This window comes from Pseudonaja textilis, chromosome 2 (genome assembly GCF_049901715.1).
Source record: "Pseudonaja textilis isolate UNSWEBS1 chromosome 2, rPseTex1.2, whole genome shotgun sequence".
In the NCBI taxonomy this organism is placed as follows: Eukaryota; Metazoa; Chordata; class Lepidosauria; order Squamata; family Elapidae; genus Pseudonaja; species Pseudonaja textilis.
Window position 1 is genome coordinate 212,457,213 of NC_141991.1, and position 144,179 is coordinate 212,601,391.

At 36.4% G+C, this 144,179-nt stretch overlaps 1 long non-coding RNA gene across 1 annotated transcript; it reads left to right on the top strand.

Moving 5' to 3' along the window:
• The first annotated feature begins 45,816 nt into the window (after positions 1-45,816).
• LOC148127356 (uncharacterized) lies at positions 45,817-112,529 on the top strand. The gene is made up of 3 exons (XR_015741507.1): positions 45,817-45,903; positions 112,307-112,385; positions 112,471-112,529. It is a non-coding gene; the product is annotated as an uncharacterized LOC148127356 (long non-coding RNA).
• The last annotated feature ends 31,650 nt before the right edge of the window (positions 112,530-144,179 follow it).

The window sequence follows — 144,179 nt, forward strand, 5'->3', positions numbered from 1 at the left end:
GCAAATTGCTCCACTGGCTGACACCTCCCCTCCCCACCCACTCACTTCTTACCTGGCATGAGAGCCATCCAACTTTCCTGATTTGGTAAGTTGCTATTTTTCCTTTTTTTTTCGCCAGACAATCAGCTGTTCTGCTCTGCTGGGAGATTTAGATTAGCTAGAAAGCAGGAAATCCTTTCTTGCTTTCTAGCTAATCTAAAAGCAGAGCCAAATCTTCCTTAGGACTGAAGCTTTTTGTGCAGACTCATGTAGCTAATTGCAGATAGATAGATTTCTAAGTGAATCTCTGATTCTGTGAGCACCTCAATCTGCCCTGCCTGCTTTGCCTGCTTTTGGGTAAAAGTTGCTCTTTTTTAAATAAAAAATTCAATATTTACATACATGGCGTGTTGTGACTTAATTTTGTGAGTTTGCATGCTAGCAAATTTTATGTGACAGACTCAGGAAGCTGATTGCAGATAGATAGATCTCTAAGTGAATCTGTGATTCTGTGAGCAACTCAATCTGCCTGCCTGCTTTGCCTGCTTTTGAGTAAAAGTTGCTCTTTTTTATAAAAAATTAACATTTACATAAATATTTGTAATATTTACACACAAGCCACCCAGTCACATGAGCACCAAGCCATGCCCAATCAGCAAGCCACATCCACCCGGTCACATGACCACCAAGCCACACCCACAAATTAGGTTACACCCACAGAACTGATTGTTGAGGAAATTTGAATCCCACCACTGGAATGAACCCCCCTCAAACACTTAAACCTAAGTGACAAGGGAGAGGTTGAGATCCTGATGAAAACAGTATTAATTGATGAGGTACTCAAAATACATCAGAAATATCTGGAATACCCAAATTTAAAAGGAGGATTTGTCAATAAGATTAAGAGAAAGGTCAAAATAGAGGTAAGAAGAGCTTTGATTGTATATGTGGTGGAGACGTGCTTTGAAAGCTTTTCGGTAACAGAAACATGGGGATATGTACTGATATTATTTAAGAATTTACAATAACATGACATTATATTAACATAAAGATGGTATCTTAAAAATTACAAGGTGTTATAGCCGTAACAAGTAATGGATGTCAATGCAAGGTATAAGAAGAAGAATGACTGACAGTGATGGGGAATTTATAGGGAGAAGAACTGAAAAAACACTCTTTAAAATAGCAGAGAACCTAACATCAGATAACAGTGCTCTACCTCACACTGAAAGAAAGAATACAACATTAATAGAAATGATAAGATGTGTGTTGACTGACTCTGGGTGAACAGAAAAATATTGGGGTGAGGCAGTAATGACAACCACATATTTACAAAATAGATTGTAACCTGGAGCAATAAATAAAACTCAAATGTGTTTTGGTATAACAAAACAAAAACAAAATACATTTCATATCAAAATATTTGTATAAATGTATATATTCAAAAACAATCTCTAAACCAGGAAATATAAAAATGGAAGCAATTATAATTCAGTATTATGAGCAATCTCAGGCAAATACAGTGTGATTTTTACAGAAATTTCTCAATATACATTTTATAAATTTTTGAGCAAAACAACAAAACAAACACCCCCCAAAAGCTCAAAAGCAAACAATTGAATAAAATACCATAATTATTCATATATGGTTAAGAGTAATATAGCACAACATTTAATCAACAAATTAAACTTTGATCAGGCAGAATCATGTCCAGGCCCTCCATTTTGCCAAATAAAAAGACCAACAATTTACATATTTCAGATGCACCTCTCTCTGTTTAAGAATACTTAATCTTTTTTCAATAATTCATTTCTAAAGCTTTTCCTAAGTAGTTCATTGATAAATTTTAATTTTAAAATATAATTTAACAATGGAACTTATCTAAATCCTAAATCCCTTCCATAAAACTTATTTACGGCTATAGAAATATTTAATCAATATGAAGCAACCAGAAGACATAACAAACTAACTAACTTATTGCATCTCCACTATAGAATTGAGATAAACAACATCTGAACCTGGAAGCTAATTTCTGATGAAAAGTCAGTTTAAAACTATAAGGCATATATTTCCTATTTTTAATACCTGAGATAATCAACTTGTTAGGAATGTTTTTAAATTAAATGTTTTGCTATACGCTAGTTTTGGACTGGCTATATTATTTTTGTAAATTCCCTAAAGTTTTAAATATATCATTAATAATATGATAATCTAAGATATTAAACCTATTTTCAGACCAACTTCCTGGCAAATGTATTTAAATATAGGGATTTTTCCAAAGACTCATTTTTTTTAAAGAACAAGTTTAATTTTTTTTTAAATAAAAGTTTTATTTAAGTTTTCACAAAACATACAAATACAAATAAAATATCTTTTTTTGAGAACAGCGTGGCCCCGGGTTATCACTTCTCCATACAGACATAAACTCAATACATATTTATCTTATACATTCTAATCCATGTCTTATAACTATTTTCACAATGTTTTCAATAGATTTTCCCTTTCTTTACTTCCTATAGCCTTATTTTGAATTATCTCATTCCTTTCTTAATTCAATTACATATCTTTTTCTAATTTTTAAAATCTTTCTAATCAATGTTTTTATACTTTCATCTGTCCTGTTTACAATTTCATATTATCTTTTCTCATAAAACAAATTTTCCCCTGTAATTACTAGACTGGAGTGTAACACCTTTGTATCTGTTTTCAAATCTTATTTAAAAATTTAAGTGACATCTTTACAGTTATAACATTTATTTTCTAACCTCTATTTTATAACACAGACCTATTTTCAATCGAATTCTGCTTGGTACATTCCCTTAAAATACACACTAAATTCTTAAAAGAAAAAAGTATATATGTATATATATCTGTGTATATATGTATAACAATAGTAAATGGAATAATTGTTCTATTCAAGTACAGCTCTGCCATTAATATTAATAACAATCTTTTACATTTCTATTTCTTTTAACAAACATTATTTAGTAATATCAGTTGTCTTTCACTTTAATCATCTATATTTCATATTTTACTTATTAATGTCTTTAAATAAAAAACCAAACAATAGTTATTAACAGTAGTCAGTAAAGTTATTATTCTTATTTAAGTTCATCTTTTCAACTGATAAAAATCTTCCATGTTTCTTTTCAGTTTTTTTAAACGTTCTTTTTAAATCATTGAGAGCCATATTCTCTTTACAAACAAATATTCCACTGCACATCAATAGAAATGTTTTCTATCACTTTAATCATCTAACATATTTTCTAACCCTTTTCTATTTCTAATATCACAATGCTATCCTGTGCACCCTTGCAGAATCCCCTCCTTAAGTTAAATTTTAATCATTGTCTTTATGTCTTTTAAATAGGTTTATACCTTTAATTCTTGTATGTTTTTCCTGTAGCTCTATATCTTGTTTCTGTCTTTTGTAGCTTCTTTTCCTTTCCCTCTTCCCTCTCTTCTTCTTCCTCCCCTTTTTATTCCCTTTTCTATCTGATTCTCCCTTCTGTGATCCTCCCTTCTGCTTCTTCCTGATATTATGATTACTTTTCAAAATACTCTTTGTTTTTGGTTGTTGCTTCAGTGCTAAGTTTTTAATTCCCTTTCCCTTTTTTACCCCGCTTAAAATTGCTTGGTCATTAAAGATGGCTTCTTCATTGTCCCGCCCTTCTTGTTCTGCCAGTGTTTCTTGTTGTTTTTCATAGTTCAAGATCTCCATTTCTAAAAATTGAAATACAAAGCCAAAAGATCTTCTTCCGTCTTGTGCTTCTTCTTTTTGTTCTTTAAGTCTCATTTTTAATTCTTCAAGGAGTGATGCCATTTAAAAAAAATTTAAACAACCCCCAATTGATTTTATTTTATTTCATTTTATTTCATTCCAAGGTTCCAGGAATCATCCAATAATCCGAAACTGTTTCTTGCTTTTATTCTCACTTTCTCTTTCCAGGGGCTTTGTTATAACAAAGTTTCAGCTACAATGTATCTTTTGCAAGCCTTGTTAAAATTCCACTATCAATTTTTTTTTCCAAGTTCCAGGTGGTCTCCTCCATTTTCCAGATTCCACCTTCTTTTTTCCTTTTTCCCTCTGCTGCTTTCTTTCTTTTTTTAAAGAAAGTTTTTAAATTATCCAAGAATCTTTATCGCTTTGACACTTTATTTTCAGCTAGAAATAGCCTACTAATGTCAAAGTGGATTAGTATCAATTTCTTATTCGAATCTCTTCTTCTTAATGTTCCAAGTCAGTTAAAACTGTCGATGTTACGGGGGAAAAAGCCAATTCCCAGAGGTCGCGCAAACTATCCTGTGAGCTAAAGAGCTGTGATTTGTGTAAAGACTGGTTTGTTTGCGGCTACGGACATCGTTTGTGGGGTACAGAGGTGTCAATATATTGTGAAATAGCACATTATGAACCTTTAGCTTCTCATTATGATAGTGGTGATGAGAGGTATATTTCTGATGATGATGGAGCCATCTGAACTCTGTATAGCCAATAAAAGACTGTGTTAACGTCAAACTTTGACATTTTCAGTGTCCTTTCAGTATAATGATGCATGAAAAGCATCTATGCTGTATTTTTTATACACCAGGCTGCATAGGGAGTTATGGAGGTGTGAATACCCTTTTTCAGGAAGCTAGAAAACATGATAAAAAACTGACCATAAAGCAAGCCAAGTTGTGGCTGTCAGAGCAAGATGTTTATATGCTTCATAAGCCTGCAAGAATTAATTTTCATAGAAATAAAACAGTAGTGTCTGGCTTAGATCATCAATGGCAGGCCTATCTCATAGATGTCTCTAAATTTTCTAAGGAGAATCATAGAAAAAAGTATATCTTAACAGTTATCGATGTGTTATCTAAATATGCCTGGGCCACTCCTTTTTCTGATAAGTCAGGGAGGGAAGTTACAGCCGCCTTCCAGAATATCTTTGAAACAGGGACGTGCACCCCGAAAAATACAGACAGATGCTGGTAAAAAGTTCTTGAATACCCCACTGAAGAAACTTTTAGTATGTTATGGCATTCATCATTTTGTCACTCATAGTGAAACTAAAACAGCTGTTATAGAGAGGTTTAATAGAACCCTAAAAAACAAACTCTGGAGATATTTCACAGCTAGAAATATACATCAGTATGTGGACCTTTTAGCAGATACTCTTCATGGGTATAACAGCTCTTACCATTGTAGCATCGGGGCATCTCCTAGCACTGTAAATTTGTCTAATGAAAGGGATGTTTGGAGGAGACTTTATGGGGTTGCTTTAAAAAGTAAAAGAAAGGGAAAATGTCTTAAGGTGGGAGATCATGTCAGGATATCCAAACTGAAGGGTAAGTTTGAAAAGGGCTATCAGCAAACCTATACAGATGAGATATTCCATGTCCCAGTCAGAGCTCTTTCCCCATCACTGTGTTTACAGGGGGTAGTTTGCGGTTTTTCTGTGCAGGTTGCAAACAAACTAAACATTAATTTGCCCCCTGATTTGTGGGGTAGGACAGGAAAATAGAGATTCCTTGGCTGGTATCCTTTGACTTTGGCTAACCCAAAATATTGTTTTATGTCCCCCAAATTTTGGTAGATAATTTGTGGATGGCCAATTGGGTATTCCTTGGTCTTATTCACAAAGGGGTATAAACTGGTGAAATCGTAGTATAAGATTTGTTCACCAGGTTTTGGTTTGTAGTACGGGCATGTAGCATTTGTTCTACCGCCAAAAAAAGCATCTTGAGGAATCAAAGATGTTGGGAGCTTATTCTCAACTAGAAACTGCTTCAAAGAGGTGTTATCTTCAACCATGGCCCTCCATTCGTGTTCCCAGATGCAGCGCACAGCATAACCCTGGGCCCTGAGGTACTCTGCTTTAATCCTAGTATGGCTGTGCAGGGTACCATATGTTGCACCAAGTAATTTATTGAAGTCTTTTTCAGAATAACAGATAGGACACCCGTGAAAATAACAGTCATGGAATGTGGGGGTGTCATTTATGACAACAAAACCATCCAAAAAATATTTGCCTACTTGTTTTTCACCCGCCCCCTTCAGAGCATGCTGAATATTGATGTTCTCAGTGTGTTCTATGTACACCAACCATTGTATTACAGGTGCTGAATAGCTTTGCTGTGTCTTGTGATAATTGTCCATAGGAGCTAAAGCAATGGAGTTGTTGTTCAAATACATGAACCAGTACTGTGCCATACAGACAGATGCCAATGTGATGTGTTGGAAGGGGTCAATGCAACGAGTCTCTATCTCTTCAACAATATCCCCGCTGCCCCTTCTGATGCACTCATGCTCAGTCATTTCCATTACCTGTTCTCTAAATCGAATACAGGCCTCTCTTAATATATCTACATCCGCCTGCAATAGTAAGCCAGAGCCTTCTTTAGTTTAAATACAGTACCTGTATTAGCAGCGTGCCATTTCAGGAATTCTTTTCTCTCCCTGGGCATCATGGTTTCAGGGCTATAATACTTGGTTTCAGGGAGTGACCCCATGTAGTCTTGATTGGCCATTGTATTGAACAAGTGGGGAAAATATCCTTTGCAGCCTTGAAAACTCATAGCTTTGGGTAATTTACTTAATTTAAGCGGCAAAACTGAGAGGCTATCAATAAACTGGATCTTGTATAAGCTGGTAAGGTGATACACAGAAGTTTCACCCCAATTTATAAGCTGAACCCTAACCTTTTCCCAGATCAGCTGTCTCAGTACTAGGTACCTGTCATAACCTTTGGCATTGTGAGGGATAAAAGTGCATCCTTTAAACTTATTATTTATAAATGTCTTTACAAACTGATCCAGACATCGAACACCATAACAGTCCCACCTCACAATATCTTCATCATCATCATCCCTCAACATATCCCTGGCACATGCATAATTAGGTGTGCCTGTCTCTTGACAGCACTCAAAATCATAAATGATGTACCTTTTGCCAATTCGTGGTCAGTCCAACTCTTTTAGAAAATATAAATGATATTCCAAGCTTTCAACCTTGTCAGAACACTCAGTTCATTGCATTTTATGTGGGGAGTAAAGGTGTAAACCCCACACTTTTCACAATATTCTTTAGTCATAGTGAGTTGTGTATGAGTTTTAAGACATACCTTAGAATGACAAAGCACTTTGCACCTATAGCAACACATCTTTTCCTTCTCTACCTGCTGACATTCTTGCTTGAGACATGCTCTGCAGATATATTGACAACCATGACTAAATTTATGGTGATAGGGGGTGTGGCAAAATTTACAGAAATAGCGTTCACCCAGGAAACCCTTGATATTTTTGATGGCATAGTAATGATTGTTGTGTAATAATATAAACACTATTTTTCTTGCTGTGGGTGACCTGTGACAAAAAAACTCCATCTATCCTGTAGATAAAACAAGACCTTTATAGTGACCCTAAATCTTCTTCAAAGAGGTGTATCTGAGAAAAGTTAACCATGTTTTCTGTGGAAATACCCAGTCTAATGTGAAGTTCCCTGGCCCTGGTAATAATTTCTTGATTTCTAACACCCCCACCAATGAGCCAGAGCAAACAGCTAGCAAAACACAGAAATTTGCCTTCCACATTGAAATCTACTAGGTGCTGTCTTTTTTTCTCCAGTACTTTGGTGAGCAGCACAGTGCTTAACTTCCTAAGCTCTCCACCCTTATTGTTCTTCACAAGAGTAACCACTAATTGTAAATCACACCCCATCCCCATAATATCTCTGCCTTACTTTGAAGCAGATTTTCAATACTGGTCAGAAAATCATCAGCATTTAAATCATTCATATTCCTCCTAAGAGAAAAGAAAGGATGATTTAACCCATCTGCATCCAACCGGAGTTGAACAAAATCATTTGGGCCTATGTCTCTAGCAACATTATTCAAAAGATTCTGTATAGCATTATGAATAGCCTCTATAGCATGTACAAAAGACCGGATTCGGTCAACATTAACAAATCTATATTGCTGATAGTATTCCACAGCCATGAAATTTCAGATAGGATTCTCCCACTCTTGCACCATATCCAGATAAACATTGTTCATATTCTGAGAGTTTGCAGAGTTAGGGGTTTGTTGCCAGGCATAGAATGATATGTCTCCTCTTCTGTTTGAGATACAGGTGTAGATTCACTACTAGCATTGTCTGCTGGGGATGTGAGGACTACACCTCCCTGCTTTTTTGCAGGATGGTTCTGGTTAATCAAACAAACAAAATCTTATCACCAACATTCCTAATAATGTAATACAGGCATACACCCCTATTTTTAGATTCTAAAATAATAATAATGGTTTTGTAGTTGGATAAAATGCTAGCTGTTATACCTCCTAACTCTTGTGTTGTGTGGCTTGTGGATGGTTGAGATAACATGCCATGCTGAGGTCCTCCTGCTCTGTGGGGATAGTGAGACCCACAATGGCTGATCATCTTCCCATTCTGAAGGAAAAGAAAAACCCAATGGTCAGAAATGTTGCAGAAATGTTTGTAAGAATCTGAATGTCTGAAAGTATGAAAAACAAATACCATTATAAAACCACAGACATTCGGAATCAGTCAGTTCCATCTAGTAAAAGAAAACAAACATACCAATAATATTATAAACACATTCTTTTTTATATCTAAGAGGGACAGTGTTTCAAAATTTAGCAATAAAACTACTTACAAGATCAGCGCCCCTTACACATTCAGAATCAGTTAATTCCATCTAGTAAAAGAAAACAAGCAGGCCAAGAATATTATAAACACATTCTTTTTTATATCTAAGAAGGACAGTGTTTCAAAATTTAGCCATAAAATTACTTACATTTGTAGCCTCCATTCTGTAAAGGGGGATCTTCTTAGCAGATCACAGGAGTCCAGAGGTATGGATATGCCAGAAACCAGCAAACATGTCTGGGGACTGTATGAGTCCTACTTTTGTACACTCTGGTGATGTCACAAATCATGCCCCCACCCACCCATCAGGAAACCCCCCACTGTATCACATGAGCATTGATTAGTTTATATATCTGTGTTTAGCATCTGATAAGGTTAATTAGATCAGCAAATGTAAATTTCATAGTGTTAACAGTTTCTTGTAATTAATTCTGGTGAGTTCTTCACCCCATTTACAAAACTGACCAGTCCACCCATATCAAGAAAAATATAATACATCCTTCATGTGATTTGTAAAGTGTTTTATTATAAATTTCATAATGTTAACAGTTTCTTGTAATTAATTTCTGTTACATTTTGACATATGTATCTCTTCAGAGACAATAGCAATTCAGCTTCAATTTTTGACATTAATGACATTGGTTTACTGTTCTTCTCAATATGTTGTATGAATGCCCTGACCTCACCAAGGGAACCCCGGGTGAAATATAATTTATCCACTTTGTCAGAAATACTGATAATAATCCAGAGAAGATGAGGCATAGAAAGTCTAAAACATAAACCGTTAAAAAGTTCTGTTTCACTGGTACCATCCACGTGTTCTTCATCTGATTGTAGACATCTGATTAAACAATGGTGCAATATTTTAATGATGCACGCTTTCAGAATCTGAGGCATGCCGATCTTTTGAGATCCCATTGTTTCTAAACAGGAAATAGGTAGAATAGAAATGGCTGTTTCAACTAAACAATACACTGCTTTTTTAAAAAAATATATTTACTTACCATTTGATGTTTTGCAGAATCGGCAATGACATGGCTTTATAATTTCGTTCTCTTCAACGAAGCCGTATAGCTCAGGACTTTTTCTTATTCTATGCCTACACTTGGGGGGTTTGGGGATCAAATTTACATCAAACAAATCCCCATCAGAGGATACAATGTTTTTTGCTGTGGTCTTAAAAACATCTTTGGAATCAGAGCTAGCCAGAAGACTGCCTTCAAGACTGCCAGAATTAAATTGCTAGCTGTTCAGGGCTGGCTGCGCAAATTCCGCTGCCCTGTTGCAAATGACCCATCCTGGAGTCTCACGCACACCCAGAATCACTGGTGGGGTATGTCATGCCTAGGCATGTCCCTAACCCTAGCCCTAATCCTAACCCCTCCTTTCTACTAGCAGATGCACTGCGTGGGCGCAGAATCATGGGAGGGTATGTCATGCCTGGTCATGCCCCAATAAGTCCTAACCCCTCTTCTGCTAGCAGATTCAAACATGCATACCCAGTGCCGTGCAGTGACTGTCCGTCTCTTGCAAGCATTTTTTAAAAAAATTCCTGTTAATATTCCTTGTCTTTTGCTGTAAGGATAGAATAAAATTTATTAAGCCTGTGCTTCAAATGCTTACATGTATATGTGGATTTGAGGGTGGGTTGCAATTGCCAAAATATATGTCTTTAGATTTTTACAAAGGTAAAAACCAGCTTGGGTTTTAAAAGGTCTGTGGGCTTTTCCCCCTACATTCAAGGGGTGTGTGTGTAAATGAAGACCCTGGCTGCCTTTTAGGTGCTTATTTTTTCCTCAGCTTGTGAGGTATTGATTTTTAAAACTCCACAAAAATTAAAAGCATCATTAGGCTAGAATGATTGGAAATAAAAAAGCCTTTTTTATTACAGCTCCCCCCAAAGCAGGGTTTTGTTTCCCCAAAAGACAGATCTCTGTGTTTCTTTTGGTTTTGAATGTCCATAGAATTAGTCTAGGGTTAATGTAATCAAGTACCCCAGAAGCTTGACTGCTACATGTTTCTTGATGGGATTAGATTCAGCAAGACCCCCGCTGAAAATAGGGCTAGGACCTTACACTACATCTTATCTGTTAGAGTTACCCTTGCTTATTTTGATGGACTTAGACCAACACATCATATCCGGCTAGGATTATGACCTTGTGGGTCCTGCACGACGTGGGGTAGATTATGCACATCACATCTGGGGAGGAGGGCTGTACACGTCACTTCCGTTTATGGTCATGTTCTGGTGATGCAATCAGCACGTGGCTTTGTTTACTTTGACAATGTCACTGATCAAAACTACTGATAATTTTCATTAAAAAAGGTATACACTTATTCTACTCCAGTCTGATTATGGAGTATATGATGTTCCATAGTTTAGGCACTGTGACAGAAAAGGCATATTTCTGAAGTCCTATAAGATGCCATTATGTAAGTGAAGGGAATCAGATCACTTCCCTCTGTTCAACCCAGTGAAATGGGTAGAATCAACTAGGGAAAAGCAGTCTCACAAATAGCCTCATGCCATTGAGGTTTTTATAGGCTTTATTACATACTGATGATACCTCACAATGTGTCATCTGACAACCTCATTCAGTGGTTGCTTGAGATACCAAATAGGATTGAAGATCACATCATGCCTTGAGTTACCCCAGAGAGAAGGGATTGTGAACCAAATATCTCTCCTCACTATCAAGACCAATTGGTAGAGCAGATTTTTTTTTTTAAAAAAAGGACTTTTGTTTCTCTGTTATCAATGATGTCACTGCAACAGGCAATACAGAGAGCAGTCTCCAGAGGGAGAGTATTTTTTTTTTTGATATGGCAGCAATGCTTATTTACTTTACTTTATTGTCATTGCACCTTGTACAATGAAATCAAACACCATCTTCAGTGCACATCATGACCATGACCATGACAATAAACACATGGGATTGAAGATTCACCCGATATTTAAGTGTGTCATGATAGGGGCTATCATTTTGACTTTAAGTTCTGCTACAGATTATGAAAATCAAAATTTGCCCTCGATGTGAACATAAATCTGCCTTTTGTCTTATTAATTCATACAGTTATAGGCTATGTTGGATTTTAGCTAGAGTTATCCTATTTCAAAACATCTGTATTAAACTTGTATGGATGGAAAATATTTTGACAAATTCCTGAGTGGTGTGTTTGAAAAGGTTTGTGTTATTTTTTGCTTTCTCCACCAGTTTTGTATGACTTTGATTTAATTTGGTTTTGGTCTTGCTAACTTTGTGAGCAGCTGAAACATATATCAAAGAGGGACTCCAGTAAGTTTCTCAGTCATGAAATAATTTAGCCTGACTAAGAGGCAGTGTCATACAAAAAAATCAAATTCCTGTGATGGTCAAATTATCTGTCCAAAGGTATAAACTGTACATATCAAGTTCAGTGATAAAGGGTCAGAGATAATCATCTTCTTCAATATTCTTAATGGAAAAATGTGCCTCAAAGGAGAGAGGGTTGCAGTCCAAAAGGTTTTATCATACTGAGCCCATTATTCATAGCCCTTCACCTAGAAAATGTTTTATATCAGTCACGGGCTTACATTGCTCTTTGTAAATAATTTTGCTACAGCACTTTCTGTATATACTGTGCTAGCTTTTAAGATTATTAAATTGTATAGGGCGATGTTGCCATCCCTCCACTGCCTCAAGAAATGACTTTATTATACCATTTAAAAACATCTTAATAAACTAGATGAGAATTTTTACTAACAGGAAGAGGTAGGCTTTTTCAAAGTAAATATGGAACAAATTAAGTATTAGTATACAGGGAGAAACTAAGATTGATGATCTTTCAAAATCTTAATTAAAAAAAAGAATGCTGCTAAGGCTTACTTGTAAATTCAGCCACACATAATTCAAAGACAAAATTAATTTGCTTTTCTTTATCTGACAATAGACCAACTTTCTATCGATTATGCTTTCCATTTATTTTTCATCAGTACAAATATAAATGTGTGTGTGTGTGTGTGTGTGTGTGTGTGTGTGTGTATGGTATTCAGCTTTGTTCGGGTATTTTCCCACATCATTATAGTTGTGCTTTTAAAGTTGTAGCAACGTTTCGGCAGAATCTCATCTGCCATCATCAGGCTTCTGTATTGTGTTAGTCTGTGAGTAAGACTTTCACAGCCGTTTCTGTTTTAAATTTGGTGCTAGCCAACTGCTGTGCCAGAATGGTTTTTTTCTTCATCCTGATTGGTTGGGAGTCTTGGTCTGTGTTTATTGGTCTTGGAGTTTGCTGTGTTCTGCTTGATTGGTGTTTCTAATATCTTCTGTCTGTTTTGTAGCTTTTTTTGTCTTGATTGGCTGGCAACATTGTGTTTCCTGTACTGGAGGCTTTTAGTGCGGCTTGGTTCCGAGTAAATGGATGGCAATCATTTATTAGGAAGCTAGGCTTCAATTGGGTGCGTGGTTGGGGTGTGTTTGAGCTGGAGGTATCAGGGGAAGTCTGTTTGTGCCCAGGTGTTTGGCTGGCTTGTGGTGTGGAGATTTTTTTGTTTGTGAGTGCAGGCTTCCTGATAATTGACAATCTAGTGGAGTCATCTCTTCTATTCATGCTTTCAGGACTTTTTTCAATCTCTATGGCTTCTCTGATAATTCTCTGATAATTCTGTAGCTTCTCTGATAATTCTGTAGCTGGGGTTTTCTATAGTGGCTAGGGTTTTGGAGCCACTTAAGTTGATGCTATGACCTGCGGCTTTCATGTGTTGGACTAGTGAGGAAGTGTGCTCCAGCTTTTTTACTGCATTTTTGTGTTCATCTATGTGGGTACTTATTTGTCTAATGGTCTGTCCAATGTATGTGGCAGGGCATGATGCACAGGGGACTTCATATATGCCTTGGTTTTCTCATGGGTAAATTTGTATGTGGATCTTTGGTTATTTGAGTTTTCTCCCACGTAAAATTGGAAGTATCTAGGCAACGTTTCGATGAAGTCTCATTCATCATCTTTAGGCTTGTGTCTTCGGCTTTGTGCTTCTCAGAGTAATGTGAGCTTGCAGCTCACTGCTTCTTCCTTTTAACTGCTAGTGGGGGTGTGACTTGATTGGGTGGGGGCTTGGCTGTGTTCTGATTGGGTGGGGGTGTGTTCTCATTGGTTGGGGGTTTGGCTGTGTTCTGATTGGTTGGGGGGTTGAACGAATCAGTTAAAAGGAAGAAGCAGCTGCAAGCTCACATTACTCTGAGAAGCACAAAACCGAAGACACAAGCCTGAAGATGATGAATGAGATTTCATCGAAAAATTGCCTAGATACTTCAAATTTTATGTGGGAGAAAACCCAAATAACCATATATATATATATATATATATATATATATATATATATATATATACATATACACACACACACACACACACACACACACACATACACACACACATATACATATATATATGTATATATATATGTATATATATATGTATATATGTACACACACACACACACACAGACTATCCAGTAAGAAATTGTGTTACTGAAGCTCTGTGCTTGCAATTTTAATTTCTAGAGATGCATAGAAAGGCAGAAGGATCAACTCTGTATTGAAGCAATTTTGTCGGTAATTTGAATGTTGCTATATAAACAATGCATCTGAATTGTTTTAATTAAAGGAAATAAAATAATTGGAGTCATTTTCTCCTGAGCAATTTCCAGTGTCCCTCTGTTTAGTGCATGCTTCATACTTTAGTTTAAATGATATATTCCAATTCACACTTGTTTCATGGAATATTTGGTATTTCATTTACTTGTTAATTGTAAGCAGATTTGAATATGAAATACTATGCTCTCAAATGGCAAGTGTATCCAAATAATCCCTACAAACTCTGAGATAATTACATTCTATAGTTCCTGTAGACTGGGGAATACATTCCCCGCACAAGTCCTTTACTTATTCTTGTTTGCCAATTGTCTAGTAATCTTTAAATCTGTCTTGAAAGAGAATACATGTTCTTCGCCAAGCAATAAGACTTTGTAAATATAGCTCTGGGTATTTTAGCAGGATATATTTATTACAATGCAAACGAAAGCAACCTTGCTTTCATCTTTGTGGCCCTGCAATGGTATTATACAGTTTTGATCTATAAGAATTGATATAATATATGATCCCAGATGTCCCCTCTGTCCTATTTCTTCCTTCTGCTAAATATCTCATTCCTATTTTTATACTCCTTTAGCTACTAAAAGCCTATAAAGGGGAGTGGCAGCAGGTCTGAAGTAGAGACTAAAGAAGAAACAGCTGTGTCATGCTACTACTCTGTGAAATAGCCAGCAGCCAGCAGACAATCATGTGCTTCAGCCAGCATGAGCTGCATGTCAAAGCTCCAGTTTATGTCCTATGCATTACCCATAGGACTGCCAAGTCACCAGCAGTTCAAAGCCTCAGACTTAAGTGCTGAGGTTCAGTGATATTATAGGCTCAGCATTTTTTATTGTCTATTTATTATTAAATTTATGTCTCATTTTTCTGCTTATACAGGCATTAAAAAGATTACAACAGACCAAGAACATGAAAAATATAAAACATCACATTAAAATTAATTAAATACTAAAATAAAGATTATAGTAATGGTAAGTTTGGTGAAAGTGATCTGTTTAATTTATTCCCTTCTCTTCCCTTCCCTAGCTTATTTCCATTGCAATAAAACAATCTTTACAACTTTAACATCATAAAAACAAGTTTTTGGCTAACTTGAATCAAGAAGTTAAAAAATTCAAATAATAGGAATAGTAACTTTCTTGTTATGTCATGGAAGTTTGGAGAAGAATCACTTAATTTTAGTCAGAAATAGAACTCAAAATGGATAATAGATAGATGTGAAGATCAGAAAAGTTAAAAATTCTCATAGACTAAGGAAATTTTAATTGAATTTGTCCCCTTTCTGGAGATTTTCTCAACATCTTAATGATCTCTCCAAAACATCCAGTAACATTATCAGAGGAATCTCTTTATATTTATATATCAGTCTTGAAGTAGCAGTGGTTAAAACGCAGCATTGCAAGCTAACTCTACCTACTGTCAGCAGTTCAATCCTGACCGGTTCAAAATTGACTCAGCCTTCCATCTGTCTGAGGTTGGTAAAATGAGGACCCAGATTGTTGGAGACAATATGCTGACTGTGTAAATCACTTAGAGACGGGTGTAAAGTACTGAGAAGGTATAGAAGTTGAAGTGCTATTGCTATTCATTTTAACAATATGCAATCTTCCTCAAAGTTTCATTAGGATATTTAATCATCTTTTAATATTAACTTGAGATTAACAATTAGAAATATTTTTGTCTACAGATAAAGTGGAATAGGAATAATTGCTGGTAGGCATAAAATAAAATGTAAATAACATGTAAGACTAGGCATATGCAAATATTTAGATCTGGAATAGGACAGATTATCATGTTGGCTATATCTGTGAATGGCATTTTACCAGGAGGTGTAGTTTTTGGCTTCCATAACAGCTATGTGGTGCCAGAAAAATATGTGTTTCAGTCAAGGAGCTGTTAAGGAAGTGAAACCAAAATAGCTTGGGATAATAATACAGATGAAACTGGACTGTTTTAATATGATTTCAGAGATAAAACACTTTTTAAAATGTGCATAATAGATTAAAAGGTTTTATACAGACCTTTTACTAATTTACAAATGGAAACAAATATTGAATATACCAATACAAACTTAATTGTACTTTTATATGTATTTTTGCAAGTTTGTGTCAGTTTCCGAACCAAACAGTTTTTCTACTCTCATTATCCAAGTTACTGTAACCAAAGTCAAGCTGACCCTTTTGCCCTCTTGGAAATCTTAATTAATTACATTTATAATTGTAATTAATTACAATAAAACAGTTTACCCATAATATATTCATCATTAAATCAAATAGCTTCATCATATTAATTTACATACAGATTTTTATTAGCTGCACAGTGCATACCTATCTATTACTTTCAACAGAGCTGGATGACATCCATGGGAATGTTGGAGGAAAAGATAAAAGACCTGGCTGCAAATCAAATAAAACTGCTAAAAAACGTTCCATTAACAGCCCAACAATAAAATAACCTAGAAAGCAAATTTAGACACAAAATAGTAGTCTCTTCTGAACTAAGCTTGTTTAATTATTTTTATCATTTTTATTTTTGATGTCATTTATGCTAATAGTCTTATTATGGCTGCTTTAATTTTCATTGTGTTGCACATCTTGTAAACCATTTAGGATTGCATGATTGCTATGGGACATATTTCAATAGATAAAATAGATAAAGGTTTCCCTTGTCCAGTTGTGTCTAACTCTAGGGGGCAGCGCTCATCTCCATTTCTTCGCCAAGGGAGCTAAGCCATATGTGCCCAGCATGACTATATGCCAAGACACACAGAATGCTGCTACCTTTCCACCAAAATGGTATTTATTTATCTACTCCCATTTGCATGCTTTTGAGCTGCTAGGTGGACAAAATGGGCACTCATCCCTTTGTGTGGCACTTGGGTTTGGAACCCAGAATATCAGCTTTCTAGCTGACCAGCTCAGCATCTTTAACCACTGAGCTTTCACGGCCCCTCAATAAATAAATAAGCAAACAAACAAATATGTGAATCCATGAACAGCTTTGTGTACTTTTCTTAGCAGCAAACTACCAGCCTTTCCCCAAAATAAATCCAGGCTGCGCTGTACATAAACAAGGTTTAAACAAGGATTGAACTTGCTTTGCTGCACCCAGATCCATCCAGGTTCCAGGGATATGATGGCAAGGCATGTAAACAACTACTGGATAGAACATTGTAATCTAATATGTATAATAGGTTGTTGTATTTAAGTTGTTCATTTCAATACTGGAATACATGTAGTAATTTTAATTATACTAAAAGAACAGTCAATATAAGTGGAACTCATGTTTTCATGTGTGGTTCTCACTTTCAAGCCTTCTGTCTAATTCTCTTGTTGGGCCAGTATCTGTCAATCTTGGCAACTTTAAGATGTGTGAACTTCAACTGCCAGAATTCCCCTGCCAAAGTGCTGGCTGGGAATTCTGGAAACTGAAATTCACATACCTTAAAATTGCCATGGTTAAGAAACATTGTGCTACACTATTATCTACTTCCCATTTCTACTATGAAAGTAGGCCAATCAAATATGAATTCTAAAACTTACTGTTTCATGTTGCTTTATCCATTTTATTAAGATTTCAGTCACTGGTTGGGAGCCAGACAGTATGTAGTTAATATGTCAATATAAAGCAACATAGGTCTCACCTCAATAAATATCAACCAATACCAAGTGAGCCAGATAAGTAACTGTTAGCAGATTTGTAGGAAAATGTCTCCCCAAGGCCTTATTTAGTGGTGTTTTTCTGGGTGAAGCAATTTGAGGATTTCATTTCCCGTCTATTGCTTGAACAGTCACCTGATTTACGTCCACATTCTGCTGGGTTTGAGCTTGCATACTTGGGAACACCATTGACATTTTCATTCATTAAAACAAACAGCTAGCTTAACAATGGAGATTTTATCTTGATGTGTCCGATTCAGAAGTATAGCTTAAGTAAGGCAATTCCACTGGGCTCTTAAAAGTATATATAAAATTATAAAGCTTTTGGCTTATTTTCAGATGCATCCTAATTCCATTATATAAGACAAGCTTACTATTAAGTACAGTAAAATGAAATAGCTGCTTTGGGTAGCAGACTGATACAAATGACAAATTGGGCTATGTCCCTGGCTGCTTGCCCTCTTAGTATATACTTAGGAGGTACAGTCCTCTAGAACAGCTCTTCATTTCATTATCACTCTCAGGAAGATCTCGGAATGATTCCTTGTGAGGTGATACTTAGGCATCCCATGTAGGCAGTTCTCTTGACTATTGTGTAATTCATTGTTTCAATCTCTTCTCCAAATGAAAGTCAATATGGCAACAGTTATCAAGAAGAGAACACTGAAGAAGTAGAAATGCCTCTTAATGCCTCATGTGGTTAGAACCTCTTTGACTTGAGATGAATCCTAGTATTGCCTGTTGACAATATATGTAGGGCATGTATAATTTCAGTACATAACACAGGTGGGATGCTTCCGGTTCAGCAGGTTCTGTCGAGCCAATAGTTCCAAAAATCAGCTGAGACTGATCCAGTTCTATCTGACAAGCTGCTGTTGGGTCCACCCACCTACCCGGGCTCCCATACTGACCTTTATTTCCTGCTTTTGAAGCACAGCTGCTTTACCCAGCACAGCAGATTGCTGCACATCAGCTGTTGAAGACACAGGGAGAGTGCAGGAGTTCAGGAGGTGAGTAAGAAAGCCTCTGCACATGCACAAAGCACACATTTGGCGTGTGCACATGTGCAAAGTGTGCACCTACACACAAAGCGTGCCCACCAAGCCACACCCACTGAACCGGTGATAAACCACTTTGAGATCCACCACTGGTACATAATGTACATAAAGCACATCCTTTGGGTTGAAATGCAGGATATAATTTGAAGGATTTTTGTCATCACCTCTTATTAATTGGATCAAGAAACCTACATAAGCCAGCATTCCATTATAGAAGAAAGAGGCAGAAGTCTAAGACATGTAGCATGGAGATGTGTGCAGGTGTTGCAGAGAGGTGAGGTAAGCTCTAGTGGTGGGCATTAGGGAATATGGGCTGGCCAGCGAGGACCAAGAGTGGCCTACAATATGGCTGTGCTATGGAGTATGGATAAATGGGGAATTATGCAAAGTATGAGATCCCTGCATTTTCATATTCCATAGTGGAGTTCCTCATGTGAAAAAATGCAGAAGTAACTTATAGGTATCCCTATAGCTTTCCTGCTACTTTCTCCATTGACTTTGTTTATGGGAAGCCAACAGGGAAAGTCAGAAATGGTGATCACATGATCTCAGGGTGCTGCAACTGTCATAAGTATGAGCTGATTGCCAAGCACTCAAATCTGGATAATGTGATTGCAGGGATGCTGCACTGGATGGAACTTCGACTGGTATATAACACTTTGGAGGAAGAACATGTGACGCCATCTCTAATCTTGGATGCTAAATTGTTAAGGCTTGTGATGATGCTATTGATACAAAGTGAGGGTGAAGTAAAGTGTTGTTGTTGTTTTTTTTGCAGTGTCTGATTTCCAAGTTAACACCATTGTTCTATAGTTTCTTGTTACTTATGAAAATTCATTTTTGGTTGGTTGGGTTGTCATACGAATCTGTCATCCAGTGCCGAAGAAAATAATATGTCAGAAATGACAGCCAGAATCCTCTAATAGCCCAAAAATCCACAGTCAACCATTATAACTAATTCTACATGGGACAAACATCACATCAATTAAAAACCACGGTCTATGAACACCAGCTGGCAGTGAAACGCCATGAACCCAAATCCTTAATATCTAATCACACTGACACCAAACAGCACCAGTTCAATTGGAGAAACACAAAAATAATTCTACCACCCACCACACTCATGACTTTATTGAAGCCTGGCAGTCCACAAGCAATTCCGTCAACAGACACATTGACCCATAACCTACAAATCCCTCAGCATCCAAATCAGCTACACAGTCAACCAGAGAAAACACTGACTCTCATCCATCCCATGCAAACCTCCCCACCAGCAGTCACCTCCCAATGACTCTGACCTGATGTAATCTCTTTATCAAAAGAACCATTACAAGACTCACTGATAATTCACACCTGACCAATCACAAGAACTTCACTTGACACACCTACACCTGAAGCCCTTATAAACAAAAGAACACTGACATCCCTAAACTCCACTGAAAATGTTATGTAGACTGGTAACAAAATGTTCAGAAACCAATTCAGAAGCTCAGAGAACGAACCTTCTCCCTCATCCTATACCTGAGCTACAGATATTCACCATTAATGCAAGGTAATATGTCCTCTTCCAGAATGGGCTGTACCTCATTAATAATATGTTTCAATGCCTTGGACTATAAACTCTAGGTGAACAATCAATAGCATTCTGTGTTCTGTTTCTAGGGTCAGTCTTTAAATAGGTTGTTCCCTATAAATTGCTTTGATTTCTGTATTAATTTCACTGAATGGGTCATTCAGCCTCCTGAATGCCTAATTCCATCAGGTGGAGCCTCTTTGGTGAGTAGATCAGAATAATGTGATTAGAGCATGACTATAGATCTGGTGGTGAGTTTGGGGTCAACGTTGGAAGTGTGTGAGCATCCATTTTTTATATAAAAATTTATATAAATGTTGTAGTTTTAGCATTATATCAAGAAAGTGGATTTATCCTACAGAAAAGCTGAGGCTGATGGTGAAAGGCTTTGATGGAATTTACTGAGATTCTTTCCCATGCATCCAAAGGATGAAAATGTCATCAATTTATTTCAAGAAAAAGAATTCATGACTTGCTTTGGATTCAGATCTGAATTTCCGCTTCTAATCCAAGACCTTCAGCATTGCACTGCACAGGGTCTCTCGTATATGTATAATGTACGTATCCCCAGGAAATCTTCAGGGCAGTGATTCAACTTTATTGAAGCCTAGGAAGTCACCAATAGGTGTAGTTGCAGTACGCGTAACTGATCTTTATATGAAAGAAGAATACGCTGCCTTGTAAGAGCTGCAGTCTAGATTTCTCCTGACACATTCATTTTAGTGTGGTTTTATTGTCTCATTGTTGGGAGAAAGTGAATTCAATTATGTTCTCTCGTGACCTGAAGAGGTGCGGTTTAATCTTAGGCCTTATTTGCAGGAAGGGGCATGAAATGACATTGACTACAGAAGACACAGCTTTGGCTTTTGTGTCCCTTGACAATTATAAAGAACGAAATAATAGAGTGGGAAGATCATTAACACTGAAATTGTAATCTTTATTTTTCACTGATGCTCAAACCGCACAGAATTAGTCTATGGAAAACAGCCAGTGGAAGTTCAAAAGAAATTTGTCTTAATTATTGTTTCCCCATTTCAGAAATCATTGAACCAGTATTCTAAATGGAAAGGCTTGAGAAGTATGGAACACAGATACTCTCTCCTAATGTTGTGACCCACCTAATAGTTATTTTTCAATATACCATTGAAATGTCCTATTGATGTTCTCACAACTAATTGGGTTTAACTCTTTTAACTGGCTGTTTCATTGTTTCAAATCTCAGGGAAGAATGTGCTGTGCACAGAGCATAACTCCAAAGAGATCATTTGTAGCCCAGAACATTATGATTACTTTTTATGATTACTTTATTTACAGTACCAAATAAACAGATTCTATCACATCCTTTGAAAAATGGCATTAGTGCAGCCTAGAATATAGATGTGTCTGAGTGCAAGGCATTGTATGGAATATAAAAGAAAGAGGCCCTCCATCTGCATTATCCATATGATTATAGTTTGTAAAAGAAGGCAAAATGATAAAGGGCTAGTATATGGGCTGACATAATTTCCTGAAAGTCTGATGAAGTGAATCAGCAAGATAAAAAAAGGTAAAGTAACTTTTACAACTTGGAAAATTCTATTGTCATGCACACATGATACACTTTAAAAATAGGCACATGTATATTGGGTGATGATGAAGAAGAAGATGCTCAGTCGAATCTGCTATTGGTGATTCTATTGGCCAGGTCTCACAGCAAAATAACAATAACAGAGTTGGAAGGGACCTTGTAGGTCATCTGGTCCAACCCCCTGCCCAAGCAGAAGACCCTACACCATTTCTGACAGATGACAGTTGAGTCTCTTCTTGAAAGCTTCCAGTGATGAAGCTCCCACAACTTCTGAAGGCAAGCTGTTCCATTAGTTGTGTGTTCTCACTGTCAGAAAATGTCTCCTTATTTCTAGTTTGAATCTCTCCTTGATCACATTCCATTTTCTCTCCACATTTATTTCTTTCCCCATTTATATTTTCTTGTTTATATTTCCTATTTTCCCATTTTATTGGTTGAGAAAATATAATCAGAACTTAATGGGGAAAATTAATGTAGCCCACCAAATGTCCATTCACTGTTCACCTTCTCCTATAAATACTGTGTTTGAATACCTCCCAGGGCTTTAGCCTTTCCCCAAAGCTTAGGTCTTTGTTCACTCATTACAAGTCTATCCATCTTTGCTAATGCTGCCTTGCTTTGCCTTTCATATTCACTCACTGCACAGCCTCACAAGTGTTATAATTCTGGCAGTTGGATCTATTGGATTTTGACTAGCCCAGATTCAGGTCATGCAACCAAGAGCCTCTAAACATTAGCAAGTTTCTCAGTCTTAATCTTTGTCCTTCTGTCTCCTTCTAGGGAAAGTTGGTAGAAACTTGGAAATGTGATGCCAGTGGCATTGCTTTTCCCCCTATTATAGAGAAGAGCAACTTCCTTTAGCTTGAGTGTAAAGTGTATAGACTAGGACTTAGGCTGAAAGAATTTAGAATTTTTAAAGGGTGAAATACGTCTCTTAAAATACCGTGGAGTCATAATGGCAGTCATGCTGTCCCTTAAGTTTCCCAACCCATTTAAAAAAAATGTGGTCCTTGTTCCAATTCAGTGTTTGAAGCAAATAGATCTGGATATACATATATGTGACATGTTATGAATTCTGAAAGGTGACCCAGCCATCTGGTGCAAAAGATTTGGCAACACTTTGTCTTAGATTTTAATAGAGTATGTTATTGATAATTTGTCATTATTGTGGATAGTAAACTAGAGGGTCTCTTCATCTACTGTTTTAGCAAAATTTTGGAGCCAGAATCTGTCTTCGTGCTGAAGCTCTCATGAAAATCCTACTTAAATAAATAGGATTTGTTTGGAAGCAGGGCTCAGGGCAGCAGTCTATATCTCACATCATTGCTCTGCTAACTCTTCTGTAACACCAGAGTGGGATTTCTATCTTCCCAATCTGCAATTAACAGATCTTTTCAAAACTATATGCAGGATTTCTCATATCTATAATATAACCATTGGGCATTGGTTCTTAATTACAAAATTTCTCATAATCTCATTTTTCATTAGTTTGGAAATGAACCTTATGAAATCATTATTAGATTTTTGACAGGGAGTTCTCAGCTCTGATGGTTGATATATACAATTGTTATTTCCTAAACATGTTATTTTTGCCACTCTACTATATGAGCACTTTATAACAAATTTGTCCTTCTATATCTTTATGAGCTACAGATTACTATTAATTAGAGATTTCCATGAAACACTAAAAGAGACAAAGCAAATGAAACAATGTTCCATACAAAAGAGAAAGCTACATGAATACCATTCAGTTCTTTGGTTCTTCTGTTATGGCTGCTGAAAAATGCAGCTAAACATTATTCCACTCTGCTAGCACAGTGACAACACAATGACCTTGGTCAGCAGTTTCAAGAGTAATGCATCAATATATGATGAAATTTATAAATGGATGTTTGTAGCTAAGACCATTTTTGGTAATAAACAACTATTTATTCATCTCTGCTATAGCAGCCATTCATTTAGATGCTTTATACATACTAATATATGTGTGTCTCTGTGTGTGTGCGTGTGTGTGTCTGTGTGTAGTCCCGATCAGCTGAGGCAGATAATAGATGGGGGCAGGGCCAGTCAGAGGATATATATACATATATATTAGCATTTCCACAGCTTTGTCCAAACTTATAGGATATGATGCATTTATGACACATACATTATTTCCTAAACAAGTGGAATTAATATAATTTATAATATATTACTCATTGGGTGATTAAGTCATTGATAGTACATATCAGTAGCTGGTTTCATAATCTTCTGTAGTGCTGTAGAGAGGAAAGGCATTTATTTACTGTCAGCCATATTCTCAACACATTCACACATGTCTAACACAAAAAGGTGAAGCCTACTTTTGTTCCAGTGTTTGTTAATGGTGGGTTTTAAATATTTACTTTAAAATTTGATAAATTACTTGTGAACTTTTGTAAGTGCATTTACTATCCTTTTGGCAGAATTTCATTATTTTTCATAGGTTTACAATATTTACAATGTTTTCAGATCCAGCTTTGAGCTATTCCTGGTTTAAAGAAAGTTCTGTGGGCTAAGTATAGTAGTCACAATGTTAAGACCTGTTTGTGCTGTTTTGGGAGCTTAATATAGTGTTAATATGGTGGATGTGTATCATTTTCTAAGGAATTTTTGTCATTTTCAAACTTACGAATTCCTGTCAATGCATGGCCTGAAATAGGGCAAGTTTTTTTAAATTATGGATAGGCTTGTCTCATTTACCCCCAAATCATGGTAAATGAATGAGTTTTTCACACTGAAGTAGTAAAATGAACACTTGTCAATATTGTATAAATACCAGGAGAATATTTGTAGCTCAGAATTGAAATTTGGGATCCTTGATGCTCTCTGACTTTGTTTGTTTTCTTGAAGATGTTTCATTACCCTAGGTAACATCATCAGCAGTGGTGGGATTCAATTTTTTTCTCTACTGGTTCTGTGGGTATGGCTACGTGGGCATGGCAGGGGAAGGTTACTGCAAAATCCCCATTCCCTCCCCGCCCCACTAACCTGTTTTCCAGCTCTGTTCTCCTGTGCAGGGCAACAAAAGAAGTCCCAGCCGATCAGCTGGGATTCGGGAGACAGAGAATAGATGGGGGCAGAGCCAGTCAGAGGTGGTATTTGCCAGTTCTCTGAACTACTCAAAATTTCTGCTACTGATTCTCCAGAACTGGTCAGAATCTGCTAAATACCACCTATGATCATCAGTGCTAGTAAGGAGTATTGTTTGCTGCCAGTTTATATGTGACTTGTCTCTCTCTATCTCTCTGTTTCTATCTCTGTCTCTGTCTCTCTGTCTCTGTCTTCTGTCTCTCTCTCTCTCTCTCTCTCTGTAATCTTAGAGATTCTTTGGTTGGGCTGTTTACGTTTGGCTCCTGTATAAATGCCCACGGTGTCTTCTTTTTGTAGCTCTATGTTTAAATAGAGTCCTTTATCTGTTTCCTTATCAAAGCTACCAAATCTAGACTGCAATCATATAAAGTTCTACATATCACACCTGGGAGACCTATTTTATCTACATTTCTATTTAAAAGGATGATCTAATTTGACAAAACTAAAGCATCTATAGAAAAAAAATGTGTTTTGGGCACACATTCATAAATAATTCTAAAATTATGTCCTATGCTAGGCCACAGTACGTTGACTTTGGTTTTAGCAAAATGTTTGATTACTACAATCAGATAAGCAATTATAAACAAGAGACTAGCACAAGTTCGTATTTACAGTGCCAGAAATATGATCCTAGAATTAGAATGGACAGTTGTCATATAGGTATACAGATATTTAAGATGAGAGGTGCCCCACTTTTAAAAAGTCAAAAATCAGTCTCTTTGGATAAAAAAATAAGAGGGTATGACTCAAAGAAGACTGATTTGAAAAGACAAGAGTGGGATATGAAACACCATAAATTTATGTTTGATGCTATGCAAGCCTATAATGACCCTTCCTCCATAGCACACTTTTACTAGCAAGCTAATATGGTCAAATTCTGTTGCTGCTGATCATTTGGGCAGTACACAATTCTACTAGTTGAATCAAAAGTTATCATTCTTTCTCCCAGGAGTGCTACATATCCAGTAAGTTTCTCTGACAGATGAGTACTAGTGAGTCATATTCTTAGCAGCTTTACACTGGCCGGCAGAAAGCAATAAGTGTGACTTGGTCAGCACAGCTAATATATTGTTGACATAGAGTCCTATCTTGCTTTTTAAACTATTCTTTCTCTTTTTCTTGAAAGATCTGGTAGCCCCAAAATGTCAATTGAGGTTTCCTATACCATGGTTGATTGGATGGAATTAATTGGATCTTGCACATGGTAAGTTCTAAGTTAAATGTATTCCATATATATTACTTGACTCAGCCAGTTCACTTTCTTTTTATGTTCTCCAATGTTCTTCAATAAAAATCAATGTTGTCTGGATTGGTTTAGAGATTAAAGGTAATCTCTGCACATTGTGCTATACATTTGGACACTACACTATTACACTAGGTTTTTAAAAGACATCAGATTAATAATTATAAACAGATTAGGTTCATAAATATAATTTTTAAAAAGAGTAAGATTAATTTCCTTCCTTAGATAAACATTTTTGAACATTTTTTTAAAATGATCCCTTACCAAATGAATTATCAGAAAAGTATATAATATTTCATAAACTACGTCCCCTAAAAATCATACCAACTGATTTATGGCTCTGATTTATTTTTTAAATCCCGAACAAGAGCTATTAAACACCCATTCCTAAGGGTACATTTTTATTATAAACAGATGGGAACTCTCATTCTTTCATGAAATATGGTTCTTGTTTCACCTTTCTTTATTCATTAGATATCTGTTGGGATTTAGAGTGGGTCATTTGAAGGTTTAATCCCTTATTCTTGGTTCCTATTGTCATCAGTTCCCCTATTCATGGTTGCATTCTTTATCTCCCTTGATTATGATAATTATTCCTATGTAAACACTAGTTGATCTGTTGCTACGAGTGCACACAATCTCCTTTATTTCCTGTCTATTTTGCCCTAATAAATACAGCATTCTTTTTCAGAAAAGGGAGGACACTTGATTTTTTTCCCCCTTGCCTCATTTTTCAACCAGAATTTCATGACATTTCAAATTTTTAAGTAAACAAAAAGTTCTATTTTTCATCGTGACAGCAAAGAGAAATGATATATGAACCTGCAACATGTAATGGCTTATCCCTGATGATAGTCGAGGAAGCCCCTATATATATTTAAGAGAAGTTGAAATCATTTGTTTTGGCTCAGTATTATTATTTTTGTCTACATCCTACAGCTTTATGCTATTTTTTTTCATGTTTGACAATGTATATTTCCCTTAAAATATACACAACTGATGTAAACTAGCCCTAGAAAATGCCCAGGTATTTCTTAAATTAGTGCAGCACATGATATGTTACTACATGCATTCCTTTTCTTTTTTATATCTATATTTCTTACCAAAAAGTTGCAGATTAGTTAGGCATAAAAATCCCAAAGGTGTTTTTTCAAAAGGCAACTGGACTTTATTTTTCCTTGAAGACATTTCGCTTCTTTTGCAATTCAATGGGGATTTACCAGTACAGTGTATTGGATCATATTTTAAGATTCCAATACCTGTTTTTTTATTATCACACTTCAATTTTGTTTTTACTAGAATCAGCCTGGTATTTCTTTTTATAAACTTACTCAATCTAGACCAGAAGGAACTATAAATGGCAATCTAATGCAATTGGGTTTCTAAGATTAATTTTTGAAGAACTTGCCAAGGAGCAGACGGCAATGAATCTCTCATACAGAAATGATCTGTTGATTCATGCTAGTCATACTTTGTCATCTTAAGCCAATAATATGATGGATATTGTTTAATTCCTGAATGATTGTACCAGTGGTGGGATTCAAAATTTTTGACTACTGGTTCGGTGGGCGTGGCTTGGTAGGCATGGTATGACTTGGTGGGAGAGGCTTGGTGGGCATAGTAGGAGAAGGATCCTGCAAAATCCCATTCCATCTCCATCCCACTAACCTGCTTTCCAGCTCCGTTGTCCTGTGCAGGGCAACAAAAGAAGACCCAGCTGTTCAGATGGGACTTGGGAGGCAGAGAATAGATGGGGGCAGGGCCAGTGAGAGGTGGTATTTGCCAGTTCTCCAAACTACTCAAAATTTCCACTACTAGTTCTCCAGAACTCGTCAGAACCTGCTGAATACCACCTCTGGATTGTACTTCAGCTCTCCTACTTGATTGCAATACTGATATTGATTGCAAATGAATGGCTAAGGGTAATATGGTGTTACCAACTTAACATTATTCTTGATGAAGAATGGCACCTGCCCTATAATATATCATTGCCCCTGAGATGAAACTGTTCCCATCGTTGATATTCATATTGATATGAAATATAATTGTGTCAACATGCTTACAACTCCAGGAAGTGGAAAATTAGTGAGATGATTACATTTTCCATAACTTTAAACCCTCTGTTAGTCTGAATAGTAAAATCAACAAAGTGTTTTAACTGTATATTTTTTAAATTTTTATTTCATGGTTTGTTTTTATTGTGTGCTGCCCAGAATCGTATTCTGTGATATTGGCCATATATAAATATGAAATAACTACAGAAAGTGTCATTTTATATTCAGGTAAAGGATCAAATATGCAAAGCCATCATATTGTGTCATGGAAAAAGCTATCAAGAAGTTTCTTTTCGATATACTAATTAGAGAAGATATTATGTGTAAGAAAAGTCAATACCATTGCTGAAATCTGGTATGGTACAACAAAGAAAAATATATTACTATCACCCTTTTCAGAAACGCTATATCAATAAACAGCATGGGGAGATTTCAGATATGCTCTATTTGCAGCAAGGTATAATAATACCGTGTTTCTCATATAATAAGCCCGGGTCTTATTTTTTTTTTTGAGCCCTGAAAAAATGGCTAGGCCATCTTTTCGGGGGTGAGTTAATCCCCCCCCCGCATCTTCAGGTGGGCGGGCAGCAATGGCTTGGATGTTGACCTCGGCGTTGGTGGGGCACTTCATATCGGGGTCAATGCAGGCAGCACCATATCCGGGTGTGCAACAAAAGTACTTCCTAATGGCAAGCCCACCCACCCCCACCATTCCCCCCCATTTCGCATGTTTTAATATAGGCCTTAATTTGAGGGGAGGGGCTTAATTTCATTTCATGCCTATAAAACATGCTGGGACTTTCTATTGGGGGAGGCCATATTGTTGGAGAAACAGGGTAGAGTTTTGAAAGCCTATCCAATTTTCTCTTGGTCCTATTGTAGCTTTGGATCATTTTCTTCAATATAGGACTGAACAAATATAATGTTTTAACTCATTTGTTTAAGTGGATTCTTCTTATCTATTTTCAAGACTTGTGTGCAGAGTACAGATCATATTTTAAGTTATATTTTTGAAGAAATATTTGAAAATTCAAAAGGTTTCACAAAATTTGAAGCACCGCTATGTGTGTATGTGTGCATTCATGTAGGTACATCAGCTCTTGCTTTAAAGTGATTTCTTAAGGAAATATATAAACAACCTTCCAGCTTTTTAAAAATACACTTGACACAGTATAACAAAAGCCTGCAAGTAGCATTTACTACAAAAACTGGGTTATGAATAATCAGATTTCTCTTCAAGTTTGTAACTATATTCAGGAAAAAAATCCAAATGGCTTTTAAGATAGCATCTGTATGATCCATTATTCCAATTATTATTCTAGGTTGGGAAGGGGGGCATCCAGTAAAAAGTATGCAATATTGTCAGTTTTAGGATTGCTTATGTAAATGCCACTTGAAGAAGTGAAAAGTAATTTGAAAAAAAAAAGCATATCAAAGGAAGGCATGCATATATTTGTCTGCCCAAAGGTTAAATCAAAATGATGCAATTAATAAGACACTGGGGAGATGAGTTTATTGGGCTGGGAGATTTTGCAGGCAATAGAGTCATCTGGTGCTCACATGAAAATGAAATGAGAAGATGATAGCTGTATTCACTTAAGCATGGTTTGCATGACATTGGAGTCCTCTAGTCTCCAAAGACTAGACAAAGACATGGGGACAAAGAATGTAGCACACTCAGATAATGAGTGGTTTTTTTTTTAAAAAAAAAAAAGCTTCCCGTGCAACACTATAAAAGAAATAGTGTGTGTTTGTTGAGTAATAAGAATGTTAAAACAAATCACTTATCAAGCTTGTGGTTCATTTTTTAAAGTGGATTCTCCTTATCTATTTATCTATGTGTTTATCTTCTGTTGCAGAAGATGATCTTTTCCCACCCATGTCCTTGAAAACTATTCCATAACTTAGCAATCTTATTTATGTATTGAAGTATCAACAATGCATCCATGCAGAGTAAATAATGCATTGGCCTACTATATATGTTATATCATTAATTGTGAAGGACAGGATAAAGGAACCAGGTTGAAATTTGTGATTGATAGAAGCATGATCAGAAAATACTTCTTAATTTGAATAAGCTTCTTAATTTGAATAAGCTTAAATTTCTTGTACAGTAAAGAAATCAACTGAGAGTTTGCAAACACACAAATATACACATTATGGAAAATGCTGTTTCCATTTTATTTTCAGGATGATTGAAAATGTCCTGCAAATTTCTCAGATGGGTGCTTGATTTTAGCCTATGTTAGAAGTTGTGAAGAGTTATATTACTTATGTTTGTGTTATACATCTTTCCCCTTTTTTTTCTGAATCCTCTGTGGCTTCCTATAGTTTTCATTAAAAAGTTCCTTCCAGAAGACTTCCTTTGGGATTTACAAAAAAAATTCAAGGAGTCAGAAATTTGGTGGAAATGTGAACATTCATTAAAAGGGAAACATGCATATCTTAACTACTTCCCAACTAAATAATGCCCAAAACCTTCAATGGTCATTGAATGAGTGCTTCATTAACCTGTATGGTTTTTTGCATAAGCAGTTGCCAAATCTTCATACATATACATCTCTTAATATTAATATAAACTTGTTGAGAGGAAAGGTTCCACAATAATACAGTACTAGGAGAGATAACTATGTGATAACCTAATAAGTCATGAAAATAATGACACCAGTGTTGAGGAAGGAAAGAAGGAAGGAAGGAAGGAAGGAAGGAAGGAAGGAAGGAAGGAAGGAAGGAAGGAAGGAAGGAAGGAAGGAAGGAAGGAAGGAAGAAGATCTCATGTACATAATAGGGATTGCCAGCCTTGTACATTATATTTTATTCAATTTTCTTTTTATACAGCCTGTTCAGAACATTAGCAAGGTCTTATACAAAGCTCTCACTCAACTGCCACATTTGAAGAGATGCTAGTGTTCTCAGAACAGAGAAGAATGTGTTGCATTTGCAGGACATGGAGCTATTCATGATGAGGAGCCTATCAGAAGAAAAGAAATGTTAAGTATAATTCAACACTGCCACTGAATATGCCCAAGGATTCAGATATAGACTTTAAAAAGCTAGGCATTCAATGTTCAGAACTAGGTGAACAAAAGCGTAGCTTTTTGATAGGGCTATCTTTTTCCCCTCTTGCATTACACTCTTGATGTAGCTCAGAAAGTTTTTTCGGCTTTTGCTATGAAAAAAGCACCATAGTTAATGCTAAGCAAGTAGTTCTGAAAGTCCCATCACGACTTTACACTGAAGCTTTGGCATAAGTAAAGCTAGCTATGCTAAGAACTGAAATAGTCTGCAATATCCCAATTCCTTATTTTGTTTCTCCAATCCCCATTTACAATATGCATTATAAATCTGTTCATTCCCCTTTTCAGTTTTAAGTCCATTGCAATTGTTTTCAAAGCAGAAGCAATAAACTAAAATTGAACATTTCAGTGGAAAATGGTTATCATAGTGCAGACACAAATAAAACAAAAACAATAAAGTCCAACAACCTCAATTCTCTCTATTTTAGAAGCCAAAATGAGCAGTATACCTTGTTTAATTGATTAAAAGCAAGATTTCACTCTATGTACAATATATTTAATGATGTTATCACTAATTCTTGAAAATGAATCATTATCAAATAAATTGGGAATATGGTACATTAGAGTAGAAATGGTCAATGTTCATGAGCTTGTTGACATTAAAATTATTTACCATTGCAGAGTAGCCACAATCATGCAATACTGAAATGGTGATAACATCTGCAGATAGATTATTACCATACTTATGCATGAAAAAATATATTGTTGGTTAAAAAAAAGTTGAGGTTTTCTGTCATTAAACCATTGCAATTAATCTAACTGCTTTAAAACTGATTTGCCTTCTAAAAGTACCAAAAATATTTTCAATACGTTTATTGGCATCACACAATATAGACCAATTGGATAAAAATGAAAATCCTTCCCTTGAAGGAAAACTGCTTTCAGTGTACTGTAGGAGCAGATCATATCCTAAAGGAGCATTTATTACTCTATCATATTTAGGATGCTCATCCTCTTTTTCTCTTGGTTGATTTTGTTTGTTCTCTGCCACCAAGCTAAACAGGGGATAGTCCAGGGCAGCAGGGTTTTATAATACACAGAGATAAAGGGACTTTTACAGTAATCCAGGCATCTTTTTCCCTTGTGTTGCAAATACTGCACAACTGTTCTTTGATCTTGTGTGCTCTTTCTCTTTCACAGGAACAGAACCTATATGTCTAAATAGGATCACACTCATGTCAGAAACACTGACTTGTTTCTGGGTTGAAAGGATTAGTTGGTGACATCACCATTGTCTGGGGACAGCCAATTGAAGAGGACTCCTTTCATGTCCCGGAAAGGACCTGGTGGGAAAGATGAGAGCTCATCCTGCTCCAGGATAGCACTTAAGTTAGCAAGCCCACTTAGCAATGTGGGCTTGCTAACCTCCAACTTAGCATCCTAACTAGCTGTAAATTATCTGTGAGTCCTTGGTGTTCTCTGAGTTTGGAAAAGGGGCCCGTGCAACCACCAAAGATAAATTGTTGTTCCTTTCTATATAGGAGAAGAAGCATAATAGCCAGCATTATCCATTATAATTTATAATAGCATTAAATATATAATAGCAGATAATGGAGGTTATATGAAAAATGCCAGAGGGTAGTGCTAGAGGGTAGTGATCAGTTACTAAATCAAGGTACTATTTGACTGTACACTTATTTAAATGTTTGGTTCAGAATGAGGAGTGACATCTGTTAGGAATGTAAGACACCTAACAGTTATTTGGGTTGGAAATATATAAACTAGGATAGACATTTTAATACTGTCTCTTTAAGGGAATGCTAAAATTGTAATTGGATGTAGTTCCTCAAACAGGTGGAGCCAGAAACCTGGGTTGTTTAGTTTCTGTTCTGGTGTTTCTGGAGAGTGTTGCCATTCCTCCTAATGACTGTTACTGATTGTTGATGTAAGTCTGTTACTGAACTGTTTTTTGATGGTGGACTTTGATATTTGGATTATCTCTGAACTGAACACTGACTGCTTTACCTGTGAATGACTTGGACTGCTTATCTTGGACTGTGGTTAAATGTTTATTGGAAGTAAAAAACCTATATTTACTGTACAGTGTATCTGTGTGCTGTTTGTGTATTATTCTTTACCACTCTCACTATGTCTCCCTGTATGTGCTCATTCTCCTAATGGGAAATTACCTCAACAACATCTGAACTTTTAGTGATGTTTGTTATTGTAACAACAATCCAAGATCCAAATCATTTTGCCAAGGATGATTCTGCACATGTTGCTTTTCCTCCATGCAATGAAGCCCCACTGATAAAGGTTTCAAAACCTATCTTGGAACATCAATATCAATAGAAGTGTTCCCTTCAAAATAACATTGATTAATCATCATTAGAATACATTATTGGTATGAATGGCATGGATTGAGATAACCATAATAATTATGGGAACAACAGATTGATTTGCATTTTGATGGTAGAAACATGGTGAACATAGAAGTCATATCAATTCCACAATCTCTCTTTGGTGGTTGCATGGGCCCCTTTTCCAAACTCAGAGAATACCAAGGACTTCATAAATTAGTTTGCAGCTAGTTCAGAGATGGTTTGATTAGATCAAGGGATTATTGAAGTGATCAGTAAATTCTGATAGTTAATCCTGGAAGGATGAATTATCTCACCTGGTGGTTTCGTCTAAATGTTAAATAGGAGTAAACAGAACCTTGTGGCACCCCACAAGTCAAAGACTGGACTTCTCTCCCCAACCCTCATCCCCACAACACCAACTGGAACTGTCCAATAAGGAAGGACATATGTCTTATAAACAAATAGCAGAGTCTATAATCCATTTCCTCAGGGTCATGAGACTGAACTCAATGCAAATAGCTTGTACTAGTGAGTGAATCCTCATGACTTTATCTCATAGATCCCTGCACAGCAACATGAATCACCTAAACAATATCACTAAGCACATATCTGCAGAAACAATAAGAGTATAGAGTAATGTGTAATAGTCTGGTCTCTGATACAGGCCGATGCCTATGCCCACTTATTCTTAATTTTACTCTAGTACACGGATGTCAGACTCATGGCATCACACTGCCACCACATGACATTTCATGACATTTTTCCCATTCATGGAGCTGGGGTAGGCATCGCCTGCATATGATGCATCCGGCCCGTGGACTGCCAGTTTGACACTCCTGTTCTAGTGGTTTTATGTGTCTTTTATTACACTTCATCTCCCAGAATTCATGTGAGAACCAAGGGACCCTCTAGGATCCACCCATGGAAAGAGTCTGCATAAGCAGGATCTGATCCAAGGCCACTATCATTGTTCATCCAAAGATGTGATGAAAAACTTAATTGAAGCATGTTTTTAATCAGAGCTTCAGGGATACCCCAGGTTAACTCCAGAACCTCACTGAGTCCTTCAGTGCCTAGGACAGACCAATCAAATAGATTTATCTCCTCTGGTGTAGTTACATTTTGGGTCTTATTAAGAATTTTATAGTTAAGCAAAAAGTAGTAGTGAATTAATCAGAACTGTGTCTAGATTCATGCCCCCACTGTATTCACTGTTATTTTTTAATATATTTTAATCTTTGAATAACTACTCATAAATAATAAGCATGTCATGTTTAATTTTGTATCACATAGATGTGTCAGTTTCTGATCACTTAGGAATTAATTGAAACATAATTTGAGTGGGGATGCTGAAATTTTGCATCAACAAGATTAGCCTTTAAATGTCTTTCTTTAGAGAAAACAGTACTGATGTTTAAAACATTTACAAGGTTACATTTTTCACTATGTTTACTTTTATGCCCAAATTATATCATCTATCTATCTATCTATCTATCTATCTATCTATCTATCTATCTATCTATCTATCTATCTATCTATCATCTTCCTAGAGGTTATTCCTATCACTGAAACAAAGTCTAAGCGTAAAAAGAGATGTAATCTGGATCTTTCATAAGTTTGTACATTGCATAAAAGAGAATATGCACAACCATGAAGCTAAAAAGAAAAATGCAAAGCAATAATAACAATAAATAAGGAAAGCATCTAAAGAAAAATAACCCATGGATTTCATATGGTTTGACCTTTCTCAAATGTTAGAACATGGAATTTTTAAATGCATTAAGTGATGTCAAGGCATTCATCTGAACTGCTTTGTCCTATAGGTTTTGAACTAAATTTTAAAAGGGTAATGATCAAGAAGGTCACTGAGTGTTATTTTTCAAGCAATATATTATCAACTGCAGCATTGCTGAATGCAAGCACAAATGTTTTAGAATGCCCATGAGATTTGGACTCCCTCTATTTTTTAAAAAAATTCAATTTAAAAACTGGAATGGAATACTGAATATAAATACTAAATATGGAATACTGTATACAAATTTGCATACTTTTCTCCTTAGAGCAATAAAAAAAATTAGAAATGAGTATTTATTCAGATCCATAGGAATTTTTTTCCTTGTTTAATAGATAATTGTGTATCCAAGGAAAAAAACATAGAAGAATATGGATCAATAAACAAATACACCTTGGAGTGAAAAAACGGCAAAGACTATCAATATGCTCAAGGTTTGAAGAACTGATTATCAGTGGCTGGAACCTAAGGGCTATACCTTCATTCATTTATCCATCCATCCATCCATCCATCCATCGGACAGGAGCTGCTACTCAACTCCTAAATCTGGCAAGATGGGATCAAAGTGTACAAGCTCTTTGAGCTTGTACATATATTTGAAATATTGGGAAGATATTGAGGTGCTGTTGCAAATGCCTGACATTCATTCTGAGCAAATTAGTAAAACAAAGCAATCACCCAGAATTGTATTAAGGCCTATGAAGAGACCGAGGCATTTTGTAAATGATGATAATTCTGGACATGGAACTTCGCTTTTTATTTTGTAGTTTAATTATAAGTTTTTTTAAAAACATAAACAAAGATGGAACCAAAACAAAGATGGGACCAAAGATGGGAGCATGCCTTCCCTGATAGATTTGGGGGCCAAGCAGAAATAATGGCCTACAAATGGCCTGTCCTTATGCCATATAGGAGTTTATAGGTGATAACTGGCACACTGAATTCCACTTGGGAGCCAGCTGAGAGCCAGGCAGCAATGTTATATGAGCATGACAAGAAATGCCCAAAATTGCCTGGGCTGCTGCATTCTGGACCAGTTGCAGCTTTGGAATGCAGCCCTATGTGGAACATGTTTCCAGAGTCACTGAAAGTTGGGTGGCCTATGCTTTTAATTTATTATTACAGTTTTTGTTCACACAGTCAGCCTGATGTTTAGATTGGGTTTGGCATTTTTATTCACCTATTGAGTCCTTACCAAGGATCTGGCATAGGCAAATGATGTTGTTTGATAATACACTGTATTAAAGGTATTATTGCAGGATGCATGGTGTTTTCAGTAAAACAGCCTTTTGCAATTTACTGGTTGTGACTTTGTCAATGTCAATAGTTTTCAAGTGATTGCTGCACATATTTTTGAATTGTATCAGAGTGCCTACTGGTACTATCTTTGCTTCTCTTTTTCCACAATCATTCTACTTCTATTTCCAAATTTTTGTATTTTGTTATTTTCTCTTCTATTCTGCTGTTTCCACATACTGCAATATCCACTACTCAAACTTCTTTTTTATCTTTTTTATCAGCAATTGTTAAATTTGGGGTATTAGATGGCAGTGCTTCTCAGTTTGAATTGATATTCTAATTCACCTTTGTTGCTACTGTGTCATGCCATTGTTCATATCAATCTGATCAATCTTCTTGCAGCAGCTAAGTTTATTCAACGTCTTTGCAGAGGCAGCTTTTGCTTTCTGTTACTGTCTAACACAGGGGTGTCAAGCTTGATTTCATTGAGGGCCGCATCAGGGTTGTGTTTGACCTTGGGGGACCGGGGTAGGTGTGGCTAAGGTGGGCATGGCCATCTTGATGACACTTGTGTCAGGGGTGGCCTGACTGTTCTGCCAGCAAAAATGGGTTTCTGAGCTCCGTTTTGAGCCTCCTATAACCTCTGCCAACAAAAACAGACATCTTTCTGCTGGCAGAAGCACCACTGGCTGGTCCTTTGCTGTTTCCAGGTGGCCCAAGTACCCTGCGGGACGGGTCTGGCTTCTGGGCCTTGAGTTTGACACTGTTGGTCTAGTAATTCTGACTTGTATGTATTTCTTCTTAGGATTTGGCCTTGTGCAACCAGTTATCTCCTCTGTTCAACTTTCTTCAATTTTCCTGTTCTTGTCCACAGTCAGGTATTGTTTACTTGCCATAAATTGTAATAGATTTGTCAACCCTGAAGCTGGCCTAGCTACAGCCATCTTGGTGCTTCAGTGCTGAGTCCCTCACACTAGAGCTGAGGGACAGGGAGAGGGGATTAGAGATAGCTGGGGCTGTGTAGTCAAGATAAAATATTTTCTTTTGGGAACCAAGGACGTCCTCAAACCTGGCTGGAGGAAGGAGGAGTGATGTCACCAGTCCAGTGGTTGCTGCCTTGATTGGGCCAAAAACTTTCACTTTTAATTAAGTGAACATTGGGGAACCCTTCAGTGAGGGACCCTTCAGAGTTGGCACAGATATGTGCCAATATGATATTTCTAATAAAGCTATTCTTTGAGGAACCTACCTCTCTCTGAGCTTTTGCTTGCAATGGATCTATACTTGGAACTCTGAAAACATTGCCGTGCTATATTTCTTTTTTGTTCTTCATTTGGTGTTTCTTATAGACTAGTGTAGTCTCTCCAATACTCAGTAAGCTTTCATGATGTATTAACATCAGTGCCTCTTCTTCAGTATCCATCAAGTATTCTTCCAATGGCCTTTTTTCTTCTTCTTCAGTTGTCTTCCATACTTGCAACATTCCATGCCCATCTATTTTTATTGATAACTAATTTCTGTCAACATTACTGCATGGATTAAAGGCCTGATTTACTGTCATTATTTTTCTGATCTTCCTATTTAGGGCTTTTAATTCTGCTTGAGTACATATTCTGGATATGTATCTAATTACTAGAATTGTCCATGTGTTAATTGCCTTGATGGTGTTTCTTCCCCCAAGTTTGGACTTTAGATCTTCATTTCTCATGAAATATCCATTTCTAACCTTCTTTTTGACTTGATGTTATCAGTATGAAAGATGCCCATGTATTTGTAGTGACCATCTCCATCCAATCTCTTGATGTTATTTTTATAGCATACCTTAATTCCTACAGTTTTGACTATTGATTATTTTTATTATTTTTATTTTTATTAATGATGCATGTTTATACAAGAGTTATGGCCATCACAATTTCTTCCTCTTGAAATGCCATAGATAGAACTTCCATGGTATACTCAGATGAATTTATAGTAGCTATAAACAACTGTTGTTCATAACTACAATATATTAGTACATTACATACTAATTAAATCCAAATAAAAAAGTATTGGAGATTAATACTATTCTGGTTCAGTAGAAAAAAAAAATGACCTCATTATAAATGACACACTGAAGTATGTCTATCAGTTTTCCAATAGTTTTTTAATCTTGTCAAATGTTTTTAATTTTCTACTTAATTCTCAGGTTGCTTTTTTTGGAAAGTATAGTTATTAGTATGTGGTTTTATTTAAATCTTCATCAGTCTGCAGCCCACCCTGGCTGTCCCTGTTTTCTATACCTGATGGGAAGCATTTCTTTATGATGTAACTTGGCATTTAATTGAGCTATGGAAAAGAAGAAAACTGTAGAGTATTTAATAGATGAATGAATAAAATGAAAAGTAGGCTCACACATACTTCTTTAATTAGAATAAATCTATGAATTCCATATTATTTGCTTCAAATGTCATTTCCCCCCTTTTATAGGTGGCAAATTAAAAACTATTTATTTCCAATAAATTGAATAAAAATAATGGATGTAAGTAAGTCAGAGGAAATGTCTATTGCAGCAGAAATTGTCTCTCTGAGGTATCCCTATTGAACAATGGCCCTGAAAATTGTCTGGCTCTTTAAGCCTGCATTAGATTCTCGACATAGTGCTTTGTTTTGTTTGGTTAAATCTAGAAAGGAATTTTGAATTAAGTTAGAGTTTTCTGTGACAGAGAAAACAGTCTTTAGAGTAGGCAAATTGTATTTCTCTGGTTCAGTGCTTTTGCTGTGCCACAGCTCATGTCAGGAAGAGTTTTGCATTATTGAGAGCTGGTGGGTTTCCTTGTAAATACCCACCAGAAGTACACACAGGAACCATGGGTTCCTTGTCTGCTTCTTATTCCTGACTCAACACAAACGCACAAGAGTTCCCTTTACATGAATGTAAAAATAAAATGAGAATATACAAATCTCCATATAAAGTGAGGGTCTAATGAAGGGAAGGAATAACTATCTATACATGTTTCTTTGAGAAAAAGTGCTTTTGTTTTCCTTTCTATCTCAACTAGATTTCACCCAGGTAGTTTAATATCTGGTGTTACAGAATCCAATGTATTTTTAATGGAGTGCAAAGGCAAAAATGTTTCCTCCTCTTAAAATCATTCAGAATGGAAGCCTGGCACAGCTTCCCTTCATTCAATTATAGCTAGGAGATCCATGCCAGCTGCAGCAATTTGGTCCCCAGCATGGAAAAAAGCACAGGTTTATCCCCCACTGGTATTCTGGCCTTATTCCTTTTGAGCAAGGATGTTACTCTTAAGGCCAGCATTGGACAAACTCTGAAATCTTTTCAACATTGTATGGGACAAGTCTAACACATCTGTGTCATAAATCTAATGATCTGTATCATACAGAACAAAACACTTCAACTTGAGCAGTGCTTAAGAAACTGGAAGTACCTACATAGAAATAATAACTTCACACTTATTAAATCTCAATCTTTACCTATGAAAGATGAGGATTCTACTTTTTTAAAGGGGATTATTTTGCCTTCTTGGACTGTTTTGGACAGAAAAGGCAGAGAAATAAAACATGCTTAAAATATATTTATATTGTCTACATTTTCTTAGAGACTTCTGTTGGGGTATGAGGGAACTCAGTGATCCATCTGATATATTTGACATGCTCATCAGCATTCTTGCATATCATCTCTACTACATTAAACAGTTGAGGCTTTGCTTCATATTCCATACCTTCAGAGCAGAGGTGGTATTCAGCAAGTTCTGACCAGTTCTGGAGAATTGGTAATGGAAATTTTGAGTAGTTTGGAGAACTGGCAAATACCACCTCTGACTGGCCCTACCCCATCTATTTTCTGCCTCCCGAGTCCCAGATGATCAGTTGGGTCTTCCTTTGTTGCCCTGCAGAGGAGACCAGAGCTGGAAAGCAGGTTAGTGAGGTGGGGAGGGAATGGGATTTTGCAGTAACCTTCCCCCGGGAGTGGGGAGGGAATAGATTTTGCAGTATACTTCCCCTGCCACGCCCACCAAGCCACACCCACAGAACCAGTAGTACAAAATTTTGAGTCCCACCACTATTTCAGAAGTATACCAGCTATAACACAGGGAAAATTTTGGGGTAGTGACTCACAGGTCAGCTGAATTGCTTCCAAGAGATACCAATTTACCTCCTTTAGAAATTGAGGCAATTGAGGCATTACAAGTAATTGGTTGTTGTTCCAATCCAATTCATGGAGTGCAGAAGTTGGAACTGCATGTGTATGACTTCAATCAGAGTGATTATGGATGAGAAATGACCAAAATCAGAATGCCTCTTACAGAAATTATTGTCCTCAGTGTTAAAAAGGAATAATTGTTGATCTTTGTCAAGAGGAACTTTCCATAACTAGGCTCCTACCATATCCTAGTTCCTACTTTCCCTCATATGTAGATAACAGCATCTAGAGACAATTGAGCAGATCCATATAGGAAATGTGACATCTTAAATAATAAGAAAGGTTACCTACAGTAGATGTCTCAAAGGAAAGACTAGCCTGCAAGACAAATTCTTATTTCTGCCAGCATCTTCATGGTACTTTTTTCTACTGACTTTCCAAAGCCCATATCTACATTCTTATTCTTTCAGAGAAGACCTTTGTTGTTGTCTTGAGTGTTGTAGGTACTATTATCTCTCTTATACCACTATTGACTATTAACCATATTTAATTTTTATGTTACTTGAATACAAATGTTTGTTCTTTGTTTTTGACAAACACAAAAGAAGGATACTTCTTTCGGCACTATTCATCCAAAGCATTGCCTTTTTGCTTCAATGATATCTCCTCTGAGCATGAAGCACATTGACAGTAATTTAGACTGAGTTACACATGTCTTCTTTATTACATCTGAAATGTAAGACTGACTAATTTTATTCTGAAATACAGGAGAAGCTTAGCACCATTTGGAATTAGGTCTCTATTTAAATTGCACATAATCTGGGGGCAGGGTGGAATCTCTCATTGTGGTAAACCCATACTCTTTATTAGGAAATCATACCTGCATTGAAAAAAGTTTTGTAGATTATCTTCCATATGTGAGTCTACTCTGCTGCCCTTTGCCCTTTCACATTTCCAAGATAAGACTTTCAGAAAGAAGAAACTATGGTACATTAGATTTTAAAGCAGGTGTGTAATTTTTACATTTTTTAAGTCGTGAGCAGATTGAATTTTGCAATATTATGACTGGGTAGGGAAGCCAGCAAAAAGCTATGAGAAAAATTTAAAATTTAAATAAAATAATTGAATACAATTAATATGATTGTGTTTTATGAATGTAATACAGTTATGCTTAAAATTATACTTCACTAGAAGAATTTGGAGATATATTCAGGAACTCTAGCCAAGATTTTAAGGCATTTCATTTATTCCTGATGCTGCTAGCTGTACACTCCTATTTTTAAGTATTCCCATTAAATATTAGGAAGTAAGACTCTGACAGGATCATTAACAAAAGAGTTTTTTTTGCAAAGCTAGAGGCATTCAGATGTTTCTAATTGCATAATTATATTAGCAAGCTTCACTATAATATTTGGTTTTTTAAGAGCTCCAAATTTGAGTCATTAACCAATTAAAATATATTGATTGACTAAGAAGTCACCCTCAATTAACCATGTAACACCTTTCTTTTTTTTTTTAAAAAAAAGGTTTTTTTTAACATTAGGTATTTACAAGAATTGTAATTGGCAATTTTTCTTCATTTTCATCTAGAAAGCTGTTGCATTTGTGCTTGATCCATCTAAGAAGACAATGCTTTTTTTGCCAATTTTTTTGTTTTATGTTCATTTAAATATATTTCAATTTAACTGAATTAAAATGAATTAACATTTATGATTAGTTGATTTTTTTAAAAAAAATAATCTCAGCTTTTATAAAAAAACAATTAATTGGTGCTTAATACTTTATCCTTCATTGCTTTATTTTTCTATAGATTTAGCAACTTTAAAAACAAGAAAACTTGCGTTTGGCTGATCTAATACCTGTCATATTATCTGTGTTTTTGCAAGATTTCTTCTGCCTTAATGTGCATTTTAACTTTCATTTTTCACTGCCCAAAATGTAAAATCTTGGAACAATACAATTGTTGCTTATCATTTAATTTATCATTTAATTTCTGGTCAATGGATCAATTGTGCTAAACTATATAATCTCTAAGAAATTGTTGATTCCCTTCATTCACATCTAAAAATAAATATGTAAAGTAAGTAAAAGTAAAAAAAGAAAAGAAATATTTAAAGAAATGACTTCCAATTTTCATCACAACAATGGCAACAAATTTGTAATCCTTCATCTCCTATAAAGTTATAGGCAAGTGCATCTTCTCCCTGTAATTCATTCCTTATTCATATGCAAATTCATACATTATTAATATTACAGTCCTGGTGCCAGACAAAAATCCAAAAAGGGTTTCCAGAATTTTATAGAAACATGTCTTATTTTAACCATGGTCAAAGAAACTAATTTTCTACTCCCCCTTCTTTTTGCTTCTAGCAGCCTTTATCTTTAATTCATTTAGATGTTGCCCTATGATATGATTTCTCTTCAGCTTTTCTTGTGTTCTTTTCCCACAATAGCTTCTTCAAGACAGTAAGGGGTCATTATGCAATTTGTTTTCTTAGCTTATCATTTGTATTTCCACTTTAATTATCATCTCTGCTTTATAATTCACACTTTTTTCCTAACATTTCAACAATGTGTTTATATTCTAATAGTTCTGCATCACATGAGGTTTATTTCAGATCTTAATCCTGCAAATCTTCCAGGGTATTCTTTTTCACATCTGTTAGTTCTTCTACAACTTCATCTGGATATAATCTATCCATAGAAACATCATTGCTGACATTGTAGATGTTAGTTTTTGTTCTATTCTTCAAATATTTTCTAAAATATTTCAACCGTCATTTCATTTTCTCTCATTTTGTCCTAAAACTGATCAAAGACAAAAGGCAACCTTCACTCTTTTCTTTTTCTTTTCAGTCCCCTTCTAGTGTTGAATTTTTGAAACCATAATCTATGATATTGCATTCTCTCCTTATACAGAAAGTTTCTTTTGTTATGGTCACAACACGGTCTTCACTTGTTGGAGACATGCTAGTTCACTATTCTTCATCCAGAAGTCTGTAATTGGTAAGGGTCCTCATAAAGTAATAAAAATCTCACTCAGGGTGAGAAACTGGAAGGCTGATTTCAACAAAGCATTTACATAAGATCAACTTGTGGTGTGGTGGCCTAGAGGTGGAGCTCTTGCCTCATCAGGAGGCTGTGAGTTTGATCCTAGGTAAAGGCAGATATTTTGCTCTCTAGGCAGGATGAGAATATTTCTGCTGAATATAATTCCACACTGGCAACAGGAAGGGCATCTGGCCAATAAATACTCTGCTCCATTCAGTTGCCCAGACTCCACCCCACAAGGGATTATGGGGTCCTTAAAGGAAGATGATTTATATAAGATCACCTTATTGATTATATATCTATGTTATCAGTTGTCAAGAATATTCTGTGCCTTGACTGCATTCTCTATGAACTGATTCACATCACATGTAAATTTTACATGTTATCACTTATATTCCATCCCCAAAGTTACTTTCTGAAGATCCTATTTCTTCATTATTGCATTTACAAATAATTGTTTATGTTCTTTTTCTCTCTCACTTCTTATTTTCAGCACTGACCTGTATTAGATCTGAAGCATGTCTGGCTAACTTTGTCTCCAAACCTCCATTGCATATATATTCTAGAATGAACTTGTTTTATCAGTTTTAGATTACTCTTTCACTTTTTGATTCTACTTATAAAACATCACACATAGGTGTTTTATAACAACTTCTGATATGCATGAATGGTTACAGAGATATCAAAGCCATTTGCTAAAAGTACCAGTGATGGGAAATGCCAGTCTTCAATTATTTTTAATATTCGTCAACCATGTAAATTGCCCATACAGAAAAGAAGCAAGAAACTGGACTAATTCCAATATAAGCTTGCATGTGAAAATTAATAATATTTTTATAAGTCCAGCCATATTCTCCAGCATCCTAAAATGAGATAAATTCAGAGGTTAGAAATGAGATCCTGAACATAAAGTTATGATTATCTTTTTAAAATCATATTGACCCTTGGCAATTTTAGAACAGTAATCAAATTTTAGCCAGCACTGAGGGTTTTGCCTGTGGGCTACATCAGCCAAGGAAAGCCTTTTTAACCTTTCCAATTGGGATCCCACATAATTTTTGTTAAATAGACATCAAATACTTTAATCTGATGGCTCGGTTCACAAATTACTGCAGGGTCTTTGATGCTCTCTGAGCTTGGTTGTGTGAAAAATAAATTTTATGTTAAATTAACTCCATTCCTGCACTGTTTCTAACTTTCCCTAAACCATTAACAGGATCCACAGAGATCCAAGACTATAAACAATGTTGCAAGCAAAGGTAAATACATTGTTGCAAAAGAGCGCTCAATTGCGTCTCCACTAAATAATTTGCAGCTGAGCTGAAACTGATTGAATCAAGAAAAAAATAGCAAACAGGGAAAATCCTTTACACAAACTTTCTTGAACCCCAAAATGAGTTACCCAAACTCATCCCACAAATCAAAGAAAAGGGTGTCTGTAAACTTAAGAGAAGTTCATTGAAATATTTTTTGCCACTGAAGTTACATGGACTCTAAGTTAAACAACACACAAGGCATGTATATACTCACACTCTGATTCCCCACAAAGACCACCTTTCAGTGGTGGGATTCAATTTTTTTTACTCCCGGTTCTGTGGGTGTGGCTTGGTGGGTGTGTACTGTAAAATCTCCAGTGAGAGGTGGTATTTGCCAGTTCTCCGAACTACTCAAAATTTCTGCTTCTCCAGAACTGGTCAGAACCTGCTGAATGTCACCTCTGCCACCTTCCCTATGAATATTTCTACCCTCTGTACCCCTATATGTAGCCTATCTTCAAGGGTGGGTAAGTTGCTCTGAAAATAAACTACCTCTTTTCATGCAGCATGTTTGGTGTTCTTCTTGTAAGATCCTAGCTTGGATCAGGACCTCAGAGTTGTTTTTTTTGCAGATGTTTCAATGCCAAACTAGGTAACATCGTCAGTACACCAAGGTATACGCAGTTCAACCCTGAGCTACAAATAGTTTGTTCTAATAGTAACACAAATTATTGAAAGACAAAGCCATGATATAGTTTTGTTTATTTTACTGCAGCATGGAAAGTTAACTTTTTTCTATAGCGTGCTTTAGGACTCCATGTTGTGTGTGAATCTGGTGATTATAGTTCAGTTAAATGATGGCTTTAAACAATGCACAATTTACTATAATTTGAAAAACTAGCTACTGAGAGGACAGTGTGGTTAAAAACAATTTATAAACATAGCTTCTGGCATATTGTTCAAAGCAGTGCTTTTCAACCTCAACCATTTTAAGGTGTGTGAGCTTCAACTATCAGAATTTTTCCAACCAGCATGCATGGGAGTTGAAGTTAAAACGTCTTAAAGTTACTGAAGTTGAAAAACACTGGTTTAAGGTGTCATTATGGTAAAAGAAACTTGCTTCTTAGGGCTTTGTAATTTGGGGTGAAGAAAGAAATCTAATATAGGATTAGATAGCTATCCAATGATTGCTGAAAGCAGCCAAGCTGCCTCACCCAGTTCCTGCATTGTTACAGTTGTAATGCCACAAACAATTCCAGGTTGTTTTTAAGTGGCCATGATTTATACCTTTTAGGTGATATTTAGAAACACACAACAAAGGTAGTTTTCAATATTACGTTGTGAAATCAGAAAGTTTATCAGTTGAGAAACTGGTTGGTTTGATTTGCTTAAGGATCCAGATTCCTTGCTTATCAAGGCTGAACATCTGAACCCTGAGCTTCATCCAATAATAATTTAAATTGACAGGTCTGACTAAGAGTTATATTGAATGACTGAATTCTGATCCTTGGAGAAAAGAAAACAAAGTAGAACAAAAAATCTATGGCGTATCATACACACTTGATTTCTATGGCTTCAGCACAGGCATAAATTAATGGGGTAATAACAAGCAGCTGCAATAACATAAGAGGAATGATGTGTCAATGGTGCTGGAAACCCATACTGTGCTTCAGGTTTTAATATACGAGCAGCCCTATGGTTCAAACTATGTTTCACCTAGTCTAGCATTTGTTCCCTAGCCTTGGATTATTTCAGGTACTTCAGAGAAGGTGTGGATACTTTTATTTAGTGATCTGCAGCTGACACGAGAGCTTCGGGGAAAGGCAAGAACACAGTTATAGAACAAATGTATTGCTTGGTATCACTAAGTAGGGCTGGGAATAAAGAATAGCAATAAAAATCCTGCAATAAACTGCATTGTTAGCCAGAGTAACCAATAGTGTAGTACGCTGACTGGCCATAAACAACTTTTAATAGTCTCTGCATCCGAAGATCTCTGAAACAAACATAGATTCTTTTTGTTATTATTATTTCAATAGAGGAGGCAGATCTGTGCATCTAAACTGACTGATACAAATCACTTCCCCCAGACATTAAGTGCTAGAATTATTTCCTGCATTATGATATTTTTTAACACTCCTTGAAACAAAAAAAAATATTTAGGGAGGGATCACACTGCCTCTATCCCATTTTTTATGCCTGATCCCCACTGGACTTTTCCTGAATGAATCATTAAAATTTGACAACATGAGAGCATGAATGATGGGTGATTGTGATTTTTTTCCATGGTTGTTACAGGGAATCCTCAACTCATGACCACAATTGAACACAAAATTTCTGTTGCTAAGTGAAATATTTGTTAAGTGTATTTTCTCCCATTTTCTGACTTTTTGTTAACTGAATCACTGCAGTTGTTAAGTTAGTAATACAATTGTTAATTAAGGAAATTTGGTTTCTCCATTGACTTTACTTGTCAGAAGGTCGCAAAATGTGATCACTGGACACTGAAACCATCATAAATATGAGTCAGTTGCCAAGCATCAGAATTTTGATAATGTAATCATGGGGATGTTGCAATGGTTGTAAGTGTGAAAAATGGTCATAAGTCACTTTTAAAATGATGTTGTAACTTTGAACTGTTGAAAGTCAAGGACTACCTGTACATATTTTTTGTCTTTGCTGTTATAATGGCTTTTATTGTTACTTTTAATATTGTTTGCAGCCAAGGGTTACTTGTAGATATGGGGTGACTATGCAAATTACTTAACTGAAGAAATTATTGTGCAGCAATATAGTTTCCTATAAGTGAATCAGGAGACATAGGAAAACTGTTTTGTATGCCTATAATAGGTGTACTTTCTAACTTAGATTAAAAAGGTGGGGGGGAAATCCCACCAGACTCCAAAACAAAGCAGGAAACTTGTTTTGCATTACCACTTCATTTCTTATAGCCTTCAGTTTTATATATATATATAAAATCCAAAACAAAACAAAATCTACTCTTGAAACAAATAGAAATAAATTGAGAATTTGGAAATGATTTACTAGGGATATTCTTCTGCTACAGTGTGTTCCCTGTTATTCACTGTGAACAGGGGCAACCATGGAGGGAGGTATCAAAAAGCCATGTTGATTGCAACAATATGAGCAATCATGCTAAGCTCCCCTTTAAGCCCATGCATGAAAGGTGTAACATGTTACATTAAAAAAGGCTAGGGGTTTGATTAAAAGATCACAGATAGTTGGACACCACAAAACAAACCAGGCATAAGTGGTTTGTTGTAGCGCAAATATGCTAGTGCATGATAATAAACGTACATTTGTATACTATATATGCACATATTTCAGAGAACATTTAGTGAAATGTTTAATTATTAATGGCATTGCTTTTTGAATTGGGTCATGTCACTTCCAGAGAAGACCAAATTGTTCTAAAGGCAGTCCTGGACCACTTGCTATTAGTTATATCGAGAAGCATGGTTTTGGAAGAGCCGTGTTTAAATCCCTGTTCTAACACTTGGTCACTCAACTTTCTTTCTGGCTTCAGTTGCCATTGCAAAATTGGCATATCAATAGCTAAGCTGAATTGTGTTGAACTGAAACTGTGTGGTAACATGATTTGAACATTGTAGCTATTATAACAACTGGGAGCAATTTCTGCTTATAAGAATAAACATCAGGAGGTCATAATTGCTCCACTGGAGTTTGAAAGAAAAATATGAGCCTTGGAGTTTGGGACAATAGGCTAGACTGGAGAGGATGTTTCCTCCCAGTGTAAGCTTTCTGTTGCTTTGTTTCATTATCTATGTAATATATATCTGCTCCTGTGCTGATGAACCAAAATGTCTAGTTTTATAATGCAAACAAATCCTTAGGAAAGAATGCAAGTAGCTCTTTCAGCTGAAACAGATGTAAATTTTCAAATTTGACTTTCCAGACATCCTATGTACGGAGGGGAAATATTGTGTGCAGGAAACAATGTTTGCCTAGAGCCATATGTGCTTTTCTGCTGCTAGGTTAATATACCTATTAGTCTTAATTGTCCTAGCTGAAGGGTAACATTTAAAATCTACTGCTTTGGGCATTCCTTCCCTTCTTAATTTACACATCTCCTTAAATTTGTCTTCTTCCAGAACTTTTTTCTTAATGCAGATTTTAGTCACATCATGCAGCAATCAATAGACTGAATGCCAGTTTAACATTCAATGACGAATGAGCATATTTTATCATGTTAACTGAGGCTCCTGTCTTACACATGACAATGTGTATATTCATCTTTTCTAGTTTTTGTCTCCCTTGTTAGTGGCTGTGCTATCTCTATATCAATGTTCTGGCTGGCTGCAATTACAAGTTTTCCCAGCTGGGAACTTGTTGATTTTATTCCCCTTTGGGCTCAGTGACATGCTGATCTGTTTTGAAATGAGATTCCAATTGTTTCACCTCTGTGTTTTGCATCTTGTTACTACTCTGTAGTAGAAGAGAGGGGTCTCATTTCCCCCTTTCTTTCATCAATTATATATAATCTCTGCAAGCTGAGATGAAAAAAAAATTGTTATGGCTAAATTGCAGTGTATTAACCAACAATACCTTTTTGCCTTCTACAAAACTTATTCTGATAAGTTCTGGAACTTACCTACCGCTCACAATCCTAATATTAATTGAACTACTAGTAGGATTATTATACTGTTTATTGTGTAGTGAAATTGTAGATGGAAACATACAGAATCCACATCACCTGATAATTTCAGTTTATTTGGAGAACTTTTTTTCAGCAGCCTTTTATGTTGCCAACATCACTTGATAGGTTTGCTAGTGGTGGGATTCAATTTTTTTTAACTACCAGTTCTGTGGGCATGGCTTGGCGAGTATAGCATGCCATGACTTGGTGGGTATGGCTTGGTGGGAGTAGCAGGGGAAGGATACTGTAAAATCTCCATTCCCACCCCAGTCCAGGGGAAGGATACTCTAAAATTCCCATTCCTGGGATAGGTTACTGTAAAATCCCATTCTCTCCCCACCCCATTAACGTACTTTCCAGATCCATGCTCCTGTGCAGGATAACAAAAAAAGATCCAGACAATCTTCTGGGACTCGGGAGGCAGAGAATAGATAAGGGCAGGGCTAGTCAGAGGTGGTATTTGCTGGTTCTCCGAACTACTCAAAATTTCCATTACAGGTTCTCCAGAACTGGTCAGAACCTGCTGAATACCACCTCTGGTGCAGTCCTCTGCCTATTATATGTTCCTACCTATTTCAAGAAGTTGACTCACCTCACTATGTCCTTCTCCATTGCCCTTTCTGTTCAAGTGGGCACAAGGACTTAACTGTCCCTTTATTAATTGTGTGAGTTTTTCAGAAGACAAACTTATATTTTTAGAAAATATTGATAAATGCTCAAATATTGATAAATTTTCATTGCAGTTTGACATTAGATTGCATAATCTTGTTATTTAGACATGGTTATAAAGAGTTTTAATAATATTGCTTTATGGGTGAGAATTTAGGCAATGAGGGATTTTTGGTTACTTATTCCTATTCTATTCTATCCCATTCCATTCTATTCCATCCCAATCCTGGAATATCAAATATATTTTCCATTAGATGAGATAATCACTCATCTTCCTATACAAAACACTCTTGATGTTTTAACAGTATCTAATATCACTTTTTCCTGGAGTATTTGCTAAAATAACTGGCTATGGTCCTATGCACACTTACTTGAGGCTATGATTGTTAATTCGTTAAACAAAATGGAATATAGTTACATTTTTGTTCAGGCTTCTTGCTTATTTTAGTTTCATGAATAAAAAAGTAGTGCTTTCAGAGACAAAAAGAAGAATGAACTGAATGATCTTGTGTATGTTTCTACAGATCTAAGATTGACTGCATCTCATATTTCATTTCTCCAAATTATTTCTGAGTGTATTAGGCCACTCTATATAGGAGAGAACAACACAATAGAAGAGGTTATTCTACATTCCAATACTAAAATAAAGGAGACTTAACAAAATGTGTGAAGTACCACATAGTATCCCTAATTTCACATACCAGAAAAATAATGTTTAGGATCATCCATGGGGATTAGAGCCTGGTATGGAAAAAGAGGTGTCAGATGTCCAATCTGTCTTTAGAAAAGGCCAAAGAACACAAGATATTAATCCTGATGCATACTGGATAATTAGAAAGGCAAAAAATAACAAAAATAAGTATGTGCTTCAATTATTATAGAAAAGCCTTTCATTACGTCAATCACATCAAATGGTAGAAGTTGGATTTATAAAGCAGCATATTAAATATTTATATTTTCTTTTAACTGAATTCAGTTTCAGGAGGAAACAATTTCTTTATACATCACCTATCTTGTTTACAACCTTGTCTATATTTCAGTAAGATTTGATTGGATGCCATTATTCATTTTTCTCAATATTTGAAATAATAAATAGAATGCATTTGGAAAAAGCACATGCAAGCAAGGTTATGCATATGGCTTAGATGTATATTCCTTAGGGAAATGAAAGCACTACAGAGGTTGATCAATGTTATTTATACAACTTTAGCAAGAATTCTGTTTAGACAATGGCATAATCAATGCCATTCAATATAGACCCACCACACAGGGATTGTGGTAATTAGGATTCCGGAATACTGTTTTATATGTTCATCTCTCTGAGCTGCAGAAAGTTCAGAGGTTAACTTTCTGAGGTCTGTGAAACTATTAGAAACTCAATTTTTGTAGTCATGCTGCAACATGGAATAACAATAAGCAATGGTGATGGTAATAATAGGGGTAAAATCGTTTTTGAAGATGGGACCAAGTGTATTGCATCTTCACTGGAAGGCTATTTTTTCAAAAATAAGCATGATTTACTAGCTATACTGTAGTATCCATGTGTTCACTAGTTATTCTATAGAATCCATACTATAGGAGCCATGCATACTATAGCTATACTTCAGGATCCTTGTTATAGGATCCATGCATACTATAGCTATACTATAAGATCCGAGCATGATTTACTAGCTGTACTACAGGACTCAGAACTAAAAGTTGAAGTGTGGAATCCTTGTGAGTTGGTTGCTGGAAGATATAAAGTAGTTCTCTATAGGTAAAATTTCCAAGCAGATTTTAGCTTGATTGCTTAATCGATTTGAAAATGTGAAGTAAAAGAACAGTCATTTGGGGATTATAGAGGATGATAAGGCTTTTTTGTTTTTCATGAAACTCAGTGCCTTAAAGAAAAGTATGTAGATCCTCCAGGTCTATAGGAAAATGTTTTGCCAATATCTGAGACAAATGGTAAGTCAAAGGACTTGACTATCACGGCTATTGAAAAAGAACATTGAGTTGCTTGATGTGAAGAAAGTTATAGGTAGGTTTTCACCATGTTGAAGCCACAAATAAACTTACTTGTATTGATTGATTTTAAAATACATCCTGATAAATCTGAGAGGCATTATTGGAGGTTTATAATAATCAGTTCAAAACATCCATAGTGTAGAGATTAAAACTTGGATTTAATAAGATAAATAAATTAAAAATGCACTTATTGTGATGGAATCTCTCTCAATCTCTCTCCGTTTGAAACCATTTTGATTCCTGGTGACTAGATGAACAAGTACAGGCAGTTGTCTTGACCACATTTTAGAAGTAATTTGATGTCGTATTCTACCTAGGATTGAGAAAGAATGGTTGACTCAAAGGCACCCAAGTACTTTATAGGCTTGCAATGTGAATCTTGGCATACAAATTAAAAACAATAATCCCCAAATAATCAAATATTTATTTAAAATGGCAGTTTTGTTTCTCTGGATAAGGGTATGTTAGGGCATGCAATAGCTACATTATTTATTTATTTCAGAAAATTTAAGAATAATTTAACATAATGGAAAATCCCTACTTCCACTTCCCCAAAATAAGTCTTCTTTGAATGAAACTTGGATCTTGGTTATTTTAAGTTTGCCTAATTTATCTTGGCAGCAATACAGAAATACTTTTCTATTCCTTTTTTTATATACCTTTCCTTGCATGAGTTCTAGTACACTTTAGGAATGAAAGTCAGCTAGATAATTTTGGGCTAGCCACCCTCTCTCAGCCCAACTCACCTCACAGGGTTGTTGTGGGGAGAATAGGGGGAGGAAGGAGTATTAGGAATGTTTGTTACTGTGAGTTATTTATGAATAATTAATAAAGGTGGCATGTAAACAAAAAAAACCCCACAATTTATCTTTTGTTGCAGTGACATTAGAATACTCTTCCTACTTAAGTGTTGCAATATAAAAATGTATAGGAAGGCAGATTGGGCTTTCAGGTTCTTTCCGACATCCATTTAAAAAGAAGGCTAGCCTGATTAAAATGACAGGAAGATTATTCCAATTACATTGTAAATATGGTTCAGAGCTAATCTTATGAAACTTTATCATATTCATGACTCCAATTACATTGTAAGACCTAATTTTATAAAAGCTTATTGTGATTTATTTTATTTATTTATCTCCTTTCTGCCTTGCCAAAATCCAGAGATTTTTTTGATGGCTTACATTAAGTATAAACCCAAATTAAATTCCATATAATTATAAACAACAAAGCAACGTCACCAAATGCAAACTACAACAATAGAAATAGAAAATACAAATTGGTTTAACTGAAATCGGGAGACTGTTCTTCAAAACATGTCAGTCTTTAAAAGATTCTAAATGTTAGCAAGGATCTCTACTGTAGGCTGATATGCAGCAGTGATGGTGCCACAGATAAAATCCCCTCCCTGCTTTTGACTGCTGAAAAATGTGGGATAAATAGCAGTTTCTTGTGACTCCACTAAATTGGTTATCCAGGATTGGTAGGTGTATGTGATCCTGCAGATATTCAGGCATCCAGCTTTATAGGTTTAAACTAGCACCTTACTGTACACTTCAAATATACAATATATTGTATATTCATGACCCAATGATGGAAATATATGGGAACACCATGCATTTTCTTTATCCTTTGCATTTTTCAGTGCCAAATTATATTCTAAATAATCTTCACTAAAGTTGCTAAGGTCATGCAGAGAGCAGCTGAAAGCTTTTTCAGCAAAGGCATACACATCTCCACAAGTGATATTGCAGAATGTTGCCAGATAAGTTTGAAATAGCACTCCAGATACATATGCATATACACACTATTGCAGTGTGTGTGTGTGTGTGTGTGTGTGTGTGTGTGTGTTTTGTGTGCATGAAAGTTTTAAATGGGCCGTACATCAATGAAAACAGATTTCCTTTTTTTCTTTACCTTTTAAAAAAGTCATTCTGCACAAAAGTCCCCCCAAAACAAACAGTACGCATTAGTGATTCCCTACTTCATAACACATAAATACAACTCATCTCAGTTCATTTCTGTTAACTGGTTGGACAGAAATGCATAGCATCCTTATGAAAAGAGATAGTAATTATGTTAGATTCTACTCCTATAAAGGCCATTTATAGTAAACACAGCAGTGAGTTCAGAGTTAAATTAAAATTGATTAGATGTGCAGTGGTTCTTCAAAGCTTTAGGGACTGTACAATTAAAAATTCAAAGGTTGCTATTTGGTTTACTTGTGAGATTGGTACTTGATTTAAGCACCCAGCAGGCCAGTGATGGGAAAACACAATGGGGGACAGAAATGAAGATATTTCGTTTCCAACACATACCTGTTAGGAAAACAGATAACCATAATTATCAACTAATTTCCTTTATTTAGGTTCTAAATATATAAAAATTGAGAGTCAAATTTTAACTTTTTAGTGTTCTTCAACATTAAGAATAGTGTGTCTATAAGCCATTTTAATTTTTAGTCCACATAAAATGAACAATAGCAAAATACCATTTATTAAATGACCATACAAAACACTTTAAAGTACTAGGGAAATTGCATTTTTTCCCTGGAAATAGCTCTATAGAAATCTTTTATTATCACTCACTGGAAAATAGGTCATATTCATGCTTTTATTACAGAATACAGTTTGTTCATCATATGAACCAAAGAGGAATTTTCAACATATGGTCTGGATAGAATATTGATTCATTGTTCAGAAAACAAACTTATGCAGTTTAATTGGATTTAAGGGCTACTGTATTTGCATTAGACCAAATGTAACCACAATTCAGACATCTTTGGGTCACCTATTCACCATAAATTGAAAGCAAGACACACACAAAAAACCACAACCTTTTGATGGGAAATAAAGGGATCAAAGTTTTGCCTTCGCAAAGAGCACCCAAAGACAAAACAACCTTTTAAAGATACCATTAAATTGTGATTCATTTTTTAAAATAAATTTTACATTTTGATTTGATTCATTCATTCATACATTCAAATTACAGTATATGCTACCTGATTCCCAACAAATTTGGATAGCTTACAATTTAAAGTAAAGTAAAGTTAAAAAAAAATTAAAAAAAATCATAAATGGCCCCAGGAACAATGTAAGAACCTTCACTGTGCCATGAAACCTGGGGAAGTAATCAGGTCTTTAATAGTTTCCTAAACATCATCAGGGTGGAACTATCCACGTGTCTGATGGGGGGGGGGGAGATATCATTCCAAAAGGCAACATTGTGACAGAGAAAGGATGTTCCTGGGCCCTGCAAGATAACACTTGATAGGATCCAGAATGCATTCACTTTGTCTGATCACACCAGATGTATAAGAACAATCGGAGACAGGTGGTCCTTCAAATGTCCAACTCTAAAATAATGATCCTGATGTCTCTGACATCCATACCTTCCTCTGCCTATCCTGGTCTTATCATTCCTACATATCACAAGTGGAGTTTCAATCATACTGTTATGTCTACAATCTTGATTTGGTTAATCATATCCTATGGACACCCATGGATGAACATCACATAGGAATTTGAAAGCTACTAGTTAGACCAGGAAAGAGAAATGATTCTGAAAGGTGACAGTGGCAAATCTCAAATAAGCTTATTTCAAGAGGGTTCTTAGGTTTTAAATATATAATAAACTAGACAATTTGAAAAGCATATGCTCAAGGGTTGGGGAATTATAATAAAAATGAATTAAAATAATATTTAGTTCCACTTAACTGATACCCAAGTCACAAAAAGTCCAATCAAACAGTGTCTATGGAAATTCTCAGTCATCCATGTCATGGTTTTCCCAAAGATGCTTTTTCAAGAGGTAATTGGACTTTCTTGCTTTTCTTTAAAGATGTTCCACTTCTTTACTCTTCTACTTATATTACTCAGGTGACCCTGAGGACACAGACAAACCTCCAAGTGGCCTCAATGGCTCTCTAAAAGAATGCAAATGACTAGCTGTCTGCAAGGAATATAAACCCTTCCATTACCCACCAACCAGTCAGAGCTGAAGAAACTTTTTGAATTAGAAGTGAAAAGTCTTCAAAGAAAAACACGAACGTACAGTTGCCTCTTGAAAAAACATATTTGGAACAATAAAACAGTAATAAATTATGTAGGTGAAGGAAACAATGGAAAAAGAAATATTTGATTTTCCAGCATATTATAAGCATGTACCCAAAACTACATATTTTCAGGTCCAAGTATTCTAGTAAAATGGTCTGGTTCTTTGAAGGAAGAGGTATTAGCAAAAAATGTTAAAAGGAACATTTGCTGCAGTTTACTTCAGCCTTCAGGCCTATTCATTATGAATAGAATCTAGTGGTCAGTCATAAAGGTATATTACTTTTTTCCTCACCTTGCCCAACCTTGTTGTATTTCATTACATTTTTTCCCTAACCTCTGTCTTCATTAAGGTTGTATGATAGCTTTCTGTAGAATATTAATAAAGCTCTGGGAGACTTTAAATAGATGTGTATCACTCAATTGGTCTACTTCTCAAATCTTTCCATTATGAATCTCATTAGTAAAATTAGGCTGAATCTGATATTTACATCTTCTGTGAACATGCATAGCCACATTCAGGCACTTAGAAAATGGTAGCTTTTTGGGTTTTATCATGCCTGAATGGATATATGTGTTTTAGTTCCATCACTGAATGTCTGTAACTAAGGACGTTGATTTCCCTTCCTCAATTTCCCTCCCAATTTTCTCGCATCAGAAAAGAGTTGAGATGAACAGATTAGCCATGTAAATAGTTATTGTATCCGTCATTTCATGTCTTGTAGGTTCTTGTTTCCTGTTTTTGAATCAATTACATTCCCTCTCTAACATTTCAAAGCCTATCTGAGATAAAATAATATCCTGTTGTCTTTAGCGTACAAATGTACAGGGGCAGTTTGATTTTTGTTAGCATTTTCTATGTGCTTATCATCGCAATGACCTTTTATCAGCAGACATACCCTGGACATCATTTTATTGGGTTTTTTCCCTCCCTCTTCTACCAATATCCTCCCTGTATAGTACAGCACCCAACTGAATATTGTTAGTGCTAATAATCTCATATTAACTGTCAGTCAAAATGTTATTCTGTGGACCTCTATAAGAGATTTATTACGATAAGGAGAAGAAGGGACCTAACCTGGAATACCATAAAATCTTGCAGCCTAATCCATTACAGTGCTGCAATTGCATAGCTTTGCTATCAAATTTTTATTCTAGCTTAGACTGTGTGTCTGCTAATTAGCATAAATAATAGAAGTGGAGTGGTTGCATAAAGAGCTATGGAAACCACAAGGTTCACAATAAGGCTGTACTTCTATATGCAAATAAAATAAGCCATTTTCAAATAGGCATGTAGGACCTGCAAAAAAATTGTGGGAGAATAGTTGCTGTTTAAAAATAGTGTTCGTGTACAGGATTCTAACCAATAGTTATATCGACATATGAAACAACAAGGCCAGATATGTGATTTTAATTGAAATAGGATGACACCACAAGAGAAAAGTTGGTATGGTATTTATTATAGAAGATCCAATGGATTCAGGACCAATATTACTAAGGGAAATAGATAAATTTGGCTAATTAGCAGGGTTGAAAATTAACAAAGAAAAGACTAAAATGTTAGTTAAAAATTTAACAGAAAGCAGACAAAAAGAATTAGAAGAAATAATGGGATTACAAATTGTTAACAAGATCAAATACCTAGGCATATGGTTAAGACCCAAAACTTTAACTTTGAAGGAAGACAATTATATAAAAATACTACAAGAAATTGGTAGAGATTTGGAAAATTGGTGTAAAATGCAAATTTCATTACTAGGTAGAATTGCCACCATCGAGATGAGTGTCCTACCTAAACTATTGTATCTATTCCAAATGATTCCTTTAAAGATTTGGACAAGATTACTGTTGAGGTAATTCCCCGTTAGGAGAATGAGCGCACACAGGGAGACGTATTTAAGAGAAGTGTTTGAATAATACACACACAGTACACAGATACACTGTACAGTAAATGTAGGTTTTTACTTCCAGAAAGTTTAAGCAAAGTTCAAGATAAGTAGTCCAAAAGTCATTCACAGGTAAATCAGTCAGTTTTTCAATCCAGGGATAATCCAAATATCAAAGTCCAGTGTCAAAAAACAGTGCAGTATTAGACTTACATTAAATCCAAAAATAGCAGTCAATTAGGAAAAATGGAGCAATGGCAATACTTTCAAACAGAAGGAAACAGAGATACACTCACACTCTCTTCTGAGACTCAGACAAAGACTAAACAACCCAGGTTTCTGGCTCCATCTTATGGCCGTTTGAGAAACCACACCCAACTACAGTTTTTGCAATCTCTTAAAGACATAGTACTAAAATGTCTGTCCTGGCTTATATATTTCTAACCATGTTAGGTGACTTATATTCCTAACAATTACTATGAAATTCATTTGGGAAGGTAAAAAAACAAGAATCAAAAAGACTTATTTACAAGATAATAAAAGCAGAGGCAGCTTTGGACTCCCTGCCTGGGAGACCTATTATAGAGCGACAGCATTAGTTTGGATAAAGAATTGGATTAAATTGGAAAATAAAAGAGTTTTAACATTAGAAGGTCATAATTTACAAATAAGGTGGCATGCCTTCTTGTGGAATCTGAACACAAAAAGTCATACGTATTTTCATAGACACACTCTGCATAGATCTTTGATAAAAATTTTGGTCAGCTATTAGGAGAAATCATTATATTAAAATCCCATCATGGTTATCAACAATGGAGGCAATGTTTCATCCCAATACAATAGATATTAGTAAAAAGTTTAAATACAATCAAATTTTAGATAATGAAGGAAAACTTAAATCGAAAACTTAAATCGAATTAGAAGCTCAAGGACTATCAATTGACTGTTGGTCCTATCTCCAAGTAGCAATGAGATATGACAGGGATTTGGATTAGAAATTAAAGAATTTGGATTAGAAATTAAAAAATACACAATTGGATAAAATACTCCTGGGTCCAGAAAAAAACATGATATCTAAATTATACAATTACCTATTAGAATATGACCTAGCTGAGGAAATTATGAAAGGACCAATGATAGCATGGGCAATTTTTTTTTGCCATAATATAGATCTAGATGGTTGGGAAGAGATTTGGCAAAGGAACCTCACATTAACAAAATCAGTATCCTATAAAGAAATTTATACAAAATGTTATATAGATTGCATCTGGCACCCTCTAGATTGGCAAAAATGTATCCAACAGCAAACCCAACCATGGCACCTTCTTCTTATATCTCTGGTGGAAATGTCCAGAAGTTAAAAAAAAAAATCTAGAACAGGATTAAATTATGGATAGAAGAAATAATCCAAGATCGATTGGAGTAGAAACCTGAATTGTTTCTCCTGGGTATAATAAAGGGGATTATTCACGTAAAGTAAGACATCTGATTATTCACATCTTAACAGCAGCACGAATATCACTGGCATACTACTGGAAAATGCCTAATTTACCACCTATATATTTTGTTATTCAGAAAATATATGAATGCGCTGAAATGGAAAGGCTTACATTTAAATTAAAAGAGAAAGATGATATGGAATATTATCGGATCTGGGATAAATGGTACGAGTGGATAGATCGTAAAGAAAATCAAAGTATAAAATAAAAAGAAATAAGAACTTTAAGAAATATACTACCATATATATGTTAAAGGACAGGAAATCATAGAGTACAAACTTTTATTCCTCTCTCATTCTGATTAAGCCAAATAAATGATTTATTTATAAAATTATATAGTTGTAATCCAGGAGTAAGAATAGATTAAAACATAATATATATTATTAACATAGGTATTTTACAAGGGATAGAAAGTAAACGCCACTTAATAATCTAGATGGAATATTTAAATCATATTGATGGAATACTTAAATCTATCAAACTGTACTAGAGGAAAACATGATTGGTGGCACTACAGAATCTGTTGTGATGTTTATTTGTATAATTTTGTATTTTTTACTTTTATATTTGTATATTTTAATCTTCAGTATTTAATAAAGTTTTTTTAAAAAATAAAATAAAAATAAAAAATGAAATAGGATGACAAATTGGAAGAATTGGAAGGGACCTTGGAGGTTTTTGAGTCCAACCTCCTGCTCAAGCAGGAAACCCTATGCCATTTCAGACAAATGTTTGTTTTTCGAATCTCTTTTTAAAAACCTCCTAGTGTTGGAGCACCCACAACTTCTGAAAACAAATAGTTCCAGTTCTCACTGTTAGGAAATGTCTCCTTGGTTCTAGGTTGATTCTCTTCATGATTGGTTTCCATCCATTGCTTCTTGTTCTGCCTTCAGATGCTTTGGAGAATAGATTAACCCCAATTCTTGTATTCTTCATATGCTATATTTTCTAACTCCCCTATCATTTTTGTTCTATTCCCAACACCATTTCTATAGTTTCAATAGCTTTGCAACACCTAAGACTATATAGAGAAGTCAAGCTTTCTAGTTGCCATACCAATTACCCTAGATAAGTCTAATACAGTCTACATTGAGATGTAACTGTTTTTTACCATCTTCATTTCCTATTAAAGTTTCCACAATTCTGGATGGAAGAATTATTCAAGTTTTCATCTAAATATATGATACTGCTCCAACCTTATTGTCCAACAGGAGATATTGGGAATCTCCATAAACCTAAATATAATTGCACTGCTAAACTACATTTGGTTGCAACTTTCTCAGCACATTTTCACAATCTGGTTCGAATCATAAAATGCACAAAGATACTTCTTATTTTTAAGTATTTCTATTGAATTCAGTCTAGTTTAAGCAGTAGTGAAAGAATGCATAGAATTGGATAGTATCACTATTGAGTAGTATCACTAAACTAGGGGAAACTGAAGTCTTGAAAAGGATTACAAAATTCAGTCAGAAACCTAAAATAATATGATTTGGCTTGTATCAATTTAAAGTAATTTTGTGCCATAATTAATACTGAGTGTATTGTAAAACAATAAAGTTCAACATAAGAGGTTTTTTGTTGTTGTCTCAGCTATTAGATATAACAGAGTTAAAGCAAAAATTCCATTATGTTCTGATTGCAACTATTTTAAGTGTATGCTTCAGAGAAATAAATTTGCAATGATGGCTTTTAGATTAAAGGAAATGTGTTTACTCATTGCTGTGGAGCAGAAAGGCAGCATCTGCTTTTTCTGTCAGGTTGCTGAGGCACAGCAGGTGATGTCCAACAAGGTTTTATTACATAAAGATTTATGTGAATAACCAGAATGCTGATCTAATAACTATGAGGTCCTGCTGGTCTTCCTTCCTACTTGTTTTTGTGAATCCATTTCAATAAATAATTGTCAGGATATAAAGTTCCAGAAGCTTGAATTCAAAAACCGATATTAGGAACACAAGAAATATAGCAGAGAAATCTTAGGCTTTAAACCTTCAAATTAGTATTTGGATGGCTGTAGGTTTTTTTTTTTTTAATATTTGAAGTATCCATAGGTGTTTCTAGACAGCCAGTTTGCTGTAATGGTTAAAACAACCAGGCTGGAACCCTAGGGATAACATGTTTTACAATAGTGGTGAATGTCTGTAGCTCAAGTGTAGGATGAGGTTGAAGGTTCTTTTTCTGAGCTTGTGGTTTTTGGTTTCTGAACATTTCATTATCAGGCTAGGTAACATCTTCAGTGGGATTTAGAAGATATCAGTGTTGGTGTTCTTTTTATAAGGGCTCAAGTTATGAGTGTTCCAAGTGAAGGTCATGTGATCGGTCAGCTGTGCCCCCACCAAAAAAGATCATATTTTTTTGGAATGGTGGTGGTGAAGAAAAAGGATTTTATAATGGAATTTAAATGAAGTAAAATTTTGTTTCTAGGTCTACCTCTGTCTTTTATTAAAAGGATATGTTTTGTGCAACTTTCCAATTGTTTGTGTTCATGTCAAACTAGTTTTAATGTACAATTTAAAAAGACAATGTCTCCAAAATATCCACTATTTATTTTTATTTGTTCTTTTTTAGGGAAGCTTTTCTAATGGATGCTATTTTATTTCTAGCTCTTCTCAGTGGATAGCATGATCAGCACTAAAGTAGAAACCACTTTGGTTGATCATGTTATTTTAAGATAACCCATTTCCTTCTACATTCCTAATTTGGAACCAATTTCTGTTCCAATGTCCATGCTTTTTCTGCTGGAAGCTGGGGGAAATATCCTCCCTCCTCTCACCTCCCTCATTCTTACTAATGTTATCCTTGTAACAATTCTAAATATATCATGCAGGAAGTGGATAATGCCTTTACCTGCCCAGTGTAACCTTGTTTAAAGCAGCTTTATTTTGACAAGAGAATAGTTGACTGCTATTATTTGGATTTTAAATAATGATATTTAATACTGATGTCAGCAGCAGAGCTGAATTTTGCAGGGTTTTACCCACAGCGCATACCACTCCTTCTTTGGAATGAGGCTATTTCTTTTTTACTTTTACTTTATGTAGATCAAAAGATTATGATTGCAAATGCTGAACTTTTATTCAATCACTCCAACCAAAATAAAACTGTTCCCGGAGGTCTTTTTTTTTTTTTTTACTTATCTAAATAGCCAGCATGGGAGTTCATTGCTATTGTAGTAAGACTTTGAAATTATACTTAGCCGTTTCCTGCTTTGTAATCTTTGATTGTGCCTTGATCAATGTGTAGACAACACAATTCAATTCACTTAAACCGGGCAAAAGGGGAAAAATAGTAACTCAGATGTCTGATATGAACTTCATATTGTACTTCACTATCAATAACAAATGACCTAACAAGACTATTTCTCTGATGTTTTTGTTCTCTGCTCATATATCCTTCTTTCCTATGAACATTTCTAACATTAATTGGCTGGTTCCCTGTATACATACTGTCTGTCTTGGTTGGGAACATATAATCACTAACTAGAAGCAAACTTAGTTGATGATAGAATTCTCCCTCACGCCTAGTATAATAGAAGTAATTATTTACCTGTAATTGTTATTTATTTACTTCAGCTTTACAGTAACAAAAGCATTCTTCTAAGATTGGGCAAAATATAATGAGCTGGTAGACCTGATCTACAAATAGTTATCCAGCTGCAAGCAAGGTTGCCCTGCTTATCTTGATACTATAATGATGTCATTCTATGTCCTTCCCCCCAGAACTTCAAGCTATGAAGAAAAATGCAGGATATAACCTTGAATAAAGTCCACACTTCATTAAGATTTTTCCTGTATGAGTTGGAATTAGAAAATCAGTGCTATACTCCCACTACAAGAGATAGTTTCAGTTTTCATTGCCTCAGAATGATAAAAAAGGAATCTGTTTATATTATTTTAGCCAGGATGAAAGTGGATGCTCAGAATTAGATTCCAAGAACCAAATGAAGAAGAGGTGAAAACTGATAATTGTAGCCACAGGATAATCCAGCTTTTTCAGGAACTACTTATTGTTCAGTCATAGCCATAAAGGAAAGGAAAGACTGACAATTTATGTGATGATCTGTAGTCTCTCAAAATAACCCCAAACCCAAAACATATATTAAAGTCCGGTAAGGCCTTCAACTTAACTTCACTGTTTTATTAGGCACAGTTTAAAGTCACAAAAGTAAATAATGAGGCTAACAGAAAACCAAAACAAACCGCATTGATGAGAGTTCTGAAGCAAGCCAAGATAACTAATCATAAACTCCAGGAAAATAACCGAGAAAAGTCCATGGGAAGAATGCCAGCAAAGATAAACCTCTTTCAAGGTGAACACTAATTGACTCCTGCAAATTCTAACTGCGTAGTTACAAACTTATATACATAGCTCCCAGCTGCAAGCCACGAGGACGATCATGGTAATCTCCTCTTGAGTAGACCTCACTTTTCCCTGATCCTCTTCTCCCTGCGTGACCTAGGATGGATAAGGGATGAGCCTGGATTCTCCTCTGACTGCTCAGCCAGCCTCTGCCCTTCCCCAGCCACCTCCACCACCTCTGGAGCCACACTCCCACTCCCTGTTGGCTGTTCCTCCTCTTCCTCAGAGTCAGTCTCCACCAGGGGCATGACAATTTAGGCAGCAGAGTCCTTACCTTTTATGGCTTCAAGGGCCCTGTTCCACTGCCTGAGTAGCAAACTGAGCTGATGACTCAATCAAGTCTCTGTGCTACTAATTTTGGCAAGATAGAGTCACACTAGTTGCATCAAAAGATACTCCATTTGGGAAAAACAGATGCCCTACCCATTTGCTCCAAGAAATTCCTGCATGCTTTTATACGGACAACAGATCTTCATCTCCTGCTTCTTCTCCATTAGCCAGCCTTTTGCCATCAAATGCCTTGGCTAACATAGCTAGTCAGTATTTGGGAGGTATATTCTTGGCTGCAAGCCTCTGTCTATGAATTCTATAATGAAGAAATTTGCATTTTTCAACTCTGATTTTCTTGGAGAACAATGCTGGAATATATCCTAATAAACACAAATATACATGCCATGTGTGAGAAAAAGTGTTATTAGGCTAGTTGACTCTCTTCTCCTAATAGGCAACATCTCCTAAAAGGGTCATAGAAAGAAATAATGGCAGTACATTTTCAGTATACTTGAGAGTAAGCAATGAAGAATCCAGCTTCTCTCAACGTGCATTAGACATTCCAACAAAAAAATTATTGGTAAAACATTCTGCTACCATATTTTGCTTGTATGTGTTTTTTTCCCAGTGCTTTTTGAGATAAAGCACTATGATCAACTAATTTTGATGGTGCAATCTGTTAGACTTTAAGAATGTCTTTCCCTTACATTAGAACAATTTTGCTGCTGAATTTGCTTCAGGGAAGAAAAAATCTCATGGATGTCTGTATAATAACCATCTGTTAGGGTTGCAATATTTGCTGCACTGCATGGAAAGAAATGCTAGGCTTTATGCATTGAACTATGGATTTTACATCTTCAGTTCCATTAAGGTCCAAGGCAGTAATTTTATCGTTCATCCACATAAAAACACAGGAAAATTGGTTCATCACCAGATAATCTTGAATGTCTCTTATCAGGAAGAAAGTTTGTATTAGAATTTCTATTACAAACTCCTGTTCAAGATAATGAAATCCTATGAATAAAACCCTGTAGAAATAGCACATTCACCTTTTGAACTAGGATACTTATTATCTTATATATTGTTGTTTTTATCATTCTCTTTTTATGTGGGAGCTCAACTGGTGTATAAGGAGTTTCCTTTCATTTTACCACCAAAAAAAAAAAAACCAAAACAATTCAAAACCAAAACAGAACAGAACAACAACAACAAAAACCCCCACCAAATCTTAACAAAGGAAATTATTCTGGGCCTTCTCAGTACAACAAATGGAGATTGGAACTGGATCTCCTCAGTCCAAGTCCAGTACTTCAGCCACTATTGTAGCCCTTCTTTGTAGCAAAATGAGAATCATTGATTTATATGCTGTTCAACATATTTGAAGAGATTTAAAAGCATGAAGAATGAGCCAAAAAGTGGAAGAAAATTGCACAGAGGTTGAATTATTCATGATTCTCATGGGGATCAGATTTGATTTCACAGGCAACCTGATGAAGAACGAATGGATACAAATGAATAAGAATGTGAATCTTATGGTATTTAATTTTGTGATTTCAAATATGGATCATTTTTCATTCACAATGCATTGAGAATAATAACTTGCCTTTTTAATTGGCTGGGGTGAATAAGCAGATTAATATGGATAACATTGAGTTCTAGGGGGGAAAGTGCCGGGACAATTCTTTTTCATGTTGGACATTGAACCAATATACATGTATAGTAGGGATGGTAATTAATAAAAGAATATTAAAAGAGGTTCTAATCATGGTTACTTAGTAATCAACCAACATGACTACTTAAAGAAATATACTCTTTTGTCAATTTGTACTGCAGCTTTTGTTGATTGTTAATCAGTCTTGCCTTATTCATTGGTAAGTGAGGCAAATGATTTGGCTATCTGACTTTGGCTATTCTGAATATGCAGCATATAGATAAATAATTTGTTATTACAGTTTTTGTTCCTGTTTAATTGCAGGGATAATGAGACCTTTTTGTCTGATGTCTATTCTTAACCATAAAGAAGGCTTGGCCTACCTTCAGTATTATGCATCATAGTGTATAGAAGGCAAGGGAAAACACAAAGGGAAGAAAAGGGCTGTATCTTACCATATTGAGTCAGATATCCATGTCAAGTTACAACATCCTGTCATGAAATTGAAATAGGCTGGCAGTATATCACAGGTTGTAGCTTGCTACACTAATCAGCAGGGGCAGATGGAATTCTGGGGAAAAATACTCTGGGGAGTGGACCCATAAAAGGGAATTCTCATTCCAAACAGCTGCTGTAGTATATAAAATATCACCTATGAGATTGGCCATTCTGTCATCAACTTGGCTTACTTACTTCTCTATTTTCATTAGTTGTTGGTTGACAGAACTTAGTAACAATTTTGTGTATACTTAGCCTAGCCTTCATGATGGGATTGTTCCTTTCCTCATCACATTGTGGTATATTATAATAGGCAAAATGAAATATCTGGAAATAAGAACCAGTATCTCAAAAATGAGTAAAACATAACACCATCATCCAAAGACAGCAACCACTCTCTGGAAGGAACTGATTTTGTACACTTTACAAGGAGATAGCTGAAGAATAAGAGTAACAGAGTTGGAAGGGACCTTGGCAGTCTTCTAATTCAACCCACTGCTCAAGCAAGGAAGCAGATCAAATAAAATATTGGCAAATGAATGACAATTAATCAATGTTATATATAGTCACACACAGCCTACTCTGGAAAGAGAAAGTGCAAGCTAATTGCTTCTTATCCTGATATATTTTCCATTTTCTCAGATTGGCTCTGGGCTGAATCTGGTTGTATGAGAGAGGTAAGAATGTATGAGTGAATGCACTGGTGCTTATCTTGTTAAACCAGTAAATTTCTATTATTGGAACCTAGTAACTTATTGCAGGATTGTGACTGCTTCCTAGAAGAAATTCTAAGTGAAAGTCAGGAACTGACATCACACTATGTGAGGTATGGAAGTTATCCCTTAATAAATGTTCTCTGTAGCCAAAGCTGTGTATCCTATGGTCTTAAAGTGCCAATTTCAGCTCCACTGGAGTATGATCTAACTATAGCAATGTGGTAATAGAAAACCTCCTCCCATTTCTTTCACATATTTTGAGGAAAATATGAAGGTTGATTCAAATCTGAAATGATTTGAGACAAGCCCATGACTACCAGGGAAGCCATGAATTCCCGATTTTTGCCAGTTATCCTCCAAGGCAAAGAGGTAGAAATAAAAAAAATAATACCAAAGAGTGAATATTTTCTACCATTAGCAAAAAGACCAAATCAAGAAGGCAGGAAAGAAATCCTGGTAAAAATCTGCTACAATACTAGTAGGAGCCTAACCTTATCATTCAGTATATTGATATATTGGTTGCATTGGTTATGGGATCACCAGCAGACTGGAGATCTTCCTTTTCCTGTAATGGTCTATCCAAATCTTTTTGCCTTTCTTGATCCAAAATTTGTGAGATATGGTTCATGCTATCCCATTCCTACTGGGATTCATCAGTCTTTGCTTCCTTAAATGCCCCCCAAAGAGCTTATATATCACTAACCAGGCAATCATAACTGGCTAGCCACTGAGTTGGATCCTTCACATATAACTCAGATTTACTCATCTGTTCTGACCCAACCGGGTTCCCAGAGAGCAAACACAGACAAAGGCAACAGTCCCCACCTTTCAAGGTTTAATCACGAATGCTGTTCCTTTACAGATAAAAGACTGCTTTCTAACAATTATCTTCGACAAGAAAGAGCCTTCTCAAGTTGTTTTCAAGGTTGCCAAAAACCCAGAAACAAGAACTAATTTACAAGGTTCGCAAACTAAGGTGTCCACCAGTTGAGCTAAGAGCTTCTTTGCTACCTGCAAAGAATGCTTTTTCAAACCTGACTTTTATCCTCTTGAGGAAGGGGCCATTACCTTGCAGCCTTACTCCCAAGTCACCTGTGCTGCTGTAATTGTTTTTTCCTCTGAGTAATCCTTCATGCATGTGCACTTGGCACAGGCTCCTCAGGAACCTCCTCATCACTGCTGCCAGCCCCCACAATCTCTGAAGGCAGCAGTCCACTCCCTGATGGTCCTGGGCCCTCATCAGAGTCATCGCTCTCCTCAGCCATCTGCACCTACTGCCGGCTAACCACAACATCATCTATATAATAACCCAAACTCTTTTAAATCAATATACTCATATCCTTTCCCCATTCTCTAACCTTCTCATTAGTAATGGGTTTGGTGTGTTTCACCCCAAGTTTACCTCACAGAACCTGTTTTCCATCCAGATAGTTCTTAACAATCAATGGAAGGACAATCTACATTGATGTATTCCTAAGGGAAGTAAAACCAAAACATCTCTATCACATATTACTCTTGATATCAAAATTCCACAGGTCTATCAGAGAGGGGAGGAGATTGCTTAGACAACTGAGTGTAATGCATTGATATCCATGTAGGCACATCTTTTTAAAACTGAGTTTAGTTCCTGAAATTGGCATAAATCCATTACTCAGGTCAATTAATGTTAACAAGTTTATTCTGTCTAATTTGTTTCTATTTGTCAGAGTTCTAAAATCTGCTGCACTGATATCTAGAAACTCTTACATTAGATTAGAACTAAGGACACACAGCTTCAGGTTCCTCATCAACCATGAAAATTGACTGACTTACTTTTGGCCAATCATTTTCTCAAGCATCCTATCCTAGCATTGTTATGTGCATGAATAATGATAAATCCCCGTGTAAGTATCCTTGATCTCCTGAAGAAATGGCAAGCTACAATATCAGTTTCTTCCATTATGTATTTTAGGAGGTACACATTATGGACCTTTTGTATCTTTTTTCTGCAAGTAGTGCAAGGAAGATTTTTATTTATTAATGTCAATCCTTCCTGCCAATCCATAATACTTTTTGTAAGTCTGCCACTTCACACAGAGTAATCTATTTGGCATAGATTACAGTCCATACCTTGAATATTCAAATAAATATATAAGCATTTATTCAACTCTGGATTTTGATCATAGCTACTGCTTTGATTCAGAGCTATGATCAGATGATTTCATCATATTGGTGTTGGGCATTTCAAGAGATTCTTGCTATAGATGTAAATCAGTAGACCAGCTTCCATCAACATGCATAATCTAATGATTGATGGATTGGGAGATATAATATAAAGTATTTGGTACAACAGCATCAGCAATTGCAAAAGAAGAAAAGGAAGACAGACAGGTCATAGAAATTCCAGTTTGTTGCATTTTGCAAAGGATTTTCTGGGTCCTTTGCAAATTCTGCTAAATCAGCAATTGTTTAACATAATTGCACTATTCTATAGATAAACTGGATTAGCCACAATAATGTAAACTGAACTATACTCCAAAATTATTCAGTGATTCCTAATGTTAGGTTTTAAAACAAAAGAAGCAGTAGAATGACAAACTTATATTCAACATTTAACTGAAAGCAAAACCCTAACCTGTTTAGGTTCATATTGAATTACTAAAACTTCTTTATAACTTCCATAAGTTAGACAAGGGCATATTAACTTTATCCAAGATATGACATTTTCCTGGTTTATTTTTTAACATGGGTGAAAATGAAAAAGTATGAGAAATCTCACTAGGAAACCTTACATTTTTTGAAAGATTGCCAATCTGATTTTTCAAACAGGTTCAGCAAGATAAATTTATGTAAGCTTAAGATAAGCATCCAAATGCAGGGATGTTTATCCAAAATGAATGGAAGTGTGGTGCCTTTTTAGGTTCACACATCAGTAGTTAGGAGACTATCTTGTTTCGGTTGATTTTTGTAGTAAATTACTTTTTCCTGTAGATCAGATATTTCTATCCTGACCAGAGCAACTCATCTTGCTGTGGATTTGAAATAGTTCAAAATAAGATGGTTTTTAACCATATTCTGACTTTGGAAAGAAACTTAGTCATGATGATTGTATCAAACAAGTAAATAAAATTTAATATGAATGCAAATTTATTGGAAATGCTTACTAAAATTCATATGATATAATGTTCAACAGCATTTGCAAATTGACTATTACTGCAATAGGAAGTATAGACTGTGTGGAAGGTATGTTTTGGTATTGCAATATCCATTTTATGGGATTAATATTCACTTGCCTTGAACATAGAATTCTCTTGTGTCGGTCTGTGTGTGTTTTAAGTCCTTGATTTTTTTAAAAAAATCTAGATTAAAATGTAACCGTAGAATTTACAGCTCACTGTTTGTTCCTTATCCTGTTTCAGTAACTATGAACATTGTTGAGTTATTTCTATGTTCTACTCAGTGCTTTCCAATTAGATTCCTACTGTGGTTGCAAGGGAAAAGCAAAAAAGCAAAGGCAGGATTATGAACATAGACTGATTATTTTTTTACATGTTTCTTTGTGAAATCTATCTATCTATCTATCTTCTATTAATCATCTTCCATATATCAAGATGAGACTTAAACTAAGGGGAAAATAGCAGAAATTGGTATCTTTAAGGTAGATTGGGGAGCAGGGGTTTTCTCCCCCCTAAATGAAAAAATATTTGGAAAGGTATTCAAAATTCATCTATAATTTGGTGCAGCTAAATTACATTTTTCAACATGTAGATAGTATCCAACATTTATTTGCAAAAAACATAGAAAACTAAGCTATATAAGTAAATTGCTTTGATTAAAATGTATAAAATAGTGTAGTGCGTGTGTTCATGTGTTTACATGAAGAAATATAAGTGATTTTAGTATTGGAATAATCAATATGGCTCATGGAAGCCTTCTACTTCCTGAATCCTTCATGGTTATCAGACACTGCATTTGATCCCTGCCATCATATTATAATTGAAGTAAATGCATATAAATATCAGCATCCAAGCAATGCTGAAGATCTACAGACATTTTTTACCTCTTCTGCATTTTGATGTTATTTTTGCTGCAGTCATTGAAATTATTTGAAATGCAGCTTGTTTTCTTTCAAGTCATGGTTTTCAATGCTGCTGTTTGCTGGCCAATTGTTTGGATATAGAGTAAAGAAGGAATACATATAAAATGAGAAGGCCACATGGGCATACTTTCAAATCATCCACATGGTTTTGTACCTAGCTGGCATCAGCTCTTTAGACTACTTTTTTTTTCTTTATTTAGACTTGAAATCCTTTAAGAGACATGATCCCTCAAAATCCTAGATTTTTCTGAAAAACTGTTCTATTTTTTTAACCTCTAAGAATTGATAATTAGAAGATGTGTTATGACACTATGCCAGAATTACAACTGAATCTCATGTTGTTGTTTTTTAAAAAAATGAAGTTGGGAAGCATTTAATCATATAGAACAATTCCGCTATATCATTTGAAATGCCTTTGCCAGTCAATTTTCTAGTGGGAATTTCCCCAAGTAAAAATGAAATACCATTTCTTCAAAAGCTGCAGATAAATGATCAGTGTTAAACATTAGAGAGAATACCTCCATTCCTTCTTGTCAGAAGTAGTAATGAGGCTTCAACTGCTTTGCCATAGACAGTGTTTTGCCTATTATCCATTATCCTAATTGCTTTTTAGAAAGACACGTTTAAACATATTTTCTTTATTGGCTTCAATAAAAGTTTTATTTGGACAGGAAGCCTAAGGAAAAGTAACTCCTTAAAAAGACATGTCTTTATTTCACCTGAATTCTATTTGCAGGGCAGTTTTGTCAAGTTCTTTTTAGTTCCATCGACCAACAACCGCCTACATTAATTTACATTTTAATCATCTTTTCTAAAGTCACTAAGTGCATTCCCTCTGATCATTACATGGTGTCCTTGCTGCACCGTTTGACACATGATTAATAAGAGTGATCTTTAATTTGCTTTTTTAAAACTGCTTCTTTCAAATACAATTTTGTCCAAAATATCAACATGGGTGAAAAGATTAAAAGAATGCTGTGAATAAAGCAATTAATTCTGACATGAAATTACAGAAATGACACTCTGTGAAGTCTGTTGCTATACTGTCTACTTTAAAAAAAAGACAGGAAATGAAACATGATTGGATCAACCATTCAATATACTAATAAAATGCCTGTGGATTTGGAGTTAGTGAAAACTTAGTCAAAAAATTTAATTTGGGATATTCAGCTGTTCAGTTATCTGTAAAATACTTTAACAGAATCTGAAAAATGTAAAACTGATAACAACACAACAATAAAATGGACCAGTTTGAGTTATGTCATGGTGAATGTTCCTATTATTTTAAATAGAGTAAATATATGGTGGTTTTGGGGTCTCTGATTGGATTTTTAAAAAACATTTCACAGCCTTTCACAGCCTACATAATTGTAAACAATGTTACTTGCTTCTTTTGGCTTAAACTGCTTAGTAAGACATGGGTGCATAATTAAAAGGGAAGTAAAAAATAATTAAACATTTGGGCAAGGAGAATAAGTTTTTTGAAACATTTATGACTGAGGGCTATTGGGTCATGGTGAACTAAAGATGATTCCATGAAAAATGGACACAACAGCCATGGTGAAATGAAGAGTAGAATAAATCAACACTTCAGTAATTCCTTCCTGGAAAATATGAGGACTTGACATTGCTCACATGTACTCCAGACAATTACTCCTTATCTAGAATCCTTCCTTTGGGAAAATGCTTAAGTTTTGAATTCTTTAAAAAAAGCCACCATAATAAGACTTTTAAAGAAAGGATCTTAGAGGGAACTAGAAGAAACTAAAGATTATATTTAAAGGACAGGGACACTGAAACTCAACTTACAAATACAGAACAAAGACAAATATTTTAACATTGAACATATTTTTGAACAATGGACCCAGAAGTTAATTCTAACAGTGTCTGCATTTATAGATAGTCTGTATTTAAAAGATGCTTTGTAAGAGGAACAAGTATTACCTGACAAGATTGACACTTATTTAAAAGTGGGTTTAAAAATGACAGGCTACAAGAATGACATGGAAAAAAGATGTTACAATGAACATACAAAAGAAACCAACTGATATCTTAATAATTAAAAGGAATATACAAATAACATACCAAGAGAGTGACCTAGATAATTTATCTATATTGGATATACAAAAGACTCTTATCAAAGCTTTAGAGAATTTTGCGAGAAGAAACAAAGAATACACGAAAAGAAATCAAGTTCTAGAACCAATTGAAGGAATTAAATGTAAAGATTAATAGAAGCAAAAGAAAGAAATATAAAGTTGGTGTATTTGATGAATGTTAAAACAGATATGTTGTATCTATAATAATTCTTAATGGACATTTTATTTTTATTTTTTATTTTGTTTTATTTTGTATTTGTTTTTATTATTGAAACTGTAATTTTTAATAAAATAAAAATGGAGACCTGTATGTTTGAGTCCATATGTAAGAGTCCATATGAAGCCGAAGCATCCTTTTGGGTGTGGAGAATCCAAAAAGTCAACATTTTTTGACTTCTGGCCTTTTCTTATATATGTAAAACCTATTATTGCACTTACCAAGCAAGCATATTCAAGAGATAAGCTGCTTTATGTTGTAAATGTGCTGGCTCAGGTCTTTGGGATTTATTTTTAAAAAATGGAAAGACTTCCTGTTAAAGTTAGCAGAGAGGGATGGTGGCCCTCCTAATACACTTTGATCAAAGTTAGCTGATTTTTCAATTAAGAAAAGCAAGGCTATATTTAATTGTTCATTTGAATGACTTTAAATATAATTTTGGGGGCACAGTCGCCAAACAATTAAGATACTAGGCTTGTTGACCAGAAGGTTGGCAGTTCGAGATCTAGGTACTATGTTATGGAGTAAATTGCTTGCCCCATCTCCTTGCCCATTTTGTTCAATTACTTGCCCATCTCTTGCCAACCTAAACGCAAATGTAAATAAATAAATAGACACCACTTTGGTGGGAAGGTAACAGTGTTCCATGTACCTCTGGTATATAATCATGTTGGCTACATGACCACAGAAACATCTTTGGACAACACTGGCTCATTGGCTGTGAATTGGAGATGAGCACTACCTCACTTGAGTCAGACATGACTGACAGGAAACCTTTACCTTTTTAAAAATAGTTTTCAAGTAAAGATTAGCTCAAAGTGGTCAATACATATAGATACTTTAATCCAAACTTTTTATATGGTGCTTATTATTGTACAGCAATTGTAATGTGACCTATTTCTGTTTGTATCAGTCCAAAAGCATTTTTGCTAGTCATCTGGGATTTTCTCTCTCTAAATTATAGGTAGCCTAAACATTAAGTAGTGTGATTCATTCTGTAATCCAGGTTATAAAACTAGTTTGATAATGTAATTCAGGAGTTCCTTGGTCTTTTATTGGACTATATAAAGTATATGCTTATTTCCAATTTTATGGGAATCATTTGAAACTAAAAATTCAGCCTTGTTTGAATGTTCTTTTTCATGGCTGCAATTCTTCCTAACCAAGAGCATGTTGGCTCAATTTTACCACATTTTAAAATACCTTTTGTTATATATTTTCTAGAGCTATGAATGATTTTTAAGTAAGTCTTTATTATTTTTTTTCATCAAATAAATTTTCAGATATTTAATATAAAATATATTTTGGCAGAAATATTAAATCTCATTATTTGATGTTAACATTGCTTTGATTCTTCAGTTAAATCTCATGTTAAAATTGAGTATTATCCTTATTAATTCAATACATTGACACTAAACAATAACAGTCTGTATATTCCATAATGAATTTTAAAGTGTACTTTGGCTGAGCAACTGTAGATGCCACATTGTTAAGCTATACAGAAATTCAGAAAAAACACCTTGGTCTTTTCTCAGTAGATCCTGTTGAATAAGACAATTCACCTGGCATTTTGGTGTTGCATCAGCCAGCCAGACCTTAATAGAAAAAGCTTGCTCATGTCTCCTTTGAGAAATGGTTCATAGTTGCTGAAGCTCTGACAACAGACCTTTCATTGGAACATTGGACCTGCCTTGTATGTTTACGAGCAGAGCTTGTCATTCAGACAACTTGAAAAAACAAAGTAAAACTAAACAAATATCTACAATATTATTCAGCTGAATTGAAAGAAGATGGGTTTTTTTCTACATTATTTTCAGGAAGTTTAAGATTGCTTTGTTTCAAATCTCTCTTGTTTATGTTTATTATCTTACTTTACTATTAAAAGTATGTTGAATCCTGTTACACATCATTCCATCACATTTAAATCTTGCTGGTTGTCCAAACTTTCCAAATAAAACAACAATATAGCAACATGGTAAAAAGATATAGAAATCCAACACCAGTTGAGTGAAGAATTGACTAGAATATTTTGGATATTCATAATCTGATACATCTCCATTTGAAGACTGTACTGAAAGATATCTAAGCACCTCATGTGGCAGTCCATACTAGTGGATAACAGCTCATACAGTTAAGGAATTCCCTCTAATGTCAACCTTCTTAACTTTTTAGTTCTAGTCCTGCCCTCTACGATAACAGAGAACAGCCCTCAGATATCTGAATACTACAGTATTCTCATATATATTCTCAGTTATGGTAAAAATATTCAGTTCCTTAAGCTGTCCCCCATATAACTTAGTTTCCAGGTGCTTTCACCATGTTGCTCTCTCCTGAATTTGGTCCAATTTACTTCTATCCTTTTTGAATTATGACACACAGAACTGGACTCATAGTTCAAATTTATCTAATCTAAGCAGGACAGAGTGAAATAAAGACTTTCTATGATTTAGATCTCATACTTTCTTTTTCATAAATGCTCATACATAGTGCTATATCTTGTTTGACTTGTGGTTCAAAAATATTACATATGTATTTATACTCCTCATTGTTAAATTGAAGCCTACTCATTTTAGTTCATTAAACAAGACTTTCCAGATCAGTCCTACAGAACATACAGATACATTTAGTTGCCAACAGTTGCTGTTTTTTTTTGAAAAGTAATAAATTCACTGCTGCCACCATCCCAAAAAACTGTTGTGGCTCACTGGCAGCAGGTGTAGACAGCTGAGGTCTTTGAGAGTGAGGACTTGGACGAGGGGCTTGTGTGTGATGCAGGGATGGGGCCAGGACTATCAGAGAGTGGGGTGCTGTCTTCAGAGCTTGTGAAGTCTGGCAGCAGTGACAAAGAGGACTCTGGGGTGCCTATGCTCAGTGCACGGGCATGCAGGGCTTCTCAAAGGAAAGAGCAGCTGAAGCAGCATGGGCAACTTGAGAGTAAGGCTTCAAGGTGATGGCTCCTCCCATAAGGAATAAAAACCAGCCTTCAGGGTTGGCTTCTTTGCAGGAAGCAAAGAAGTTCTTTCAACTCCAAGTTCTCGTGCAAGTCTGTTCTGTTTCGTGTTTGGATATTTTTGGTTTGGAATATTTCTCTGCAGTTAATTTTGTATTCTTGGCAGCCTTTCGTAACCTTGAAAGGGCTTGCTCTTATCAGGAACAATTAGTTTTAATGATTCTTTGCTGTGAATGAACAGAATTCACAGAGGTGCATTAAAAAGGTTTGCTTTTATATATAGTTTGTGTTTATTTGATTTGAGTAAGGCTTAGGTCAGAACAAAGACACACAGCCAAACTCATTGTTGCCAACAGCTCCAAGTGCTGCTGCCACTAGTTTGCTACAAAGCTGCCACTGGCACACCTGGTACTCATTTGTGGCACACAATGATTTTAAATTTATCGGTATGGTCCTTTCTCCTCTACAAGTTATCCAGCCTGTTCTAGTCTTTTAGAGTTATCTAAAATAGTAGTCACCCCACAAAATAAACTTGATCACATCTAGTCATTGATAAAAGTGCTAAACAATACAAGACATAACACAAAGAGTAGCATCTTTGGAATTTAACACAAAAGTGGGAAACCAGGTAGATTGGAGAAATGATTGCACAGTGACATGTAAAAATGCACATATACAGTACCTTCTTATCAAATTTAATGAAATAAATATGAAGACAGCATATTGCATCCATATGAATTTGTCTTCTTTTTTCAAATACCACACATTCTTTTTATCAACTTATCCAAGAACTAGCAAAAAAGTATAGGAGGATTTTTCTGCATTAACAATAAAATATAACTCACATCAGATCATGAAATATTGGAATATCTATTATCTTCAAACACAATCAGACCAAATTGCTATATCATTCTATATAAGACTGTTAATTTACCAGATGATTGTCAGAACAAACTTTCTAGTCAACAGCAGACATACAAAACATTAGACATAATGAAATATTCAATTATATGAGAGATTTATATCTGTTGAACTTTTATCAGTCCTTTATGGCTTGAATGAAACATTCTTTAAAGAAAAAAGATGTTACCAATTTAAACAAGCTGTAGGTTCTCAAATAACAATTTTTGAAAGACACGAGGATGATTCACATGCAAGAAATAAAATAACCAAGTCAGGAAATTAATGGAGTGCTTTCTTTTAACATATAACAAAACATTTTTTTTCTTTTGAGCAATAACTCTGCCATATACAGTACACTGGGTCAACTCTTTCTCATCTGGTACCCTCTTCTGTGCTGACTAAAAAAGAAAGGACCTCAAGTTCATCACCTGTCTGAGACATAAAATTGAGTAACAGTATGCCAAATTATGTTGCATAAAATCAAAATTATTTATTTAATTTTGATGCTGCAAAACTCCAACCAAATTGTGTTTATAATTTGGAGAGTTCAAGTGAGCCTCTCTCCCTGTTCGTTGACTTTTCTGTCCATTTTTGTATTGATAAGGTAATTACATTGCCCTCACCTGGTACTCTTGTTCCAGGCTATACAGACCTGAATGGAAAGGAACAGGCTCAGACTCAATCTTGAAAAGACTGAATAACTTTTTTTTTTATTCATATAGTTCCTGGAACTTTCCACTTTAGTTCCATTATGGGGAGGTGCATAGACTGAATGAGAAACCTAGAGATCCTTTCTGTTCACAGTTCCTTGAAGAACAGGTAACAGTTGTGGCCAGGAAGGCTTTTTGTGATGACCCGTAGTCTCTCAAAATAACCCCAAACCCAAAACACATTAAACTCCGGTAAGGCCTTCAACTTAACTTCACTGTTTTATTAGGCACAGTTTAAAGTCACAAAAGTAAATAATGAGGCAAAAAGAAAACCAAAACAAACCACATTGACGAGAGTTCCAAAGCAAGCCAAGATAACTAATCATAAACTCCAGAAAAATAACCGAGGAGGGTCCATGGGAAGAATGCCAGCAAAGATAAACCTCTTTCAAAGTAAACACTAAACTTTGATTCCAGCAATTCTAACTGCATAGTTACAAAGTTATTGTCAGAGTGTGCTTCCTTCAAAATCCAAGAAAGAAATACTCAGACTCCATAGATCAGAGCAAAGTTATCCTTTTACTGGAAGTTAAAGTAGAAGCTACAGATGGAATTCCGAATCTGAGAATTTGGCGCGCAGATCACATATACAAAGGAATGGAATTGTTCCCACCCCCCAAAGTCCAGAAGACTCTTCCAATTAAAAGTTCTGAATATGATCATGTGGGCATCTTCAGGTGGTGATGAGGCCTCTGTCCGTTGACCTTGACATATTTTGATAAAACTTTGCAGCTGCGCAAAAAGGGATAGAAGCTAGCAAGGAAATGGAAAGTTGAAAAGAAGAAATCATACACCCCCTCGTTTTGCTTACCCACAGTAAAGGAATGCAAAACACCTCCAGCTCTCTTCCCCCCACAATTACCCCTCTCCCCGTTGCCGAAAGAATTAAGCCTAGCAGTAGAGAAGATACAGTAGATAGGATATGAGAGAGATAAATGAGATAGATAGCAGTTAGGGTAGCCGAAGAAATCTTGAGGCTGACATTCGGACCCCCCTAGAAAAAGGACACTAGTCCCTGTAAGAGAGAACAAAAATACGTTAAGCATTGCATACATTTCTATGGTTTATCAGGATACTTAGCATAAAAGTTCTTTAGCAGTTCAGGACCTCTAATGTCTTTTTCGTTCACCCACTCAGCATGGGATGGGGGAAAATGTTTCCAGGCTACAAGATATTGGAGACGACCCCTCCATTTCTGAGAGTCCAAAATCTCTTTAATCTCGAAATGTTGTTCACCCTCAATCAACAATGGCACGGGGGGATCAGTCTGGGTCGGTCTCAATGTACAGGTATGTTCGGGTTTTAGCAGGCTAATGTGGAAAACCGGATGAATGCGACGAAGAGTTTTTGGTAGAGTCAACTGAACCGTCACAGGATTCACAATCCGCTCAATAGGGAAAGGGCCCACATACTTAGGACCCAACTTTTTCGATTTCTGAGTGGTCTGTAGATATTTAGTTGAGAGAAACACTTTGTCGCCTACTTGATATGACTTCTGTGGGGCTCTCTTCCTGTCCGCAAATTTCTTATGGGATTGGTGCGCCTCGTCCAGAGCTTTACGAGTGACTGGCCAATTGAGTTGAAGTTGAGATATCCAGTCGTCCAGTCATTTTTCACGAGGGAGTTCAGGTATGGGCACAAAATCTTGCCCCGTGGCCACTTTGAAAGGGGTAAAACCAGTACTGCTGTGGACAGAATTGTTATATGCCACCTCTGCAAAAGGCAGTAGATCCACCCAGTTGTCCTGCTGATAATTTATGTAACACTGGAGATATTGCTCTAACACCCTGTTAGTTCTCTCACAGGCCCCATTAGTTTGGGGATGGTGGGCAGAGCTTAAACCCTGGGTGGAGCCTATTAACTTCAAAAATTCCCTCCAGAAGTTCGAGGTAAATTGAACCCCTCGATCAGAAACTATACACCATGCAATCTGTAGACATGTATAATGAACAATCTGGCTAATGACTTCGCCGAGGGAATCTTGGGGCAAGGTATGAAGTGTGCTTGTTTGGAAAACAAGTCGGTCACCACCCAGATGACTGTGTGCCCAGCACTCTCAGGTAAATCTACTATAAAGTCCATGGAGATTTCCTTCCAAGGAGCAGTTGGCCTGGCCACATTCTGCAACAGACCTGGTGGGTTACCAGGAGGTCTCTTGGCTGAGGCACAGACTGGACAGCTTGCTACATAAGTTTCAATGTCTTTTTTCAATGAGGGCCACCAGAACTGCCGCTTCACCAGGTGCAAGGTTTTCACGAAACCAAAATGACCAGCTGCCTTGGAGTCATGAGTCTGTTGTAACACTTGGCTTCTCAAAGTTTGTGGGACATACAGCTTCACACCCATCCAGGCTAAACCATCTCTAACGGTGCAGTTATTTGCATTTGCCTGGAACCACTCATCTGTTTTCAAGGCTTCCTTAAATCGTTCCATCAAGTCATTGGACAGACCTGCCTCTTGTTTCCTCTTTTGCACCCTGGTGACCACTGGTGCAGCCAGCTGTGTGGTGGGCACAATCGGACTTATCACTTCTTTCTTTTTGGCTCCAGAATTCACCCTTTTGAATTTTTTGTAAGCTGCTGTTCTCCCAAGTCCTGGAATAGACTGATTGTTTGAGTCCCTCCCTTCATCCCACTTGGTTCTTTGGCAATTTGGACTCCAGTTAATTCTCTTGTGCCAAAGGTGCTTTTTCAAGAGGCAACTAAAGTTTATTTTTCTTTGAAGACATTTAACTTCTCATCCAAGAAGCTTCTTCAACTCATAGTTAATTCTCTTCTTCTTTTCCTTGATAGTTTTTTAAATTTATCTGTAAGCCTCTGAGAGTTACTATGGAGTCAGAAAGCCTTAAAATACATAAAATAATCTACAAATTATTATGTTAGATAATAAATAAATTATTCTCTATGGTGCTAGCATAGAATGTAACTGTTGGAAGAGACATTAGATGTCACCTAATCTAACCCTCTGTCCAGTGAAAGAACTACTATATCTTTCACAGATCATCATCCACCTCATGTTTAAAGAATCCCTGCAAAGGAGACTCTCTCCTGATGCTACTGGGAAAATCTGTTTCATTCTTGTTCATCCAAATCTGCCTTAATCCAATTAAACCCTCTGGCAAAGCATGATCTATGTTACACTACTTAAGCAGTATAAGATCGCAAAACCACTGCTTCTTTATTCCTGCCTTGTTCTCTGGAATATCTCCCCACTGGAGGTTCACCTGATCTTGTTCTTTGGAAATGATCTAAAATCTTTTTTTCCAAACAGGGCAGAGACCATGTAATTTTGTAATCCTTATCAGTTGATATGCATGATCGGTATTTCACTACTGTAATTCATCAATGTATTGTATTTGTCTATATGGTTTCATGCTGTTTCTGGTTTGTACTGATGGGTAATCTCTAAATAATGAAGAAAGAAACCAATGGCTTCAACTCTTCCTTTCTTTTCTTCTTCTGGGCCCATTATTTGGTTGTTTTGTTTGACATACTCCAATTTGTTTTTGTCCTTCCTAAACCATGATGCCCAAAATTGTTTCATTATTCTACATGTACATATACATATTCCATTGGTTTCCAATCAATACTGTACTACGTTTCTGCTGAGGTATCCTTTTGGAACACAAAGGGAACAGCCATTGCTGTCTCTCTTATTTCTAGTTGGCTGCAAAGAGTGGGTTGAAGAGGGAAGGATCTTTAAGGCTAATACTGAATATTAAAGTAATGGTATATGAAAAGCAATGAATGTTCCTGTGCTCCTATAATAGTCTCCAAATACACAAGCGTGACAGGCCTCTTTGTCCAATTCTATTGTTACAAGGGATCCAAACATACAAAATAGTGAATGAACTTAGAAAAGTTTGGACATCTCACAGAGGGGACCAAATATTCAATCAATTTCCCACTACAGTGCCTCCAGAGAATCAAAAGCCTAGAAATAGAAAATGACACTTTTATATATTTATTTACCGCATTTATTTATAAAACACCAACTAGCAATCAGAAGACATAATGAAAATTCTTTAATATCTCAACACATGCACAGACTCAACCATAGTTTTGTCTGGAAAAAAATGAGCATCTTAGACTAAACTAAATCCAAAAATGCTAAAGAATTCCTGGAAGTTTGGCATTCAAATATAACATCCATCAGTAGATAACTGCTATTCAAAAGAGAGAATTAAAAAAGCTAAGAAGGAAACAAAAAGATCAGAATACACTATCTCCAGCAACCAACAACCAGATAAGCAGAGAAAACACTGTACTAACAATCAAACAAACAAACAGAAGACAAACGAGAAAATACCAAAGAGAAAACCATACCTTTATGAATACTGGCAGGAGAAGCTACTGTATATAAAAAAGGAACATACCCCATACTGACTGGCAGTGATGATATTAGCTAGTCAGGTAATAAAATGTCTGGAACAAACAACCAAGCTCAGACTGCACCAAGGACTCAAGCTTTTAAATTAATTTTCTAATGTGGTTTCTTTTATTGATTTTGCAGACTTCCAATGTAATGTGAATGATAGAGATTTTTTTTCCATTTAACTCAATATATGCTATGTCTTCCCATTCTTTGTGTCTCAGAATTCTGCTATACTGCATTCATTAAAAGAAACACAAAAATTACAGTATATTCACATCTTGGTTTTTATTCTCTGTAATTTGCAAACCTTCTAAGGTTTGTAGACAAGATAAGAATATTATTCTAGTCAAACTATTATTTTTGACTTGGGAAAACTAATCAATATTACTTTCAGAGCAATTACAATATTGACAATCTATACAGTAAGAATGGAAGTAGCTGCAACAAACTGCCTATAATTCTGAATTAAATTGCAGACAGAAAATAAATAAATGGAAAAAAAAAGTGATGGATTGCCATAAGAATTATGCAGATTAAAGAATCTAATCCTGCTAGTCATACAGTTTACAAATCTATCTATAAAAGCTTCATTTATAAATCTTCAGATGCAGAAAGATTAATATATCTGAACTGGTAAACCAAGAAACAGTTTTGAATATCTGCAGTTTTAGAATATATTTTATATCAAATTAAAAATTTATCTCCCCCCCCCTGCAATCATCTCAATTAAAAAACCTTAGGTGCTGTGACCAATCCAATTCCAGCTGCCATGGAAAAATCTGAAAAACACAGTGTCATACTCTTCCTGTTTTTAATGTGTAATTTATTTTTTCTATTTTATCTGTAAAATAAATGTCTACCATATCCATTTCTAGCTCTAGCTTCATTTGATTTAAAGTCAGTGTTATGTGAATCTGTACTAAATGATGGAATGTACCTGTCTAAATTTACTATATAGGTATACAGGTATTTTAGCTTGTGTAAGAGAAATAGGAACTTTATGTGTACTTGCATTATATTATTTACTTGTGTCATCACTATCTCACAAGCGAGAGGCTCTAGCACTATATTTGTCCTTTGATCCAACTGAAATGGACTTTTATGTCTATTCCTTTGTCAGGAAATTTGATAAAGCAAGGTGACCGAACACACGGATGCTTTAGTATGGAACTCCCTCCATTCATTTAATCTTTATTCCCCCTTCCTGATTAATGTTCTGTTTCAGTAATGTTTTTTTTTTCCTTTTTCTATTTCTCTCTTCAATTCTCACAGTCTTGGAGCTCCTGCATCCTATCAATTGCCAAGAAAACAGGAGTTGTAATCCAACATTGGATTATACGGATGCATCCAGAATAGACCGGCTGAGGCAAGGAACATAAGGATGAAATAGGAAAGACAATAAGAAAAATAAGAAAATAACATTGGTCTACAAGGAGAAAGCATTGGAAACTAAAGTAGCTTAATTTTACCATAATTGTGCCACTAATAAAGGAAAATTAAGTCCTGAGTATTCTAAGATACAGATTCAGGTCAAAATTGCATAAAATAATTCAAAATTACAAAGGGGATTTCCGATTATGCTCCATATTTTTTTCTGCAAAATGTGATATAGGAATAAAAATGGTGTCACACCAACCATTATAAATGTATCTTTTTATTGATATTAATAATGTAATTCCATTCATTTATTGGTTTTTCACATAACATTTTCATGCGTTTTCCATGAAAAACTGACAAGCTCTAATACCAGATTAAACAACAAGGTTCCGTCTTTATTTGGTATGTAAATTGTAGTTTTGGCTTTTTTCTGGTGAATTGCAGTAGGACATGCCTGGGGAGATTCCAGCAGTAATTGACAAGCATGGGCACACTCCATTTTCCTTGGTATCTTCTCTTCATGCCTGCGATATCCTGGTGGAATCTCTCCCCATGCCCATCACTCACTGGCCCACAGTTCACAGGGAAATTGTTTAAATGTGAGTGTAAGAAGTGCATTTTCAGTGACATGTTTGTACCAAGTGCTTTATAGGACCTAAGCAAATTTTCCACACGCTTTCCATAGTCATCTGCCTTGCTCTTCTCAAAGTGAAAATAAATTTATACATTTCCATGTGGTATCATTTCCATTGTTCTACTGTATTTTGTTGAGAAGTTACAAGGCATCATGATCATTAGATACCTCCCTTCTTTATATACTCAGCTGTGTATAACTTTTTCCATGAAATGGAAAATAGCACCTTTATCACCTATTTTCTAATCTATCTAATCAAAATATGTAAAATTAACACATTTTATCTCAAAGGGCAATAATTTCCCAAAATTTGTAGATCAGTGTAAATGTAAATTATAAAACATTTTGCTTCAGGTATCTAACTAATTATCTAAATCTAGCTTATGAAAAGTTCTTTTGGCCCAATTCTTTACAATGTATTACTTAGACGTTTTAGATAATTTAAATTTAAAGGTGATTTAAAAATATTACATGCTTTAAAAGAACTATAAGCAAATTTATTTAATTAATTAATTTCTATAGATAAATAAAGCTGCTATTTAAAGTAAAACTTCAGTATTGCTAGATTTCTTTTTGGCTTTTACTGTAGACAATAAAATGTGTTTCTTATCTCTATTAATACAGAGTTAAACTGGGATGTGAAATATGCAAAAGTAATTTATCAAAAATCTTGCATTAATGCAAATACACAATCTTCACAGTGCTACAAAAAGTTTGATTACAAATTAGCATCTAATAATTGCATCATCATCTAGGTTTTATTACTACCAAAAATCTGCACCGGAATGAGCAAAGTAAGTGAAAGATAAAGCACTTTGGACTATGCTGAATGTGTTTAATCAGCATGAACTTTAAATAGAATCCAAAAGTTAGTCATTTTTTAAAACATGTAATAAATTTCTTAATATCTTTATAGAGAAACAATATGGTCTACTTCCAGCCATCCATTTCACTGGCCATGGTTCGGGAAAGCAACAAAAGATACAATTAGTTTTAAGCATTTATTGGATTCTTTTCATGTTTATTGGATATTATTGTTTAAATTTGCATATACAGAAATAATAGGTTAATTCAGCATTCTCCACTCTGATGCCCTCCAATTGTGTTGGTTTACACTTTTGATCATCCACAGCCAGTATTTTTGTGTAAAGCCTTCCAGAAAAGTGATTTGAGTAATGTAAGTGGCAGATAAGTTTTGAAACTTTATATCAGTAAAAGTATCTTAAACTTATGATATAATCAGCCAACTATTTAGCTTAGGAGAAGTGGACATATTTAGGTACAGAAGCATGTACATCTATCAGAATTGTTTTGTTTTATGCAAGAATAAACAAGATAAATATCAGGGATATTTAATGCTATGTTTAGTTCAAGCTATTTATCTTAAATTTTTGGAAGTAGTAGCTCTTTATTTTAACTTAAATCCCCAGCTGATTTCTTTATTTTTAATTCATATAGAAGAAGTATACATTTTAAAATTAAGTCAATGTGATTAGTTCTTATGTATTCAATGATATTCTATTTTGTTCATATTAAAAATTAAAATGTGATAAATGTTGGAGGATTGCATTCAAGCCTCTTGGAGAACATATATGGCTTTGGAGACTGAGTTATGCAACTTGGTCTTTCAAAATGGCAAGATAAGTGGGTTTTATTTTTGCTACATCCTATAGCCATACTCATACAGAGCAAATATTAACAAGAATGGCCTTAATTATGTAGATGAATTTCTTCAGGTGAATTCTGAAGAAATTCAGAAGAACTTCTGACCCTTTTTGATGAATGTTGATACAAACTTAGGTACCTTTTTACAATTCTTCCAATCTGTAGCACAGCTCTCAATTAAATATTAATAACATATTTGATATGGAATATATGCATGTGAATATATACAAAATATATTAAGTAAAATGTTTTAAAGAAGAGATGTTGCAAGGGGTTCCAGAGAGGCAAATAATTAAATTAATATCATGCTTTTAGGACAAAATCTCTACTCCTTTTGTTAGTGTAATCTGATGTCATAGATGTGTACAGAACAGGGGGGGGGTATGTAGCGAAAGAGTAAGATATCTCACTCACCATTTCTGATTTTAAAAAATGGATCCTGCAGATGTCCCTGATGAAACATGCAAAACCAGTAAACCCATGTCTAGATGGAATGGGATCATAGATAAAGATAAGAAAATGAGCAGCAGCCTAGAAAAGAGTCTCTTTGAGCAGCAAAATGGATAGCATATAAACTAAATAAATCAATTAATAAAATTCCATGAGCAAGAGAAAGGGGGCAAAGATTTTATCACACATATTTTCCAGGGGCGAAAAGTGGCTTACATTTTTATAAATATATATTCTTTGTGCAACTTTTTAAATGTATTTTGGATTGATGGAGTATAACTTGCTCAAAATCACTAAATGAATTTCCATAGCACAGAGTTTCCAGATATTGGAACATAGGTCTCTTCAATTCTACTTTAATCTACTTTAATGTACCCCAATGCAGTAAAATATACCAAATCTTGGCTTTAGAACTCTAATAGTGTGAATGAAAATGCACAAAGTGATAAAATGAATTATTATTAATTGATCCAGCTATGTAACAAACTTATGGGATTTTGGGAAGCCAATTTCACATTTTTTTTAAAAAAAGTCATCCAGCATGAATAGCATTGTATTATTTAGCTGTTGATAGATATTTTTTAATGAAAAAAGTAGTATGTATAGCAATCAACATGCTATAGGAAATTCATTAATGAGAGTAATTTTTAGCTGGTGAGTCTGAAAATAACAGGCACCATTATTTGGGTCTAGGACAATTCGTCACGACCAACTTACCAGAGCCATTTTGCTGCAGCCAACTCATTGTAGGACAACTCATCATGGCCAACTCACTATAGGACAACTCACCATGGAAAATTCCATGAGGGAAAACTCAACACAATAATTGTTATCTGCCATTGTTTCTTTGACACTTTTCCCATTTTTGTCAGGAGACGGAGAATATATTCAACATACCTTCCACTTCCTATTTTCCTCACAACAAAACTATGAGATGGTTTGAGAGAGAGTGATTGGCTCAAAGTCACCCAGATAGTTTCCATGGCTAAAAGCAGGAGTTGCACTTCCAGTCTCCTGCTTTTTGACTGGTGCCTTAACCACTAGCCCAAACCAGAAATATCAATAGCATTTAGACTTATATATCACTTTATAGTGCTTTGCAACCCTCTCTAAGTGGTTTTACAGAGTCAACATATTTCCCCCAACAATCTGTGTCCTCATTTTTACCCTCCTTGGAAGGATGGAAGGCTGAGTCAACCTTGTCGGATTTAACTTGCCAAATTGCAGGCAGTCGATGGTCAGCAGAAGTGGCCTGCAGTACAGTACTCTAACCACTATGCCACCGATGCTCATACCAATTCTTACTCTAAGGCTTTTAGACTATTTCATAGTAGCAGAGTCCATGTTATCCATATCTTAATCATATTTTTCAGCTAGAATGTCCCATAAGTTATCAGACAATTATTTATATTGATGGAAAACAATATGGCAAATATTCTTAGAAGATGGGAGAGAAAGTTCAAGAACATATGGAGACCCATGTTAAAGAATGAAGGCCTTAAGACCAGGTTGCAGATATATTGGGCTCAATCCAGCAAAAGCTTTACATGAATAGCACAACCCATTTGAGCCACAGGATGCTCTGGTGCAGTAAAGCTCTGCTGGCTAAATGTGGAAGGGACAATTCCTACTATTCTGTTGAAGATTCCTATGTTCTCAAATAACTGTGCAGAGCAGTGACAGAGTTGGCACCCACACTCACAGAGCAACAAGTAATCAGCAGAAAATAGCTTCCCCTTTCTGCTCTGCTGACTTCCTTTGCCTTCATAGAAAACAGGATTAACTCCATCTCTTTTGCATTCCAAGTAACAGAGAAAATGGACCAAAAAATTGAATGTACCTTTTTTAAGTATTAGTGTGTGCTTAGCAAAAAGCTCCTCAATCAAACAAGCAAGGCAGGGTTGTAAATTTTATTTCCAAGTCTTCTTATAAGAAATTGAATTTTTTCAGTATTTCATTCCACACTGGCAAACTCGCTTTATTTTATCACGTTAGTTACATTTCAGTTATAAAAATATTAAGTAGACAGAAACTATGGTCTCTCTATATTTCATTAATAAGTAATCCCTAGATAATCTAGAAATAATCCTGGACTAATAAACAGTTCATAGTATTGAAACTGAAAAGAAGATTGTGCTGCTATCGTCAAGCATTTATTTAAAGAGGAAAATGGAAAGATTACTTAATGAACATTCAGAGCCCTTTCAGTTATTCAGGAGGTCTTATGGCATTCAGTATGGCTTCAGAACAAGACAAAAATATTGTGGATTTCTTAACTTTAGCACACCATCATGAGGTGATCCTGAAGACTTTACATACATGTCTTTCCACAATAAGACTTTTTCTAGTTTTTGAAATGTCCAGGGTTGTCTAGAAAAACAGACCATGGGAGGGAATACTTTAGAATATATTCCTGGCCTTTAACTGAAAAGCTAGAAGCAAGAGACACTATAATTATCAAACACAACTTTGTTATAATACTAGTCACATGAAAGAACAGAAATGTGCAAACTGGAAAAAAAGTTTATGTTGTTGTTTTTCCAAATATTGGGGAAATATTTTGAAATATTTTTGGATTTCTAGAAATATATTATTCAGAACAGGAAGAGGTTTGTAATTTTTCTGGTTGCAACCTAGTTCCTAAATAACTCATCTCAAGTTGGATTCACCCATATGTGAATCATATGTGTGTGTGTGTATATATAAACAATGGAGTTATATTTATATTATACTGATATAAATGCAACGGTATTTGTATCAGTTTCTACTATATATTTTCTCTCTCTCTCCCTCCATTTAAACAAGATAAAGTAAAATAAAATTACAATAGATCTACAAGAATTTCAAAATTGTTGTCTTCCGGGAAAAGTTTTTCAAAAGCGAATAGCTTTTTTTAAAATCAAATTTCAGGAGAAAAGATGAAAAAATTGCATTTGGGGCCCAACAACAGCCAAAAGCTTTGCCACTAGCCGGTATAACAACTATTTAGGTTAAATTAGAACATGAATGAACATCTTTTCTTTCCCCATTCCTTCTTATGGCTGCATACCCTAAGGGATAATCTGACAGAAACCAGGTAAAATGTGTGTACTCAATTACCTTAATTTAGTTACTGAATTAAGCCATTTTCTCAGTTTTTGTGATACATTAAATTACAAGGAAAAAAAAGATAATAGCTTATTTGCTAATCATAAGAAATCTGAAAGTGAAATTTAAACCAAACAAAGGTAGCCTGTCATGAGGCCATTAGGCTTTTAACAGTCCTGGTTAAGTATGTTCTATGAATATAGCCACATTGAATATAGAGAAAACCCACTGATGGAAAGCCAGAGGCAAAACCAGTCAGATTCCATGCCTTTTATTCATATTTTGCCATATCTTTTTCTCAGTCTCAGTAGGTGGGTGGAGAACATCAAATTGCTCTTGCCAGGTGTGAATTGTTTGCGGCTGAATGCACAGAATTAAATTTTGGTTCTGACTCGTCCATCTCTGGTAGAACAACCATCTCCACATTGATTTCATAATAATATTTTTTACTAGCTGAATCCCATTTTTCCCCTACAATTTTTCCTCCACTCTGAAATCTTTTATTTAAGTTTAATTTAGATAGGTTAGTATTTCCAAATGTCCTTGTGCTAAAGTGCTGAGAAGTTCTTCAGAAACAGGTGTCAGACTAATTTGAATAATTTGTTTGCAAAGAGGTTACATTTATCACTGACAGCAACAAAATGGTCTTATGATATTTCAAGAGTGGCATGCTTATTACAGGAGAACTTTTGGATCACAATTCATTTTATCTGAGAAATGGGAAATAGGATTAAAACACACATTCAGTTGTTGTAAAGAAGAGAAAAATTGAAGGGAGAGTGTCGTATCTCTCATACGAACAAAGGACGCGAGGCAGTGACTTGGTTCAGCTCTTTATTCGGGGTAAAACACAAGTGAGTGGAGTGGGGAAGAAGCGCGGCTTAAAAGCATTTTCTGCTGAGTGCTGCGGCCAATCGGGTCGTTTTGAATCGCCCGCGATCGGCTCAGCCAATCGCGGCCGATTCCGAACGACCAATCAGTGCCGCGCACTCAGCCAATCCGGTGGCCGTGCGCTTTAGCCAATCCGGGCTGCCGGATTTCGAGTATGCAAATGTCTGTACAGAACACCCCTCCCCTCTTGGTTTGGTCCTACGTGACGTAGTCCCGTAAGTAGGCGGGGCTCCGTATTTTACGACTGGACTTGCGCTGGTCAGTAGTCTCCTGGCTGTCGGCCGGTTCGGGTGGGACTCCTGTCGCTCTCCGCCTCGTTGATGGAACCGCCTGGAAGGGTGAGTCAGGCCTCTCGCCGCGGCTCCCTCCTGGTCTCTCCGGGTTGGTCGAGCTGCTGGCTTCGCTGCTCCCGCTCGGCTTTTCCGGGCTGGTTGAGCTGGCTTGGCTGCTCCCGCTCGGGCTTCCGGGGCCGGTTGAGCTGTCTCGGCTGCTCCTTCCAGGTGAGGCTTCGAGTGGGTCGCTCTCCGGTTCTTCAGGTGGTGAGTACTGCTGGTTTCTTTTTGGGTGGGTTTGTCCTTCTTGTTCTTTGGGGCCTTCCCTCCCCTCTTGGTTGGTGTCTTGCCTGTTCCTTTCAGTGTCTGGTGTTTGCGTGTCGGTTGTATTTCCCGCGGTGGTTCTTGATCTCAGTTGGTCGATGTGGCGTTTCCACGCTCGTCCGTCGGTAGTTTGAAGACGGTACGAGTGTGGGCCTGTTGCTTGGGTGATCGTTGCCGGTATCCAGAGGGGGTCCCCGGTAAGGTTTTTTGCGTAGACCCTGTCTCCTGGTGCGAATGTTCTGCGTTTGCTGGTGGAGTCAGGGGGTTTCTCTGGGTTGTATGTGGGGTGCAGGCAGTCGAGCGGTGATCGCAGTTTCCTCCCCATTAGTAGCTCCGCTGGGCTCTTGTTCGTTGTAGTGCTCGGGGTTATGTGTTGTATTAGCAGCATCCGGTTTATTTTGTCTTGTATGTCCCCGGTTTCGATCTTTTGAATGGTCTTCTTCGTGAATTGGACCATTTTCTCCGCCCTTCCGTTCGCCGCCGGGTGCACCGGTGCCGTTAATGCGTGCCGGATCCCTCGTTCTGCCAGGAATTTCTCGAAGGGCAGCGTGGTGAACTGGGGCCCGTTGTCTGACACGATGACATCGGGAAGGCCGTGGGTTGTGAAAAGCTTACTGAGTTCTCTGATGACGGCGTCTGTGGTTGTTGTCTTCATGTTGCTTACCTCCAGCCAATTGGAGTAAGCGTCTACGGTTACCAGGAAGGTGTGTCCTCTGGTTGGTCCCGCGAAATCTACGTGGATCCGGGACCATGGCCCCCTGGGGGTTTCCCATTCTAGGATCGGGGTGGCGGGGGGGTTTGGTCTTGATTCCTGGCACTGCTTGCAGGAGGCCACCCAGGCTTCGATCTCCTTGTCCATCCCTGGCCACCAGGCGTGACTTCTGGCCAGGGCTTTTGTCCTAACGATGCCAGGGTGCCCTTCGTGCAGCATGCTCAGGACTTTTTTTTGCAGTTTTTCTGGAATTATGACTCTGTCCCCCCACAGTAGACAGCCTTTTTGCGTTGATAGCTCTGTTTGTCGGCTCCGGTAAGCTTTGAACTCGTTGTCCACGTCCTTTTCTGGCCACCCTTTTCCCACCCATCTTAGGACCTGCGCCAGACGTTTGTCTTTATTGGTTGCTAGGGCAATGTCTGACGCGGTCAGGGGTAGGTTGGGTAAAGTCTCGATGCTCAGGGTAGATGTTGTGGGTGCCGGGTCAGCGTCCAGGGTTGGCAATGGTGTGCGGCTGAGGGCATCCGCATGCGGGATTGACTTACCGGGGCGGTGGATTAGCCGGTAATTGTAGGCGGCGAGAAATTCGGACCACCTTGTCATCCTTGGGGAGAGGATGATTGGGGTGGCCCGGTCTCCTGCCAGTATTCCCAGCAGCGGCTTGTGGTCCGTGATTATGGAGAAAGTCCTGCCGTAAAGGTATTCGTGGAATTTCTTTACGGCTGCGACGATTGCTAGAGCCTCTTTGTCCAATTGGCTGTAGTTTCTTTCGGGTTTTGAAAGGGTCCTCGAGAAAAAGGCGATGGGGGCTTCTTTTCCGTCGGCGAGGGTGTGGCTGAGGACGGCTCCTACGCCGAAGGGTGATGCATCGCATGTTACCGTGATGGGAAGTGTCTCGCTGTACTGGATGAGGACAGCGTCCGATGTGAGAAGGTCCTTGGTTTTGTTGAACGCGTCCTCTTCTTGTCTTCCCCACGTCCAGGTGGCTGCCTTGTCGAGCAGCCTATGCAACGGTTCCGCCACGGTTGCCTTTTGGGGCAGGAAAACATTGTAGAAATTAATCAACCCCAGGAACGCTTGTAACTCAGTTTTGTTACTGGGTCTTGGGGCTTCCTTGACGGCTTTGATTTTGCCCTCAGTGGGGTGGATTCCGTGCTGATCTAGGAGATATCCCAGGAATTCAACCCGTGCCGTGCGCAGTTGGCATTTCTCCCTCTTAACTTTTAGCCCTGCACTTTGGAATCTTTGCAGTACTTCCCTTAGGCGGCCTTCCAATTGTTTCTGGTCGGCCGCGGCTACGAGCACGTCGTCAAAATAGGGTACTACCCCTCTTATGCCCCGGAGGAGCCTCTCCATTAGGCTTTGAAACACCCCCGGGGCTACGCTGACTCCGAACTGGAGTCTCTTGCAGCGGAATGCCCCTCGGTGTGTGACTATGGTCTGTGCTTCTGCGGTTGCCTCGTCGACCGGCAGTTGCTGATAGGCTTGGGCCAGGTCGAGTTTGGCGAAAACCCTGCCCCCCCAGTGAGTGTAGGAGGTGCTGCACTACTGGGACGGGGTAGGCACTTTGTTGGAGCGCGCGGTTCAGGGTGGCCTTATAGTCCCCGCAGATTCTCACTGACCCATCTGGTTTTATCGGGGTGACTATAGGGGTCTCCCACTGGGCATGGTCCGTTGGCTCGAGAACTCCCTGCTCGATGAGCTTATTTAATTGCTCATCGATTTTGGGGCGGAGGGCAAAAGGCACTCGCCGGGGTTTGAGGCGGATGGGGGCAATGGTGGGGTCCAGGCTGAACGATATTGGGGGCCCCCGGTACTTGCCTAGGTTTCCGTCGAAGACCTCTTGGAAGTCGCGCACGAGCTGCTCCTCCCAGTCTGCCTCGGCGACGTGGTTGGTGCCGGTCACTTCTATTCCCAGCGGCGCGAACCATTGGAGTCCCAGGAGGCTGGGGCAGTCTCGTTCGACGATGGTCAGGGGGAGTATTTCGGTGCGCCCTTTAAATGTGACCTTGAAGTGCCCGGTCCCTACCACGGGGATGCGATTCCCCTGGTAGTCCTTGAGGATGAGCTTCTGGCTCTCCAGCTCGTGCCGCTTCATGGAGGGAACTAGCCGCTTAATTTCCCGCCACGCGACCATGGATAGGTAGGACCCGGAGTCCACTTCCATCTTGCATGGGCGGTCTTCGATGGCGACCTCCACGTGGACATTCCGGCCATCCCAGTTGGAGGAATGGCCGACGATGATCGTCTGGTGCGTTTCCTCGCGCTGGCGGTTTTCGCTGAAATGGCGGCTCCTTGCTTCCCGGCTCCAACGGCTCTCACTGTCCCGGTCTCGGTTCCTCAGGGGGGTGTTGTCGCGCCTGGCGTTGTCGCGTCTCCGTGGGCTGCCGTCTCGGTGGCGGGGGCTGTGGTTTCATTTGAAACGGCAGACCTTGGCGATGTGGCCCCGCTTGTCGCAATGCCGGCATATTGCATCGAAGAACCGGCATTCCGACCGCGGGTGCTCGCCGCCGCAGCCAGCGCACTGGAACTTTGATTTTCGGTTCCGTGGTTCGCGCCGGTCGCGCCCCGTCTGCAGCCGATGGATGTCTTCCTCGTCGTCTTCCGAGTCGGAGGGGGATTCGAGGTCGCCATGGTGCGTGGATGCGGCCGCTCGGTGGTTGATTTCGGCCCGATTCTCGGGGGTCGCAGTCGTCTCGGCCATGGTGGGCCACTCCGCGGTGCTGGCCTGCCGCAATTGGGCCGCTGATTTCCGGGTCGCCTCTGCTGCGGTGGCTTCGGCAAGGGCGTCGGCGAGGGAGATGTCGCCCTTTGCCATGATCCGACTCTGTAGGACGGGGTCCCTGAGGCCGAGGACGACGCGGTCCCGCAAGGCTTCATCGAGATCGGTGAACCCGCACAGTCCCCCGAGGTCCCTGAGGTCAGCCACAAAGTTGCTGACACTCTTGCCTTGCTTCTGGTCGCGGCGGTAGAACTCGTGCTGGCAGATGAGGGTGGGCACGGCGGGCGCGTAGTGGCTTCTCAGCAGCGGTTCGAGATCGGCCCAGTTCATGGCTTTCACGTCGAGAGGTTTGGCGAGGGCTTTTGCCATTTTAAACACTGCGGGCCCGCAGTGCGTGAGGAAGACGGCTCGTTTTCTCTGCCCGTTCGCGTCCTTGAGGTTGCTACTCTCCAAGAACATGAGGAATCTGTCTATGTACGATTCCCAGTCCTCCGTGGCTTGGTTGAAGGGAGCGGGTGGCACGTTGACGCTGGCCATGTTGCCGATTGCGGTTCCGTGATCCACGTGCGGTGTGGGACTTGTTTTAAAATCCCATCCTCGTCGCCAGTGTCGTATCTCTCATACGAACAAAGGACGCGAGGCAGTGACTTGGTTCAGCTCTTTATTCGGGGTAAAACACAAGTGAGTGGAGTGGGGAAGAAGCGCGGCTTAAAAGCATTTTCTGCTGAGTGCTGCGGCCAATCGGGTCGTTTTGAATCGCCCGCGATCGGCTCAGCCAATCGCGGCCGATTCCGAACGACCAATCAGTGCCGCGCACTCAGCCAATCCGGTGGCCGTGCGCTTTAGCCAATCTGGGCTGCCGGATTTCGAGTATGCAAATGTCTGTACAGAACAGAGAGAAATTATAAAGGAGGAAGTGAGACATAGTGAGAGTTACCTATGTAATCATCCACAAAGAGCTGTAGATATTCTTGGTCTAAAAAATGAAGTAGTCTTGATTGTTGTTTGATATGTAAGAAAGCAGAGTACATGAATTCCAGTTCTTCTGTATGCTATGAAAATGGTCTTCAGAATTTTTTGCTTGAGAATTGTCATATTGAGGTTTGAGATAATGTCCAAGAGCAGTGTTTTTCAAACTTGCCAGCTTAAAGATGTATGAACTTAAATTTCCAAGAATAAAAGTGGATTCAATAAGTGTAACAGAATGAGCTGGCAAGTAGATCAATTCTTCATAATACCTCTTCAGAAAAGGGAAAGGCTTGAGATAACACACAAGTGCTTCAGACATTTGCTTCTCATGAGGCAACCAGAAGACACAGTGTTTGGCAGGTTAGAACACTGAAAGATGAGGGAAATCCAAGATCAAACAAAATTTAATGTAAAATATTGCTAAAAATATTATTTAGTGGACAATATGGTAGTCCTTGCTTGGAAAAAATGTAATTTCAACTCTACCATAGGATGTTTGATTCAAAAGTCAAAGAACTATATTAACTATCAGCCTGGGAGCCATTTTTCTTGGCGTCTTCAGGGCTGTCACAGCAATAGCTAAGTAAGCTATGGGAACAGGATGGGGGAGGTAGAGATAACAAGGGTTTTGTAATCAAAATAAGATTCTTTCCTCTGAAAGCAAAGGGCATTCCCACCAGGTGTGAGGAGGCAGGACATGAGTCCAGATGAACTTTGGACTGTGACTTGATTAGGTCATGTGATGGTCTGAAGGGGCAGGAAGATGGAAGATGTGGTTTTTACTAGGGGGAAACCCCAGGGACTTTAGATTTGGGTTTCCCCACATGTGGCAATATGACATGCCTAATAAATCTGTTCTTTGAATAATATGTCTGCCTCAGAGTTTTGATTCTGTTGGAGATGTTACTTAGAACTCTGACACTAACTTCATATCCACTGTCTGGCCAAAGTACATTATGCTGCAAAGGCCCTACAAATGATTGAAAAACTCTGACAAATCTTGGTACAACTATAGATCTACCCCCATTAGGTTTTTTTTTTAAAAAAAATGATGGAGTTATAGCAGTTCCTAGGCTTCTTTTTTTTCCTCATAGAAGGATCTAAGGCTCAGGCTTCCCTTTATACCACTCTGGATTTGACACAGTTTGCCCCTCCTCCACCCCAGAAGAAGATATTGGGAAGATTTTTTAAAAATGTAAAGAATAAGCTTATTTAGAAGCTGTTTAACCAGTCAGATTTTAGAACTAGCAGTCAACCTAACAACTTAATTGTTTCTCATTATCCAGTAGCTTCAGGATTTTTCAAGATTTTGTCTATGAAATTCTCATTTTTGTATGATCTCTTGTAGCTGGCCTGAAAAACGTACAAGACTATTGCAGTATAGTTTGCTTCACCAATAACTTCCTATCCAATTTTTATTGTAATAAATTGTATCTATCAACAACAATTAATAGCAAAACAATAGTACTACTTTGCATACCTTATTGTTATGCATTTGTTTATTAAGAAATAATAATTGGTGAGAAAACAATCTTTAAACTATTTCACAAATTTAGATAAACCATAACGGCATGTTTTACAAAAAAAAAAAATGTGGCTCTGTCCATATAGACCCAAACTAAGAATGGCTTTTGAAGAAAAATCACATTTTTCAGCTCCAACAAAGATTTGTCTTACCATGATTTAATGTTCTGAGCTACCATATGGGAAATATGGTGAATTTGACAGTTTGACAACAAGACAAAAGTATATTAAATTGTTTTGCTGTTTATCTGTCTTTTGAAATAAATGGTGTGTAGGAATGAAATATTTAACTTTTTTAGTCCATTTATTTAGTAGATTTATTACTATGGGTAAAACATTTATTTTTAAATAGATACTGGCTTTCAATGAGTTCAATTTCTTTTTGATAAAACTTACCATAGTTTTATGAAGAAAACAAATGCTTGCACAGTATGGGGTAGTCATTCTTCTAAGTGCAGGTTAAAATATGTTAATAATTGCAGATAGTATTCTATTATTACTGAATTTACAGAATGATGTTCGGCATTTATATAGAATAATTATAACTAAAAACCAAATGCAAGATCCCCCAAAAAAAAAAAAAAAAGATTAAGGTCAACTATGATCAGAGTCTGGTATCTTAATTCCATATTTTTAATTGAACACAAAATAATATTAAGAACCCCTGAGCAATTATTGTGCTGCATTTTCTTACTTTGCACACAAATTAATAGGAATATTGTTAGATGAATAATGGCAAGCAATTAAGTGCATTGTTTGGTTAAGGAAAATAAAATAAAAATATAGAAATAAAATCCCTTTGAATTTGAAACTATGAAATTATTTCTGTCATTTCTTAAAAATATTTTTAGTACAGCAGGCTACAGAAAAAGGAAATGATATGATTTTTTTCAAATATACTCACTGAAATAAGCTATCAGTGATTTGTATTGGGGCTGGACAAATTTTCGTAATCTGGAGATTTACTTTTTTTTTTTTTTTTTGCCAATGGACCAAGATATGAGAAAATGAAATAAGGAATTCTAATTTGAATATGATAAAAGCCAATTTTTACAGTCTTCTGTATGTCAGAATTAGATTTTAAAGTCAGATTTCAGTATTTTTCTCTCAGCAAGTCCTCCTTTCAAGTAAAATGCTCAATCACAACTCATCAAGATAATGCTGATCCTTTGCTATCATATAGGTAGACATTTTTTCATGATGAACTATCTAAACCTAACCTTTCAGATTTTCCAGTTGTGCATCCATTGCCATGATAAACAAGTCAATATAATATGCTGGTGTTTATCACTTTATCTTCTTTCTTTCTACCTTTCTTATCAGTGTGGATTTATCAAGTATCTTTAATAAATGATATATGATCTATGCCATAGATCTAGTTTGTTGAAAGTCAAGATTCAAAATTAAGCTTCAGGATAAAAATTAATAACATCCAAAAACATGGATATACATAACATTTGTGTTTTTTTTCCTTTTCAGTTTAAATTAAACATTTTCAATATTTGATCATTTCAGGATTTGCAAAAACCAGGCAGGAGAAGTTATCATCTTGATGTTAGTAAACTATTGGTGTCTACCCTTATTGACCATGATCCTTAGGAATGTATTAGGAATTGTAGTTCAGGAAAATATGGAAGAACACATGTTCTCCATTCATGATGTACTCCTAAGGAGATTCAAAGAAGGCCCTGGAGACTGTGTATTCTTAGTATAACTGTCTTTTAAAATTGTTTATTTTAACATTTCCAAGACATAAGATTGTAATCTGCTCTTAATCTTTCCTTCTATTAGTACTTTCTATCATTCTTATCAGGTATTGAAAGTCTGCCATTCACTAGGAGTTACCATTTACATGCTCTTTTGAGAAAGGTATGTCTTGCTAACAGCTTAAATACTTGCTGTGATATGGAGGTGATGACACTTTTAACTACACACATGTGTTATGAAGATAAAAAACTTGAGAGACAATATATTGTACAAATGGACAAAAATAACTGAGAAGATAAGAATGACCTCTTGTTTCAATGTCACTGATTTCTAATCTCCACAAAGTAGTTTACAAAATGAACAAGGACACACAGAGAGCAAATTGGTTACTTCCAGCCACCAAGCTCTGTTCCTACCTCAAAGTAGTCATTATCTCTAGGTGTGTTTAAAATTGACATTTTAAATATTCAAAGCTTTCGTGTTGGTTTTTGTGGAATATCTGAATGTTTCTCTTTAAGGAAAGAAGAATACTTGATTGCTTTGTTTTTCAACAGTCAATTTTAGAGGCTTGCTTTGTATTGTGAAATAATAATAATAATAATAATAATAATAATTATTATTATTATTATTATTATTATTATTATTATTATTATTATTATTATTTTAAAAGACAGCTTTACTTGGAACAGCTTCTATCCTGTATTGATATTTGTAACACCATCAAACATCCAGATTTGCCTATCCCAAGTCCTTGGTAAGGACTCGATAGGTAAACAAAAATACCAAACCTAGTCTGAACATCTGGCTGACTGTGTGATGAATAATAATAATAAAAATGTATCCAAAAAGGCAGCCATATTTTCAAGAGTCCAGCTCTTGCCTTCAGATTAACACCAAATCCTGACTTGGCTGAACAAACTATTATTTTGGTTAAAGAAATGTTATAAAAAAATAATAGTTTAGGAGACTCATGACAATCTGAATCTTTGGCTACACCAATCTTTTCATTTCAGTACACAATCTAGATATGAACATGTTCCAAATACCAGCATCTGCAGATTAGATTCCAAAATAAAATCAGCAGAAGTGATTTTTATAGATTTGAGTCTGTTCCCTCACATTCTTCCCAGTCATGTGAATCACTGTGTCATATACTGTAAAATAAGTCTCAGTGTGTTTAAACACATTTGTTCTATGAAAAGCATTATACAGAGTCAACCATCATAAGTTGAAAACAAATAGATACAATATGATATGATACTGATCTAGCAGTAATTTCTATTTGGAATCCAGAATTATGGAAGTTGTAGGTAAATATTAAAAATAAATAATTAGAAATCCAGTATAAATTAGGAAGTTGGAAATATATACTATCTGTTATAACAAAAGTAAAGACCAGCTAGACTTATACTATATGATATCTTGAGCTGAAAAAGAATTGTTGGAATCTTAAAAGGATTCAGCAAATTGAATAATTTAAATGAGACTAATCCACATGCTTTAATCATGAAGCAAGAGCCTAATTCCAAGGAGTAGAAAAGACATTTTCTTATATTTGTGCAGAAAGCAAATGATTCTCCTTTCTAATGTTTGGAAAGAATTGAACTGCTGTTTAGAGAAATTTGAATCTTTGGAAGGAAATGAGCCTTAAAGACCATGGTAATATTTTTCATGTTCCCAGATAGCAAATGAAATAAAACTGACTTTGATTTATAATTTATACAGCTTTATCCCCTATTAGAATTTCATTAAGTTTGCCAAAATGTTCTTTAGTTCATTTAAATTTGCCTCAATTATTTTTATCTGGATACAGGTCATGTAAGAACTATTTATAGTCCTCAATCAGCAGGTAGCTCTTAGCCCAATTTCAACCCCTTACCAAATTTGAAACCTGCTTACTTTTAGGGAAAAAATATTTTACTCAGCATATGGCAATGTTACATTAGCCAGAAGACTAGGGTGCTAATACAAAGTAGTTGTTTGGCTGCCAACATTTGCTAGTCAATTCTGTTCATGATCATTCAATATCCAGAGTGCACCACAGGGGTGGGCAAACTAGCTCCACATTCATAAGGCCATGTCACCCTGAACTTTTTTCACCACCAATGTCACTTTGCCTTCGGGTGTCACATCCAGGCAGGTCCGGTACTGGTCAGATTCATACTGATGCTCAAAGTGCCTTTTTCCCTATTGAAGTGGTACCTATTTATCTACTTGCATGTAAACGTGCTTTCGAATTGCTAGGTTGGCAAAAGTTAAGGGAAGTGATGGGAGTGCACTCAGGGGTGGGATCCAACAGGGTCAACTACTGCTTCAGTGACTTACGATGTGCTTCCCTGCATGCTGTGCGCGTGTATAAATCTTCGTCAGCTTGCTGCCTGGACAGCTGAGCAGCGCTGCATGCAGGGAAGCAGCATTTGAAAAAGCACTTTTTTCCTGCTTTTTCATCTGCAGCTGTGCCTCACACGGCAGCTGAGGTTGAAAAAGCAGGAAATAAAGGTCAGGTAAGACCTGGGTCGGTGGGTGGGCCAAAACAGCAGCAGACATAGAACCAGTTATATGTCTGCTGCTCTTCAGAGCTACCGGTTCTACACAGCTGGTAGAATCCCACCCTTGAGTACACTCCAACATACAGTGCTAGGACTCAGAATACAGACTTTCTCCAGCATCATTAAGCCACTGAGCCATCGCACCTATCAAAAACAAAAACAAAAAAATCATAAAGAAGAAGGAAAAGAGTGATGGTCAGAAAGAGGAGAATTGAAAAGCTGGGTAAGAAGACAGGAAAGGGGTAATAGCAAAAAATAGAAGGAGGGATCTAGATTGTGCTTATCATTCCTGAAGGAGTGATTGGACTGTAAAATACAATCTGCTATATTTGCTTTGCAATATTAAGATAGAAAAATCTAAAACTAGTTAGCATCTTTTATCACTGAAGGGAAACCCCACCACTCTGAATTTCTGCTAAAACTTTTTCATTCTCAAAGCAACCAAGTAGTGTGGCCAATGCATATCTAAAAATTATCAGAATCAATTTTTTATTTTTTAAAATCATAAGAAATATTTACATTTTAGCTGACTATTGTTTGAGGCTAATGATTTCTTTAGGGAACAGTTAAACCACAAAGGAGAGTTCATTTCTTGTTTACCCAGTGTCAAAGAACAAAAAAGGAAACACAGAAAATTGCTCTGAATGAGAAGGAGACCACCACTTTCATATCACAATGCTGATGGACAGATCTAGTTGAACTGGATATATATAGCAATTCATAGAACGATGTGGTGAGTAGGCATTTATGTCCAACCTATTTTGCTAAATTGGGACAGTAAATGAACATAGGTTTCAAACAGATAATATTTTTATATGACCAGTGCTATATTATGTTGTTTATTAATTTCTGAGTGATATTGTCAATGTTTATTTCATATTCCTTGTCCCATGTTATCATTTTTATAATGGACAAAGAACATTTTTATTGGATCCTATAATGTTTATGCAGAACAACTCTACTAAGATTACTCGGGAAGTCCAAAAAAGAATGTCTCATGTTTGTTATTAATGTAGCACAATTTCTGAAATAATCTTTCCAGTTGAAAAATAAGCTTTAAAGAAGGTAAATAAATGTTCTCTTTGCTAGTTGATTTTACACAGTTCATTTTTCCCCTTAAGAAGTTTCCTTTGCTAAAGGAGCATTCAAGATTCATATCAGCTTTTTTTTAAACATTATGAGCCAATAGCATCTTAAAAGCCCTCATCACCATTAGAAGCAATAAACAGTTATAGCTTTTTATGGAAAGATATACGAGGGATAGGTTGAGATGGAGACAGAATTTCTCTTATAGATGCATAAAGAACAATTTGGATGGTCAAACGTCCGTATTATTAGACTCAGCTGTGATTCCCCTCTCCCATCCCTGGGTGAGAACACAAAATGGTAAACTATCTAGAAAAAGAAATCAACAATATGGATTAAACTATGTCCTTACAGCACAGTTTATGGGATGCTACTAAATATGTTCTGTTGTAGACAAACATGTCATGGTTAAGCACCCAATCTAGTTAGAAAGAATGAAATCTGACAGTATGAGTTGAACTGAAATTTTGTAACTTGGATTCTTCATTATCACCTGTAACTTTCATCTTGAACATCATAACATTCCCCAGCAAGGAAGATACAATTGAATAAGTTATATCTTTCCCAGAATTCTTGCTACTGTAACAATTGCAATTTCTAAAGCTTCTTTTAAAGGAGATTCAAGTAGAATGAATTTTAATAATCTATCCTAAATTTGATAAAATCATGTGTCCTTACCAAAAAGAGCCACAGTTGGCACACTACCTTGATCTGTACAAACCAGCTGATCTGTACAAACCAGCTGAGCATATATGAATAAACTGAAACAATATTTCTGGTTTATTCTTTAAAGGGAGAACTCACTTTCAGAATGGCCCGGCACAGATTTTTTAAAATAAAATATCAATATTAGGCATGTACAGTGAAGAGTATCAGGATCAAAAAATAAAATAAAAATGCAAGACTCTCAACATTTCAGTGAGAGGAAAGTAGTTCTCCCCCTTTCTGAAGAGAGCTTTACAGAATCTATGTGGAGCCTAATCTGGCCAGAGTAGGCTATGCATATCTGAAAGAAGATATATTATGTCAGCTTCAGAAAGGGAGAATCTCATCCTGGCTCTGCCTTTCTTCTTGCAAGAAGTATAACATAGAATAATCCTTTTTTTTTTCCGGCAAAACCAGAAAGGGAAGAGGAAAAACAAAGAGAGACAGAGGGAGAAAAATCCCTTTCTTCATGCAGAAGAAAGGGAACCCAGTCTCTGCTTTAGGCAAGGAAGAGCTCTTATATCTGATCAATTCCTGTGTTGAGAAAAGGGTTATTTCAACATGCTGAGTTTGAAAAAGAAGCTCTTGTCTCTGATCAGGAACTTGTCAGAAATAATACAGTTTTTCTCGTCTCAGGTCTAAGAAAGAGTGTCTTTGTTATGGACTGAACAACACAGAGAGCAAGCCTGGGGAGAGTGGAAGGAAACTGGCAGGTCAAACTAGAAAACTCCATAGAATTGTGCTATGCACCAAGAACACTATTAGAATGGTAGTAAAAAAAAAAAAAAGATTAATGAGACCTAAAGCTATTTGATAGTTGATCGTGTTCTTGTTGCTGGCAACCATAGATTTGATCAGATGAAAACATAAAGGTCAAATATGGTTAGATATTTTATTTGAATTCACCCTGTATATCTGAACAAATTTACACCCTTTCTTTGTCTATATAGTTATGGGGTAATTTCTAATATTTTGATACAGCTAGTATTTGATTTAAACAACATTAGTTCTAAACCATTAGGTTTCTTATACAAAAGTATAATGCATCTTGGTGAGGGTAATTATGTCATGCTTCTTAATGGGAAATCCTACCTGCGTCTCTATAAAATATGCAATTGTATATAAGCCAGAATTCTGGAAGTTGAAGTCCACAAGTCTTAAAGTTGCCAAGTTGCCAAGTTTGGGGATCCATGAACTAGATGAATAGACCTTCCCATAATAAGCAGAAGAGCTAAATAAATCATACCACAAGATGTGAAATGCATGAAGAAATCTTAAACATCTATAAAGCATCCTCTTCTTTTGTGATTGGTTATTTAAGGGTTTTACTTTCAAAGAAGAGAGGCATAAATGATGATAGCAAGACTATGCCTGCAGCTATAGATCTACAGAGATTGAGTTGAATTTACACAAGTGTACAAGGCAAGTACTTAAAATAACATTAACCTCTGCTCCACATGCATTGGAATGTCAAAATTGGTATGTATCTTTCCTTGAAGAGCCCTAGGACGCAACAATTGATAGTTACATTTTTTTTTCTTTTACCCTCCAACATGACTGTTGCTCACAGAATTATGTTTTCAGCCATTCAGGTAATTAGCATTGGAGTAGAGCAGAACAATAAACTGTGATAAATGTTTCAGAGCTACAACTTCATAAACAACTGAGCCCATTTTACACCTCAGTGACAGATATTATTAGCATGGTTAGCACTTTATTAACACTGAAAATGTTAGGTAATTGTATTAGAAGAGTTCGGAACATAATTCCCACTATTATCAGGAAAGGGGATGCACTGAATTAAAAAAAAATCTAGCATTATGTGCTCAGATAACCAGTAATTACATATACCTGCAGATTCTGAGGCTGATATCTGAAATATAATATATTTCTTTAAAGTTTTCTTAATATATTTCCTTTAACAAGTTCTAGAATTCCCTCTTTTATTTATCTTTCCCCAAAATCTGGAATATCATAGACTATAAAATACATAGAATGCAATTTATACAGCATAATGTACTTTAAAATGAAGCTACATACTATAAATACATTTCTCTGCAACCTGGAAATTATGAATTGTGGTAACAAATGAGGATCCAGATTGTTGGGAACAATGTGCTGATAGTAAACCACTTAAAGAGGGCTGTAAAGCACTCTGAAGAGATATATAAGTTTAAGTGGTATTGCTTTGCTATTTCCAAAAAAGGTGGCCTTTTTTAAATATCAAACCTTTATAAGAGGTTTATAAGAGATGTACATTTATTGTTGAGATGACTAATTGCTTAGAATGCTAAAACTGAAGTTAGCAGAAAAAGTTAAACTTTTGCTCTACACCCTACCCCCTTTCTCCATGTCCAAGGTTTCTTTTAATGAGAGTGTTTATTTATTTATTTTGTCAGGTATAAATATAAACATAGTTATGAATACATGAAATCAATACATAAAATAAAAATAAAAAGAAACAATAGGACAGGGACAGTAGGCACGTTGGTGCACTTATGCATGCCCCCAACAGACCTCTTAGGAAAGGGGTGAGGTCAATAGTAGAAAGTCCAAGGTTAAAGTTTTTGGGATTCGGGGAAGAAACCACAGAGTCAGGTAGAGTATTTCAGACGTTGACCACTCTGTTGCTGAAGTCGTATTTCCTGCAATCAAGTTCGATGTGGTTTGCCTTGAGTTTGTATCTATTGTTTGCTCTTGTGTTGTTATGGTTGAAGCTGAAGTATTCATTGACAGGTAGGACATTGCAATGTATGATTTGATATACTATACTTAGATCAGACTGAAGGCAGCGTAGTTCTAGGTTTTCTAGGTCTAAAATTTCAAGTCTGGTAGCAATGAGTAGAGTATTCTGCAATGAGTAGAGGAGTGGAGAACTCTTCTTATGAAATATTTCTGGACTTTCTCAACTGTATTAATATCAATTAAGTAATGCGGGTACCAGACTGATGAGCTGCATTCAAGTATTGGTCTAGCAAATGTTTTGTATGCTCTAGTTAGAAGTATGAGAGAAAAAGCTACGTAGGATTAGGTTAACAACTCTTAATGTCTTTTTCGCTATGTAGTTATAGTGGGCTCTAGCACTTAGATCATTAGAGATGAGTACTCCAAGGTCCTTGACAGAGTTTGGATTATCAGCAAGGTCTTTACTATTCAGCTTGTATTTTATTTTCTGATTATTATATTTTTTGCCAATATGTAGGACAGAGCATTTATTTGTTGAGATTTGAAGTTGCCATTTGTTTCACCATTCTGATACATAGTCGAGGTCTTTTTGAAGGGTATCAGTATTGTCAGTGCTGTTGAATAGCTTTACATCGTCAGCAAAGAGAACTCAGTTGCTCTTAATATGATAACAGAGATCATTTATGTAGAGTATGAAGAGAGTTGGTCCTAGAACACTGCCTTGGGGGACACCACTGTTGACAAGTACAGAATTTGATAGGACGCTCCCAATTTTGACCATTTATTGTCTGTTTGACAGGAATGCTTCTATCCAGTTATACAGGTGTCCAGAGATACCATAAGATTTTAGTTTTAGGAGTAGTTTGTCGTGTACCACTGAATCAAAGGTTTTACAAAAGTCTATGTAGATTGTGTCTATTGCTTTGCCCTGATCGAGTTGTGTAGTCCATATGTTTTTGCAGTGTAAGAGTTGCAGATTACGGGATAGTTTTTTTCTGAAACCAAATTGTTTATTAGAGAGTATGTTATTTGTCTCTAAGTGAAGGATAATGGATTGGTTAATAATTGATTCCATGACTTTACAGGTGATGCAGCATAAAGAGATTGGTCTGTAATTTTCAACTAGGTGGGGTCTCCCTTTTTGAAGATGGGGACGACCATGGCAAGTGATGATAGATTTAGCAAGGAGCTGGTCCTGAAAGATTTTTTTAAAGATTATGCTTAGAGGTTCGGCTATGGCCATGGATAAGTTTTTTAAGAAGCGGGCACATATTCCATCCAGTCCAATAGATAGAGATGGTTTTAGATTGCGTAGTGCTTTTTCAACATTGTCTTCTGTAAAGTCGATATGTATTAGATCATTGTAGTTGTCTGTGGTTTGACTAGGAAATACTGGGCATGATCCATTGCTGTTTACAAATACTGAGCCAAAGAATGTTTTAAAGAGGTTGGCTTTAATGGTGTCATTGTTGCAGTCTTTACCATGAGGTCCTTTCAGGGGTGGGATGGACCTTGAGTCTTTTAGTTTGTTGCTTACAAAATTGTAGAAAGTGTGGGTGGAATTGGTGCATAGAAGGTTTTCCTCTTGTTTAATGTGATAATTGGTGCATTCAGTCTTTATCTGGTGGCATAAATTTTTGTATCGGCTTTTAAAGTTGGCAACATCACCAGATTTATTTTTCCGCCAAAGTGATTTCTTTTCAGATTGAAGCTTCCTTATTGTTATGGGTAATCTGTTTTTTCTGGTTTTGGGAGTAGTTGTTGCTACATATAGTTTGATGACTCTTTTGACTTCAAGTAAAAATATGTTGTAATGGTCTTCAACAGTATTGCATCCAGTGAATAGAAATTGCCAATCAAGGGAAGAGAGATCGTTGATTATAAGACCATAGCTGCCTTTTTTGAAGTTATAATTGGGGATCCCGTCATTATGATTATTTTTGTGTGGACGTATGTTGAGACAAAAGTCCATCATGTTGTGGTCACTGTTGAAAAAGAGTTCTTTAATTTGTATTCTGTAAATTGAATTCAAATTATTGCAGAAAATGCAGTTAAGATGCAGAGGCAGTTGTTAAGTCTATCCTGTTTCTCCAACAATACGGCCTCCCCCAATAGGAAGTCCCAGCATGTTTTATAGGCATGAAATGAAATTAAGCCTCTACCCCCAAATTAAGGCCTATATTAAAACATGCAAAATAGGGGGCGGGAATGCTGGGGGGGGGGGGCTTGCCATTAGGAAGTACTTTTGTTGCACACCTGCATATGGTGCTGCCTGTGTTGACCCCAATACGAAGTGCCCCACCAATGTCGATGTCAACATCCAAGCCGTCACTGCCCGCCCACCCAAAGATGCAAGGGAGGGAAATTAAGTCACCCCTGAAAAGATGGCCTAGCCATTTTTTCAGGGCTCAGAAAAAAAAAGACCTGGCCTTATTATATGAGAAACACGGTAGTATTGTTGGTTACTAGTTGTTCCAGTCCCAGATTTGTTACAGCATTGTAGAAGGTTGCATGTATGGGTTCAGTTGTACATTCGTTTAGGGTCCAGTTAATCTGAGGTAGATTGAAGTCGCCAAGAAAGATAAAAGCATGTGGGCAGGATGTTGCCCATGTTAGTAGTGAATTTAACTTGTTTACATGTTCGATGTCATAATCAGGGGCTCTGTAACATAATAAGAATCAAAATGTGATATTTAAGGACAGTTCACAGATGATGGTCTCAGGAAGAGTAAGCTCCTGGGTAACTTTGATGTTTCTTAGCTGTAGGGACTTTTTATAGAAGATAGCAACACCACCTCCTCTACAGATTTCACAATCTGATTGGTAAACATGATAGTCTCTTACTGTGGTAATGGAGTCAAGGAGAGATGCATTCAGCCATGTTTCACAGACAAATATGATGTTGAATTTAGCCGTACTTAGTAAGAGGAGAAATTCAGGTATGTTATTTAGAAGGCTTCTTGCATTGAGTAGTTTGCATTTAAGGCCAGTTGTAGTTGGGATTGAGGTACTTAGGGGCATGTGTGCATTCTAAAATTATTTAAAATGCCTTCTTTGCATGAACAGAGACATATGAGGTACTATTTAGTATCACAGAAAAGAACAAAAGATTAGAAGCTGGCAATCCACTTTCCTTATTTTCTCCCCTGAACACAACAAGGACAAGGGCAGTGATGATATGACACATGTGTTTTAGGTTTGCATGTTTTTTTAAACATTTTGTAGGTTTATTAATCCTACAAATGAATCAATTTGTCTATAATAATTTAATTAAGTAATAATTCTATGTAGAGCATCATCTGAAGTTTGTCCATTTTATTTTGAAAATAATGTACTGGTATGGGAAACAGGATTTACTCTGATGTTTGTTTAGTGGTAATCTGAAATAGACTCTGGGTTTGAACTCGGGGTTTGGATAATTGTATTTCCTGTGTGTCATGACTTGCTGCCCCTTGGACTATTATAAGTATTGCAATAAAATAGCAGGCACATGCTAAAGTGAAAAATAGAAAAAAGAAAGGATTACTAAATTCAGAAATACATAATCCTTCTCAAATAATCCAGAGGTGCCAAGAGTTGTGACTCAATTAAAAAATAGTATCAAAATTGTACCAGAGTAGAAAGGATAATGAAATAATTGACAGAAACTGGACAAATTGTGAGACACATTATGAAAATTGGCAATAGATTTCCAGTGAGGCAACATAAGAACTATGAAACCAAACATGATTAAGGGAAAAAATGCACAAAAGCTCCATTTTAAAGCATGAGGATCACAAACCTTAAACTGAAATAAGTATTCTGGCTGACTATGTAAGATATTTGGTCTATGAAGGTTGTCACTTAACTTGAGATATAACATTTATTACTAGATTAAAGATACTCTGAGACTCTAGTTGACCCATTTTAAGAGATTATATAATTGCAAGGTAATGTGTTTGAAATATACTATCTGATTTATCAAAGTTAAATGTAGGAAACAGAAGAGGGAAAATCCATTAGGTTCAATTGCAACTACTGTGTTTCTCATAAAATAAGGCTGGGTCTTATATTTTTTTGAGCCCCGAAAAAATGGCTAGGCCGTCTTTTCGGGGGTGACTTAATTCCCCCCCCTTGCATCCTCATCTAGAGCGCCCTGCGGGCAGCCTCGTCACCAGCCGCTCCTAACTGGTGATCATGGCAAAGCACAGAGAGCTCCCTACTCCCACCAAACACCTTTGCTGCAGACCCAAGACCTTTGGCACCCACCACTGTTGCTTTCCCTTCTGCCCATTCCGCTGCCACGTTTGGAGCTGCCGCTTCCGTGTTTGGAGTGCCGCTGCCATTTGGAGTGCTGCTGCCATTTGGAGCACCGCCGTCATGTTTGGAGCTGCCACCGTGTTTGGAGTGGCAGCGGTGCTCCAAATGGCTGTGGTGCTCCAAACAGCGGCAGCGCTCCAAACGCGGAAGCGGCAGCTCCAAACGCAGCGGCAGCTCCAAATACAGACATGGCAACTCCAAACAGCGGCAGTGCTTCAAACAGAGGTGGGTTCCAAACGTGGAAGCGGCAGCTCCAAACCAGGCGGCAGCTCCAAATGCGGAAGTGGCAGCTCCAAACAGCAGCAGTGCTCCAAACAGCGGCAGCGCTCCAAACACGGAAGTGGCAGCTCCAAACGCAGCAGCAGCTCCAAATGCAGAAGCAGCAGCTCCAAATGGCAGCGGTGCTCCAAACAGCAGTGGTGCTCCAAATGTGGAAGTGGCAGCTCTAAACGTGGTGGCAGCATGGGCAGAAGGGAAATCAACAGCAGCGGGCGCTGAAGGTCTTGGGTCTGCCACAAAGGTGCTTGGAGGAGTAGGGAGCTCTCCACGCTCTACCATGATCACCCATTAGGAGCAGCTGGTGGCGAGGAATTGCTGCCCATGGGGCGCTCCTAACGGCAAGTCTCCTGCCCTTCCCCCCATTTTGCATGTTTTAAAATAGGCCTAAATTTGGGGGGAGGGGCTTAATTCGATTTTATGCCTAGAAAACATGCTGGGTCTTCCTATTGGGGAAGGTCATATTGTTGGAGAAACACGGTATTAGAAAAGTATTTTGTACGCATATAAAATTGAAAATGCTCCATTAGCCATCTGCTTTACTTTCTTCCCCTTACCTATTTTTCCTAATAATTCTAGAAGACTGTCTTATGTAGAAATAGATGCAATGCATCTGAATTGGTCTCACTCTATTAGGACAAAAATTTAAAAAGAGGAAATGTTCTGTTTTTATCTGTCTTTTCTAGCATAGCAGGACAATCACATTCTAGCACATTTTATTTTTCTCCTAATATTGAGAATTAGGGGCCAGGTTTTCAGAAGATACAGATTGTATCCTAAGGTTCAAAATGTACAGATTTGAAAAAATTCTTCCTTTGGCAATAGCAAAGTTTCCTACAGCTTGATTTTCTATGACAGGCTTCAAATAATATAATAATAATGTTTTCTCCCTAGGGACTCTTGAATACTGTAAGACAACCAGAATTTATTTTGAGGATCCTTGCCAAACCACAATATCTAATATTCTTTGAAGAAAACAATCACAGTTAATTTTGTCTAAAATCATTATAGGTAGTAGTGTGGCTGTGCCCAGTGCACTAGAAAAATCTACTTCATCTATTTACCATTTTCTAATTTTATATAATTTTGAAAAATTTCCTTTGGTTGGGAGGGCTGTAGCCAAACTGCATAGCTATGTATGGTTTTTTTCCCTTTATGCAAAAGTAAATGTGGTCATTAATGTGAATGTAAAAGGCTTTAATCTAGGGCTACATGAGTTCCACCCTTAAGTTTGGGTGGACTCCCAGGTCTCAGCTGCCACCAATTTTTAAGCTTCAACGTGATTTTAGAGGAAAATTATTAAATGTAAGGAAAGTAATATTTTTAAGAAATTTACTTTTCTAAACTTAAATTATAACAAATTTAATTGTTGCCTTACAGGTTAGCCAGTTGCCACTACAATATTATTGGATGTAATTTATATTTGGTATTGAGACTACAGCCTGTTATATTATTGAAGGTGTGATGACCCGGGGCATGGCACAAAGGCAAACAGTCAAATAAGCAAGAATCCCTTTATCTCCAACTTTGCCCCCAATGTCCAGGTTACCTTTGGCTGGAGAAAAACTCATCCAGGAACAGTCTTTAAGGGGAAGAAATTCAGTCTGAAAGCAAAGTATATACAAACTGTAAGTAAAACTCCAAACAAATCATGCTGCAGTAATTAACTTGACAGGGCAGGAGAAGGAATTGCAGACTTGAAAGCACAGCAAAACATACACAGTTAGGAAGATGCCAGGAACATAGATAAGCCTCGACAATACCAGATAATTCACAATTTGCTCCCAACAAGTTGCTGTGCGCAACTTCCCTTTTTAAACACTGTGTTCCCAGCTGCAGCTAATGAAGGAAATCAGGGCCCTTCCCTCCCTTTAAACACTGTTCCTCCTTGCATGCCCTAAGATAAAGAGGGGGTGGGCTGGGTCTTCCTCTGAATTCTCTCTCCCTTGCTCTACCTCTCCCCTGTTCTGCCCAGCCGGACTGCTCCCTTCCCCAGTTTCTTCCACAGCCAATGGAGCCACACTCCCAGTCTCTGTCAGATGCTTGGCTTCCCCCTCCAAATCAAATTCTGACTGGGGCATGACAGAAGGATTATTGTTGTACAATCTAGACAGCTGCAGTCTTCCAGATTCATACCATTCATTTGGATACTGGGAAAATATTTAAAGGTACAGGATATGAAGTTCAAAGTTCAAATGCTTTATTGTCATTGTACATCATGTATACAACGAAACTCATTTAGCCTCTAGCGATGCAGTCCATACAAGAATACAAGACAACATGAATAATATAAAGAATAGTCCTCATACAAATAGTTAGGAAAAACAATCATACATTTCCATACGTTTGTCATATTCTGTGCAACATGTACATTACTCTGGTGTATGATCTTATATCATGGTATATACATATTACACACTATATTGGCATCAGTGAAGTTCATCATATTAATCTGTTTGTGGTGCTATATTGTGTTTGGGAGTCTGACAGCCCATGAGTAGAAGCTGTTTTTAAACCTGTTTGTCCAGCTGGCTATACTTCTGTGCTTTCTGCCTGATGGTAAAAGTAAAAAGAGAAACTGGCCAGGATGTGAATCATCCCTAAGTATCTTCTGCTGAAAAAGCAAGACCTGGGGAGAGATACCAGTGGTGTTAGTGGGCAACCAATGGTTACTTGTCTCAAATTAATCAATCTCTGTAGTGCCTTCCTGTCCATAGCTGTTAAACCAGCATACTGTGCTGTTATACAGTATGTGAGGACACTTTCTATCATGAACCAATAAGGAGTCAAACCAATATTAATTATACCCCAAATTAGCAGATTAGAGCAAAAGGAACTGGAGATAGGCCAACAGTACTGTCCATATTTACTTTAGGCTCTTTATCACAAACATAAACACATATACACATACCATTGCAGTATCTGTAAAACCCTGGGTTGGTTAGGTATTTGCTGTTTAGCTCAAATCTGGGCAGTGTTGAGAAAATATCTCCATTTTCAATCAAATCACCTCATCAAAACATACTTGGGAATAAAAGGAAGTACCACCTACTTTGAAGCAGTAATCCAAAGATATGGCTTTGAAGCACTTCACAGAGTTGATGGGTTTTCTTTGCTCCTGAAGTTATTGCATACCATTGTCTTAACCTTGGTTCTATATATCGAGATGCAGGACTACAAACTGAGTGATGAGATGGATTCTCTGACATGGTCACAAATGCCAATCACTTTAAATCCTTCTTTAAATTAGCAGCCTATGAAAGCTCTTGGGGGAGATAAAGTTAAACAGATTTTGGGCTTCCTTCACTTTTTTTTTTTTAAAAGCTCTCAACATCTTTGCTATGGCCAGCCACAAGTCTTACTCTCCCAGCTAATGCAATATTACACTTATTTGCTGGTCCTGCCAAAACAATTGGGATGGGAGTTTATTCTAAATATGGCCTCAAGGTTGACCTTACTATTTAATTTTGCAGAACTGGAACATTGTTGTTCATTCTCTTGACAATGTGTGAGTGGCTGCCAAATTAACACTTAAAAATACTGGATCAAACTTTTTGTTGCTTTAAAAGTAAAACTGGGGTGGCAAGGCTATGAATGCTATTTTAATATATGTCCTGTCTATTTTTCTGGCAGCAAACCCTACTGCATCACTCTACTTGTGCTAGCTTTGCTAATTAACATGAAGAATTGGCAGCAAATCATAATTGTAGTATAACAGCTCCTACCAACATTGAGAGGAGTCTTTTAAGGAAGGTCTGTGCTTGTGAACCAGCTATGCCAAATGTCCTGTCACTACAGAAATGCTGAAGAATAGAGAGCAGCAAAGCTTCACCATCCCACAAGGTAGAAGCTATTATTCTTTGAGGTTATGCCAAAACTGACATCCCAGACAAGTGAAGGGGGAAGATAAGAAAGAGTTCTTGAAGGGTTGTATTATTATATTGGAGTAAGACAGTTGCTGCATTTGTTTGTCCAACATCTCAATGAGCTCTTTGCTGGACAACTGTTGCTTGCTATCCCTGCCCTAAGCAAAATGCAGAACAGATTTTTTTTCAAAACAAACCATTGTGGTAAAACCTTTAAAGTTCTCCAACTGAAACTTGGCAAGATTGAGCAACTCAGTTATTTTTATTCTCTTTGGCCGAAAATATACAGTAGCTTCAGTAGCTTCAATATAGGCTATATTAAAAAACAAATCAGGTATCAGTTTGAATTGTGTTTCTCTGAATCTTGAATAAAATCACAGCACCTTCAATGTCAAATCTTCAGATCAAATCAGATCATAGTGCTTAAGACAGATCTACTGTTCTAAACTTGTCCCTAACCTAAAAACTGGAATGCAGTGCCCTGCATTATGAATTCCAGCTTTTTAATAGCAACATATTCTACTTATATTCTCTGCTTTTTCTTTTACTTTGTACATTTCTTAGATTGTTTAGGGAGGCAAAGAGATTGATTGGCTGTATAAACCATAACTAAAGAGTAAAACAAAGATGAATGGGAAAATATACTAAACCGTTATTATAATGGACATTGTCATAAAATATTGTGAACAAGTTTTTTTTAAAGCTGTATTTTTTCCATAAAAGTAAAAATGACAAGTATCCCAGGTCCAGAGGCAATACTAAGATATTCTCTACTCTTATTTGATCAGTTCATGATTCCCAACCAAATCTCTCCAGAGTATATTTTTTCCCAGTTTTCAAATGATATCAAACAGGAGAATATAGTAAATTATACACAATGCATAAATATGCTGTGAAGACATAGCTGTCTAAATAAATAATCTCTTATACCAATACTGCAATTATAGCCACAGACTGTAATTAACTCAGACTGTAATTAATTAAAAGGGAGTAGTTCACCATTTAATATGAATCCAGTTGAAATACTGAAGAAAACAAACATTATTTAGGATAAAGCTCCATGTCTAGCTATCTTAGAACAAGTCCCATTGAATTGAACAAAATTTTAGATTTCAGTAGACATAGACTATATAGATTACACTACTAAACTTTTAAGTATAAAGTAAATCATGTAATAGGCTATAATCCTAAATCTTCCCTAAAAGATTAGCCTCTCTAAGCATAGTACAACATATGTTTAAATAGTTATACATTGAGTTACACTATTAAGGTATCTTTTTCCAAAGCTAAAGTATTATGAGTTATCCTCAGATTGTTTCTCATGATAAATCTTGTTCAAGACATATGCTCATTTTTAGAGCATTTTCCATTACTCAGACTTAAAAATATATCAATTTGCTTTTACACATTTTATTGCTTAGAACAAAAATGGTTTCAGTAAGAGCGGCACTCACAAACCACTTGCCTGATATTATCTAGGAACAACTGGAAAAAAAGTTCAACATCCCACTTACCCCAGCTGTCTTTAAGATGGGGAATGTTATTATTTTAATTCATATTATAATACAGTGCTTTGTAAACCTATCCCCCATTGACTTTTCTGTTGGAACAGCTCTGCATGTACAGAGACCCAAGTCAAATACAAAGTTATACGCATCGCTGAAATCAATAGGCAATTATAAGACACTCCTGGATTAAAAAGCATGCAATGTATTCCATGTAGCAATTGAAGTGCAACCACATCAGATAAGACTGTTCATATGAAAATCATGTGGGCAAGCTAGTGGCAAAAATAAATTATAGCCTTCTGGGAATCCAACAATTCTAGGGTATATAACAGGAATGTGTTATTCATCTAGACAGTTGACAGCCAAATGGGAAAATAGAAATGAGATTACATTGTATATGGTGGACATCTATTTTGATAACTAAATTAGGTTCCACACAGTAAACAAGGTGACTGGAACAAAGCACTAAGTAATAGTATTGCTCTCTTTCTCATTATTTAATATACCATATCATAATGGTTTGGCTAATTTGTTCATATTTTGTGTTAATCAACTCTAAATTGATTCTTTCATTGGACAAGGTTTATTGGCTTAGTGTGTTCTATGTTAAAGAGATATTAATCCTATTGAGTCATCCAAACTGAATTTTAAACAATCTCCAGTTATAATTTTATTTGAAATTCTTTTTTCTCCCTTCCAAATAGTAGCTCATGCCTTTTTGACTGTTCCATTTCTAATTTCTATGATAACTCTGTTTATGCACAAAACATTCAAAAAGGGCTGTCACAGAAAGTGGCATCAATACTATATGATCAGACCAAATCTTTCTATTCCACAAGCTCTAAAAAGACACGAGTAAATTGGTTTTACCTGCATCTTAACTAAGCAAGAGTTGCTCCTCAGAATTTTATTTCCATTTTTTTTAAAAAGAAAACAGGTGTTTTTTCATTAACATTCCCCAAAATTTCTAATCCATTCAAACAACACTTTAGGAAAAACTTGAAGCATAAGAAGTGTTCATGAGTTTAATTGTTAAGAATAAGCTTGTTACTTTTTGGAGGCTTTTAAGAAAAGTATCAGCCAGTACCCTGGGAAAAGGAAGGGGAAATCTTTTTTTTTTTTTCATCAAGCAGGTGTAAAGCCACAAAACCAAGAGAGAACTTATGGGAAACAAACAAACAAAAAAATTTGCCGCTTATTTTGCCATGGAACTACTCTAGGCAGTTTACAATAATAAAAAGGAAGAAAAATGAAAAAGTGTGTAAACAGAAGAGAAGTAAAATAATAGAAAAATAAAGTAAATAATGACAAAAGAATACAATGAGAATAAATACTTCAATATACTAACCAAGAATGGATGGGTGGAGACGAGACAGTTGGGGGAGAGGGAGGGGAGTCTGCCATCAGTCTAGCAGCCAGCCACCTATAAATATAAGAAAATCTTATCCTAAGTATAGTTTTGTATCTGTAATTGTCATATGGTTTAATATAATATTTACACAAGGTAGTAAAATAACCTCATTTTTAAAAATATTTTGGGTTCTTCATGGTCCTGATTTCTGGGAGATTGAGTTTATTGTTTTCTGTCTTCTGGGTAAATGGGGTATCTAGGCTCTCCTGGGTCTTTCAGAGACCATGCATGATGGAAATGGAATCTCACCATACTCTCAAATTTGCATGTGACATTTAATCCTTACCTCAGGCATTTGGGTAAAAAGTTGTGAGTATGGAAGACTGCAGTATATGAGTACATGGTGATTTAGAAATCTAATTCGTATAATGTTTTAGCAATTGCATCATATACACCAACCATTTATGGCTGTGAGAATCTAGCTATAAACTAGATAGTAGCAAAAAGTGTTTTCTATAGTTCTTTGCTCCCATTGAATGGTTGGCTGCCTCGTTTCTTCCCAGGTATAACAATTCTATACCCTACAAACATATTGATTTGTGTGTTTGTGTGTACAGTTGTGTGTGCATGCAAGTGTTTATTACACGCAAACACACTTTGCTTCTGAGGTATAGCATGAGTTGTGTGAAGTGCAAAGCTTGCTGTCTGTCAAAAAAGGCTAAGTAATAAAAAAAAAACGCTTACTAGAAAAGATAGGCTTTTTTTTCGGGAGATATGCATCACTTTAGTGAATGCTGAACCTCTTCATTCCCCCTCTCTTCTGAACTGCTTAGAGAATCAACAGTCTGGCTGGTAAACCATCTGTTTGCTGGTGCTGAAGTGCTTGGAAAATTGGTTAGCTGATTGGTTTCCTCTCCTCTATTCCTAAAGGCAGTCCTAATTTAGGCAGCTTTTACAACCTTTCCAGAACCCTCCTTATGCCCATAATTATTACTGTCATGCTCCATTTGCCTCTGCCCACCAATTCCGATGCACAATGCTTAAATTGGACTCTAATGCAGAACAAAATGTAAGCCATCTCTCTCTTGCTCCTAGCATCACCTATCACAATAGATTTCTTCTAAGTTGAATGATTTTCCTCATATTAAGCCTGAATATTGGTAAGGCAAAGAAATTTGTCACAGCAAAATTCGGGGAAAATGTTACTAATAAATATATGTGAGTAGAAAAGCTGAATGTCAAATTGAAGTAGAAAAATAGATCATGATAATGCGGTGCAGAAGAGAGTATCTGATGAAATATTTTATGCAACAAATAAGAGAATGTCTTTGCAAACCTCTAGTGTATCCAGAGATAGGAACATCCATAGGATACTCGTTATTCTGACTTTCTGGAAATGACCTCAAACTGTAAGGGTTTCTTTAAAAACCTGGAACAAACCAGATTTGTTTCAAATACTGTGAGCTAGAAAGTGTCATCCCTGCAGAAAAGAAAATGATAGATTCAGGGGCTCACTGTATGGCGTTTACCAGTTCCAAATAACATTCCAAGTAATGTTTTCCTTCATTTTATTAGATAAAAGGACTCCACTCTTTTGTGGAGGAGCTGAGTCTTTTTTCCTCCTTTATCTGTAAAGAAACCACCACCGGGATTCTCCAAAATGATAATGCAGGGAGTATTTAGGGTAAATATATGTAACCTAAACTTTCCAAAAACAGCCTCCTAAACATGTAAAAGGACGTGTGTGTTTACAATGATTATCTCGAGTATTTTACAGATGTTCACACATATCCATCCAAGATGTTCTGCCTCAAAATCTTGGTATCAGCCTTCTGAATCTTCAAAATCTTGGTATCAGCCTTCCAGAGTCTTCCAAATGGTGTTATAAAATTGTATTTCTTAATAAGTAACTGGAGAAGTAATTATGACCTGAAGGGAAAGTAATCGTGGCAACCATTTTAAATTTTAATTCCATTTAAATCATAGATTTAAATCACAGGGCTGCAGAATTAAAAGGATCATTTAGTCCAGGGATCTCCAATCTTGTCAGCTTTAAGATTTGTGGATTTCAATTCACAGAATTGAAAGCTGGCTGGGGAATTCTGGGAGTCAAAGTCCACAAGTCTTAAAATTGCCAGGTTTGGTGACCCCTGGTCTAGTCTGACCTTCTGCACTTGCAGGAAAACTCATTCAATCATAAAAAAACATAGCCCCGGCCTTTTCTTAAAACCTAGCAGAGGTGGAAAACATACAGACTCCATATTATAAAATCATTTCATATTTAATTTTTTCCTGGTTATTATGTCTCAGAGTATATTCCTAGCATGTCAGTCAAGACCAGGCATGAAACTATGTTCAGCAAAAGTTATACATACCTAATTTAGAGATATTAGAGCATGGATGGACAACTTTGTCCAGCTGTACTACGTCTATGAATTGGCTCTTATTTAATTCAAATTATTGAAATAATCAATTCAGGTTAAACATTTGAACCACATTTATGCTTTAAACTGAATTTGCATTGATTTAGAAACATTATTTAAACCCTTATTTTTTTAAAAAATAATTTTGTTTACAACTTTGCTTTACATAATCTAACACACATCATCTCCAAAGCACAGGAAAAGGTAGGGCCAATGTTTTCAAAGGAAACCCCATTGAAACCCCAAATGTTGTCCCAAATCAGGGTGATGGAAGAGCACAAAATTAGTGCCTCTACAAAGCCTCAAGCATCCATTATACCTGTTATTTCCTAACTCTTCATAAAATAAAATAATAAAAAATGGTGAGTTAAAATTGTCTACTTTATTGATGTCATATTGCCATTGGAAGTCCCCAAACAGAATTTATCTCCTACTATTAAAAAAAGAAAAATCTTACCCTTTCCTTTCCTGAAATGGAGGTTTAAAGGGTAGCCAAGAACATCTGTCTGTCTGTCTGTCTGTCTATCTATCTATCTATCTATCTATCTATCTATCTATCTATCTATCTATCTATCATTTATCAAACTTATTTGCTGCCCATCTAATCCAGTGGTGGGATTCAGCTGGTCACACCAGTTGAGACAAACCAGTTATTAAATTACCCAGACCCCACTATCAAAGATCCTGGATGCTGTACTGCAATGGAGAAATGGGAAATGGAGTAGCCAGCGCGAGGAAAAGAGAAGGCCACTTTCTTCTCCTTGCTCCTCCTCCTCCTCCCCTCTTGTCAGCTCCTCTGTTGCCCATTTCTCCATTGCAGCACAATGCAGCACTCAGGATCCACTTTGATAGTGGGGGGGGGGGGGAATAATTTAACAAGTGGTTCACCCAGGGTCAAGTTGGGCCATGCCTTCCACAATAGCCAACCTGACCCTGAGTAAACTAGTTGTTAAATTATTTGAATCCCTGATCTCACAGTTCAGCTCAGGCAACTCTGAGCAACTTACATCAAGATAAAAAGCATATAACAATTATAAATATAAAATGGATTAAAGTTACAAACAAACAAACAAACTGAAAACAAGAATGTGGATGGGAGAGTTGGGGTACCTTATCTGATAGCAGCAGCTTCTCCTTCAGGGCTACATGCCAGCTAATAAAGCCATACACTCTCAGAAATAGTTTTTAAAAATAGTCAAAGAAAGGAAGACAATTGGAAATCAAAGTTGAGTCCAAGTATTGAAAGGCAATATTTTACAGCAAGTATGGGCAGTCCATCCTTCTGTCCATCCCCTCCCCCCATTTATTTATTTATGCAGTGCATTGATGTAATTTATCTATTGCTTCTATACTCATAGTCTAGGTACTTTACGGATGTTAAAAACTGCAATCCATGAGGCGCTATCTGTTAAGGAACATTAGCTGTGACTGGGCAGAAATAAGCAGCACATGGTAGTTACATCCAAAATGAAATGATTTTTCTCCCTTCAGTAACCTCTTTTTCACTTTTTGTTATTCTCTTTTCTTTAGCTGCCTTCCAGGATGGGGAAAAAATGTCTCCAAACCAGAAATCTGAACTAAACTCTTGAAAGGCTTTTCAAGGGCCAAATGAAATGAGTTCAAAGGCCACATGTTGTTTTTCAGCCACATGCTGACCACCCATGTCTTCCATGGTCAAAGAGTTGAAAGATCAATTCTATCAGCATTTCTACTTGTTGAATGGGAGCCAGTGCCAAACACAGTGTAACTAGAGACGAGAACACATGTTATAGAAGATGCAGCAGTGCTACAGGAAGCAGTTTTCCTCTTCTGATTAAAAACATTTGTTACACATTTGATGTCATATTTTCATTTTAACAGAAGAGCTGCCTTCAACAAGGAACAACAATAGGAGGCTTTATTTGCAGCTAGGAAGAAATTCCCAGTATCAAAATTCTTCCTTTGGCTTATAGTTTTTTTTCCCTAACCCGCCTTCCATAACAATCAGTGCCTTTCTATTCTTATGTTCTATATTTCAAGAGAAAACAGAATTTTCTCTTGTTTATAGTACAATAGCAATAGCAACAGCATTTAGACTTATATGCCACTTCACAATGCTTTATAGCTCTCTCTAAGCAGTTTACAGAATCAACATATTCCCCCCAACAATCTGGCTCCTCATTTTAGGATGGAAGGCTGAGTCAGCATTGAGCCTATGATAAATCTTTATGATTTCTTGTATGTATTATTGTAGTAAGTCGTCATAGGTGTCTGTTCCTAATTACAGCAGTGGCAAAATGACAATATGTGTATCCCAATGGTGCATAGTATACCATACTCTCTATCCTTTCACCCGTGCCTTGTAACATAATATGGAAATAGAGAAAGAAGCAGAGTTTGCACTGCAACATCACAATGCACACTGTTATTCCTTATCTCATTCCTTCACGGTTTTCTATGTACATCAAGGTTCTCAATCTAGGGCACATTCATATATGTTGATGTACAGGTTTGTTTTTTATAAGGAGCTGAACCACTTGCAAGTTTTTGAGAAATGATTTATTTTTTCTTGCTAATTACAATACAGAATGAAAAGTTATACAAATGCTTAAACAGTGAGAAAATACTGTTCAGTAAAATGTGCTTCTTACAATATAAAATGAAAAAAAAAAACCTTTACCTCCTAATGCTCAAGTTTACCCTTTATGAAACTAATGGAATCCTTTTCTTGATTACAATATTGCAAGTAATGCTTCACTGAGTTTTAGTTAAATTGACATACATTTGTCTTAAGACAATTTTAAGTAGTCTGACAAACCTTGATTCTTCTTCTGTGTTTTACTTTGATAAATCCATTCATTTTTAGTTCCATTATGCAAAAGTCAAAAAGTAGTTCCATTTTTAATAAGTTAGATGAACTACAATTCAATTTTATGAAAAGTAATGGAATGAGAGACTCTTCAGCCTTGTTAATTGGGTTAAGTCAATTCAGCCTTCCATCCAAGCCAAGGTATTCATTAAGAGAAATACCATCCAGTGTTATAGAGCAGTAAAGTCAAAGAGGATGAGTTTCTCGTTGGAACTGAATAATAATGTCTAATCTACATCCAAATCATTATTTAAATGTAGAAAAAAAAGATATGCATGCAAGGAAATAAGATTAATGCATTTAAATTAATGTTTTAACTTGAGGTCCATAGACAAACATTACCAAGAATCACTATGAATCAGGGTCTTTGACTCCTACTTAGTGCCATAAGTGGGAATTAATTTCATAAGCTGTTACATTATGTAACACATTAACAGAAATGATACACTGTTCACCACTTGTCAATTTCTATTGGACATCTTGGTACTAACTGGCTCTTAAGATTTTTAGAAAGATTGCTGACCATAAAATATTTTAGAACAAGATACAGTGTAAATTCAGGATCATATAACTTCATTATGTTCATCTGACTATAGATTCATATTCTTTCTACGTAAATTTAAGAGACAAAGCAAAAAAACCTGAAGTCAGCCAGCCAATTGATTTCTCCGTATTAATATACTTGACTGTACAGATTAGAGCAAAGATCTCCAAATTTGGCAACTTTAAGACTAGTGAACTCCAGCGTAGCTGGTATTCTGGGAGTTGAAATCCATATGTAACCAAGTTACCAAGTTTGGAGGTCCGTGGGGTAGAGGGTGCCTTCTAAAGCTGCTCCATAAAAGTTGCTCTATATAGTACCAAGTTATGGACAATCATCAGAGCAGCAAACTTTGATCTGGGTCTTTCTTCACTCAGACTTTGATCATGCTATCTCAGAGACCATCTTTGCATTAGAAAAGGACATCTCTTAGTGCCCCAATAATTATTTTTCAAGAACCCAGGGAAATTGAAGTTGAATTCTTTTTCCAAAGCACCAGTACTTTTCTCATCTTCTCACACCTCTGCAACATAATAATTAATTCCAATTGTACCATGCTCAGTAAATATTTTCACCCCTGTGCACCTGGAGAGACTTCTTACTGTCCCTTCTTTTTTCTTACACCTGCTGCTGTTTCAGGCTTTTTATGATGTCAGATGAAGTAGGTACACAAGAAAGAGCTTTTCAGCAATGCTACTAAGAAACTAAATAATTTCCTGTGAAGATCTTACAAGCTTCTTACTGTTTTGAACAAATTTTAAAGACTTTGTTTCTAAAGAGTCTTATACTTTTCATGTATAGTTCCTTAATCTGTGATTTTAATAAAGTAGTACTCTTCTGTTTTATTACATTTACTCATGTTTGTTGTATAGTGTTTGATGGTTCTACTGACTTGCCCATATTGTTAAGTTTTGTAAATTACTGTAGGCATTTAAAAAATAAAAAGGTGGAATGATAACAATAGAGGTGATGGAGGATTGAGACTGGGTTACTCATTCAGATCCCAATTATATCAGTGGGAGTAATTTAGGAAACATCCCTAACTCAAATGAATGCCTTAAGGGTTAAGGAATTTGTTACAAACCCTCTCTGCTGTGAAAACATGTGATATATTACTACATAAAAGATATGACTCAAATGATGACATGTCTTTGCCAGAATACTAATATCCACTTGGGTGGTTAATCGGAAGGCATGGAAAAAAGCATGGGTAATGGCCATCACTTGAGACTTTCAAGAAGAGATTGGACTGCCATTTGTCAGAAATAGTGTAGGGTCTCCCGCTTGGACTAGATGGCCTACAATGTCCCTTCCAACTCTGATTATATGTTATCAGTTAGTCAAGGAATCACAACTTTTCCCATTACCATCTCCACTATCATATACCAACCTACTATGACTTCACACTATCACAAAGATAATCTTCCTGACTCCATTAAGATTAGAAAAAATGCTCCTTTTTCTTTCTTTTTTAATGTTTAGTCTGCCATCAATGCTGACTGCCTTGCCTGTATGCCATAACTAAGGCACCTGGCTTCTGTCAGGCAAAGTCAGTGAGAGAAGCCAGATTCTCATGATTCACTTAACAGCAGAAGTGATTGACTTATTTTGCTTATTGTGTCAAAGAAAAGTCATAAAATGGAGCAAAACTCACTTAATTGCCTTGTTTAGCAATGGAAATTTTGGGCTCAATTGTAGTCATAAGTTGAGGACTACCTAAACCCTACTTCTAAAGTTTATAAAATGATTTAGTTTGTCAACTCCTTATGTAATGCAATTGTAATACTGGGTAACATTACAAAGCTTTGTTCTCCCTTTCTCTACTAATATAAAAGTCTTAGCTTGCTAAAGTCTTCAAGGAAGGAAAACTCTTCATTTTTCAAACAAGTGACATGAGACATTCTTTAGAATTGGTTTCCAGTGAAATTTTTTTTTTTTTTCCCAGACAGTATTTCAGAGAAAGAAATTGGGCAAAGAAACTGTGTAGGAGTTTGTGCAGGGATTAAAACCTTTTAAAGTGATTAGGAAAGCTTTAACCTTTGATAAGTTGGCTGAACTAGTTTTGACCTCTTGCATGGTAATAACAAACAGTGAGTGCTAGCCATTTCCAAGGAAGCTATTGAATAATGTTGATTTCATAAGGCACCATGCGGAGTCCACGCGAATATAAATGTGACACATTTCTCTCTGAAAAGAACCATTGCTTATATGTGGAATAAATTCTAACAAATCTGGAGGCTGGAGAGAGAATAAAGTACAATTCCACAAAATTATTCTAAGAGCTGTGCAATGTTGATGAGCAAGAGGGCCTTCCTTTCACCTCCCCACCACCCACTCCCAAATATTTTGGCTTTCTTAGAACCACAGGAAAACCAGTGGTTTTTATTTTGAATGTTTTTAAAGAAGTATTGCTGTGTGACATTTTGGAAATAACCGTTATGCCATTGTGCAGAAAGTAGATGACATGTAATAACCCCTAAATGAAACTCAGAGGGGGGGGCATTGTTTAGATTGCAATAGTCTTTCTTCACACAATAGAACTGACCAAATCAGTCACTCCTTTAATAGTTCATAATCACAGATTCTTGGTCTAAAAGAGAACACAGCTACAGCTAGAAAATAATCACCTTCTGGTTCTTTGTTTAGGATTGGCATTTAAACCAACAGCAGTCCTCTTATGGACAAAGCAGGAAAGATACAAGTCCAACTTCTTTCTACCCATGACCAACTCCTCACATGAATGCAGGAGAAGAGTGAAACACAAGACAAAAGAGTGAGGATTCCCTGAACAGCTTTATTGTCACCATATTTGCTTCTGGGCTAGCAGACTGATTATAATAGCGTTTTTCAAAATTGGTAAGTGTAAGATGTATGGACTTCAACCTCCAGAATTTCCTAGCTAGCATTCTGGCTTCTGGATTAGAGGACTAATCTTCTAGCTCTTGTTCCTACTGCGGTGACATAAGTATACATTAAGATTCCAACAGCAACAATGTGGAAAGGCTCTTTTATTGCTTTCTAAAAAACTACCACCCCCAACTTCCAATTTAATAAATTCCTGCCCTGAATTTACTTCTTGTGTTCCATCCAACTCTTAAGGTTTAGCCCTGCTCATTATTAGATTTTTATCCAATCTTTTTATGTACTGTATAACTCAAGGTAGAGAACGTACTTCACACTCCTTCTTCCTATTTTCCCAACAACCATCCTATGATTACATTGAACTGTGGTTGACCCAAAGTGACTTACCTAGCTAACTATCAAGCCTAGAACTTCAGATATCCTTGCAGAATTCCATGTATCTTAAAATACATTGACAATTAGGATTGTTTCATCTTTGTATTTATTAGTTTCCAGAGTTGCACATGTTAGAATACATTTAGATGAAATTCTGTTAATACATCTAAAGCAATTTGCAGATATAATCAGAGAACTGTATCTATTTGTTGCCTTCTAGAAGTTGGCTCAATATGGTAGCCCCCAAAATACCCAAATCCCTTTCTAAAGAATATTTAAAGGTCATGTTGGGTGAACATTGGGATTAATAAGTTTGCCTGTGGCCTTGTGGTCTCATTTGATATTATTTGGCCTATATCTCATCTGTATAATACATGTCCATCTCTAACACTTTTATGCTGTAAAGAAATCCATGAGTGGATCTTCAAATATTAGCTTTCTCACAGTGAAATACCCAATCTTTACAGCAACTCCAAGATCTGAAAGATTTAACAGATATCTTAATTGAATATAACCTTATAGTATCAAATTGTTAAATTAAGCAAGAGATGTACATATTCAGAGCCTACATTTAAATTCCCCTTTAGCAGTACTTAAATTAATATTTAAAAATACACTAGAGGAAAATTTAAAAAAATCAAAAGCATGTAGCTAGTGAATTATTTTTTCCACCAGATGTCCCCATCTGAAAGTTTTATGATGTAACTAATATTAGTAAAAACAGAACAAATTAGCAAGCAAGTAGAACTTCCAATTCTTATTTTCCTCACTACTTTTGATTTGGAGGCACAGTGCTATTTAAAAGTCAAACATTCTTCAACTGTGATTGTAGCTATGATGATTATTTGGAGATTTAATATATACTAAACAAGTTGAAAGGTAAAATTGTTGTAACAGACTAATTAAAGCTATAGTATGCTGTAGATGTGAGCTGCCCTTCAAAAGTACAAAACACAGCAGCGCAGGAAATTATGCAAGTTTCTAGAAGAACATGTTACACCTCTTCTCCACAAGTTGCATTGGTCATCAGCATGCTTATGGGTCCAATTCAAGGTGCTTCATTTAACCTTCAAAGCTTTAAATGGCATAGGACCAGATTACCTGAGGAACTGCCTCTTCCCAGTTTAGTATATACATCAAACCAGTCCAGACAGAAAAAGTGCTGCAGGTTCTGTTGGCTAGGGAGCTTCATATAGCATTTCCTAGATGGTGGACCTTTTCTCCTGTTGCCCCTTACTTTATGGAATATTCTTCCCCCTAAAGTGAAGCTGGCTTAAATCTTTTTAACTTTCCAGAAATCCATCAAGACCAGTTTGGGTAATCAGGCCTGGGTATTCCAAGGGACTAGTGAAATATTAGATGATTTAAATAATTAACACCTGCTATTTACCTATTGTTATGCTTATATTTCTTCAGTTTTTAATATTGACTTGTGTTTGTATGTATTGTTTTAGCTTTGTTGTATGGAGCCTAGAGCTACTTATTTGTGAATTGAGCATTTACGTCAATATAACAAATGAATAAATAAAATATAGCAATGTCACAATGCAAAATCTGCTGCTCTTTCCTACATATGTTGCAAGATTGCATATGTGCCATTGCAGGACAATGATTCTTCTCTTCCTCCTCTTCTTTCTACCTTCTCCTCTCCTTTCCTTCTCCTTTTCTTCTTAAAGTGAGATGCTGAAGGTAGAACATTTAATACAGATATCTACTCTGAATGTAGGTTTCAATAAGGCAAACATTTATTCCCAAACCATACTGAATAATCATCCTTCTGAATCAGTCTAAAGATCAATCTAATATATACTGATAATATTTTCTTGGAAAAATAAATAAATAAAAACAAATCTGAAAAGGGAACAAATCCGAAAAGGGAACAAATCTGAAAGATATCCACAAGGGTAACTTATTAATCTGATTTATTTATAATGTATAAATAATATATTTATGAATAAATAAAATATTTATAATTTATTTATAACTTTGGTTTACAAATGAAAATTCAAGACAAAAGCCAAGAAAATAAATGTTTAATGTAAAGAAGACCTTTCTGAAATAAAGGTCTGTCCTTTGTCATAAAGAAGGTCACTAAATTAATATAATTTAATTTCCTATATTCTGCGATGGATGGAAAAGATTCCTGTAGCATATAAAACTGAATGATTTCTAGGAAAGAAAATGATAGTAATTTGTAGGCTTAACCTTCTTTTTCACTTTCAAATCTTTTCAAAATCTATTTGAAATCACGGTAATAATTTCTGAATGTTATACATTAATTAAACACCAAGTTAGAGGTAAGTATTTATATTATAGTAATCCAATTGTGTGCTTCTTCTTTATATGCAAATCTTTGATATATTCCGACTTATTTTCTTTTTTATAAGCTTTACAAACATTAAAATTAACATTTTTAAAATCTTACTTATAAATGTATAATATAAATTACAAAGCTATATAACGATATATCTATATCATTAAATAAAAGACAATTTATTTTCCAGAAAAAACTTAACATATAAAAATATGTAATGAAAGAGAAAAGAAAAAGAAAGTTGTATACAAATTTACTGAAGAGGTTGGGATGGAAAACAGAAAAGACAACTAAAAAAGGCAACAAAAATCCCAACAAAAGTAAAAAGCAAAACTAGAAACAACAACGAACACCTAAATTACATCTAACTCAAATGTAAAGTAAAATGTTAAAAAGAATATACATATATATATATATATGTGTGTGTGTGTGTGTGTGTGTGTGTGTGTGTGTTTTTCTTAAGTTTTCGCGGGTACTTACATGTATGGCATTCAGCTTTGTTTGGGTATTTTCCCACGTCATTGTTGTTGTGCTTTTAAAGTTGTAGCAATGTTTTGTATTGTAGAACACAATACAGAAGCCTGATGATGGCAGATGAGATTCTGCCAAAATGTTGCTTATAAACTTTAAAATCACAACTATAATGACGTGGGAAAATACTCGAACAAAGCTGAATAACACACACACATGTATGTATGTATGTATATGTTTTCTTAAGTTTTTGCGGGTACTTACATGTATGGTATTCAGCTTTGTTCGGGTATTTTCCCACGTCATTGTAGTTGTGCTTTTAAAGTTGTAGCAACGTTTCAGCAGAATCTCATCTGCCATCATCAGGCTTGTGTATTGTGTTTGTCTGTGAGTCAGGTTTTCACAGCCGTTTCTGTTTAAAATTTGGTGCTAGCCTACTGCTGTGCCAGAATGGTTTTTCCTTCATCCTGATTGGTTGGGAGTCTTGGTCTGTGTTTATTGGTCTTGGAGTTTGCTGTGTTCTTTTTGATTGGTGTTTCTAATATCTTCTGTCTGTTTTGTGGCTTTTTTTGTGTCTTGATTGGCTGGCAACATTGTGTTCCTGTATTGGAGGCTTTTAGTGCAGCTTGGCTCTGAGTAAATGGATGGCAATCATTTATTAGGAAGCTAGGTTTCATCTGGGTGCCTGGTTGGGGTGTGTTTGTGCTGGAGATATCAGGGGGGATCTGTTTGTGCCCAGGTGTTTGCCTGGCTAGTGGTGTGGAGATTTTTTTGTTTGCAAGTGCAGGCTTCCAGATAATTGACAGTCTGGTGGAGTCATCTCTTCTATTCATGCTTTCAGGTCTTTTTTCAATGTCTATGGCTTCTCTGATAATTCTGTGGCTGGGGTTTTCTATAGTGGCTAGGGTTTTGGTGCCATTGAAGTTGATGGTATGACCTGTGGCTTTCATGTGTGAGGAAGTGTGTTCCAGCTTTTTTACTGCATTTTTGTGTTCATCCAGGTGGGTACTTATTCTTCTATTGGTCTATCCAATGTATATGGCTGGGCATGATGCACAGGGGACTTCGTATATGCCTTGGTTTTCCAGGTCAATTTTATCTTTGGGGTTTCTTAGGATGGCTGCTATTTGTCTGTTTTGAAGGCAGTCCTGATGTGATGCCTGTGTAGTATCTTACTGATTTTGTCTGTAGTACCTCTTATGTAGGGCAGGACAGCTGATCCATAGGTCTGCTCATCTTCTGGGTCTTCATTATGTCTCAGTGTGTTTTTGTGGATCAGGCCAATGATTTCTGCTACCGTTTTTCCAGAACTGGTCAGAACCTGCTGAATACCACCTCTGCTCCTGCCCTATATGTTATCACCCACCCACTCCTGTTTACAAGCTGCTGGCTAAAACGTTAAGGAAGGGCTTTGGAGGGCTAAAACATTAAGGAAGGGCTTTTACTGCTGCAGGAGAACACAGAATTTCATTATTGGTTGGTGCTATCTGGAAATGTAGGTAGAAACATTTCTTTTGTGCCTAATGGAAGTGCCACCTGCTATCCAATTTCATGCATATGTTTTCATTTCCTTCTATGACCATTTACAAATATGGAATTTTTTTTAAAAAAGCTTAAAAATGGATTAGTCTGCCATCATAGAATCTTGTCATGAATTCTTTTATGTAACCCACGTCAGCAGGCTCCAAAATCTAAGAAAGCCAACTCAATCACTCAGGCTCAAAAGCAACACCAACACAAGTACTCCAAAGGCTAGTTGTTCTGACCTGGCTCCCAAACACAACAAACCCCCTGTAGTTAAACAAATGATCCCTTTATTAGGAGCCCCAGCAGCCCCAGCAAAAAGTCTCTCTCTCACACAGCAGGCTAACAAGACTGTCCAGCAAGAAGATGAATAGTTGTATGCCACACCTATTCATTTCTGCACCCTGCTTTTTATCCCAAGCTACTGTGGGGCTTCGCTAGCAGCAGTGGCTATTCTGTCTCAAGTATCAGGCCATATATTTCCACTGCTCTCCTCTCCTCTGCCTTCTGTGCATCCACATGTCAAACATTGGACCCAGCTGTTTCTCCTCTTCTTCATCAGCCTTCTCTAGACAGGGGAGCTGTTGACTCTCCATCTGATGGCTTATGGACAGCCAGGCTCCACCTCTGCCTCTATCTTTGACAATTCCATTCCCTCAGATTGCCTTGATGCTAGTCCTGAATCCCATGCCTCCTCCTCATCTGATTCAGCTTCTGGAGGAGCCAGCAGCTGATAGACTACAACACTAGTACTCACAGTTTACTATTCCACTCTTCTTACCCACTTTTACTACAGCCATATTTATACTATTCCTTGTGAGTCTTAGTGCTGGAAAGCAGGGTGTTTTTTCTCTTCATTTGTGTTCAGGATGCTTGTTTTTCCACAGACAACACACCCTACCACCCTGTTGCCTCTCCATCCCACTTTTATAATTACCATGCTGTTTAGCAACAGCAGACAGACAGGACAAGATAGCCATTTTGTAGGTCATTGTCTCCTCACACATTTATTCAAAAATAAACAAAGTCTGGATTGGGACAACATGGCACAGCCAACTCTTTGAAGCCAACTTGCCATGGCCAACTCATTGTGGGATAACTCACTGCAGGACAATTTAACAATTCTGTTCAATTAATAAAAATAAAGAAAAAATATTTAATTTTTTGCTGTTTACATTTCATTCTGTTCCTCCTTTTGCATCCTTTCTTTAATTATTCTATTCCACCATTCTTCAATATTAGTGTAACTCTCATTCTGCAATGAATTGTCTTGCAGCAAGTTGACCATGGCAACTTATCCTACAATAAGTCAGCCACATCAAGTTGGCTGTGATGATTTGGATGTGGTGAGTTGGCCATTGCAAATTGTCATAGTCCCAATGACTTAGGGTAAACCAAACTTTGGAATGGAAAAATATGAAACCTCTGATTAAAATGCATTATTATAATCTTAAAATATGCATTTTTACTCATTTTGTACAGTATGGGCCAAGCAGTGTGTCTCAACATTTGTTGAGATATATAAACAAAAGGATGAATCAGGCTGATTTGCTCAAAAATATAAGTAGAATTAAATCTTAGAGCATTGCTTAGCAAAAGTGAAGGCCAGCACTTTGAATTATGTTCTGCAGTAGACCAGAAGCCAATGCTGTTCTTTTAAGACAGTCAAGCTGTGCTTTGTCAGCTTATTTATGTAGTATTTTTTTAAAAAGCTATCTAGAAATTGGTGGAAAAAAAACCTATGCTGTTGTGAACAACTACAATGACATTAAAGCTTTGCTAATCAGCCTTGTCCATGGTTGTGATCCTTTACATTCAGTCATTCAAGTCTAAGTGATCGTAAAATTATCTCAGCCAACTTTAAAGCATTCCCTCCCCAAGAGTAGAAATTGCAGGCTGATCAATGAGCCTGAAGCAGTCACTTAAGGAAAACTACACACTTAAAGCTAATTTGTGCTGATTTTGTGCTCTCTAAAACTACATCAGAGGATGAAACTTGTAATTAGATTAGATGCAAATGATGTGGTCATAGTGACACCTGTAGGAAATCTGAATAGATTGTGGACATATGCAGAACTGTTTCACATTTTTGTTGTTGAAACCTCTGAGGGAGGGAAAGTTTTATTAAAGAAAGTGTTTTACTGATAGAAATGAAAGGGGACAGAAAGAGGAAAAAACCACTGTCAGTCAGCACCTGCTGGAATCTTGATGTCACAAGCATTACCAGCGATGCTGAATGGATTGAATTCTACATTTTTCCATAAAGTTACTCAGCATACAGAAAACCAGGTAACTTCCCACATTTATTGCAGAAGAGGGCAATGTGATATATTTTTATCAAGAAAATGTGAATTTTAAGAGATTGCTCGGGGAAACTGGATAGACATGTGTAGAGAAAGCAGAAAAGAAAGGTTTTTCATCTCTGTAGAGCACTTCCACATTGGATTTTGCTGCTTTTCCCAAATGATGATCTGTCATCAACCAGCCCATCAACAATGGATGGGAAGCAGATTCCAGATGAGGTGCCAACAAATTCAAATGGCCAATCAGTCGAATTTCTGTCAGCCTTTGTCTCAAGTGCCATACCCCTTTCTCCATTGGCTATGAGGTAATCATATCTTCACAGTACTGTTAGATTCAAATGTGAGATGTTTTCTGAGCCAGACCACTGATTTTCTGTTTTTGTTTTTGCTTCTTGGTTTCGGGAAGATGTGTAAGACAATAATAAGGAAGAGCCAATTGATCAGACAAAGTAGCTCAGCAGAACTATGGCAGCTCTCACAACAGCTGATAGCCAGTTTAGTCTAGTGCAGGGGTGACAAACTCAATTTCATTAAAGGCTCCATCAGAGCTGTGGTTAACCTTGTGGGGCTAAGTGGGTGTGGCTTACTGGGTGGGTATGGCCTACTGGGTGGGTGTGGACAGCTTGACACCACTGATTGGGCATGGCCAACTGAGGGGCATGGCTGATTGGGTGGGCATGGCCAGCTTGATAACACTCCCCAAACTGCTGGCATGTTTCCGCTTCACATTGGGTAGACTGGACCAAAGTGATGTGGGCTTGCCCTTACATTTTTCAGGATGGCCCCATGAGCTGTATCCGACCACATTGTGAGCCAGTGCCAGGCCATGGGCCTTGTGTTTGACACCCCTAGTCTAGTGGTTAAGGCACTAGTCTAGAAACCAGGGGATTGTGGGTTCTAGTCCTATCTTAGGCATGAAAAAACAGGTGGGTAATCTTGGGCCAATCACTTTCTTTTAAGGATGTTGTTCTGGGAAAAATAGGATGTGAAAGGAATATTAGGTATGTTTCCATTTTGAGTTACTAATATAGTAATAAAGGCAGAGTTTAAAAATCTAATAAAGCTGCAGTGAGGATAATCATTTGGGAAGTATTGGTGGCACAAAGTCCACATGAAAACATCCCTAGAAACCGAGAAGCCATTTAAGCTATCAGATCCAGCTCCCTGCTCAGCAGAGGGATCACAAATAAAGCATCTCTATTACATGTATTGGCCCAACATGTCCTATCAACTATTCAAGGCAGCAAGTTCTAGAAACAAGCATGGGAGAGATTCCGGGAATGTTCTTTAATAATTATAGGATTGAATTACCAAATCTTGAAATCCTGACAGAATTTCTGTCTCTTCTTATAACAAACAAAATCAATGCAGAGTTATTTTGTGTTTCTCACACTTTTATTTTTTTCTCGGAACTGAATATCTACTAAAATTCCCACCTTTAAAAAATCCCTCATTCTTCCTCCATTTCCAGGTAAAGTCTATATTTCTTCTCACCTCTCTAGGAATATCTCTCCTTTCTTTCTTTCTTTCTTTCTTTCTTTCTTTCTTTCTTTCTTTCTTTCTTTCTTTCTTTCTTTCTTTCTTTCTTTCTTTCTTTCATCTATCTATCTATCTATCTATCTATCTATCTATCTATCTATCTATCTATCTATCATCTATCTATCTATCTATCTGCATGCCTTGGAGGTGCAGTAGTTAGAATGCAGTACTGCATGCTAACTCACTGCAAACTCCAGGAGTTTGATTCTGAGTTCTGAGTGGCTCAAGGTTGACTCAGCCTTTCATCCTTCCAACATCGATAAATGAGGACCCAGATTGTTGAGGGCAAAATGTTGACTCTGTAAAGTACTTAGAGAGGGGTGTAAAGCACTGTAAAGTGGTATATAAGCCTAGATGCTATTGCTGTATATATATATAGAGAGAGAGGTATAGCCTGAGAAGTAGGGAACAATGTAATCATCAACAAGGAAAGTAATATATTACATCTTATTGTTTTGTAGATTTTCATTTAACTGAATTGTTTTATTGCTAATTTTGGTAAGAAGTAGGATTGCATGTTTATTAGTTTTGCTATTTTGGTGTGTCTAAATTACTTGGAGTGTTATTGGTTAGAGTGTTATGTTTTTTGTCATTTTAATTTGTGAAGATTTGTAATTAATGTCAATGGTTATCTTTGACATTCTGATGTTTTAATTGTCTTCAATGGCCACAAATGAAATTTAACGCTCTTCTAAATAAGCTTTTGGTCTATCCAGTAGGATTTACACACTTACATATATTCATGTGTGTGTGTGTGTGTGCTTGTGCATGTGCTTGTGTGTATGTGTGTGTGTATATGTATGTTTGTATGTGTGTGTATGTGTGTGTGTATTCTAACCATACAAATGGTATATCCACTATGATTTACACACATACATACATACATACATACATACATACATACATGTGTGTGTATCCTTGTGTATGTATGTGTGTATATATGTACATATGTGTGTGTATATGTATGTATGTATCTGTATGTGTGTGTGTGTGTGTGTATCCTAACCATACAAATTTATCATGGCTTAACATGTAGTTATTTTAGGAAGTATCTATTCCTGTCTACAATTCAGCTATCCATTTGTTTATCCATGATCTTTACCTTTTTCTGGTGAATATAGAAATAGGAAGCCATCATGTCACCAGTCACATTTTTATTTTAGCCTTTATTTTTTCTTTCATGGTTTCTTTCAACTGATACATTATGTGTAACAGAGGAAGGCATTCTGATAACCTTCAGATTTCCTGGGTCCAATCCAATCATAAAAGAATAGGACAGTCATAATCAAAAACATATGTAAAGAAGCAGATGACCTATCTCTGGTGTTTAGTGTCTTGGCTGTTCATTTTCTTCAGCTAATCAGGATTTATCCACTACTTTTCACTTTTTATGGATCTTCTGTACAAAAGACATGAGAAATGTTTGCAGGCTGAAGGAATTTAAAGAATTCAGTGGCAAAGATTGACTGAGAGCCACTTGGTCTGGTAGAAAACCTTGGGTCAAACTTTTTTTCTTGCATATTCTCAAATGAAAGTAAAAGTAAATACAGTTATTAAAAAAAGAAATGAACAGGAATGTTAATAGAAGGGCCAAGAGTAAGATTTTCAGGGTTTTTTTTAAAAAAAAAAAACCTAGGAGAAAATGGTTGAGGGTTGTAGTTGTTTTTAAATAAAATATTTCTATTTGTGTGTGAAGTCTAACAAAAACATGAGGCAATTGTACCACTGTTTCTGACTAAATTGCAATAGTATAATCTTGAGACTTCCAACAGAAAAAGGAGTCATAGGATCTGTGATATGAGTTGGTTTCATGATGTTTTAGGCCATTGGGAGAGACTCAAAAAAATTAACAAGGCAGCTTTAGTTGCATGTACCACAGAGGGGTGGACTTTAATTGCATGGCCACAGCTACTATTTTCATTTTTTCACCTCTCTCCTCCTTCACCCTGAATGCCACTGTATTGTTCTTCCTTAATAATCAGTTATCAGCATGCAATTTTATATTCCTTCAACAACTTACTCTGGCATTCTCTGGTGTTCTCCAGCTTTCCATCAAGACATCTTAGATTTAACAGTGTAAGAGATAACTCTTCTGGGATATTTATTTATGTATTAGATTTTTATCCTGCCTTTATTACTTTATTACAAGGCAGCACACATAATTAATGTTCTTTCCTAATTTTCCTATAACCACCCCCCTATGAAGTGGATTTGTCTGAGAGAGGGAAGAAGTGGTCCAAGGCAGTGGTGGGATTCAAAAAGTTTTATCACCAGTTTGGGGCATGGCTTGGTGGGTGCACTTTGTGTTCATGCACACACTTTGCGTGTACATGTGCACCAAACGCACACAATTGCAGAGGTGTTCCAACACACCTCCTGCAAGCCTGCACTCCCCCAGTCACTTCAGCAGCTGCCACACGGCAAAACAGCTACGCTTCAAAAGCAGAGGATAAAGGTGAGTATGTGAGCCCGGGAGGGCAGGTGGGCCCAACAGCAGAGTGGTGGAGAGAACCTGTTTGCTCTCCGCTGCTCATCGCCCCTACTGGCTCGGCAGAACAAGGCCGAACTGGTAGAATACCACCACTGGTCCAAGGTCAGCCAGCTGGCCTTTATGCTAAAACTTACACTTTCCAGGTTCTATGCCAGTACCCTAACTACTATACCAAATGGAATATCAGGGAAAATGAACTGCATATATGATGGGCTTTTGTGTGGATGGGTGTGAAGAGATGCTTTTGATTAGTCTTGATTCTTAGAGTTAAAGCGGAGCAAGGAATAGTCTCCGCCAGAAGAGCAGAAGTGAACTTTGTTAGGATTGTCTATAATATCAATTTTCTAAGCCTGACTGTACTTGGTCTCCCTTCCCTCTTATATGGCAGTGAATCAGGGAGAAACCTGCTTGAGTTTATTCTAAATGCTATTTTGCTTCCCACGATTTCGATGTTTCAGTCCATTTTCCATATATTTTCCATATTATCTATTCCATCAGGATTATCTCCCTGATTCTCTACATATTATTTAAATCCATATTCATTTTATCACACCCAGAGAATATTTTTATTAGTGCATATAAAAGCTATATTTTTCAGAATATAAATAATACATGTAATATGTAACATTTTTACTGCTTTGTCTGGCAGATAAGAAACTACAGATAACTTTTAATATTTACATTCTCATACATTATGTTGACTCACCAATGCACCCAACAACCTTCCAATGTATAAAATAAATTATTTGAATCTGTAATTTCATTTTTATAACCAATGTTTATGATGACAATGTATTACTAATCTGTCTCATTAAATGTCCTATAAAGCATTTAATTTCATGCAAAATCTTCCTTAAAATATTGGAGTAGAATAAGTTATAATTTTATTATATTTTTCAAAATGTTACAATTTGTAAACCTGTCATAAAAACTCCATAAACCCACTTTAAATATGTGTAACTCAGTAAGTCCTTTGAATAATATGGTAGTTTCATTAATGTACATAATTAGAACTGTAAAGTAAAGATATTAAAATCTCTATTTCTTCAGGCTAAATAATCCCCTGATGTACAATAGGGACAAAACTGTTTGTATATTTGAGCAGTAAAAACAAGAGAATATATTAATTCATATATTGTGTTTATCTGTGTGTGTGTGTTCTGGTGATATGCAAAAGGATTCAAAATTTACTTTCCATGTGAGACATGAAGACAAAAACATGTTTCCTGGTAAAATTTCTATGAGATGATGCTCTGTGAAGGAATTTACGAAACCACATTAAAGAATAAGGCAAAACAAACAAACAAGGGAAAATTCTTCTCCAATAAAACTGAATTTGTAACTAAGGCATTCAAGACAGAATATGAATGTTAGAATTAGGAGAACATAAACAGGCTTTTCACTTCCATTCAGTTAATAATCATCCTACCACTGTCTGTTTAATATCCTTCTACCACTCCAAAAAGAAGCAAATTGAGAAAGAAAGTGTCAATGGGGAGTGGAAGAAATTTCCAGCAATAGTGGGGGAGAGCTCCAACTCATCCAGCAGGAATTAATAAGACCCTTTTCTCCACTTGTGAATGATGGGCCAGTATACCTAGAGTATCATTTCCTGATGGGAGATAATCCCACTGGTATTCTCCATAGCTTATCAAAACTTCAAGTTCTTTCATGATATATGTTCTGGTGTATTTAGAGAGCAACACAAGATGTGCTAGGCCTAGAAATGGCCCTCACTGTATTTTGAATGCTTGGACTACTCCTTGAAATTACCTTTGTGTTTCTTTTAATTCCCAAGGGATTCGACCCTTTCTTGCCATTTTGTGTGAAGCGGGAAAAAATGAACATGGTTTTGATGATTAGACAGAATAGAGTATAGAAAGAAGAGAATTGTGCTGTGACCATAGAATAAGAGATCAATTTATAACTATATTTACAATTACTGTACAAAAAGTTTGGAAGGTACTTCTTTGAATTTTTTAAAATTTCTACTGTTTTTGTTTTTCTCTTTGATTTCTTTCTTTTTCTTACCTTATATTCATTTGCATTAATTTTATTTTTATCTATCTATCTATCTATCTATCTATCTATCTATCATCATCTTATTCATCTATTCTCTTGGGATTCAAATAATTTTCAAATCATCTTAAGTACTTCCCTTCCAACTCCAAGTCATGATTTATTTAAACCAAATATCTACTGCTAAGGAGTTTTTGTAACACTCATCCTTGTAAAATGGTTCTACATAATTTCTTGAAGACTGGAAGATGATAAGACTTAAGGAAGTTTGAAGTATTCAGGTTTCTAAAAAGTTGATGAAAATTCAGGCTCTTATCTTTTATGTACAAAAATTCACTCAGTTTACTAAATTCTTTGTTTGAAATTTATTTATTTATCTATTTACTTATCTATCTATCTATCTATCTATCTATCTATCTATCTATCTATCTATCTATCTATCCTATTTCTAAACTGCCCATCTCCCTCAGATGAGACAGGGAAGGAGAAAGAGAGACAGATAAACCTTTCCAAGGTGCTTCCTACTTATTTCTCAACAAATGATTTTAGCAATATCATATTAAAAGAGTTTCAAAAGATCATTTAAGTGCAAATGTAAGTGCATAGTAGGCCACCTTTCCTCTAAATATCACACTGCTTGTGAAGCATCAGGAAATCTGTTGTCTAGACTATGGTCACTAAACCCAGAAGCCCAACTTTGCCTAACAAATCTCAGCCATAAAAGCCTACACCAGTACAAATGCAAACTATTTATGAGCTTCTTAGATGTTAACAGTCATGTATGAACAGCATTGTGCAAGTGTTTTTTGGACAGTGCACAGCTCAACTTCATGAATTTACTCAGGTTACTCCTGTGTAGTGCAATATTCAGAATAGATTATTTTATTTCATTATTGCAGTCCTGAGATCTGCTGGTGGTTTTCCATTCAAGTATTAATCCTGTACATCTTCTTGATTGAGTGTTTGGGGCTGCCAACTGAGGAGTCAGCATTACCCCCAGTGAAAATAAAATCATATATTGATATCACTGCAAATCCTCCCCTTTCAGATTTTTATCCCATTATTGGACACAACTACAGAAATCATGGGATTTATGTCATTATGGGTCATACACCTTTTTTCACTTTCCTGAAGACTGGTGACTGCTAACTCCTGGAATGAATATTGTTATTTTACCAAAGGAAGCCACAAGTGTAATTTTATTTTGAGAATGGAAGGAAGTTCTATTTTACCAAAGCAAGCAATGCCCTTATAACTGCAATGTCTTTCTTCCTTTGTGGTGATTTCTTTGATGTCTATGCCATATTTCTCTGTCTTTCTCTTGATCTCAATTGACTTTTGGTAGTACAGCTCAAATATCTTGCAAATCAAAGAAAATATTTGTTTCACAGATTGAGATGATGAAGGACACAGGCAGATCTTGACATGTGAGCTGCAAGAAAAACACTCCAATAAGAGTTGACATAGAATAAGAGAAATAGAAATAAGTTAATCTTTCATTCAGTTGAAACTTTTCATCAAAGTAAGACTTGTGCTTTTTAGAAATACAATTATTATATGGACTGATTTGTAATGATTACAAGGTTAGTTTCTTTAGAACACATATCATCTGTCACCTTGAGATACAGCAAAGTTACTGCTCTCTCAAAAACATACAAGCAGCCAGCAAATCAAAATGTATTTTTGTAAGCTGAAAAGTATTTTCTATCATTGCCTTGAAAGGCAGAGTCTCAACTCATATGAATAATCTTATCTCTTTTGCATCTGATCATATTATTTTGTACAAGGCCAGTGTGAATTGTGCATTTTTTGTGAACCATGACTGTACAGTGCTCTGGGAAAAAAGAAACTCCAAAGTCACTTTGCTCAAAGGACCAATGTAAAACAAGGAGGGTCCCTGCATTCTTATACAGCACATTCATCATTCTCTATGGTAAATGAATTCACTCCTGGCAGATCTTCACAATGATGACTGCAAAATGCAAATTTTTAGTTTAGGCTTGTCAGGTGCAAAGTTAGAAGCTATTATTTAAAACACTCCTCAAATCAACAAGAAGGTATGTAGAAGCAATATTTTCCTCTCCACTGTGTTAGTGGCCAATTTGCTCATTCACCCCTCTTTGTAAAATTGCTAAAATTTTCATCACATAAAAAGGCATCCTGCAGTGGTAAATCTCGGTCTTCCATTTTTCCTATTCATTGTGGAACTGGTCTGAAGCAATCTGATTCAAAAAATGTGATGTGCAACCCTTTATGCTGACTTTCAGAAATGGTGCTTATTTCACAGTTTATCAGAATACATTTTTTTTCTGATTGTAGGCATAGTTTATTGAAGAATAGGACCACTGGGTTCAAGATCAGAAACAGATTTAACTAGCAAACTTTGGTGGTTGAAGATCATTTCAGAAAACATGGAGGTGTGGGGCAGACACTGTTGTTTGGAGGAATTGTGAGGAGAAATGGTCTAATTCAACCTTCCTTCAAGTGATCCAGATGAAGATCACTGGTTTCCTTTTTCTTTGGTCAACCAGGCCCAAATGTGGTTGGATATTCTTTCAGTTTTGCACCCTGAATATAGGCTGTGGGCATACTGCATTCATCCAACAAACTTTTATTATAATCATCTGATTCTGTCCAGTTCAATATTGATTTTTCCAAAGTCATGATGTGCAATCTTGTTATGTACCCAGGGGTGGGATTCTACCAGTTCGCATCTATTTGCTAGAACCGGTTGTTAACTTTCTAAGCAGTTCAGAGAACCGGTTGTTAGAAGAAATTACTGGCCTAATCCTGTAAGGAAGGCAGAAAGGAAACATTCTGGTGTTGCTTACAGAAACTGCCTCTCCGTTAACCCTTATTACATTCTTGGCAGGACTAGACTTTCTGTCTCGGGAACGTCTCTGGAGTTTTTTTCCCCTCCTTTGCTGGTACTTTGCTTGTGTGGAGTGACCATTTAAAATTACAATGGCACTGAAAAAAGTGACTTATGACCATGTTTCACACTTACAACTGTTGCAGCATCCCCACAGTCATGAGAGGCCAGGCATGCCTCGATGTGATATTGAGTTCTCCACACCCAGCCAATAACATGACCACCAAGCCATGTCCACCCAGTCACATGACCACCAAGCCATGATCACCACCTAAGCCATGCCCACAGAACCGGTTGTTAAAAATGTTGAATCCCACCTCTGTATGTACCTAATTGTTTGTTTGTGTGTGTGTATACATAAATATATATTCACACACACACACACAGAGAATATTATATTAATACAATACAATGTTCATTATAATATCAATAAAGAACAAGAGAACCATTGCTGGCAGAAAGAGGTGATGGTGTTCTCAACTATGTTCCAGTCTCACCCTGAAGCAGCAGCTGCAATACTTGTTTATTGGTACTCTGAGCATTTATTCATCTAGTGGTATGTATTAAAAGCAGTGAATGCAGAAAAAAGACTACAACAAAGTAGGCAGGGACAATGCTATAAAGGCATTCTACTTACATATAGTATGATTGCACAGTATAATTAGTGTTTCATTCATGCATTTAAACAATATTTAAAATTATTATATTCTTTGTTCTTAACCTTCTAGCAATCCATTTTCGTAGTTAGCTTTTAGTTCTAGTATGAAGAACAGAGAAGAAAGATGCCCTTCAAAAACCTCTCATTTTTATTTCTACTATCACAACCCTTTTCTTTTTTATGATCACTTGTCTTTGGTCTAAAATAAAAAATAGCACTGTGATAAAATATGTTTGCTCAGTTTCCCAAAAGATTGTTTCCCTTGGTAAAATAAGGATGGTTTCCTTCTAATCCTTTCCCTTCTTTCTCAGATAACTTTAGAACATCTTTCAAAAGTCTTTTTGCGGTGTTTGGAATTTATTTTTATCACTGTGACATGATGGAGGGTTTTTTTGTTTGTTTGTTTCACAACTTTTCATTGCTCTGGCTACCCATACTTTCTGGTTGGAAAAATATCCCTTGAGGGTCATTTCCTCAAGAGGCTTTTTCTTGGTGTTGAGGCCAGGAATTTATAATCCATTAGAGAGATGATGCTAACATGAATCAGATTGCTGACTTTACAAATAAAATAAGGACTGAATCTTAAATCCACATGTGAATATTTCACCAAAATTGTCCTCCCTGTTAAAAAAATATACACAAAATAATATTATCATCATTTTATCCTCTTCACATGGAGAGCAAATTTTCTGTCTGTCTATATGAACACACACACACACATACACATTGTATATAAACATTATAGGTTCATACATATCTACGTATACATATACACACATACACACACACCACTCACAGTATATGAATTACTTTTTGAAAATTTTACCTCTCTTATTTTTATAATGACACATAGAGATACACACATACAAACACAAAATAATAATTTGTCATGAATCTCTATATAAATTCCGTGAATTTTTTGGTGTCATGTTTTAGATAAAAAGACTACCTTCGGTTTAACAATTTTTTTAAGTCTTAAATGAGGTGTAATTGTATCTTTAGTTCAGTGAAGACATTTCATGTCTACGTTTGATTTGGTTGTTCTTGGTTGGTTGGTTGGTTTTGTTTTAAATGGGGGCCAAATTTAACCATGGTGTTCTGCCTTCCTTTGAAATATATTACTGCTTGTCTTTGGGACAAGACATTTTTACCTATTTTCCAGAAACGCTAAAGAATTCAACATTCTAATGATCACCATACAGTGAACATAGTGGGTTGAGCTGAAATTCAGTCATCCTTCAACTTCAGCATATTGACATCAATTTTGCTTATATTAGTCATGATAATT